This window comes from Mauremys reevesii, linkage group 1 (assembly GCF_016161935.1).
Source record: "Mauremys reevesii isolate NIE-2019 linkage group 1, ASM1616193v1, whole genome shotgun sequence".
Taxonomy (NCBI): domain Eukaryota; kingdom Metazoa; phylum Chordata; order Testudines; family Geoemydidae; genus Mauremys; species Mauremys reevesii.
The window spans coordinates 93,115,482-93,259,660 of NC_052623.1; the positions used below are offsets into that span (position 1 = coordinate 93,115,482).

A 144,179-nucleotide genomic window follows, 5' to 3' on the forward strand; every position below is an offset into this window, starting at 1 on the left:
TATGCATTTAGGCTGGCAAAAGGTGGTGTTTCACCTGAACTACTTAATCAAGGTGATAAGATGCACAGCAGAAATGCAAAAATAATGGCATTGGAAATATGAAGCAACTCAGCTGAAATGAAAATCTGGTGGTAGAAATAAGATGAAGAAGAAAGGAAGCCTAATGACAGAGACAAATTGAGGTTGTTTAGCACAGAGAGAGAAGGAATGTGGTGGATGAGTGAAGGAGAAGCTTAGCAGAGATGGGAGCCTCTGCTACAGAGGTTCTTTTGAAAAATGTCAAACTAAACAAAGGTGAGTTTCTGCAAGGCTGTATAAATTCAAATGATAATCCAATATCTTGCACCTAGTGTAATTGTTTACATCTGTGAAAAAGGGTGTGTAATATATCATTCTCATCGAGAAGTGTTTTGCATCCATATCACATATGTATACATGCAAATGATTAGACAAGGTGCAAAACTGTAGGAAATCTGGGTCAGTGGTTTAATTATAATATCAGGTTTATCTATCTATTTTTTTATATGCTTACTCTGTTCTGCACAAGAGAAAGCTTGAACGTGCAAAGAATACAATCTTCCTCTAGATGCTACATATTTTAAAACAGCAGTGAAAAAAGAAGTATTTAAAAAAGTTTAAATTTAAAGTGATTATTATTCTTTTTATCTTATCCACAGCACTGAAGAGATGAATTTCCTTGTGCTACTGTTTGGAGTCAATAGAACTGCTCTGGATTTATACCAGTATAATATAACTGATATCAAAATATGACCCCTGATTTATCATGTCCATTTTCAAATTCCTTCAATACTTGATTAGTTCCTCTGGTACAAGAATCTACACCAATTAGAAGAAGGAAAATAATGTCACCTGTAGCCTCAGAGTATTTGATATTTTCTTGTTCCAGGATGAAAACTACTATGTAGATATCAACACAATCAAGACCAGTACAGGCTTTTGTCATCATGTAACCCAAAGTACCTCAAAATGCTTGGCTGCTGTGATTCTCTTTCCTGGATGCTTCCAGCCATCATATAAGCATGCACTTAATGTCTATGTGTTATGCCTCGGTTCAGCACTCTGACCCCAGCAGCCTGACTACAACACAATAGCCCTACTGAGGGTCATTTTTCCAAGTGTAAGCAAACACTTATCAATCTCAGATTTTCCTAAAATTGTGTGCTCTGTTCCCATATGTCTGTCTAGTGATGGATGCCAAGACGACTTCCCCTCTCTCCTTATATCTTCCCACACTTACTGTTTGTCTCCAGACTCCAGACCACCTCATGCTGCTTATATCATTTCCTGTGGACTTCTCATCCCTCTGCTGACACTAGATAGGGAGGGCTCTGAGTTTTCTCTCGGGTATCTTCCTGGTGGTATCTTCCACATGCTCTGGGTCTCACTGATCACCATATTTGGGGTGGAGTAGGGAAGGAATTTGGGGTCAGATTGGCAGAGACCCTAGGTCAGATTGGCAGAGACCCTGTAACATGGGGCATTGGTCACTTGCAGATTTAAACCGTAATTTGAAGACTTCAGAAACTCAGCCAGAGTTTAGGGACCTATTACAGGAGTGGTGGATGAGGTTCTATGGCCTGCAATGTACTCAATAAGTTGATTTGGGGTTTCAGATCCCCTTTCTTTATAGCCCAGATAATGTTTCTCTCTCCTGTCATCTCCCCTGCTTGATGTACCTTATATGTAAATGGATCTTCCTTGTCTCTGCCTGACAACCAGATTGAACAAACAAATACACCAGGGGTCGGCAACCTCTGGCACATGACTAGCCAGGGTAAGCGCCCTGGAGGGCCGGATCAGTTTGTTTACCTGCCGCGTTGGCAGATTCGGCAGACCGCAGCTCCCACTGGCTGCAGTTCGCCATCCCAGGCCAATGTGGGAGGCAGGAAGCCGCGGCCAGCACATCCCTCGGCCCACGGCACTTCCCGCCGCCCCCATTTGCCTGAGACAGCGAGCCGCGGCCAGTAGGAGCTGTGGTCCGCCGAACCTGCTGACACGGCAGGTAAACAAACTGGCCTAGACCTCCAGGGTGCTTACCCTGGCTAGCCATGTGCCAGAGGTTGCCGACCCCTGAAATACACTTTCCTTTGTCAAGAGCAGACTGTGCTTATGGATTTCTTTTCAAACACATTTTAAGAATCTTATTCTAGCATATATTAATAATTCTTTGTACACAGTGCACACATAATCCAAGATTATTAATGATCAGTGAATTATGTGTTTTGCAATGATATCTTGTATGTCACCTTTTAGATACAGATTATGACAACCATGTATTAGGTATAGCTAGTATGTCAGTCCTGGCAACAATTGCTGATACAGATTAATGAACCACATATGGTTCTCTGTGCCACACATTATAATTAAAAGCCTGGTTTTCAAATGTGTTGAGCACATGATGCTGTCATTACCTTCAATAAGAGCTATACATGAATCATGATTTGAAAAACATGCTCCCTGCTGAAGTGTAGACATACCCATAGTCATTATCTATGATGAACAAAGTAGTTGAGCCACATTCAGTTCCTGACTATGACTTTACCTACATATCATCTCAACAATGCGAAATAACTAGGTAATATTTCTGTCTTAGCCACTGCATTGTATACTATGCAAATATTTTCTCTTTTAGAGAAGTGGTTCCATGATATGCTTATATTTACTCCATATTGATAAATGTGTGTGTGTGTGTGTGTGTTTCCTATACTATGCTGTCCATCCTTGAAAACTAATTTTGTCCATAATTGAAGAAGGTACCTACATTTGAATGTAACTTTAAACTGAAGTCAATGGGCACCTTTCATGCTTAAAGTTAGGCACGTGCATAAGTACCTTTGTGAATATTGGGGCTCAGAACATATTACATAAAATATTCCATTTTTAAAAAGAGTTTCCAAGTCCAAACTATCTTGGTAATTTGTACCTGGCTCATCATTTTTAAGGCTGGCTTTGAACAGCATGCCACTGCATGACAAATTGAACCTCCCCAGACAATGTTATTCTCTGAAACTTTGCAGATACATAATACTATATTTTATATTGCAAAAACTATGAACTGGGATTAAAGTGATATATAAAATCATCTCTGTGTTATTAGAAACACTACCCTGAAGCAAGTAGATAGGTCTAAAGTGCTAATGCAGAAAGGGAACTTGGCAGTTTTACTTAAAACTCTAGCAAGTGTCAATCTAATAAAATAGTACTTTTTATTTCTGGTGGTAATGTTCAATTTCCTGTAACCACCAAACCACTAAATTCATCATGCACTTTGAGCTGTAATGCCTTTGGTGATGTCCATTAAGAATTGGGACAGATTCTTTCTTTTACTTAAGCCTGTAAAGTACATAGTTCATCCTTTTAACTTTGATTCTGGCAGATGAAATATACTTTTGCACAATACAGCTATTACTACCTCCGCCTGTCAATGTAACATTTATCTATTAAAGTTATTCATTATTGCATGTTCAAGACACCACCACTATATTTAGGATTGATGTAGGAGCTTTTTAAAAAAAAACAACCAAAAAAACCGCACCATCTGATTTTCTGAGTTTAATAAACAATACTGATAAGTTCTTATTGGATATGGAAGTTGCCAATCCACATATACTTTTATGCACAGAACTGTGAGTGGAACTAGCCTGTCAGTAGTGTCATTAATTAAGGTTCCTATTTGTCCCAAAATAATTCCAGACATCCTAGACAAAATGTAGGAACTTTGCTCTCAAATTTAAGTATGTGTTTATGAAGTGCTCTGTACAGCAATGCTCAAGAGAAGCCGTAAGGGTTTGCTAGATGAATGCAGCAATACTCTGACAGAGGTGACAGACCATGCTGCTATCAGTAGGGGTGAGCAATTAACAGGTTGAAATTTTGGCCCTACTGAATTCAGTAGAACTATTGCCACTGACTTTAGTGAAGCCAAGTTTCATCTAAAGTTTATAGTACAGGCCCTAGCTTAGGAAAGAATTCCTATTTGGAAAGGGCAGTTACGCATGCACTTAAGTGCTTTCCTGAGTCTGGGCCATAGCAAATACACCACACTGCTATCTCCATGTGTATTAACTTGGGAAATACAGACACCTATCAGGATGAAGGGGGTGAGGAGGAGTGAGAGTTAGGCTGGGTCCCAAAAAGGACAAAGACCAAGAGGCAATGACCATATATTTTAATCAACTTGAGAGCTATTAGGCAATGTCTCCAACATCATAGAATTTTCTTGCAGAAATCTGGATCACATCTCTATTATCTCGCCTGTTTTGCTCAATAGCCAGGTAGAACATATGCAGAATATTTTCTGCCCACATAATCTTTGTACACTACTAGGTACAGTCTACTTGCAACCTCTCACTTACTCTAGGGGAAGGAAGAAACACGCTCCTCTCATAGAAGCCCCATTCTGAGCAGTACTCAACAGAAGAAACAGGATACCCAATGCCAAATCCCCTTCTACTGGACCTTTAAGCCCTAAACTAAATTCCTCCTCCATCTCTGGGGTGAACTGGAGCCTTCCTTCCATCTTGTTAATCCTGTCATAAAAAATTAAACTGTTCTTTTTCCTGTCTACTGCAAAAACTAGGCAAGATAGATTCATCACAAGCTCCTACCTTAGATAACTCCCCATCCAATAAGTGAACCCAACCATGTGTCTTTATCTTGTGAGATCCAGTGGACTTTCAATATAAGAGTATAAATCCAAGTACAACCTCCTCTGACTGACTATAGACTTAGTAAAGTACTGTATCTGGGACAGTGAGACAGACTGACTCATGGCTTCTTCAATTCCCTCCTATCCTGACATTGATAGTTTTCTTATCTTTTGTGCCTAAGTTATGAAAATAGTACCTTTAATCCATAGTGACTTTGCCATTCTGCAGCTTCTTGGGTATTCGCTGTGCTAACCCAAATTGTAACTGTGATTCTTATTATCAGTAGTAGAATATTAGCACCTAGGAACTTTCATGAAGGTCAGGGCCCCATTGTGCTAGGCATTGTACAGGCAAGTAGAAAAAGACAGTTCTTGCCCAAAGGGGTTAGTTTAGGTGTTAGATAGGCTTCAGCAGCCAAATTGGGTGGGGATAGTGGAATACATACTTAAATGATAAGAGTTTAGTAAAAAAACCAGCTAGTCTTGGCAGCCCTTACCCAACTAGTACCAAACAGTAGTGGTTTGTAGGCAGCAGAGAAGCCATAGGTTTGAAAGAGGAATTTAAATGACAGTAAGGCAGGACATTTATGAATTTTGATGGGGTGTTTTTCTCTCAAATAGGATCATAATGGGATAAAGCACGGAAGTTATTGAGAAAAAGTAGATAAGACCTAGCCTCATTTGGGGATGAACTTCATTGCTCCCATGTTCAACAATTGGCCTAGCTCAGCGGTTCTCAAACTTTGGGTCAGGACCTCAAAGTGGGTCGCAACCCTGTTTTAATGGGGTTGCCAGGGCTGGCTTACACTAGTCGATACCCGGTGCCAAAGTCAAAGCCAAACCTGAGGGCTTTAGCCCTGGGCTACAGGGCTTAGGTTACAGGCCCCATGCCTATGTGTGAAGTCCATGGTCTTTGGCTTTGGCCCTTGACCTGGAGAGGTGGGGTTCTAGCTCCTCCCCCTGGGGTAGCAGGGCTTGGGTGGGCTCAGGCTTTGGTCCCCCCTCCCGAGGTCCTTTAGTAATTTTTGTTGTCAGATGGGGGTTGAGGTGCAATGAATGTTGAGAACCCTGGCCTCGCCGATGACTTCTTTCTTCTTTTCACTCTGAGCTAAAACATTGACTGTATACAAATACATTGTCAAAAGCAACTAATAACTTTGTTTAGTGTTTCCTCACCTCTTTTCTATTCTACTGTGTTTCCTGACTAAATTACTATTTACCATTGTTTTTTTAGACACCCAAGTTCACTATTATTTCTACAATTAATATAATATGATTAAAGATTATCTCATCATAATACCATACCAGAAGCAGAAATCCTTAAATTTGGAGGAGAGATTTACCCTCTGGTCCACACCCATTACACAGACTGAAAAGACCACCATGATTACCTTATTCACCTTTCCTACAGATGTCCAAAATCCCATTACCAAAGTGCAGTTAGGATAAGCACTTTGACCACATCTAAGCTCTCCGAGGACCACAGACTACTTAATTCTCCACAACCTTACCTACTTCCCATCCTCCAGATCTTAGAAAGGAGTTGACATATGCTTACAATACATTTATTTGACATTTCATATATTTTTCAGTTTTTTTGAAATTATTAATATTTACAGATATTTATATTAAGTGGATATTTCTGTTGTTGTTGTACATAAGGCAGAGATAAAGCTATTTGTAGAATCTTACCTTTGAGCATCTAAGGAGGACAACCAGCACAAAGTGACCAGCCATCTCTCCTTGGGCCACCATAAAATGTACTGTGGACTCCAGTTAAAGACCTGAGCCTTTTGTTATATGTATAAATTAGATTATAAACTCTTCAGGGCAAGGTCTTTGATTTCTTATTTATTTGCACACCTATTGTACCATATAAAAACAAATATGTCAGTGCCATACAGTGTCTTGAAATAATATTATGACATCATTATCCTTCACAGGTTTGAGCCTATCCATATGTCTATCTCAGTCATATCAGAATGATATGACAACACAAAACTACAAAAACAACACAACACAATTGATTCCTTAAATATTCAGGCAAAATAAAACATCAAGTATAACACTACTACTGAGGGAGCAAACATTTAGTGTCATATCATGAGTAATTATCAGATAAACTTATTAGTTAAGATTTAGTGGTTTTTTATGTTTGTTTATTTGTTTTTAAAGCAGAATAATATAAGGTCATCACTTTTCTGGCATGTAGAAGTGTTTATCATGTGAAAACTTTCTGACAGTAAAGATTTAAAATTTTCTAGCATTTTGCTAAATTACAAGTTAAATTACAAGATAACCAGGATATTTCCTCTCCTTCTAAAGTCTGTAAGTATTCCCAGCATATTGTGTTTTGTATGACACTAGAGTAGAATATAGACACTCTTTTGATGAAGTGACAAAGATTGATGATTATATCACAATAACAATTTAATAATTGACTCAGGAAATTAACTCTTGCTATTGGAAATTAAGCTAATGTTAGGATTATCAATATTGTTGAGTAAAATATCTAATGGCATGAAAATCGATCCTTGAACTTTTTCCAGGAGTTAAAAATGTATGGTCAGACATGCTTCAATGCAGGGCAAGTTGTTCTGTGAACAGGGAGGTGGCCAGATTCCTTGGGACCAGATTCCTTGGGTGGTAACTTTGAATTCTGGGATAGTGTATGGAGCTCCAGAGTTTTTTCAGGAGGATGACATTCACTTGTCAGACTTGGGGGATAACATGCTTTTGACTGAGAGAAAAGAAGGCATTGGGAGATGTCTGGGAACCCAACAGGGTTTGGGGAGAAGACAGCCAAGCTAATGGCTGGTGCCTCCTTGTGGCAGAGGTCCAGTGTGGCTACTCCATGTGGAAGGTATACAGTGACTGGATAAATGGCTTGGGAAAAGACTAAAAAAGGAGGTGACTGTTACAGGAACGAATGGGGTGTGGGGTAATTCTATGATTGGCAGGGTAGAGAGCCTTTCTTATAGCTCACCTTAACCCTCATACATGGGGTCTGTGTGGATGGTAAGGTCCCAGCAATGGTTCGGCTGGGTGACCTGGATGGAATAAGGGGGAGCAGAGACTGATGGAAGCCCTCTAGGAAGTTATTGAATGAACCTACACCACATACAGATGTCTGCCAGGTAGTGCCAGACATCTAATAATAAAGTTGAAGCCTGATTAAAATCATATGTAATGTCTCCTGTCCTTCTTTCGGTATAACCAGACAATCTGTATTTACATCAACAAAAGGACAACAACAGATTGATGATACGTTTCATTATATAGAATACAGAAGAGAGCACCTGCCACATAACTCCTAAACTCCCCTACAGCTTCAATATTGAAATGTGCAAGGTCATGCATTTAGGGACTAACAACAATTTTTTTCCCTATAAGCTGGGGAGTTATCAGTTGAAAGTGAAAAAGGAGGCAAAAGACCTTTGTGGATTTGTTGATCACAGTATGAGCCACCATTGTGATGTAACCGTGAAAAGGCTAATGAAATCCTAGGATACATCAGGCGAGGTATTTCCAGTAGAGATAAGGAAGTTGTAATAACATTATACAAGACACTAGTGAGACCTCATCTGGAAAACAGTGTGCAATTCTGACCTCCCATATTTAATAAAGATGAATTCAAACTGGAACAGGTGCAGAGAAGGGCTACTAGGATGGTTAGAGGAATGGAAAACCTACCTTATGAAAACAGACTCAAAGAGTTTGGCTTGTTTACCCTAATAAAATTAAGGTTGACGTGAGATATGATTGCTCTCTATAAATATATGAGAGGAATAAATACCAAGGAGGGAGAAGAGTTACTTAAGTTAAGCACCAATCTTGACATAAAAACAAATGGATATAAACTAGGTATCAATCTAGTTTAGGCTTGAAATTAGGCACAGGTCTCTAATCAGTAGAGGAGTGAAGCTCTGGAACAGCCTTCCAAGTGGAGCAGTGGGGGCAAAAAACCTAACTTGTTTTTAGACTGAGTTTGATAACTTTATGGAGGGAACAGTATGATGAGGCTGACTACAATGGTAGTCAATCTGAGAATTCTTTTCCATAGCACAAACCTCTGTGTCATGAGCTAACTGATAGCAGTAATAGGTTGAGTATGCAATACAGCAGGGGTCGGCAACCTCTGGCACGTGGCTCGCCAGGGTAAGCACCCTGACCGAACGGGCCAGTTTGTTTAACTGCCGCGTCGGTAGGTTTGCTCAATCGTGGCTCCCACTGGCCATGGTTCACCGTCCCAGGACAATGGGGGTGGCGGGAAGCCACGGCCAGCACATCCCTCGGCCCGCTGCGTTTCCCGCCACCCCCATTGGCCTGGGACAGTGAACCGCAGCCAGTGGGAGCCGCGATTGGCCGAACCTGCCGACGCGGCAGATAAACTGGCCCAGCTCACCAGGGTGCTCACCCTGGCGAGTCGCGTGCCAGAGGTTGCCGACCCCTGCTGTATTGCATACTCAACCTATTACTGCTATCAGTTAGCTCATGACACAGAGGTTTGTGCTATGGAAAAGAATTCTCAGATTGACTACCATTGTAGTCAGCCTCATCATACTGTTCCCTCCATAAAGTTATCAAACTCAGTCTAAAAACAAGTTAGGTTTTTTGCCCCCACTGCTCCACTTGGAAGGCTGTTCCAGAGCTTCACTCCTCTACTGATTAGAGTAGAGACCTGTGCCTAATTTCAAGCCTAAACTAGATTGATATCTAGTTTATATCCATTTGTTTTTATGTCAAGATTGGTGCTTAACTTAAGTAACTCTTCTCCCTCCTTGCTCACCCTGGCGAGTCGCATGCCAGAGGTTGCTAACCCCTGCAATACAGTATTGGAAAGGAAAAAGACTCACAATTTGCTAATCACAATAGCTGTCACAGATATTTGCTGACAGCAGATGACTATAGAGGCTCGAGATTCCTGGTTTCAATTCCAGGTTCTAGAATGGAGTTTGCTGTATTTGACTACAGACGCTTCTGCCCTTGTTACTCATCCCCCAAGTCTGTATCTGTTTACCACAACACTTACTTACTATTTGTATTATTATAACAGCTAAAAGCCTTAGTGATGGAGCAGACCCCATTGTACTAGGCACTGTATAAACACAAGTCAAAAAGAAGGACCCTTTCCCAAAGAGCTTACATTCTAAGAATAAGAAAAGGGACAAATGGATACAGACAGATAGATGGAGGAGTACAAGGAAACAATGAGACAATATTAGTCACCATGATAAGCAGTGGCTTGAGCACACTAGTGGCCTAACTGAAGTTTTTGTGTAGTTTTGAGGAAACTCCCCACTCCCTTCTACTTCCACCCCTATCTCTATCCATTCATAGCTCCTGATCCCTTCCCTTCTGCTCCAATCAACCCACACACACAGTCCCTTGCTCTCCCTTGGCTCCTATTCACCAAATCCAGCTCTTTCCCCTTTCTTCCTCTACTATCGTCCACGTATAAATAAAAGGAAGTTTTAATGGAGCTGTGAGAACTTCGTGATGAATGTGAACAAAATAGAGTTGACATGGTTGTATTTGTGGATATGATTCATAGAAACATTTAACATTTAATAACAATTTAACTTCTTCATGGGTAAAACAATGCATTTTTCCCTTAATATCATTCTCTTTAATGACTGAATCATTTTAACTAAAATGTCCCCAGAAAAATCAGCCTGCGGTAGACACCTCACCTGGAAAATTGCAGCCTGAATGGTTAAAGTTTGGAGAAGTGGCAAGCAACTGAAAGCAGTATCTTATAATGGAAAGCGTCAGACAACATTAGGCTTGGTTTACACTTACTTAAAAGTTAGGTCAACATAGCTATGTCATTCAGAGTTGTGGGGAAAAAAACCAAACAGATCCTTGACCAACATAGCTATGCCAGCCTAACCCCCAGATTTGTTGATGGACAATGTAGCTAACTTAGGGCTGGTCAACACTGAAAACATACATTGGAATAGTTTCATCTGTGAGAGGTCAGAAAAATCCACACCCCTGAGTGTTGTAGCTATGCCAATCTACCCCCCCCCCCAGTGTAGACAGTGAGGTGTTGAAGGAAGAATTCTTCCATCTACCTAGCTACTGCCTCTCAGGGAGGTAGATTAACTACCCTTCCTGTCAATGTAGCAAGTATCTACAATACTTGTGGGGGGATTCTGCACCAAAAAATTAGAAAAATGCTGCAACAAAAAAACATTCTGCATACAATATTGTAAAATTCTGAAAAATTCTGCATATTTTATTTGTTAGAATAACACAATATAATCACACCAGCTTCAATTATTTTTGGTCATTTATTTCAAAATACCCATCTTCAAGTATTTCTGTGACAATACAAACAACAAAAAAGATTCAGGAAATGTTTTTTTGACAAATAGATTCCTTACTAGGCATATTACTACAGACCTCTGAATAATAATTCATTTAAACTACAATACAGAACCGTATTTCCGGCATCCCTCAGAAACAGTGCAAAGGCTTAGGGGAGTCAGAGGTAATGGAGGAGCTGAGGGAGAGGGATTACATTTCTGGGAAGGAGCCTGGGTGTGAACTTGGAGGGTTGTTGTGTATGGATGGGAAAAATATGGAACAGGTTTGTTGGGGGGCGGAGAGGGATTGTTAGGGAGCTTCCCCCGTGTAGCCCCTGGCTGACCCCTTGTCTTTTCCATTCAGTCAGGTACATCTGCCCTATCCCTGTATGTCCCTGCACCTCCACTCAGACACCCACTGCCCCCATCCCCATGTTGCCCTGCACCCCCTCCCCATGTCCATATGTAGCTCTGTACTCACCTCCCCTGTCCCTATGTGTCTCTGTGCCCCAACTCAGCCACCCCCCTGTGGCTAATTAATTATGTGTGCATGCAGTAGCACAGAATTCCCCCAGGAGAACTACACTGCAGCACTACAGGTGTGCAGCTTCAGCTCTGTGGTTGTGCTGCAGTAGCAATTTAAGTGTAGATATAGCCTTAGTTTGAGGTGATGGTGGTTCTACTCCAATGGAAATACTCCTTCTGCCAGTGTAGGCTGTGTCTAGCTACAGGGTTATGCTAACATAGCTAAGCCAAAATAGCTATGTTGGCATAGTTTCCAAAGCTAAGGCATAGCCTTAAATATACCCAGTACTGCCATCTCCACCTATAATGCATACATAGACTCCAGACATTTTTGTGCTCTTCTCCCTTCATTTCAAGCACACTCACCCACAACTCCTCCCTACGTAGTATGACAGTAAAATGTGTAATTTACAACTTTTTTTTCAAATAGGTTTTCTTTGAAAATAATTAAAAAATGGTTTCGAGAAGCTATCAATTTGTCAATAAAATAGCAACATTTCTTTGCCAAACATGGCAATTTACACAAAAATGCTTACCTCTTGTCTATGGTGAAATTTTACCATGTTTGTAGCAAAAAGCTCTATTCACTGATAAAAATAATTAAATGTTGCTATGAATCCACTCCACAAATTCAGTCACATAATCTGTATTGCATTCATACTAATCGTAAAGCTTTATACAGATCCATTCACAAGTGTAACTTTACTTGCTTTCATTAGGTTTCTCACAGCCAACTTTAACATCATTAAAATTTTGGTTTGATAGGTAACATTCACTGAAATATAGGGTGTAGTACAAGCTGTGTGGACTTCATAAAGTTAGCAATGAATGTAGTTGATTTTTTTTGTTGTCATTATACCAAAGTAAAGAAATCTTAAGAGATAGATACTCTTTTCTCCAGGAGTGAGATCAATTTCACTTCCTGGCAGTTTCTAAATTGTGTTTGCCAATTGCTAGTGAAATTATGGAGACGGATGATCACTGGTCTTGACCTTTCATTATTCCAAGGCCGCGCTGTGAAGGAGCAGTATGCAGCTTTTAAGCTTTCTTGCTTTGTTTCAATTTACAGAATCTCAGGTTTCATTTCTCAAAGAACAGAATGAGATAAGTGTCTTGGAAATCTTATGGGAGACCTAGTGTTGCTATGTTATGGATCCTGCTTCTCATCTTCTATGGCCTCAACTTTTATTTTATTGTTATGTACAGGATAGTATTAACACTTTTTGTTAAGACATGGTCAGTGGGAAAGCCAGTCCTTTGTTATATCTAATATATCTACATCACCATGTAATTAAACACTTCATATAAATTGTGAGTTGTGTCTGGGTTTCAGGGTTCCCTTTAGTGCTTCTTTTAGCCTGAGTTCAAATTAAAACAAAAAGTTTACAGTGAGTTCATTGTTATGGCTTTAAAATAGCATTAACTTCAGAAAATATCTGTGTAGGTCACATTACCACTATATTCTAAAAATGACTAAGAAATTTATTATCTAACTTTTTTTAAAGACAAGTTTTTTAAAGACAGTACAGGCTAGGCCAGGGGTCGGCAACCTCTGGCACGAGGCTCGCCAGGGTAAGCATCCTGGGAGGCCGGGCCAGTTTATTTACCTGCCATGTTGACAGGTTCGGCCAATTGCAGCTCCTACTGTCTGCGGTTCGCTGTTCCAGGCCAATAGGGGTGGCGCAAAGCTGCGGCCAGCACATCCCTCATCCCGCAGCGCTTCCCGGAGGTTGCTGACCCCTGGGCTAGGTTATTTAAACAAACAGACAAAAAACCAAAAACATCTGACCATCACTAAGGGCCTTATCACACATCCATTGTGCATATAGACTTTGCCCATCCCCCAAATTACTGTACTTTACCAGTCACTGAGGCTATGTCTTCACTAAAAAATTGCAGCAGTACAGCTGTGTCCCTTTAGCACCGCCACTACAGAAAAGGGAGGAGCTATCTCATCAGTGTAGTTAATCCCAAAGAGGTGGTAGCTAGATTGGTGGAAAAATTCTTCTGTCAGCATAGCACTGTCTACATTGGTCAGCTTCTCTATGTTGGTCATGGTGTGGATTTTTCACACCCCTGAGGGACATATCTGGGTTGACCTAATTATTTAGCATAGACCTGACCTAAAATGGAGTTTAGTCGTGTCTCAATTATAATGTAAATACAAGTCAGTTGAGAGAATGCCATAATTATAAGAAAAATTGATATGATTTTCATCAGTGGAAATGTGAAAAGAGAACTCCCAGGGCCGCAAAGTTTCACCAATGCAACTTTGTCTTAATAATTTGCACTTATATAATGTCTTGTATCCAAGGTGCTCAATGAGCTTTGCAAACTTTAATAGGTGTGACTGAATGCACTCTGTCTTTATACCCTACAGATTGTTGCAATAATCTTTGTACATGGTTCCAATCTCACAGTGGGAATGAACTTTATCTAGGGGTAACCCTCAGTAAAATGATAGGTTTCAGTATTTCAGATGGTGACGGGTGTATAACAGTGAAGGGCAAAAACACCCAAATGTATCTCTCCCTAACTAGCTCTCCTTCTCTTTCACCTAAGAAACCAAAGGAAGAAGCCATTTGACTTTGGGAGAGATTCTGAGCTAAAATTTGGTTAGCCTATTTGGTTATCTGGGAGCATGTGGTAAGAATTTTACCTTGAACCAAGTCTAGTTTGTTAAAATTCAGCACTAGAAAGTGTTTTATCTTTATTTATTTTGCAGCCATTTCTGACTTTAGTGCCTTGTACTTGTACTCACTTAAAATCTCTCTCTTTGTAGTTAAATCTTTTTTTTTATTTGAATCAAAACTAATCTAGTGTTGTGTGTAAACTGAACTGTCTAGGAAACTCTATTTAAGGTTCCAAATTGCTGTACATTGAGCCCTTACAGGGGTAACTCCCAGGAGAGGGCTGGCCAGTGCAGAACACACTATTTTTGGAAAATTCAGAAGTGGGAGTGTGTTGGGGTCATTCTGCAGGTAGTAATCAAGTCTGCTGGGGCCACTTCTGGCAGGCTGCAGCTGTTTGTGAGGAGCCCAGATTGGAAGCTACTGCAGCAAAGCATTGTAAAACATCCCAGATTGCAGGGCAGGTAGTGACACAACCCTCCACTGGTCTGGATTGCAACCCAGAATTTGCGGATTAAGCTATATCATACATTTTGTGAAAAGGGAATTATCATTTTACAGTTGAGGAAATTGAGGCAGAGAAAGTTTTAAGTTTCTTGCCAAAGTCATATAGGGAGTCTGTGACCTAGAACCTAGATCTCATGATTCATAACCTTGATGTTAGGACAATAGTAGAAAGGTATCAGTACAAGACTATGGTAAGACACCTAACCTAATTGTAAAGCAGCGTCAAGATGTGTTTTGGTAAATCAACTAAATAGTCACAAAACATAGTGAAATAATGATTTCTCTGAAATATATACCCAGCGATAAACAAGACAGGCTGGCTTCACACCTTTAATAAACACTATTAATATAAATGGCTTGGCACAACATAGAGTTTTTAAACTTTAGGGAAATATTTCACTGCCATGAAAGAGTTTGAAGGCAAGTAAATATTGTGTAACCCTTGTCTGTATCACAATCTGTCCCATAAATCACACTTGTGTCTAGACTTTTAGCTTCATAAATCAGCAAATGAAGCAGCAATGTCAAACACCTTTCTAAAGGTCAAATTGTGCAGTCCTTACTCAGGCAAAAACATCACTGATCTCAAAGGTAGTTTTGCCTGAGTAAGAACTACGGCTTTCAGCTCTAATACGGTAATTAACCAGCAAGTGGGCGGGCTGATGTTCTCTTTTAAGTGGGTGGGGATGTAGTCCTTGTGTAAGATCTTGTTATATTAAGTTTGAGAAACTCTACATTAATGTTTTGGAAGCATTCTGAAATCTTCAAATGGAAGAAACTATAGAAATGAGCATCTCAATATCTAAAGCCTCTTTCTCCACTCTCAAGATCATTGCTATGTTACTGAGAAACAAGAATGTACAACTATAATGACTGTCTTAAGGTGTTTACAATCTCAAATGTAATTAGATTGATATAACTGATACATACCTTAAAAGGTGTATATCTGGCAGGTGCAATTGGTATATAATATTGAAGTAATTTTTCTACATAAAAGTTTCATTCTCTTCAATACAGATTTATTTAATAGCAGCAGCATAAAATCATAGTACTTATTCGATGAGTGAAGGTGTGTGGTGTGGCTGACTGGGGATTCCTCAGGCTGCTTGCCTCACTCTTCTGAACAAAACTATTTTTTTTCATAAATTGTCTCCACCTGCGTGCCCCAATAGCCTTTCATTTCACCGATGGGGGAGGAGGGCGGAGGTGGGAGAAGAAGGCAGCACTGTTTCTCTTCTCACAAGCCTGTCTGTTCATGCTCTGATCCTCCTCCACCAGAAAAAAAGTCAGCCATTTACATATCATGATAAGTTATCAGGATAATGCAAGTCATCTATCTACTAGTGAATAGCTCAGCTAGACGCATAGCTATTTACTGCTCAGGACTTCCTCTGCACTGGAATTTCAGTCCCAGCGACCCACATAAGCCTTCTGAGATCTAGATTATGAACCAATCCACATGGACTCCCTGCAAGCAACACTTGGCCTGTATACTTCACTGCACCATTTATAGGATTGACCTGTTTTCCTCAATGGTGGAATCAGGGAAAAATGCTTCCAGCCCAAGAGAATCCGCAAAAGGCTGACACCCATCACAAGCTATAACTCCACGACTCCTCCACCTTGCATTTTGCAATTTCCAGGAACATTAAAAGGCAGAGGATGGGGGAAAAATGCATTCTCTCTTCCCCAGTGTCTTCAGACTTTTTCCCTTTTTCCAGATATAGACCAAGCCCAGGAGGATGCTAGTCAAGTCCACTTCAGAAAATTTGAAAAGCAATACTTCAGCAAAACAAAAATGCCAGAAACAGTCCACAAAGCCCAGAGGGAGTGTGAGCCAAATGGATTTATTAATAGATAATTTTTCACTGTATTTCAAATTCAACTATAAAAACATCAAAGTACTCAGATACTGCAGAGGCAGAAAAAAACTTAAAAGCAGATAGAATTGTTATATGCAGTAAGCTTTCCTTTCACAAGGCTGATCCTGCATGGGGCTGGGTGCCTTCAGTTCTCTGTGATGTTGACTGGAGTTCAAGCTGCACAGCAATTTGCTGGAAGTGATAAGCACCCTTAATAAGTGATATGTTCAAGGTCCCACATACTCTCCAGCAAGCTGGGCCTAAATTCTGCAGCAAGAACCCTGGATATTGTGGCAATCTGATGTAGGCATTATATAGCATCCAAATTTAATTTTAAAATGAAATGTTTAATGAATTAAACATGTAAACCAGTACAATAGGCCCTTATGCTATTTAGATATTGACTTGCGGTACATTTATTTTAGGCTATCCCCATAATCTCATTATTGATACATTACAAATTCTTATTCTGGCAATGAATAATTGCATCACAGATGTTGTTAGGGGTGAAGTGGAGATTTTGACAGCTGTATAAAGTGTAGCTGAGGATTTGTCTCCTGAGGCCTTTTTGATGGCAGTTTGGGACTATGGCTAAGCACAGTAGTTGGGTGGGTCTGTCAAAATAATCAGCAGTGAAATAGCGCACAACTATTTCAACACTACATTGGGGTACATTTAGCTCAGCTTTTCAAGGTTTATTTTTTAGCCTGGAGGGCTAGAGCCACTGGGAAAGATCTCCTGCACTGTTCCTGCAGTACAAAGGGACTTGTCTTGCCACACACCCTCCCTGCACCTGATGTGCAGTTCCTAGCTGTCCTCAGACTGAGGAGTGGATAAGGCATAATAGCATCCCTGTAACCCCACCTTTGGTTCGATGCTGAGCACAGGACAGCTTCACTCAAGGATATGACTATTTTTCTTTACAAAAATTCAGGAGCAGGGTGTGAATTTTGAGTCAAATTCCATGGCCACAGGCTCGTGGAATACTTGTTGGTCTAACATATATTTCAGTACACTTAATTTTATGTATGTTTAGTCTAAAGTGAATGTTTTCATAATGGGTAAAATATTTACTTTTCTTATTGCCTGTATTATTTGTATTACAGTAGTGCCTAAGGGCCCACTCATGGACCAGAACCCCACTGTGGTGTGTGCTGTACAAATACAGAACAAAGAGACAGAACCTGCCAAAAGAACTTACAACATAAGTATAAAGCAAGAGAAAACAGATGGATACAGACACATGGAGGAATACAAGGAAACAATGAGACAGTATCGGTCAGCATGAAAGGCAGTGGTCTGAATACACCAGCAGCCCAATACTTATCAATTTTTTTGTAGGCAACATGGCAAAGGAGAGTTTTAAGGAATGTTCTGAAAGAGGATCGCGAGTCAGTTTTGTGGATATTTATGGGGACCTTCTCCTAGCATTAGGGACAACATGGGAGGAAGAATGAAGATTTTTTTGAAAATTTAACAAGTGATGATAGATGCTGGAATCATGGGGTAACCAGAGGTGCGAGTCAATCTTTATGTTTCTTTGACCCCTTTTACTTCTATTTCTTATGGTTGCCATATACAGAACTTAAGAGGATATAAGAATAAACAAAAGAGAAAAAAACTGATTATACAAAAGCAGGTTTTTTAACAAGTTTCTAGGAAAGCTACACAATTATCCACTTTTTCGGTAGCCATACACTCATTTGCATATATCTGGGGATACCAAAAATAATTATCTGTTCAACTTATAATTCTCTACCCAAGTATTCAAGCAGTGAGTATTTTTGCAACTAACCCCCAAAGGTATGAATCCTCTTGACTTCCATTAACCTGAACAGCAGCTGAAGGAGCTCAACTCATTCCAGAATTGGACCCTGTTCCACAACAGAAAAAAGTTCCTTGTCATTCCTTGCTTGTAAATAATAAAATCCGGACAACAATAAAATGCCAATTCATACAGAAATATGTATTCACTAGAAATGGCAATGTATCTGACCCGAACATACTCAAGTGTGTTGTCTTGAGCAACACCTGAACCCTATTGCAAATGTGTTGATTATTATGGGCTCCATTGGTCACTTATTTAGAGTCTCTGTCCTTCAGTGGTGCTGGAACAAGGAGTACTCCCCTCTCCCCGGGCTTGAAATATTAATACCAAATACCAAATTCATGGTTTCCATGGTTTCCATTAGCAGCACCCCACTTTACAAATTGTTCCAGCATCCCTTCTCTCCTTCATTTTTCCTATGATGTATCTCCTCCTATACTTTAGCTTGAAGAGGGTTGCTTTATTATATCAGGATTAAATTACTAATTTACTGATTGAATAATTTATCAAATTGTAAAACACCTCAAGAGTCTTGAAAGTAAAGATTATTTATAAATAGTTATGTTAGTTTGTATAGATAATTATATAACTGTTATATAATAACTGTACATTATAAAATGTCTTCTATCATTTACAAGTTGGAAATTATGATAAAATGGAAATATGATATGTGACTGCAAGGCTGGAGTCACAAAATTCTTGCTACCAACTTCATATTTTAATTTAAGGCCTGGAAGGCACGTATAAAAGGTCTATTTTTTTCCAATCCCCTTGTATCCTTTCCTCTTGTCTTTAATAGGCTTTTCATTACACCACTTAGTTCTGGTTGAAAGCTTAACAGATCTTCCTATTATCAGATCTGCTCCACTTTGGTCTAGTGCCAGACTGGTTTGCAGGCATCACTGGGGAACAAGGAAAAGTTTGACTATATCCCCTGGTGTTGACAGCAATCTCTAAAGAACTTCTGCTAACTGCCAAAGGCCAATTGGATGGCTTCACTGATAACAATACTTACACTCCATTTCTAACAATATTTCCAAAATAATTGTCAAGATACCTATTTGAAAGAAAACTTATATTTATGTCTTAAAAAAACCATTGGTCTAGTCCTGCAAGGTTCAGAACAGCCTGAATTCCCACATAAGTCAATAGGAATTGAGGACTGTCAGCATCATATGTATGTGTTCAGCACCAGGATGGGACCCAAAGTCTGACGTGAGAGATGGATCAAGTCTGCTTCTTTCCTGTGTTTAGTTCCTTTCTCTGTTGGCAATATCTTTATGTTCAAGCATTTATACACATGTTTTGATCTCAAGTTTTGGTTTAGGCCCTTTTTCTATATCAAGAGTGTATAAAGTTACACTAACTCCTTCTGGTATGTAATATCCCAGCTCTTTCATAATTTATTTCACACACACAAAGCTGAAGTAATTGGGATTTATATCGTTAAGTGCACTGGAGCTGGTGGAGGGAGGGTATCTATCATTCCTGCCCAGGGCTACAATGTGGGGCTGAAGCATAAGCTTTGCCTCTTCTGAAACCCCATGGATTCTAATACAGCTTCCAGATGGGAGCAATGACCACGGTCGCTTTGTACCAATAGCACAGAGTGTTACGGTCACTATGTTTGAAACTGAGGGCACTCAGCCTCCACTCACCTTATCTATCTCTAACTCTCAGCTTCCCATGTTCTCCTGTGCAGAGCTAGCAAGGATGTCAGTACCCTTCACTATCCACCTACCCCGAGGGACTATTCCTGCCTCATTTCACCCCATTGATCTTACATCCATGCACAGGCTGTCCCTACCTGGAAGAATTTCACCCTAAGCACACAAAGTGATGACATTTAAATGATCATATTCTGCCCCAGCACTGAACCATATTATTATGATATCTTAAGACCATAAACAAGAAAAAACAAAACAAACAAAAAGCAACAACAACAATATCCTTCAAACCCGTAAGTAAAGCCTTCCATATAAACTGAATTTGACTTTATCCTTCAAGCATGCCCTTTGAGATGTCACATATTTTAGCAGGATAATCTATTACTATGTATACCCATTATTTCCATATATTGAATATTATATATATCTTATATGCAGGTTACATTAAAAAGAAAAACCCTATGTAAGAAATATACTTTGCTGTAGTGCTTTTAAATGAGATGTTCAATGAATTGCAAGGGAATGTGATCTTCTGGATGCCCTAAAACATTATTCAACGGTGAACATCGATTTGACATGCTGTCATGGGACATTGTGAGATTTAAACTAGGTCTATGTGGCAACAAGTGTATGACCCAAGAAAGGGATCCCAAAGGCCAAACATCTTAATATCTGCTTAAAAAGTTCTGCCTGTACTTTCCTATTTTCCTTGCTATGGATGGACTTGAAATATGCGTTTATTTAATATTGTAATTTGGGGGAGGGGATTAATTTTTTGTTGCTGTTTGAAAGAAAATGTCTTTTTTTCATTGGTATTTTACTATGGTGAAAGGCTTTCAAGGTATACATGCAGTATACATATAAAAGCAGATATTTCACTACTAATTTCAGTTCATTTTTGTGAAAGACCATTCTATATAGTGTCAAATATTTGTGTATAAAAGGGGTAATTAACTAGGCACAGTACTGTAATAAAAATAAATTATGGAACAAAGAAAATTTATCTAAATGTATTCATACACATTCTTTTTTAAAATATCAGAAGTTAGTGCATTACTCTTTCATTCAGTGTATTCCAAAACAAATATTTAAACATCAATACATTTAGGTCTTCATTGCTATTTTAGATGTCCTTTTTAATGTTTTTTTATTGTCACAACTGTTACATGAACACTGATATTTAAAAGAGAGGGTTGTAGTCCAATGGGTAAGGTATTACACTCGGTTTAGGAAGACTTGGGTTCTATTTACTGGACCAGTGACCAGCTTTGTAATTTTGGAGGCATGTCACTTCATCTCTCTCTGCCTCTGTTTTTCTCTACTAAGAGTGTAAAAGCTCCTCAGAACAAGGACTATCTATTAACATAGTCTTGTCTATGTTAGAAAAGTGCTAAATTCAGCAAAATGAATTTAAAACAATCTGTGTAGTTAAGCTGATGGAAACACCTAGTGTGCACACATGTTATCAGGTTTAACCCTGTCTTATACTGGTCTAGCTTGCCTTGGCATGCAAAAAACAACCCCCTCCCACAAACAAAAAAACCAACAAACAAACAAAACCTCACAACTTACCTACTGTACTATATTACTATAATATCCTGTATGTTTTTTCCATTAGTCAGGGAACACTTGGGGCCTGACCTGATAACACCTATTCATATGGGTAACTTCCTGTATGCAAGTAATCTCAATGGCTTGTGACTGTTCCTAAACTATTCTATCCTGATATGTGGCATGTGAAGGTTCAGTTTGTTTATGGTAAAATTGGAAGAGGGAGAAGGAAATTAAAAAACAGGCCAGTAAGAGGTAGCTTCAACATTACAATGGAGGGGGCATAATGGAGACGTGACAGTCCCGCCCTTTTATAAATGCATGATTTTTTTTAAGTTAGTGATCAGTTACTAAATACAACATATAGTTGTATTAATCTCTAATGCTAAATATTAAGGCCTCAACACTACAAACACTTATTTGAATAACATTAAACGTATGAAGGTTCCAGTCACAATACGGCACAGGATCAGAACCTTCTTTCATAGTATTTTAGATTTGCCCTGATTTGTCCCCGCCATAAACAGGCTGTTTTCCTGAGCTTCAGAACTCCTGAATAGGCCTTTTCTTCCTCTTCACATAATTATTATCATTAATAATGTCCATGTCTCAGTTTTCCCATCTGTAAAATTGGGATAATGATAATGCTACTTACTTCCCTTTGTGATGTGCTTTCAGATCTACTGATGAAAAATACTATGTAAAAGTTAGGTATTATTATTATGGTTATTTATTTATTTATTTATTTGTGTTACCGTAATGCTGAGGAATACTAGTCAAGGATCTGGACCTCATTGCACTAGACATTGTGCTATCACAGAACACAAGATGATCCCTGCCCTGAAAAGCTTACATTCTAAGTATAGGAGAAGAGATCACAGATGGATACAGACATGGGACTACAAGGAACAAATGTAAGAATATTGGTCAGCATGACAGGCAGTGGTTTCAGCATGCCAACATCCTAATCATTTTCAATTTTTTTATAGGCATCACAGCAGGAGGGGTTTAGGGAGGATGGGTAAGGCAAAATAATGTATAGGAGTTTTGGCTTGTGCATAGAATATGGGGAATTTGTAGTAAGTTGCTATACTTGTTTTTGCATGAAAGCCATGGATGCATACAGCCCTATGGCACTTGTCTGTCATATCTAGAACCATGAGTTAAAATCTGATTTAGGTGACCAGTAAAAGTAAATTTAATGGTCTCAGGTTTCTTTCTAGTGAATTATTTTCCACATCATAAAGCCACTGCACAGTTTGGTACAAGGCAGAGCCCCTGGACTAGAATAGCGTGGGTATCATTGCTGATCAGGAATGAGAGGTATGGAAGAAAATGTCCAAAGGTGCTTACCCAATACCTGCCCACACTGTCCAGTACAGCTAGTCACTCACTATCAGTAGTAACAGCATTTATGATGGTGAAACAAACATTAACCAGATTGTGTTTCAGATAGTAACTACATTTGATTTGGGGGAGGGATAGCTCAGTGGTTTGAGCATTGGCCTACTAAACCCAGCATTGTGAGTTCAATCCTTGAGGAGGCCACTTAGGGATCTGGGGCAAAAATTGGTCCTGCTAGTGAAGGCAGGGGGCTGGACTTGATGACCTTTCAAGGTCCCTTCCAGTTCTAGGAGATTGGTATATCTCCAATTATAAAAATATATATATATATATTTCTAAATCTTATGAAAATATTCAAATCTGTGAAATTTCTTATTTTAAATGTCTATATATTAAAATTATGTAACTTGATTTTAAATCCATAATTTATTTCATGAATTAAAATTTAAAAAGTCATTTGTCATTTCCTACACAAGATATTTGCTTTCCTACAAAAGAGAGAGACATATCTGCAGAGCATTACTATCTGCACTGTGATTTGATTATTACTACTGCAGTATTTTCTGTATATTATGTGATAGACCCAGGCCAGCTGGGTACAGCAGAATAGCAGAAGGCAGATATACTGGCCACTGGATTAACAGTTTTCTGTTCCCTGACTGACCAGAGCAGGGGCTGCTCCAGGCTAATGAGAACACCTGACTCTAATTAACCTGTAAAGAGTCAGGTGAGGCCATTCAGTTAATGTGACCACCTGACTCTAATTAAGGCCCTGCTGATACTATAAAAAGGGCTCACTCCAGTCAGGCAGGGGAGTCAGGGAGCCAGAGGAGAGGAAGTGTGGCTGAAGGGCTGGTTACTGAAGACACCCTAAAACATTGTTAAAGGAGCCCTAAGGTAAGGGTGAAGAAGGGAGAAGCAGGAGAGCTGTGGGGAAGTGGCCCAGAGAAATGTAGCAACTCTGGCAGTGAAAGGTTGGCTGCCAACAACTGCTACCATTAGGGTCCCTGGGCTGGAACCCGGAGTAGAGGGTGGGCCCGGGTTCCCCGCAACCCACCACTACAGGAACATCTCCTGGAAGGGGAAGTCAGGTCCCTGTCAGGACAGGAGGCTGAACAGAGACTGTGGGAGTTCTCTCACCAACCTCCTTGCAGCCTATGATGAAAAGGGCTCAGTAGACTGTAACCCTGGCCCTAGAGAGACAAGGGCTATGTGGAGGGTCACAGTGAGCCACTGAGGCTAAGCATAAACCGCCTAGAAGCGCAGGACCCACAGGTGCAAGGTCAGAACTCTGCCACAATACATGTAGCCAAGTTAAAATTTAAAATAACTCAACACCTTGTTGTTTCACGTAGGGCTCAACAACTCCCAGCATCTTCAACTCCCATTTGACTTCACTGTGACTTAAGTGCATTCAGCACCTTGGGACCACTTATGCTGCACACCTTTCAGGATTGGCCCCACTGGGTAGCAAAAAAAACAAAACACAAAAAAGCCGACATAATCATCTAATGCATGTCACTTTTTCTACATTGTCTTGGAAAAAATATCATGGGTATGACACCATCTTCACATCTTTGAAACAGTGAGCCTTTGTGAACCAGTGTCATATTTACACATCTTAGGAGTCAGAGATCCGTTGGGATCAATATGCCACTGGGTTTACATTTAATTAAACAGTGATAAGTTTCTACTGTACCTCTCAGTTCTCTTGTGACCACATGATCAAACTATTAAAAAGACTAAGGCTAAGTTATTGCAGTGCTAACAAACACTAAAGATCTGGCATTTGATGATATCACTGGTGCCTGTTTAGTTCCAGCTCAAACAATTTGAAAGAGACTTGTAGAGAGTCCTAAGTGACTAGATATTAATCAATATCTGACACAAATACTGATTTGTACCTGACATGAAATAGGCCAAAACATATTGGCTAAATCCACAATACATTTGAGATCCATTATTTGACTTTCAATTGCGTCAGTAATATAACTTGCAGGGCACTGAATGAATCCATTTCGTGCTTATCCTGAGAGATGCATGACATTGGATGGCATTTAACTTATTAATCAAATCTAATGTCTCTCTGAAATTCCCTTTGTGGCTTGATCTGCCTCCCGGTGAACACAGAAAAGAAAGCTCAGCTTTCCCAAATAGTGATTTATACAAGTCTGATCATGTAGTGTCTCTTCCCCTCATAATTTTCTATACCTTATTGTGTCCTGACTAGTGCATAATTATACCCTTATTAGTGTAAGATTTATTGTGGCAACCCATGTGAACAGCATACCAACCATAGGATAGTGGGAGCTTTTGGACCAATTTCCTGCAATAGTTTATGCTAACTGTGAGCCATTGTTTCCTAAATAAAACAACAGGGATCTGAGACCTTGTGTTTAGGCATGATTAATTCAGATGAATTTTCTCATTACTATGGGCCAGATGCCTTCATCTCTGTGAGCAAAAGGAACCCGGATCTAGCAGTTATACACTTGGGAGGGGACCCTGGGGAAGGGAGCTACAGTACTGGACAACATTTAAGCCGTGGCTTCATCCTGTGCAACTCCATGAAATCTCCTCTTCAATTGTTGTAATAGAGCTTGGGACCATTGTTGGTGGGCAGGGAATAAGGGAAGGCTTTGTAGAATCATCTCCTCCAACTCTTTTCCTTCAGCGCCTATAAGGGATCCCCATATGAGTAAATGCTGATCCAGAATGAATTACTGCACTGAGTGAACCTCATTTATCTTAACAACCTGCCCAAGTCTCCACATCATTTGATAATGTTACAAATTATTCTTGCTAACAAAAGTATTTTCTCCTCAAAAAGAAACAAACATAAAGAAAAACAAACAAACAAAAGCCAAACACACACACATTACAAAAAAAATCACCCACAATCTCTTACCACTATAAAGAACAACATAAAAGGAGAACAGAGTTGAGCATTGGTTCAGTGTCAGCTGAGGCAGTTTATTTTGATAATCTCATGACCAGTCTTGTATACGACAATATAAGAGGAAGAACGACTACAATAGAACATTCCCAGACAAAATAATTAGTTAAGCATTCATCTGTTTGAGAGTACTTATATGGCCTCCATCAGCCTGGCATCGCTGACAATTTTGAATGTATTTATTTTCACAACAGCCCTGTGAGGTATAGCACTGCTATTATCCCCATTTTACAGATGGCGCCCTGGCAGCTTCTGTGACTAGCCCAACACCACACAGGAAGTCTGTAGCAGAGCAGGAACTTGAGCCCAGGTCTCCCAAATTACAGTGGAGTATCCTAACAACTGGACCATCTTTCCTTCTTAAAGTTATAAATAGAAATCCTGTAAGGCAATATACCCTAAGAGGTGACCTTACGGTCATTTGTAAAGAACCGGTTGGAATACTTTTTTGCTTCTTTTTGATGAATAAAGGAGACATGGGCTTTTTTTTATTAAAGGGGAATTTTTGCTAGCCCTAGTAGAGAGAGTACAATGGGCTTTAGCAGTGCACTTCAGCAGTGTTGTGATCTCACAATTTTAGCTAGAAACGTGATATTTGGGGTTTTCCTTAAAGAATCTGGAGTCATGTGATTACTTTTATTAGAATCATTAGAGGCACCTTAGTTATGCCTAAATACTGAGAGTCACCTTTTCACATTCCTCCCTTTTGGGCTGCTAGGATGGGTCCTGTTCCCAGTATGCTTTGAGCACCAGAGCTCATGGGAGGGGGAGGGGAGAGTGGTTCCATAGGGCTATCTATGGCTGTCCTACACAATGACTGTGTAACGCTGACAGACCCCAGTCTTTGGTGGGGAATTGAACCCAGGTCTTCTGAGTCCTATTCCAGCATTGTTGAGAACTATCTAAAGGACTTATAGCGCCCCTATTAAATTAACATTTGAGTGCCTCTCAAATATTTAATTTACTATGAGGTTCGGAAGTACTCTTATCTTCATTTTACAGAGAGGGAAAAGAGTCATAGAGAGATGAAACAACTTTCCCAAAGTCACACAGGATGTCTGAGGCACAGCAGGGACTAAAATCCAAGTCTCCTGAGCCCAAATCTAGCACCCTAACCATTTGATCTTCCTTCCTTCCTCGACTTTAAGAGATGCACATAGGAAGCCATTTGCACTGCACAGAACTATGCTACATGTTCCTGAACACTATCCACTGGCATTTTATTTATTCACTTACTATTTTTGAGAAATCAGGGAGGATGGGAGAGATCCCAGAGGACTAGAAAAGAGCAAATATAGAACCTATCTATAAAAAAGGGAATAAGGACAACCCAGAAATGATAGAATAATCATCTTAACTTCAGTACCCTGGAAAGATAATGGAGCAAATAACAGTCAACACGGATTTGTGAAGAACTAGTCATGTCAAATCAATGTAAAATCCTCTCTGACAGAACAACAAGACTTGTGTTTACAGGAAAGCAGCAGATGTGATATATCTTGATTTTAGTAAGGCTTTTTTGATACTGTCTCACCTGAGCTTCTCATAAGGAAACTGGGGAAATATAGCCTAGATTAACCTACTTTAAGGTAGGTGCACAACTGGTTGGACACCCATACTCTGAGAGTAGTTGTCAATCGTTCACTGTCAAGCTTGAAGGGCATATGAAGTGGGGTCCTGATCCATCCGGGGTTTGGTTCTATTCAATATCTGCATAAATTATGTGGCTAATGGCCTAGAGAGTACACATAAACTTTGCAGACAATACAAGATGTGAGGGGTTGCAAGCACTTTGAAGGAGAGGATTTGAATTTAAAATGATTTTGAAAAACAAGTGCCACAGGCTGCCGATCCCTGGTCTGGAATAAATGGGATGAAATTCTACAAGGCCAAATGCTAAGTACTACATTTAGGAATAAATAATCAACTGCACACATACAAAATTGGAAATGACTGCCTAGGAAGGAGTACTGCAAAGGATCTGGGGGTTATAGTGGATCACAAGCTAAATATGAGTCAACAATGTAATACTATTGCAAAAAAACCCAAACATCTTTCTGGGCTCTTATAGCAGGAGTTCTGCAAGAAAGACATGAGAAGAAATTCTTCCACTTTACTCAGCACTGATAAGACCTCAACTAGAGTTCTGTGTCCAGTTCTGTGCAGCAAAATTTGGGAAAGATGTGGATAAACTGGATAAATTCCAGAGGAGAGCAACAAAAATATTTAAAAGTCCAGAAAACATGACCTAAAGAAAAGTGAAAAAAACTGGGTTTGTTTAGTTTGGACAAGAGAAGAGTTGGGGATGGGGTGGGGGGAGGGAGGAGACTGAGAAAAGTTTTCAAGTAAAGAGAAGGTTGTTATAAAGGAATGATTGAAAAACTATGTTCTCCATATCCACTGAGAACAGGAAAAGATGTAATTGGCTTAAATTACAGCCAGGAAGATTTAGGTTAGACATTGAGAAAATCTTCTTAACTGTATAGGTAGTTGCACCCTGGAAAAAATCACCTAGTGATATTGTGCAATATCCATCATTGCAGGTTTTTAAGCACATATTAGATAAACAACTGTCAGGGATGGTCCAGATAATACTTAGTCCTGCCTCAGTGCAGGGACCTGGACTAGATGGTCCCTGTAAGTCCCACATTTCTACAATTCTTTGATAGATATACAGATCTCTCTCATAACAAAGTGTCTAAAGCAGAAGAACATTTTTTTCTTCAGGTGCCAGTCTCACGAATCAATTGAGCAAACTCCATTATCATACCCACTCTCTTGCACGCAAATCTTAAAGTGTGAAAAAGGTTAGATGCTTTCTTAAAACACAAAAATAAGAAATTTGGTGTCCATGACAGATGTGAATTTCCCAGCATAATTTAAAAATACTACAGGAGAAACTACATATGTGCATAAAGTGCACATATGACTCTGCTTGTATTTGTAATAAACAAAAGTATTCCCAGAGTGTCTGCCGCTTCCCATATGTTGAAGAAAAAGCAGATTGGAGTGAAAAAAAGGCTTTAGTCTTATGAAAACTGTTTGACCTAAATTAAAATGGGATTTACAAAGCTGCCAACAGAATGGACTACTGCTAGAAATATATTTAAGTTATAATGAAATGTGACTTTGGGAGGCTACTGACAGAATATACTGTTAAGGCATAGACAGTCCCTGTACTACATTAGTGACTTTTCTTGGACTCAGATTTTAAATTAGTAGATACGGGCCTTGGAATTCCCTCTATAGAGAATTGTATCTGGTGCAGGATATTTTAATTTTAAACACTATATTGCAGCTTAGTGCAGTTGAAAGTTGAGTTTTAGTAGACACACACACATACACAATATAATAGCTATATCAATAGAGGCAGTTAAATATATTACAAATGCAAGTAAAATCACACTTGGCATACTTGGGCACTCTACTCACCTAATTCCATATTTAGGTACCTAAGTGCTGATTTAATAAAAAATATGTAGCACTAGTGTACAGCAAAGGACACTTTAAATACAGACTTCAAGAAGAATTTGACACTGTTATCCAGGGTTTTTCAGAACTCAAAGTGTTAGTAATTTAACTGTTTCTCTCCAGGCAGTATTGGGAATAAATCAATGGAAACATGGCACTTCTGTCTGCTAAATGATTGATACAAGCAATCTTGCACTTATCTAAAACTACTATTTATTAGTTATTAAACACACACACACCCATGCACAATAGGTTTAGGACATCCCATATATAGCTATCCACAGTCTGAGATAGTTTCTAGTGATCACCAGCTGAACTTCCAGGGGCTCTCTTTCAGTTCAGCTGATGGAAAGTTTAAATGACAGTTCCTTGCCCAAACAAAAGCTCCCTGGGACTGCTCCAAGGTATTTACTTTCACCTAATTTTTTTATAGCTAACTCTAACAAAGCACATAGCCTCTAGTGACTCCTAGTGGGTCAGCATAACAACCTCTACTGGGTCACCAATTCTCCTAATTTCAGCAAACTACTCATTATCTCAAAACATCTCTAATATTACTAGCCATAACAATATGTCTGGGGCACCTAAAAACAAGGTCGCTATTTTCTTCCATAACTTTCTATCCCATCCTTTCATTGTGAATAGCAAACTGTAAGTCTACAGTTGTCTGACCTTGTCTCACAAAGGCCTAAGACAGGGTTGGCAACCTCTGGCATGGGGCTCACCAGGGTAAGCACCCTGGCGGGCGGGCCAGTTTATTTATCTGCCATGTCAGCAGGTTTGGCAGACCGCAGCTCCCACTGGCTGTGGTTTGCTGTCCCAGGCCAATGGGGGTGGCGGGAAGTGCTGCAGGCCAAGGGATGTGTTGACTGCGGCTTCCCACCTCCTGCATTGGCCTGGGATGGCAAACCACGGCCAGTGGGAGCTGCGGGCCGCCAAACTTGCCAACGCGGCAGATAAATAAACTGGCCCGGCCCACCAGGGTGCTTATCCTGGCGAGCCGCGTGCCAGAGGTTGCTGACCCCTGGCCTAAGATTATTCCTAAGTATGTGATGTTTGGTTTTTAGAAGGCAGTGGATGAATATACTAAATGACTGACTGCAGTACTGTCAAGTTCTGGGGTACATGCAGGAATGTCAAATTCTGGGGTAACACCTTCTCTTTTATCATCCATACATTGTATAGTGCATAAACAACACTACTTTTGCACCATTTCACTATGAACTGAAAGGTTATTTACACTATGTGCTAAACTCAGGACAGACAGCTGCAATGGTGGGGGAGGGGTAGAAAACAGTCCCAGAAGGTTAAAAGGCCCTCCTCCCTATCAACTGAGGAGGGGTGACTACAGGTCAATCAGGTTCAGCTGAGAAGGGATTACCAAAGATCAATTAGAATCAGCTGAGAGAGAGTTGCCTGAGGTCAATTAGGATCAGCTGATTCCAACTATGGGCTGCCTGAGACCTTTTTAAACCCTCCCCTGTTGGGAAAAGAGGGTGGAAGAGAGAAGGAGTTAAGCTGCCAGTAGGTTAGGAGCAGCAAGATAGTGATAGCATCACCAGGAGGGAAGGCTGCATTCCCTCCCATAAGGGAGAAAAACAAGCCCAAAAGACTGGCTGAGAGAAGGAATAGACTTCCCCTGTGCAGCCAAGAAGGACTGTTTTACCCAAGCCTGTCTCACCAAGGCTAAAAACAGCTGAGGCCGGTGAGACCGGGAAGGTACCTTGCCACAATTTGTTTTTTTATTTATTTTGCATTCTATTTTGTGTTTGTTTCATAAAAAAGGAAAATTGTTCCCTTTTACTATTTGCTATTTACTATTTGTAGTGTGTGATTGGTCACCTAAGAAATACTGAGTGGATAAAAAAATGTTTAGATAAAAATAACAAATGATTTGCAATTAATATCAAGTAATGAATAATGCTCTTTTGGACTGAATTAATAATCATCATGCAAACTGTTGTGAGACTTTCAGGAGTTGTAAACAGCTTCATGACCAGCCAGCAGCCATATCAGTATTCATGAACAAATATAAGAGAACTCAACTTGTTACTTACATTTCTGAAAGTATTTGTGAATAATTTTGCATTCAACTAACTCTGTATCTGAGCAACTGAACAAGGGAGGTTATAATGACAGTTATTATCTCTCAACCTTCAAACCTGCCAATGTGTGTGACACAAGATGTGGAAATATGTGCCAACTGACCAAAAAAGAAGGCTGTTTTCTTGTTCATCAGGCAGTAATTAATAGATTATAATAGGTTTTACTGGTTGTTAAAGACATTTTCTCATTGCATTAATAAAATAAAACAGTACTGGCATTGGTAACACACCATGCTCCATCCCTTGGGCTTCTCTCCCACCTTGACCATTAATCTGTTGCAGATTCCAAACTTGGTTTGATTCATACACAAAATAAAAAATCTTTAAACAGGTTTTATAAATAAAAAGATATAACTTATCCATTAGCACAACAAAACCCAGCTGTTTCATATTATTCGCATTGGGGGCCCAGACAGAGGGTAGGACATTTGGGGATGGAGGATCCATCCTGGTCTTCTCAAAGGGAGAGCGTGTCCGTGCTGATTTGCACAGGAGGGAGTTGGGGAGGAGGAAGAGAAAGCATCTCCAGGGCCAGACACTCCCTCCAGCTCCATCCCTCCCTTCGGAGTTCTGCCTTCTCATCCATTCCCTATCTGAAATCTATTATGAATTCCTGGGCAGTTCTCTCACAGGCCTTTCTCTACTACTGGTGGTGGAGAGGAGTGGCATAGAGGAGACCAGAGCTGCAGGCTGCAAGCTCCTGTCTTCAGAAACATTGACTGTGTGGTGCAGCAAGACAGGGAGACTAAACCATTTACAAAATGGCACTTACCACATATAAGAGCTTTGATGACAGTCCTAATACAACCTTAACAGGAATAAGAATCAGTTGTGCCCACTATAATGTTGGAAAATTGGTAAAATTATTTGCAGTATAAAGTTCTCTTAAATACCAATATTTACCAAAGAGAATTAGATTACATGATCCAGATTCTCCACAGGTATATGGCAGCACAGCTCTACTGACTTTGATGGAGCTATCTGGATTTACATCAGATAATTATCTAGTTTTATAAATCCTTCTTGATTTGATCTCTGGTCATTACTATTTAGCACCAGTCATGGAATTTACAATGACAAAAATATCTGATGCTAAATTAAAATGATTAATCATTGCACACTAATACTCTTACAGTTTAAGCATCTGTAATACCTAATTATCCTAATACAGGTATTATACAACCATATTTGTAATTAATTTGGAGAGGTAATCAAATGTTAATATTATGGTAATATGTATTATCTTTATAACATGAATTGTGTGATTCTGATTAGACATGGATATTATCAAATAAAGAATGCTAAAAATAGGAAAAGCTCAACTAAATGGTGTGACTTTTCTTTCTTAGCTGAAAGAATGGTGGCTGTACTTACTCGACCAGTTGTAGCTGTGCCTTTAAAGTACCAGTGACCCTATGATACACCCATAGCAGGTAAACAGGAGACAAGACTTCAGAAACTACCCTGATTAAATAAATATAACTGCCATCAGTTATATATAAGGAGTAAGCATTTCTTTCAAATTACTTGCTGTGTTAGATGACATGAGTGGCATGTTAATCTCTAGTTAAAACATTATGGGATGATTTACTGTATTTTTTTCCCCTGGAGGTTCCTGAATGTCCATGATTTCCCTTTAAGCAAGTGAATTCGTCCAGCTGTGAATTAGCTATATTGCCATGTCTTTACGAGTTTTGGATCTCATTAGAGATCATTATACTCATGAGATACACTCTTATCTCACAAACAATCTAAGCAATGCTTTTTCAACCTTGATCGTGTTTTTTTGTATTCCCAAATTAATGTCTGTGCACTCTGATAGACTAAGAATATAAAAGAAAAGAACAGTCTGGCATCCCAAATTGTTTCTGAATTATCTTGTGGATAACATAACGACAAGTATCACTTCTTTCATTCTTTCAGCTAACTTAAAATTAAAATCTGATTTGCATTAACCCCCACTGATAGATAAGAGAATAAGAAATGAGAATTCATTTTAAGGGATTATAATATTTTGTGATAAATGTTAATGGAGAGGGTTGACATGGTAATATATGCAAAGGTAGAATACTTAATGATTTTTAAAGTAGGTTTCTGTTTATAGTTTTGGATATCTCATTCATTTTCACATGGCAGACTATCATGAACATTAGTTCAGCATTTTTAATTGCAATATTTTCACATTTCAAGCAATAAAGTGGGATTTTATTTTTAACCTGAATGTTTACTGAAAAACTAGTCAATCATCCTTTCGGCATGGCAGAAGAATGGAGATTACATAAGTGAGATGAATTCTGAAATGGTCTGTTATAGCTGTGAGGAGCATTTCAACACATTGCAGGGTGGCAGAAAGCCTCTGAAGACAGGACCTTCAGCTTAATAGACAGTAGCATTTATCAACCCACCAAGCCAGATCACAATAGCTGTAAAAGATGCTTCTCCCCAAAGCAGTCTGAAGAGATGCTAATGGCACTAATTCATGTTGGGGAGCCTGTGTGGTGTCTGTGTTACTGTGCCTAACACGGCTGCTACTCTGAAACCTATCAAGCGAAATGTAGGTTGTGCAGCCTGAGAGCTGGCTTCCAGCATAAGATGTTAGAACTATGACCTCAGTATGGCAGGCAATCTCATTGACAAAAAAGAGGGTGAAATTAAAAGTGTGGGCAGGGACAATAAATCTTAGTTATTTTTAAACTTTTTTTTTCTAAATCTGCAAGTATGTTCTCTAATGAAAAAGACACAAACTAGGCAAGGTCTGAATTAATCAAAACAAGCTCTGTAAATTGGCTCCCATGTTAAGAAATGCATTAATACTCATGGGAGAGAGTGGTGAAAAAAGCAAGTAAAAATATGAAAGAAGGTTTCAGTGCCATACAACAAAGAGAAAGTAACAAGTAGAAAGATGGATTTTAAATTAATGTAAGAAATCCATGACCATATAGCAACTGATTGATTGTCATTATGCTGCATACTATGGCTACCTGGGACTCTGTGATAGCAGCATAGACAGAACTCAGATCTTAATGCCCTAAAAGTAAAGGCCCCTGCCACCGGAAATTAAACAAAGAGAAAAAATTAGTTCTAACTTGGGTTTACCTGGAAATGTACTTTCCCCTCATCCCCTAAAAACATCTTATGGGTCATTCCAAATGCTTCTCTCTGCCCACCAGCATTTTGTTTGTCTCATCTAGGTGTAAAATGAGCCTGCAATTTTTCATCTAAATCACTATTTCCTTCCTCTATTGGGACTACCGCCCTTTGTTATCTCTCTGAAATCAATGCAGTATTTCTCAGCTCTGCCAACCCTGCAAAGAACCACAGATGTATCATCAGAACTTTGTGATAGTGCCAAAGGTTGCCAGTAGGTCTAAGAACACTAGTATGGACATTTGGTGGCAGATCCTCTGGTGGTACAAATTGTCATAGCTCCACTGAAATCATACCCTTTGTCCATACCATTAAGGGAATAATCTGTCAATATGCAGAACATGTTATCCATGCCAAACTCAGTTCAGAAACTAGATAGAATGAGTCTAAAAGAAGTGAGTGTTGGCATCTTTCAAGCAATTATGTTGACTATGGTATTTGTATCTCAGTGTAATAACTGAAATTGACAGACATCTCTGTCAGTATATTAATATTTACTTTGTTTTGTAATTATGGAGGTGCCTTTTATGGATTACTTTTACTAAAATAGTCTATACTGTGCTGAATATGTATTATATTACAAAACTGCGGTGAGGCCCAGTTGATTGCAGTTCAATACACATTTTCTTCCATCTTTATTTAATTGAAGGTCCTTACTTTTAGAGGCTGTGGTTGGATTCTTTAACTAACACCTTTGAAGTGGTTTTATCAAAGGTAGAAATGTGTATAGGGTAGTGATACCCTAAATTACAAAATATTTTCTATATGGTGTAGCAGATAGGGTACTGGTAAGGGATTCAGGTGACCTGAACTCTATTCCTGGCTCTGCCACAGACCTATTCAAGTCAATACAACTTTGTGTGTCCTTGTTTTCCTTCCCAATTGCTGTTTTGTTTTGTTTTTTACTGTATGCTCTATGGGGCAGCAACAGTCAGTACATATTTGTACAATATTTAGCACAATGAGGCCCTAATCTTGATTGGGGACTTTATGTCCTGCAGTAATACTCATGGTAAATATTTAATATTTAATTTGTCTGTTTAATATAAAAATCTAATAATTACTAGAATTATAGTATGAGAAACTTATAGTCTTCCTATCAAGCCATAGATAATAGGAATTGGAAAGGTCTCCTGAGTCAACAAAGCCAACGTCTACAAGAAAAAGTATTTACTTCTACACAAAAGAGCTGATACCTTGCAAATCCATATTCATGAGAATTGCTGTGTTTCCTTGTCTCTTTCACCAACAGAAGTTGGTCCAATAAAAGATATTACCGCACTTACCTTGTCTGTCTTATATCAATATCCTTTCCTTATAAGGTGTTAGGAGATGAACATTTTTTTTCCATTTTATTTAATTTATTACGACATAGCATAATAATGTGTGCTATTCCTTTAAAATTAAAAAAGGAAATTCACCTGGAAAACACTCATTTTAGGAAAATCATTGTCAGGTGAAAGCAGCAAAGAATCCTGTTGCACCTTATAGACTAACAGACGTTTTGCAGCATGAGCTTTCGTGGGTGAATGCCCACTTCGTCGGATGCAAGAGTGGAAATTTCCAGGGGCAGGTAAATATAAGCAAGCAAGAGGCAAGCTAGAGATAATGAGGTTAGATTAATCAGGGAGGATGAGGCCCTGTTCTAGCAGTTGAGGTGTGAAAACCAAGGGAGGAGAAAATGGTTCTGTAGTTGGCAAGCCATTCACAGTCTTTGTTTAATCCTAAACTGATGGTGTCAAATTTGCAAATGAACTGAAGCTCAGCAGTTTCTCTTAGAAGTCTGGTCCTAAAGTTTTTTTGCTGGAGGATGGCCACCTTAAGATCTGCTATTGTGTGGCCAGGTAGGTTGAAGTGTTCTCCTACAGGTTTTTGTATATTGCCATTCCTAATATCTGATTTGTGTCCATTTATCCTTTTCCTTAGAGACTGTCCAGTTTGGCCGATGTACATAGCAGAAAGGCATTGCTGGCATATGATGGCGTATATTACATTGGTGGATGTGCAGGTGAATGAACCGGTGATGGTGTGGCTGATCTGGTTAGGTCCTGTGATGGTGTTGCTGGTGTAGATATGTGGGCAGAGTTGGCATCGAGGTTTGTTGCATGGATTGGTTCCTGAGCTAGAGTTACTATGGTGCAGTGTGCAGTTACTGGTGAGAATATGCTTCAGGTTGGCAGGTTGTCTGTGGGCGAGGACTGGCCTGCCACCCAAGGCCTGTGAAAGTGAGGGATCATTGTCCAGGATGGGTTGTAGATCCCTGATGATGCGTTGGAGGGACTTTAGCTGGGGACTATATGTGATGGCCAGTGGAGTCCTGTTGGTTTCTTTCTAGGGTTTGTCTCACAGTAGGAGGCTTCTGGGTTCACGTCTGGCTCTGTTGATCTGTTTCCTTATTTCCTCGTGCGGGTACTGTAGTTTTGAGAATGCTTGGTGGAGAATTTCTAGGTGTTGGTCTCTGTCTGCGGGGTTAGAGCATATACGGTTGTACCTCAGTGCTTGGCTGTAGACAATGGATCTTGTGGTGTGTCCGGGATGGAAGCTGGAGGCATGAAGGTAGGCATAGCAGTCGGTAGGTTTTCGGTATAGGGTGGTGTTAATGTGACCATCACTTATTTGCACCGTGGTGTCTAGGAAGTGGACCTCCCGTGTAGATTGGTCCAGGCTGAGGTTGATGGAGGGGTGGAAGCTGTTGAAATTGTGGTGGAATTTTTCCAGAGTCTCCTTCCCATGGGTCCAGATGATGAAGATGTCATCAATGTAGCGTAGGTAGAGAAGGGGTGTGAGTGGACAGGAGCTGAGGAAGCATTGTTCCAGGTCGGCCATAAAAATATTGGCATATTGTGGGGCCATGCGGGTGCCCATAGCGGTGCCACTGATCTGGAGATATATATTGTCATCAAATTTGAAATAGTTGTGTGTGAGGATAAAGGCACAGAGCTCAGCAACCAGTTGTGCTGTGGCATCATCAGGGATACTGTTCCTGACAGCTTGTATTCCATCAGTGTGTGGGATGTTTGTGTAGAGAGCCTCTACATCCATGGTGGTTAGGATGGTGTTTTCTGGAAGGTCACCAATGCATTGTAGTTTCCTCAGGAAATCAGTAGTGTCACGGAGATAGCTGGGAGTGCTGGTGGCATAGGGTCTGAGCAGAGAGTCCACATATCCAGACAGTCCTTCAGTGAGAGTTCCAATGCCCGAGATGATGGGGCGCCAGGATTTCCAGGTTTGTGGATCTTGGGTAGTAGATAGAGCCCCGACCAGGGTTATTCTAAGGGTATGTTGATTTGTTCTGATGTTAGTGTAGGGAGTATCCTGAGTAGATGGTGCAGTTTCTTAGTGTATTCCTCAGTGGGATCTGAGGGAAGTAGCCTGTAAAATTTGGTATTGGAGAGTTGTCTGGCGGCCTCCTTTTGGTAGTCAGACCTGTTCATGATGACAACAGCACCTCCTTTATCAGCGTCTTTGATTATAATGTCAGGATGGTTTCTGAGGCTGTGGATGGCATTGTGTTCTGCATGACTTAGGTTGTGAGGCAAGCGATGTTGTTTTTCCACAATTTCTGCCTGTGCACGTCGGCGGAAGCAATCAATGTATAGGTCCAGACTGTCATTTCGACCCTCAGGAGGAGTCCATGTGGATTTCTTCTTCTTGTGCTGTTGGTGGGAGGGTAACTGTGTATCAGTGCGCTGTTCAGTGTTGTCCTGAAAGTATTCTTTGAGTCGAAGATGGCGAAAGTAGACTTCCAGATCGCCGCAGAACTGTATCATGTTGGTGGGAGTGGCAGGGCAGAAGGAGAGTCCCCGAGATAGGACAGACTGTTCTTCTGGGTTGAGTGTGTGGTTGGATAGATTGACGATATTGCTGGGTGGGTTAGGGGTTCCACGGTTGTGGCCCCATGTGGCAGGTAGGAGTTTAGACAGCTTACAGTCCTTTTTCCTTTGTAGAGAGGTGAAGTGAGTAATGTAGATCTCCTGTCTTATTTTAGTGAAGTCCTTTTTTATGGAAGTTTGATTATAGATGAGAGTCTCCAGGTTGGAGAGCTCTTTTTTGATGTTTTCCTGTTTGCTGTATAGGATGCTGATCAGGTGGTTCCTCAGTTTCTTTGATAGAGTATGGCATAATCTCTCACTGTGGTCTGTGTAGTAAGTAGATAGCAGTGGATTTTTTACCTTTAGTCCATTAGGTATGATGTCCATCTGTTTGCATTTGGAAAGGAAGATGATATCCGTCTGTATTTGTGCAAGTTCTTCATGAGGTTGATGGATTTCCACTCCATACGGCTAAATGCAGTGCCTTGCATGGTGTCAAGTATCAGAGAGGTAGCCGTGTTAGTCTGGTTCTGTAAAACCAGACTAACATGGCTACCTCTCTGATAATTGTCAGATGAGAGTTCTCATTTAAAGATCACATTTCCAGGACCTATTTCAAAATTATTGAAATGCTCATATACTCTACTGTGCTCCATTGTGGCTACATAATGAAGATTTGAGGCTTGACTCTGAATGCCCATCCTTCTGGGAAGATTAAACTACAACCATAATGTTTCTGATGTAGCTTTAAATATAAATAGCATAATAAAAACTGAAAAGTATCACTTTATATCCCATCATTCAAATCCTTTATGTCATTAATGAAAAGCTAGAAAGTCAACCTCAGTCCCTATGGATTCTTTCAAATATTTCATTTTATGGATGTGCTTCACTACTTTCTTTTTGCCAGATTTCAGTAGTCCAGTGAGCCAACATTTGTTTGACACTTCAGCTGAGATATAAATTTCCATTTGTTAAGATGGTATTATGTAAATAACTTTAGAGATATTGACGAATGTTCAATAGAATAATAATAATATTATTATATTATATTATGAGATGTTCAATATTATTTTTAAATGAAATAGCTGTTCTGTATAGTGTCCAGATAAGGTATGTAAATACTTTTAAACACAGGGCAGTATTTTGTGGCACATACAGGAACAGTGAGCTCTAAACCACATGTTAGGTATAGAATCGGAAAGCATACCAGAAGCTCTAAGGCAGTGCTGGGCAACATGCGGCCCACAGGGACATGCTGGTCACCGCTTCCCGCAGCTCCCATTGGCCAGGAACAGCAAACAGCAGCCACTGGGAGCTGTGGGTGGCCGTGCAAATGAAAACAAACTGTCTCGCAGACCACCAGAGGATTACCCCGATGAGCTGTGTGTGGCCCATGGGCTGCAGGTTGCCCACCACTGCTCTAAGGACAGAATAATTGCTTCCCAAGAAAAGTCACAATGTATTAGGAGGGTCTTTAGGGTTAATTTTGTCTTTATTTACTGAAATATTGCTGGACTCCTGAGGACTATTTATCCTTAATTTAAACAGGATTTCTGGTTTTCAAATGAGCATTGTAAAGGGAGACTGAAATCATATTTATTACAGTAAATGATGGCACATTAGCTAAAGACACTAAACAGGAACATTCCAGGTAAACACATCAGGTCACTGAGTTACACTTCTATTTTAAGGACAGCAAAGCCATGAAAGCCAGATGGAAGGAGCATTTTGAGTAACACAAACCATTATACAAACCAGGAACGACAAGGCAGCAGGGCCAGATGGCATACCAGCTGATGTCTAAAAGTTTGGATTTGAAGTACGTTAAGGAAGCTTCACAAACTTTTTCTACATATCTAGTATAATGAGAAGATTCTGGAAGACTTGAGAAAAGTCAACATTGTTGCAATCTTTAAGAAAGGAGATAAGTTGAAGTGTGGAAATGTGTGCCTTGCTATCTACCACAGAGGGAACTCTCTCCCATATCCTCTTAAACCGATTACTTCCCCTTGCTGAGGAAATATTGCCGGAATTGAAGAGCAGTTTTAGACTTTCTGTGGAGCAACTGACATGATCCCTGTTGCCCGCCAAATCCAGGAAAAGTCTTGGGAGCAAAATCGGGACCTGTATATGGCCTTCATCAATTTGAAAAAGGTGTTTGACTCTGTCAATCATGAAGGTGGAAGGTGCTGGCCAGATTCATCTGTCCTCCAAAATGTATTAAGGTCGTAAGGCTTCTTCATGATCCTATGACTGCCACTGTTCTCTCTCATGGGCTGGAGATAGATCCTTTCATAATCAAAACTGGGGCTAAGCAAGGATGCATTATTGCCCCAACCCTGTTCTCCATCTATTTAGCAGTCATTTTGGTCCTCATTAAAGACCGACTCCCCAGCGGAGTTAACATTCAGTACAGAATGGATGGGCTGCTTTTTAATCTTCAGCGTCTGTTTGAAGTCTAAAGTCCTCAGGGCATCCATTAGTGATTTCAGAATACTGATGACTGTGCCATCCTCGTGCACACTGAGAATGACCTTCAGTCCACATTGGATTTTTTCGCACAAGCTTACCAAAGCCTAGGGCTCTCACTCAAAATTGAGTGCTCCATCAGGAGATAGCAAACAGAGCTGTAAACAGGGGAGTTTGAGGGGAAGACTAAGATCCAGGCAGAGGAACAAACAGGCTAGTGAAGGGAGTGTTTAGGTGCTTGTTGGAGGTTTGTGTTGTGGTGGGTGGTGGTGTTTTGGTTTGGTTTGTGCTTCCCAGGCTAACAGGACTTAGGTGAGAAGGCTATGACAGTTACAGAGGCAGCAGTGGTAATGACCCAAGCTGTGGAAGATACAGTGAAGATGACTGGATGTGGATGCTGCGGCATGTACCTGATCCTGGAGGGGGGTACCTGAAAAGAGTTTTGTCTGCATGAAGTACAGCTTGATAGAGCTGATGGAAGAATAGATCTGAGGATTGGAGATGCAGATGGAAACTCTGGTTGAGTTTAGAAGGGGATTCGAGCAGATGGAGTAAAAACATGAGGAGGCTGAAAGGAAAAGCTGAGACTTGTAGATGGAAGCAGAACCAAAGAAATCTAAGGGGAGACTGCTGGGCGCGGAAAGTGGACAGTGGAAGCATGTGACTAAGAGAACCAGACAGAGGAAAAGACTGGATAGTGAAGGAGAAATAGAGCTCAGGAACAGGTTTGCAGAGTTGGAAAATGAAGAAGAGGCACAGCAGGTGGTCACTGAAGTTGAGAGGGCAAGGAAGAAGAGAAGAGCAGCTAGTTCTATAGAAAGACGGGAACAGTCAATGAAGAGAACAACACCGAATATGAGCCCCAGGAGGATACGGGATGGGTTGTGGAGGATTGCAAGGGACAATAAGAATTGAGAGGACTTACAGCCAGAGGGAACAGGGGATAGACCAGAGAATTGCACCATCACCAGGAAAAGGCAGGTCTACATGACTGGGGACTCCTTACTGAGAAGAATAGACAGGCCTGTAACTAGAGCTGATCGAGATAACAGAAGGGTGTGCTGTCTGTTGGATGCTAAGATACGGGATGTGGACCTGAGGCTGAAGAATGGGACAAAATCCACTGATTGTCCTTCATGTGGGAACAAATTATACGGCTAGATTCTTGCTGGAATTTATCAAGGGAGATAATGCCAGACTGGGGAAGATGCTTAAGGAAATCAAGACTCAGGTGGGATTCTGTCTGTTCCTAGAAAAGGGCAACAAAGGTGTGACAAGATTATGATGATCACAGATGGCTCAGGCAGTGGTGCTATGAGGAAGGCTTTGGGATGTATGGCCACTGAGAAGCATTCATGGACAGAGGACTGTTCTCTCGGGATGGACTTCATGTGAGTAGGAAGGGAAATAGACTTCTAGGATGGAGGCTGGCACAACTGATTAAGAGCTTTAAATTAGGAATTTGGGGGAGATGTTTGGGAGATGTCCAGATAATCTCCATGCCGGATTTTAACATTGAGAGGGAAGAAAACAAAGTAAGAAAGGATTCAGCTGTGGGTAGGAGAATGGACATAAGGAGGAAGGGTAGTGTAGATGCCAGTCTAATAGATGATACTGGCAGTAGAATGTCTGTGCCTAATCAAGTAAAAAATATGAGAGAAGTCAAACAGCAAAAATTAAGATGATTGTACACTAATGTGAGGAGCCTAGGTAACAAAATTGAGGAGCTAGCGCTAGTGGTGCCAGAAGTGAAACCAGATGATATAGTGATAACAGAAACATGGTGGATTAGTAGTCATGACTGGAGTACAGGTATTGAAGGCTATGTGCTGTTCAGGAAAGACAGAAATAAAGGCAAAGGCACCGGAGTAGCATTGTATAGCAATGATGAGGTAGACTGTAAAGAAATAAGAAATGATGGAATGGATAAGACAGAGTCTGTCTGGGAAAAATCACATTGGGAAAGAAAGCTACTAATGCCTCCCCTGGGATAGTGTTTGGGGTATGATATAGACCGTCGAGATCTGATTTCGATATGGATAGAGACCTCTTTAATGTCTTTAATGAAGTAAACACTAATGGGGATTGTGTGATCATGGGAGACTTTAACTTCCCAGATATAGACTGGAGGACAAGTGCTAGTAATAATAATAGAGCTCAGATTTTCCTGGATGCGATAGCTGATGGATTCCTTTACCAAGCAGTTGCTGAACCAACAAGAGGGGATGCCATTTTAGATTTGGTTTTGGTGAGCGGTGAGAACCTCATAGAAGAAATGGTTGTAGGGGACAACCTTGGTTTGAGCAATCATGAGCTAATTCAGTACAAACTAAATGGAAGAATAAACAAAAATAGATCTGACTAGGGTTTTGATTTCAAAAGGGCTAATGTGGCAAATTGACGGCACTATTCTGATGGGTCTCACACTCTCTCTTCTTTAGGGGGTGGGTTCAGGGCGCCATTTCTTGCCCCTAAATTGGAATATTAATTGCCCCACTAGTGTCCTAGAGGAGGGGAGTGGAGAGGGAGGGACCTGGGCCCGCCCTCTACTCCAGGTCCCAGCCCAGGGGCCCTGAGGATAGTGGTGAACCACTTGAACTGACAGTTCCTTCCCTTGGGCTACTTCCCTCTCCTGCCCTTCAGCTTGTGGCAGGCCTCCTGCCCTTCCTCTGCACAAGCCAGGTGCCCCTTAACTAGAATCTAGGACTTCTTAGCCCACCTCAGCACTTCTCCAAACTGTCCTCTGCTTCCCTTCAAACTGTTCTCTGTTCCAACACCAATTCTTTCTGCTCCAACTCCCACACCATCTGATTGAAGCAGGGGTTTTTATCATGTGACTGACTGCAGGTGCTCTAATTGGCTTCAGGCGCTCTAATTGGCATCAGGTGCTCTAGTTAATCTATAGCAAACTTTCTTCCCCTTACAGGGAATAAGGCTCCCTTCTAACCCTCTCCTGCTGCCCTCTGGCCATGCTGTATCACACTAACTTAAAAAAATTAAGGAAATTAGTTAGGGAAGTGGATTGGACTGAAGAAAGGTGGAGGAGGCCTGGATTTACTTCAAGTCAAGGTTGCAGAAACTATCAAAAGCCTGCATCCCAAGAAAGGGGAAAACCACACATAAACAGCAGTTGTAGACCAAGCTGGATGAGCTGAACTTGAATTAATATGCAAACTAGATACCATTAACCTAGGCTTGAATAGATACTGGGAATGGCTGAGTCATTACACAGTTTGAATTTATTTCCCCATGTTAAGTATCCTCACACCTCTTGTCAACTGTCTGAACTGCAAAAGTTTATTTTTCTCCTGCTGATAATTGGTCATCTTAATTAATTAGCCTCTTAGAGTTGATATGACTACTTTAACCTTTTCATGCCCTGTATGTATATATATTTCCTTACTATATGTTTACTTCTATGCAACTATAGAAGTGAGCTGTAGCCCATGAAAGCTTATGCTCAAATTTGTTAGTCTCTAAGATGCCACAAGTACTCCTCCTCCATCTCTGAGAGGTGATTAAGAAAAAGCAGAAAGCCTAAAAGGAGTGGAAGATGGGAGGGATCAGCAAGGAAAGCTATCTTACTGAGGTCAGAACATGTAGGGATAAAGTGAGAGAGGCCAAAAGACATGTAGAGTTGGACCTTGCAAAGGGAATTAAAACCAATAGTAAAAGGTTCTATAGCCATATAAATAAGAAGAAAACAAAGAAAGAAGAAGTGGGACCGCTAAACACTGAGGATGGAGTGGAGGTTAAGGATAATTTAGGCATGGCCCAATATCTAAACAAATAGTTTGCCTCAGTCTTTAATGAGGAGCTTAGGGATAATAGTAGGATGACAAATGGGAATGAGGATATGGAGGTAGATATTACAACATCCGAGATAGAAGCCAAACTCGAACAGCTTAATGGGACTAAATTGGGGGGCCCAGATGATCTTCATCCAAGAATATTAAAGGAAGTGGCACATGAAATTGCAAGCCCATTAGCAAGAATTTTTTAATGAATCTGTAAACTCAGGGATTGTACCGTATGACTGGAGAATTGCTAACATAATTCCTATTTTTAAGAAAGGAAAAAAGTGATCCGGGTAACTACAGGCCTGTTAGTTTGACATCTGTAGTATGCAAGGTCTTGGGGAAAAAAAATTGAAGGAGAAAGTAGTTAAGGACATTGAGGTCAATAGTAATTGGGACAAAATACAACATGGTTTTACAAAAGGTAGATTGTGCCAAACCAACCTGATCTCCTTCTTTGAGAAGATAACAGATTTTTTTTTTAGAAAAAGGAAACACAATGGATCTAATTTACCTCGATTTCAGTAAGGCATTTGATATGGTTCCACATGGGGAATAATTAGCTAAATTGGAAAAGATGGGGATCAATATGAAAATTGAAAGGTGGACAAGGAACTGGTTAAAGGGAAGACTACAATGGGTCATACTGAAAGGTGAACTGTCAGGGTGGAAGGAGGTTACTAGTGGAGTTCCTCAGGGATTGGTTTTGGAACCAATCTTATTTAATCTTTCTATTACTGACGTTGGCATAAAAAGTGGGATTGTGCTAATAAAGTTTGTGGATGACACGAAGCTGGGAGGTATTGCCAATATGGAGAGGGACCAGGATATCTTACAAGAAGATCTGGATGACCTTGTAAACTGGAGTAATAGTAATAGGATGAAATTTAATAGTGAAAAGGTCATGCATTTAGGGATTAATAGCAAGATTTTTTGTTATAAACTGGGGACGCATCACTTGGAAGTAACAGAGGAGGAGAAGGACCTCGGAGTATTGGTTGATCACATTATGACTATGAGTCACCAATGTGATATGGCTGTGAAAAAAGCTAAGGTGGTCTTGGGATGCATCAAGCGAGGTATTTCCAGTAGAGATAAGGAGGTGTTAGTACTGTTATACAAGGTACTGGCGAGACTTCATCTGGAATACTGTGTGCAGTTCTGGTCTCCCATGTTTAAGAAGGATGAATTCAAACTGGAACAGGTATAGAGAAGAGCTACTAGGATGATCCAAGGAATGGAAAACCTGTCTTATGACAGGAGACTCAAAGAGCTTGGCTTGTTTAGTCTAACCAAAAGAAGGCTGAGGGGAGATGTGATTGCTCTCTATAAATTCATCTGAGGGATAAATACCAGGGAGGGAGAGGAATTATTTATTTAAGCTCAGTACTAATATGGACACAAGAACAAATGGATATAAATTGACCATCAGGAAGTTTAGACTTGAAATTAGACAAAGGTTTCTAACCATCAGAGGAGTGAAGTTAGGGGATCAGTGGAGGCAAAAGACATATGTGGCTTCAAGACTAAGCTTGATAAGTTTATGGAAGGGATGGTATGATGGGATAGACTAATTTTGGCCTGTGATGGGACACTAGATAAGGTGGGATCTGAGTTACTACAGAGAATTCTTTCCTGGGTGTCTGGCTGGTGAGTTTTGCCCACATGCTCAGAGTTTAGCTGATCACCATATTTGGGGTCGGGAAGGAATTTTCCTCCAGGGCAGATTGGCAGGGCCTGGGTTTTTTTTCCACCTTCCTCTGCAGTGTGGGGCCTGGGTCACTTGCTGGAGGATTTTCTGCACCTTGATGTCTTTAAACCACAAGTGGAAGACTTCAATAGCTCAGACATAGGTCAGGGTTTGCTAAAGGAGTGGTGGGTGAGATTCTGTGGCCTGCATTGTGCAGGAGGTCAGACTAGAAGATCATAATGATCCCTTCTGACCTTAAAGTCTATGAATCAGCCTGCCTCAGGCTTTGCACATAACCCATTGCAAATCACCATCGAGGGATGTGCTTTGGAGACAGTTGAGCACTTCTGCTAGCTCGGTAGCCATTTTTCTCAAAATGAAAAATCAACAGTGAAATCCAGCACAGCATGCAGTGAACAAGTGCTTCCTTTCGGAAATTTTTCCGATGCATTTTGACAGATTGTGACCTATGGCAGAAAACCAAGGTCCAGGTCTATGAGACAACTGTTATTCCTACACTCCTTAGTGGATGCAAAACTTGAGTGATCTATCAACAGCACATCAAGAGTCTGGAGAGGTAGCACCAACCATGCCCCCAGAAGATCCTTTGCATCAAGTGGGAAGATCGCTGCACTAACATTAGCATCCTCACTGAAGTCAGTGTCACCAGCCTTGAAGCAATGATCCTCATGCACCAATGCAGCTGGGCTAGACATTGTGTGTGGATAGCAGACTCTCTCCTCCCAAAACAAATCATCTTCTCTCAGCTCACCCATGGTCAGAGATCCCATTGTGGTCGGAATAAATGCTACAAAGACACACTTAATGAGGATCTCAAGAAAACTGATGTAGACATCAAAAACCGGGGATAAGCAAGCCACCAACCAACTCCAATGGCACCACATCCTCCATCAGACAGTGGCCTGCTTTGAGGAGAAGCCCCTTGCCCTCAAAGCTTAAAAGAGAGAAGGAAAAAAATTTCTCTGAACAGGCAGTGATACATCAGGAAACGTCTGTACTTACTGTGGGTGGATCTGTGGTTCCAGGTTCGGATTCCTGAGTCATCTCAGGACCCATTTGTAAATCTGTGGTACAGATCATACTCAAATTGAGGGATTCCTTATAATGATATATATACTTGGGGATAGGCACTTTATAAATGCCATATTTGATTGGTAGTCATTCTATGACTTCTTGAATAATTAAGAGTTTAATGCTTGCTCTGAACTAAACATATATAATATTTGGTCTCAGTCAAATTTACCATGACTGCGTAGGTTTAGATAGTTAACCTGTTCCATACAAAAAAACTATTATATTCAGTGATAATAAGGGAGGTTGGCAAGCCAGGCCTGTCAGGCACTTTTTCAATCATGTGGGTGTATTATTTAAAACTGACAGCATACCATATTCCAGTTAGAATGCAACCACATGGTCTCACAGTTTCATATGAAAAAAATAGCCACAAAATTTCCTTTAAAATTCAATCACACATCACCAAGTTTATAAGCTCATATTTTATTCAAAAGTATCACTGTTCAAAATGCAATTGGACTGGTTACATTATGGGTGTATTTGGCCTGTTTTGCTTCCAAGCAGTTGAAGTCAGAATATAAAATCTATCTTTGATTTTCCTTTCCAAAAATAACCAACTATTAGAAATCAAGCTTGTTGTTCATGTGGTTGCCACCCCCCATGCTCTAGATTAATGGCAGATTAATTTATCTGCTACAAGATCACTTAAGTTATAAATGGATGTAGATGTATAAAAGAAATGCAAATAGTTAAGTACACTGAAGGCTTTTTCTTGCCAACTTCATTTGATTAATAATGGCACTTAAAATAAAATAGATCTTCCCCCTCCCCAATGCTGAAAACAGAACTGAAAAACCAAAAAACAAAATAACTCAGATTTAGCTTGGTTTTTACCTTTAAAGCCATATTTTCCCCTCAGTCACACCAGAAGAACCCAACTCATTTCATTGAGAAGAAGCAAGTGGTCATTCATCTTAAGGCTGACTTTCTAGGATTTTTTATTAATTCTTTTTTTGTTAACATGAAGTATTGAGATCCAACCTTAATTTTCAACCATGTTTGAAAATCACAGCTATCCTAAGAACCATTTAAGTAATTGATTTCCTTAGCTTTATTGCCTGTTACACCTTAGAGAAAGCTAATAGCTAATGTTATAGAATTTGTAATTAGCAATAAAAAATCTTAACTGATAGAACCACAGTATAAATGTGTATATTTATATATGTATTTACCTTTTGGGAGCCTGAGAGTTGTTTCCTCACTGAAAATTCAGTTTTATATGCCTGGTATTAGTTATTTAACAGAGTTACATAGACATTTGTACAATTTTGTAATGCTTGCAGGTGCAGAGTTTAATTAAATTCAAAGGTATACATTCAGGTCAAGATGACACCTTTCTCAAGGTGCAAGGTGTATTTGCTTTTCAAATACAGACAGTTATTCTGCCAATCCAGCATTATTCCCCTTAAGCTTTTGTGGTGTAAATGTAGAAGGGAAGGTGTTTGGAGGTAAAATGGTATTTAGCAAAATCATATGTATGTTGCAAGGCATGGAATCTATATATGTTAAATAACTATGCTGTGTTGAAATAAAAACAGCTGACTACTGAGGAAAGGCTTTATATAATGCCTTTCAGTTGAGGATCTGTAGAAGGGCCAGTCACAACTGCAGTCCCTGCAATTTAGGAAATGAGGCAGTGCCGTGGTGCTGTTTCCTATATTCTTGCTCCCAAAGTTGGCCATCCACATGAGGGGTTGGGTAGTAAGATGCAACACATAAAGGGGTGCACTATGGCTACCCCGTCAGAGAAGCCATCTTATTTATATTTATCTATTTAAGACCTCGCAAGTAACATCAATAAACATCCATCAATAAAAAAAACAAATATGCAATCCAAATACTAATTTGCAAATTACAGAAACCAAGTAGTGTCAACCCAAAACATTCAAAATTTGTCTGGCCCCTCCCCCCTTCCCTCCAAATCATGAAATTGGCTTAAAAATCATGATATGAGATTACATTTAAGATTCTTTTTATTTACCTTCTGGATTTGAAACTTTAGGTGTGCTTGACTCATTTTAAAGCTTTTCTCTACAACCATGAGGACTAGAAACTTACTTTTTTATTTTATTTTTAATAAAAGCTGATATTCTCATGTATTCCCATGGATCCAGGGAGAGGGCCTTAAGAAATATACTGAATACCAGAAGAGCAGAAATTGAGAATATGAGAATAGTATTAAAACTGGAAAGGAGACCAGGAAAATGTCCAAATACATAGCCATTGAAAGCTAGAAATAACCAGATCCAGTATATAGTCCTTCATGTGAATCAAAATGGAGCCAAGTTAAGTCAAACAACTTAACAACTGTACACACTGCTGAGAATATCTGTGTAAGCTCATCTATGTGCATATTAAAAAGCTCCAGTAAGAAAATCTTAAAAATTGCAAGTGCTATTGTTGACAACTCCTAGAAATGGGACAGATATTGAAGTGGAAGCCAGGGAGGTAATAGATAATTGCAAAAGAACAAAAGTGCCATACAGACAAGAGCTAAGTACTCAATATCTGAAACTACTTGAATGTGTTATGATTACAACAGAAATATATTTAAAATAGAATACTGTCCATCTTAACTGAAATTGTTGTGAAAAAACAACACAAGTAATCTGGTGGAGAGGATAACGGACATTGACTCATCCTCATTCAACTTTGTTTACATCAGGACTCCTTGACATAATGTTGTCAAATATTCAGCAGCAGAGGTCTCCTGGTGAAAGAGATTTATGTCCCCAGGAACTAGTTGAAATGCTAGCATGATGGCCATCATCTTGGTCAATACTCCAGAAACTGAATCGGGGACCTCCAGAGTTAAAAAAGCCTAAGCCACTGCAACTTGAGCTAATGCTCAAAAGCTGCTGATTGTAGAAACTCATAACCTCTGTGGTTTGGCACAGAGGAGGCCCTGTAACACATTTGCCAGTGGGATACATGCTACCTCTACTCAATGGAAGGTCATCCTGAGCTGTTTGAGTCCCTGATGGATCCATACTTATGTGATGGTTGCCATCTTGACTGACATACCAGCTTTTACCTCCTACAGTTCAAGCATGCCTGTTTTTATTATCCATACAAATGCCAATTTTTATTTATATTTGCAAGGTGCTTAAATTTTGGCATATCACTGGTATATCATAGTTGTGAATTCCTCAACTGAAAAATTACCTTTGTAGATCCAGTTCTGTGTTTTGAGAAGCTAACAATAGCAGAGAATCTGGAATCACACTCCCTCCAGGTATGGCAACCTCTCCACCCAGGATCATAGGAGCTGCTGTTTCAGAGTATTGTGACTTTTATTTAGCCATTGACAGTGCCCAGGAGAAATAGTTCAGTAGAAAGTACTAGAAAGCCTACATTATTCAGAGTCTTGTGAAGTTTCTTTCTGACTCATTATCTAGTGGTTATTTTAAGCCCTGGGTACATCTGGTCAAAAAGTTTCATCAATATTTTAATGAAAAATGTTTTTGTTTTATGACAAGCTGTAGCCTAAACACATGATACAACCTTCCCTCCCTCTGACATACTGCCCCCAGCCAAATGACATTTGCTTCTCTGCAAGTTTCCACGCCAGCAATAAGAAACCATCTCCCCCATTCAGCCATAGAAGAAAGTGAGGAATTAATTAAATGAAATGTGTGTGTGGAGAGAGGAAATAAAGAGTAGAAAATCTTGTGGGAAAATATAGAATTGATGGATTTTGGAAGGAGGAAGATATTTTATATCACATGTATTGGCAACTGAGTTGAAAAGCTTTTGAGGCATCCCCTTGTTAGAAATTTGGCAGCACATCACTATCTTAAAATATTCCATCCCTTCAGTAACAAATATAAGGTCCTTCTGACATCTTAGGCTATTGTGAACTTAAGTGATCAAGGGCCTGATTCTGCAAAGTGCTGTGTATTCTTACTTCTGAAGTGCTCAGATTCTTACAAGTGTAGAGATCTAGTCAGAGTGGGTCTCTGGGAGTAGAGGAGAGAATGTTGGGGAAAGATTGACATTATTATTTCTTTGTTCCAGATTTTAAATTATCCTTTGCCACTTACTTGACCTACTCGTTTGATATGGGGAAAGCTGTCAGAAATAATGGTGAGCTCTTATCCAAAAAGAGCATTTTTAAGCTTATGAACGAGGGCATTTTTAGAAGTCAAGTAGCAAAGTGATTCACATGTACCATGGCTCATAATCTTTGTGTAAATTATATCCAATATCATTTGGTAATTCCTAAATTAAAGTGACAAGTAATCTCTTCCCACATGGCATGGCTATTGTTATACATGACTGCGTGGGCACATTTAGCCGTCTTAGCTTCAGTGAAAAAGCAATGTGAGAAAATGTATTTTACAGACTACAGTACAAGCACAGGTGCTTCCTCCACTTTTACACTTACCAGATCTTTATTTATTATTTTAATGTAGGAAATGTAAGTTAGTATCATTGACACATCAAGTATCACTGACATAGTATGCTGTTCAGAGCAGGGTCTATGTCTTCAGATGTGCTTCGACAATACTTAGCAAAATGAGGCCCCAAACCTAATACATAAATTATATTTAACAACACCCCCTCTCCCCGATGTAATACTTTTGTTTTCTAGATTGGAGAATCCTCTATTAGCACATTTCTGTTCCGCATGCAGGTACATAGAAAAGTACACGTAGGTACATAATGCTTCCTGCAGCTCCTGTTGGTGAATAACAGCGAACTGTGGCCACTGCAGATGGTCAATGTAAACAAACTGTCTCATGGTCCACCAGCGGATTACCCTGACGGGCCACATACGGCTTGTGGGCCGCAGGTTTCCTACCACTGACATACAGATTGATCATATCACCCCTTAACTTTCTTTTGGATAAGTTAAGTATCCAAGATGGAGCTCGCTGAATCTATCAGACATGTTTTCCAACTCTTTCATCATTCTTGTGACTCTTCTCCAGAGCCTCTCCATTAAAAAAACACCCAAAACACTCTTACTGAAGAGTGCATACTTTTTAATTACACAATCACATACTCTTTTTTTCACAGGATCCCTGCATTGTGCAGTACACAGACAGACTGTGTTCTGGGAATGAATCAGGATTCTATAATTAATTAGGATGTTATCTGTAGAAATCATAGAAATATAGAGTTGGATAGTTCATGGTCATCCAGTTCCATCTTCCTGCACTGAGGCAGGATGAAGTGCACCTGTATCATCCCTGGCAGATGTTCATGAAATCCCTGCCATTGAAGGTTTTTAAGAACACGTTAGACAACGTTCCTAGGTAACTTGTTACAGTACTTAACTTTCCTTATATTTAGATTCTCTCCCCCCACCCCAATATCCAACCTGAGCCTAGAGACAAGGCTAAAGAGATTACCAATGGCACAGGGACAGGCCCTGTTGGACCTCTGACCCCAGAAGGGGCTTGTGCATTCATGCATATTGACTGTGTGTGACTTGGTCGGAGGCTGATCCACTGAGGACCCTTCTGACAAGGGCAACAGCTGTCAGGGGGCACCGCAAAGAGAGAGAGTGCAGGGTCACACCCATCCAATGGGAGGCACTCACGAGAGGTGAGTACACACCATCACAAGTACCCAAAATTAGTGGACAGTTTTGGGCTTCGTTTCATGGTGCCTCAGTTCCTGCATGTGTACAATGAGATTATTAATACCAACTCACCTCACGAGGATGTTAAGATAGCGCATTCATTAATATTTTTTGTAAAAAGTAGTACGTGATTCTGTAATGAGAGACTGTACCATAATATATTTGCACAATGAGGCCAAATTAAGGTTGCCCCTTAATTCTGGCATTTTCTAATCTTTGAGTATCTGACTCTGCAAAATTAATGTTCCTTTTATGCAATTTCCTAAGTTTTTAAAAGACTTAAATTGGAAAATACAAAATTGCTATTGCGTGGAACATCTGCCTCCCCAGATGCCCACACATTTTTGCCAGTGGGTTTCACAGCTATTTGCTGGACAGCCAAAGGCATGTTAAGATTCAGAAATACTGTGTTCTATGCCAGGTCCTGTAGAGGTGTGTTCTCTGATTACAGACCCTTCTGATTCTCTCTGTCCTCTTGTATTGCCACCACCCCAACTCTTGCCCCCCTCACACAATGCTATTACTATATGCTTCTCCTCCTGTCTCTGGCTCCTGCCACTTACCCTTGTTTCTATTTTAACCCCTTTGCTAAGGGCTCCTGCCCATTGTCATCCCCTCCCATTCTGCTTCTATCTTGCACTCCCAGCTCCTACCCCTCTCCTGTCCCTTCTTTCTGCTCCTGTCACTCTTTTCCTTCAGCTTTTCCCTCATACTCCCAGTTCTTGATCCTAACTCCTCCCCCAACCTCCTGTCCCTTTCTTTCCTCCCAACATTGCTTTCAGCCCCCACCCCAATGCATGAGTCAGGATGCCGCCTCCTCCTTCTCCTTCACACTGTCTGGGCACCAGCATGTTGATAATTAATAGTACAGGATAGACAGTCTTCCCGATCCCAACTCTTCTGCTTATAACTTGGTCAAGTTAGGCAAATTTTCACAGGGACAGCAATGTGCCATAATCAGTGGAAAAGAAGTCAGAGGGTCTTCAGGGACAATTATTGATTGGATACCAGGGGAACTGGAAACTGAAGAAGTTAGGCTGAAAACCACGGAGCCACAAACAGAGCAGTCCACAGGGATTAATAAAGTTCCACTTGTTCAACTTAACCTACATTCAGGTTCACTCTTTGCAAATGAAACATGGTGGCAGTTTCTGAGCTGTGAATTCTCTGATGTGCAGCAGCTGGTAGCAGGAGACATGGAACTCTTGTCTGAAGCCTCCCAGAGCCCAGGATTTCGCAGACACAAACCTAGGCCAGCAGTGGACCTGGTGGAAGGAGGCTTTTGTGCTGTAAACAGATCTGGCCAATCAAAATTTCAGGAATAAACTACTGTTTTCCCTCCCAGAATTAAAAAAAAATTATCAAAAACTAGTGAGCTAAACACTTGCGCAACCCCAAAATTACATGAAATAATCCTAGTGTTAATTATCTGTAAAGGGAAACAGAGCTTTCATCAAATTCACAATGGATTAATTTTTCATCCAGCATATTTTTCAGAAAGAATTTTTTGTAAGAATATTCCTTTCTTGACACCTCTTTAAATCCACAAATTACCATTTTATGACTTTAAAGTTATCTAGTAAAATACCCAAGTATGCCTAAAATCTATCTCCACCCCACTTGAATAATTTTAATGAAGTTATCTTTTATATTTTAATACTACTTTTTAAACTTAATGGCAGTTGACGGTAGCTGAACATAAACTAAGATTTAAAGCATAGATTAAATGAACCACATTGTTGGGGGATCATTCTCCCAGTCTTTAATGAGGGAAAACTCTGTTTGCAATTTTTTATCAAAACTTTGAAATGCGCTTCATTGAACTTATGCTTTAAATCCTAGTATGTCCTGACCATGTTATACAAATCAATTAAGAAAGTGTAGGTCCCAAAATAAAAAAATAAAATAAAAAAGCAACACTGACAGACAGTGCAGACACACTTTTTTCCATAGGAAATCAACAATAGAAAAGTCAATCTTAACCATAAGAACATAAGAACAGCCATACAGGGTCAAACCAAAGGTCCATCTAGCCCGGTATCCTGTCTACTGACAGTGGCCAATGCCAGGTGCTCCAGAGGGAGTGAACCTAACAGGCAATGATCAAGTGATCTCTTTCCTGCCATCCATCTCCATCCTCTGACAAACAGAGGCTAGGGAAACCATTCCTTACCTGTCCTGGCTAATAGCCATTTATGGACTTAACCACCATGAATTTATCCAGTTCTCTTTTAAATGCTGTTATAGACCTAGCCTTCACAACCTCCTCAGGTAAGGAGTTCCACAAGTTGACTGTGTGCTGCGTGAAGAAGAACTTCCTTTTATTTGTTTTAAACCTGCTGCCTATTCATTTCATTTGGTGACTCTTAGTTCTTGTATTATGGGAATAAGTAAATAACTTTTCCTTATCCACTTTCTCCACATCACTCATGATTTTATATACCTCTATCATACCCCCACTTAGTCTCCTCTATTCCAAGCTGAAGAATCCTAGCCTCTTTAATCTTTCCTCATATGGGACCCTCTCCAAACCCCTAAAAAATTTAATTGCCCTTTTCTGAACCTTTTCTAGTGCCACTATATATTTTTTTGAGATGAGGAGACCACATCTGTATTCAGTATTCGAGATGTGGGTGTACCATGGATTTATTTAAGGGCAATAATATATTCTCAGTCTTATTCTCTATCCTCTTTTTAATGATTCCTAACATCCTGTTTCCTTTTTTGACTGCCTCTGCACACTGCGTGGACATCTTCAGAGAACTATCCACAATGACTCCAAGATCTTTTTCTTGACTCATTGTAGCTAAATTAGCCCCCATCATATTGTATGTATAATTGGGGTTATTTTTTCCAATGTGCATTACTTTACATTTATCCACATTAAATTTCATTTGCCATTTTGTTGCCCAGTCACTTAATTTTGTGAGATCTTTTTGAAGTTCTTCACAGTCTGTTTTGGTCTTAACTATCTTGAGCAGTTTAGTATCATCTGTAAACTTTGCCACCTCACTGTTTACTCCTTTCTCCAGATCATTTATGAATAAGTTGAATAGGATTGGTCCTAGGACTGACCCTTGGGGAACACCACTAGTTACCCCTCTCCATTCTCAAAATTTACCATTTATTCCTACCCTTTGTTCCCTGTCTTTTAACCAGTTCTCAGTCCATGAAAGGACCTTCCCTTTTATCCCATGACAGCTTAATTTACGTAAGAGCCTTTGGTGAGAGACCTTTTCAAAGGCTTTCTGGAAATCTAAGTACACTATGTCCACTGGATCCCCCTTGTCCACTTGTTTGTTGACCCCTTCAAAGAACTCTTATAAATTAGTAAGACACGATTTCCCTTTACAGAAACCATGTTGACTATTGCTCAATAGTTTGTTTTTCAATGTGTCTGACAATTTTATTCTTAACTATATTGTTTCAACTAATTTGCCCAGTACCAACGTTAGACTTACCGGTCTGTAATTGCCGGGATCACCTCTAGAGCCCTTTTTAAACATTGGTGTTACATTAGCTAACTTCCATCTGTCAAAAGTGGGTGAAATTGCAAGAAAAAATACTAGTATCTGGAAATCAGAAAGAAGAAAAGAAGAATACAACAGGTCAAAAAAGCTTCACTAAAATTTGTGCAATTTTTATTTTGTCAACATTTCAAAAACTTTCATCCACTCTAAAGTGGCATGATAGGCTTGTTGAGTAATCCCTACTATCTTGCTAACAAACAAGAGAGCCCATCAAATTATAGTTAAACAAAGACATCTAGCAAATGTAATTTTTTTCCCTTTGAGCTTTCTTATCTTCAGCTCTGAAGGATGAAAAGTTTCTGCTGAGGTTGAGCCTGGAGGCAGATGGGCTGTCCGCTAATTTTGAGCAGCCAGATACCAGGGCAATAAGAAGAGCCCTGCAAGGGGTTCTGCATCTTCATGAGGCTTTAAAAACCTGTTTCAGTAATGAGCCACAGTAATGTGTGATGCTTATCTGTGCTGTGCCTTCCCATACCATCCATCCATTGGATCAATTTCCCTGTAACCCCCACCCCCAAACCCCTGTGAATGGAAAAAATAATGAACATTTCTTTCTCGAAGCATTTACTTTTATTATGCACACATGAAGAAACTGAAAAGAACAGAAAAATAAGTTAACCTTGGGCAAACATGAGGGGAGAAACAAAGTCAGCTTGTTTTCTAAAGCACAGTACTTTTGACTATAGAAGGTCTTGGAATGCGTGCCTTCTGTTTTTTGAACCTTCCCTGGAATTGAATGGAAGTGATATTGCACTCCCCTGCCCAGCCTCATGGAATATTTGGGGAAGGAGGATTGTGAAGAGGGTGATGCTTGCAGGCAGTTCTGCAGGACCTGCTGAGGGATCCTAGCAGCATCTCATCCTGTGTGTCACATTCTTATTCCTGGGATGCTCTCCTTCTCTCCATGTTGATGTCCAGATTCTCAGAGAGTGAAATCTTCCAGGCTCTGAGTTCTGTCTCAGCTTTCCTGAGGCATTCATTATCTTGCTGAACATGTCATCCCGCGTCCTCTTTTTCTGACTTCTTTATCTATGAAAGCTTCTTTCCCATTGTGGAAGATTCCCTGAAGGCCAAGCTTTCTGCTGTAAGGCGTGCAAAGAACAATGCAACCATCGACAGTGCAGACATTGTTTCTGCTGCAAGGTTGCTATTAAAAAAAATCCCCTTACTACACTCCACTGCTACCCAGAATATAATCAGAATCCCTAGCTATTCTATTAACTGGTTTTCTGTTTCAGCCATGGTGATTATGGCCCCGAGGCAAGGACAACAGGCTTTGTGATGTAACTTGTGCCAAACTAGCATCAGCAGTATAGTTGGGCATTTGAACAATGTTCCCTCCCCTTAGCAACATGGATGTTGCTTGTGAACAGGGAACAGCATTTATACTCCCAAATTGCTGTCTTCTTCCAAGGCGGCTTTGGGGGGGGAGAGACAGGAAATCTTCCCAGCCCATCCCTTAACTCTGCTCATAATAGATCGATACCAACCAAAGCAATGGCATGTTAGAGAAAGCATGGTTGAGAGACCCAGAATTCAACCTGTGTGTGGGGGTGGGGAGTGTGAATCATATGCTCTATTGTTTGCAGTGCAAGCACTTGTAATTAGAACTTTCCCCATTTCCCCTAGGTGACCTTATGTGATATCAGTCTCCTGAGGGTAACAGAGGCAACAAGGGAAACGATGCTGCAAGCATCTGGGTATAGACCTGGTCCTCATGATGCTGTGATGTTTACCCAGGGCCGGATTAGGGTTTTGTTGGGCCCTGGGCCAAAGCACGTGGAGGCCTCTCCCCAACCCTTCCATCTGCAGTCTCCTCCCACCTCATGCTCCAGATGGGGAAATGGGGCTCCGCCCACCCATCCAGCGCTCCTGCTAAGGGGTGGAGGCTGGGCATGGGGGCTTGTCCCATTCCACCCAGCTGGTGCTCTTGCTGCTCCCTGGCTCGAGCACTGGGCACGAGGAGCAAACCCCTGAGCCCCAACCCTGTTCCCCAGCAGGAGTGCTGAGCAGGTGGGCAGAGCAGGTCAGGGCGTAGGGGTGTCCATTTTTCCAGGGGTCCCCAATTGGCTGGAGCCCCTGAGCATGGGTCCTTTTGGCCCACTGGCCAATCTGCCACTGTGTGTACCACAACGATGACAGCAGAGTTAATACATGAGTGGCATGGCAAAATGTCCTACCATGGTGGAAATATGGCAGCCCTCCCCAGAAGCCTTCTGCAAAGGGTTGCAGAGTACCTCCATGAAAGTTTCCTAGAGATCTCTATGGAGGATTCCTGATCATCCATGTGTCTTTTCTGGGGAGCACCCTCTACATAGCTGGAGTGGCCATGGGGAAGCAGATACCACCACGTCTCATTTTTTGTTCTGATTATACATAAAATATAATAGCATGTAACCACTACAGTTTGATGGTAAATGCAAACTCATTAGAGGTGCCTTCCCTGGCATCACACTCTGCCACCATGCTGTCCCACAACTGGCTGGGCTCCATGGTTAAAAAAAAGCTTCTGGCTCTTGAGGAGAATTGATCCACTGCTTGCCTGTCTCCCATTCTCCTCCTTCTCTTCCTCATCCAAAATGTCTTCTTTATTGTTGCCTGACATGGCCCAGGACTCAGACTCCTGAGAGGAATCGATGCTGCATTTAGGGCTGGGGGTGGGGTCGCCACCAAGAATCACATGCAGCTCATTGGAAAAGTGGCATGTCTGTATGGCAGAACCAGAATGACTGTTCACCTCCCTTGTCTTCTGGTATGCTTGCTGAAGCTCCTTTATTTTCACATGGCACTGCTGCATGTGCCTGGTGTAGCCCTTCTCCCCCATGCCCTGCCCGATCTTTGCATAGTTATCAGTGTTTCTGCACAAACTCTTCTCCCCACACAGCAATTAGATCCACTGCCTCCTGTGTATTCCAGGCTGGAGTGTGTTTGGGGTATTGAGTCTCCATAATCATCTGTGCTCTCCATGATGATCAAACAGAAAATGGGATTTCAAAAGTTCCTGGGGTTTTACCAGGGGAAGAGCTGTTTCCTGTGTACCTGAATGTTGTGCAGTGGAATTGGAAAGACACTCCAGAGTGGTCACAGTGGAGCATTGTGGGACACCTACGGGAGGCCAGTTAAGTCAAATTACATCTACATTACCTCTATGTTGAACCGTGAACAGTGAAGTAAGTGCTATGCCTCTTGCAGCGATGGAGTACAGAAGTCAACATTACATTCGACTTAGGTCAGCTGAAGAGACCTGGTTGTGTAGATGCATACATTATTAGGTTGACTTAAGGCAGCTTCTGTAGACCTAAATTGGTAGGCCAGGTTGCTACTCCGGCACAAGTCTGCCCTTCTTAGCAATGAAGTGCTGCACTTAATTAAACCAATTATAATTGTAAGAAAAGGGAAAAAAATATGTATACTATCTCATTCAAAGTAATTAAATAAATAAATTGAGTACTTTTGCTATGTGAATTTTTTACTTTTGTTAATAGTATTGGGATACTAAGTATTGTGTGACTAATAATCAATTATTGCATTTAAGAGACTTTTTCCTTAGTGTAACATTTTTCCATCACTTATGTTTTAGCATCTATAATCACCTTGTCTTCTAAAAGGTCAGAGAAAGTAATTTTTCATGCAGCAAAGATTTTTCATAAAATGTGACAAACTGATTTGGTGCTCTTAAGGTCCTCAGATTGTAATCATGTGGAGTTTCTTGCAAACTATAATTATGTAGCATGCTTATAATTTCATCCAGCACAAACTTTGCTGTTAGCGTCTTATGTCAGGATTACTTTATACTTGGGATGCAAAAATGTATTCAGGTCATTTTTAACCCACAATTTAGTGATGAAAACCTTTAAACCTTCTTTTCTATTTATAATTCTGTTTTCGCTTTCATTCCTTATTTCTCCAGCGTTAGGTGTTTTAAGGGCATCCCTGCTGGCCTTCACTGAAGTTTCTATGCTAAAGAAAGAGCTGTTGAGAACACAACAGAATGTAAGTAATTTAGTTGGTAAATGGGCCAGCATAGGAGAAGGTTTTTTGGTGCTGCTGTTCAGGGTAAAACCCAAGGTCCTCTCTTTTTAAGAAATTCCAACTCAATAAGAGTTTGAGTACTCTTTTCATGATTATTGGTAAGTGTAAAAACAATTTTACAATTACATACTAGACTCATATTTGTAAGCACAAAAGAGACTCGGTAAAATTCTGACCCCACTTTGAAGTCAATGGGAGTTTTGCCATTGACTTTAATAGACCCAGGATTTCACCCCATGTTTAGAAGCTGGCACAAAAGAGAGAATATAGTTAGAATAACATAAATGCAGAAGACCTGTGAAGGAAAATAAAAAAGAATAGCCATGACAGAAAATGGATTTATATGGATTTGCCTCTACAGATGTGAGTGAGCTGAAAATGTGTTCATGATGTCCTGTTTAGTTATAAGGCATCTTTGTGTAGCTGTTCCTGGGAAAAACTTGCACGGCTGTTCATTAGTATTGTCAGGTCTTTGATCTGTAGACAATCACAGAGCTCACTAAAACCGATGGTTGTGCTAGTAGTCAAGCTTCTTTAGAGACTAAATGGAAGGAGCATTTAAATGTCCATCTATGTAGTGATAGTTGGAAACAATAGTAAGCCACCACCCAAGACAACAGGACATATAGTGAAGTTGAGCCATGTGGGCTGAATGGGTTCCCTGTGACTGATTTTAAAACACGGGGACTGGGGGAATGATTGGTTGCAGCTCTGTGTGTGAGAAGCAGAACAAATACACTGAGAGAAGCAGTCATGAAAGTGGCCCTAAGATGAAGTTTAGAGAGAGAACTATTTTTGTCACAGAAGACACTGAGAAGTCAGACTTGGATGTCTGAGCAAGGAAACTGCCTGCTGTTGTTTGTTCTTACTGTGTTCAGGAAAACAGGACCTTGTGTACATTTTTTGTAAATAAACAGGATTTCACCAAAGAAATAGCTGGCTCATGTAATCAGTTTCTCCTTCTAATGGAAACAACACAGCAAATCAAAAAATATTGGCTAATCATTTTGGACAAAAAGGGGAACAGTATTTCCACATGTATTCTGAAATAATTATAATTAAGAATTCCACAGATTTTTTTCAAATTTTACATGAAATCCATGTGAAAAGCTTAGCAGAAGTTGCCCAGAATTTCATTCAGATTTCCAGTTGCATGATAGAAAACACTTTTACATTCTGAAAAAAAACCTTTCCTTTCATATCCTCCTATGCATGAGATCTGTCATCCTGCCCAATTCAGATCTCTACCTCTAGCTAGGCTTAAATAACAAACTAACATAGGGACTTAGTTTCTTGGCCAATAAATACTCAATACAGTTCCCTCTATTTAATTGGGAATACATTCACTGTAGTAAAATTAGTGACACTCGCTAGCACTGGTATTACTTAGGGACTCAGGTCTTTCAATAAACTGATTATCAGAGGGTAAATACGGAAGAATATCTTTACAAATGTCAAAATATTTAAGTGAACTTGGCATAATTGTGCAAATGTTTAAACTACATTTTTGCTATAGATCAAAATAGGTTTTGATTTTTTCTTATTTTAACCACTAATTTAACATGGCTTTGTTATAAAATTGAAACTTAACATTTTCAAAAATCTTTAGTGAGATAGGATTTTGGGGGAAAGTACAGTTGTAGTTTAAAATCATTCAATAAGTGCCCACTTTACCAGGTAAATGTTGATCACCTTGCAGAAACTGTAACCATGTTTGGTTAAAAGACCACTTGTTCATACCAGGTCTATGAACATATTTATTAAGATGAAAACAATATATACTGTTAACAGATTACCAAGGGATGTGGTACATTATCTGTGTCTTGTTCTCTGTACATCAAGGTTTGATGTCTGTCTTCAAGATATGGTCAAGCTCAAGCTCTAGAAATTGAGCTAGATACAGAAATCACTGTGTAAAATTTCCCATGGCTTCTGTTACATAGGTAGTCAGTCTAGAAGACCACAATGGCTTTAAAACCTAGAAATGTATGAAGTTACCAATCTCTAGGGTCAAAAACAACTCATCAGAAATGTAGAGAGAGGGCAGAACCATGGCTCTCATCGCCTCTGCACAAGGAGCACTCTTTTTTTATAGGTGCAGCAGCAATAGTGACCATATTGCACCTGAAGCAGGGGGGATATTGTCCAGACTTGCCAGAGGAAGGTAGCAGTGTTTTATGGGTGTGGGAGAAGGATGTCAGAAACTGCTGCAAAAAGGTAGTTGGAGGGTCAACTTGGTGACACTTATGCACCCCCAGGGAATTTAACAGTGGCAGGTTTTAAAAGGTGCAATCCCTGGCATAAGAAGCCCTTTCTCCAGGCAGCAAGCAATGTAGCAGCAGGGAGCAGAGGATACACTAGGCAGCATGACACCACATGGATGCAGGAAATTGAGAGTGGAGATAGGAGAGGGGATTTCCTACTTCTCTGGGAAGGGACAGGCAGAGCCAGGGTAAAAGGAGGAGACAGGGTTGGTGAGTCAGCAAGTAAGATTGCAGGTGCAGGATATGATCACCAGGGAGGAGGAAGGGAGCTTTCCTTCCTCACTTCACAACCCTGCTGTGAATAGAGGCATTGGGGGTCTAGTTTCACTTTTTCTCCTTCTGTGTCAGATTAGGGCTGGGAAGAAAGTTTCTTCACTGTGAAGGGGGAAAACAAACACTGCACAGGGCAGTGAAAGTGGGATTGAAGAGGAACATTGTGACCCAGGGATAGGATCATTGCAACAGGGGTAAGGGCTTGTTACCAGGATGGGGCTGGTGGATCCTAGGGTGGTGTGTTGTGTCCTTCAAGGAAGCATCATAGAAGGAGGATGGGGATGTTCCTAGGGAAGCAACCACACATGCAGATGAGCTGGCTTTGTTTGCTAGTGGGACAGTCAGCAGTGATTTGCTGCAAGTGGTCAGTGATGTTGTTTCTGAGGTTGTTTCAACATTATGGGACTTCCGAAGTGTACTTGGTCACCCAGAAATGGGACATCTTTCTCCACTGAACACAGGAGATGGGGGTGACTTTGATTTCAGGAGTGAATGTGATCTGCAACAGACATCATGTGATTAAAATCTGACCATGCAAATCATTGTTGATACCACTGTTATATAATTGCAACAAATCTTATACAAAGTGTGTCAAGTAAGGTGTCGATAGAAATGGTATGATTTGCTGGTTATGATTATGCTATTTGTATTCATGTACCATTTTGGTATTTGAAGTTAGGACTGCTGGCTCTATACCTATATTTCAAAATGTTTGCTCCTGGGTAGCTCGCACAAGGTAGTTAGCCAGCACATCTTAGAGTGACTATTCAAATTGAGTGGCCCATCAAAAGAACATTTACCTCACAATGGAAGATGCCCACCTACTCTGAATGGACTTTCCTGTGAACCTGCTGTTTGAGGTATAGGTAATGATTTCCTGCTATGACTAAGTGGAATCAGGCATGGACATGTGATATGCCCATGTGACTCCAAACTCCTTTTTATATCTGTGATGTTCCACTAGCTGTGCTGAAGGCTTTTTTTTTTGAAACAATGGATTTCCCTCCACATGGCAGAAGCTATAAAAGGCATAGGAAACATCTCCATTTTGCCTCTTTCCTGCTCAAGCCTCTGGACTATGGACTTATACTAATGGGAGCATTCTAACCAAGGAATTGAGGACCTTCCAATGATTTGGAGTCAACCAGAGACTTTACTTAAGCCAGCGGTTTATTCCATCACTGCTACAAGGCTGAACCAAAAACTTTGCATTTATTCTATGTATTTGATTCCTTTCACCAATTTGAGCTCTCACCTTTCTTTATTTATAAAAAAGAAACCTTTAAATTTTAGATACCAAAGAATTGGCAACAGCATGATTTTTTGGGTAAGATCTGAGTTGTACATTGACCTGGGTGTGTGCCTGTCCTTTAGGATCAGAAGAACCTTTTATTTGATTAAATTGGTTTTAAAGAACCACTCATCCTAAAGTCTAATGGTTTTGGTGGTGATGCAAGGACTGGAATGCCTAGGGAAACTGCTCTTCTGAGTTTTTCGCCAGTGTGGTGAAACATAAGTTTACTTTTATTGCTGGTTTGGTATATCTCATGGGAGAATAACTTCCAGTTTTCAGGTGTAACTGCCGTATTTCTTAGCAGTTTGTCAGGAATTTGGTATTCTCAACTGTGACCTATGGAGGCACGGTTACAGGGGCATAGGTGGCACAGGTGATACCCTGACACACAGTGTGGCAACTAGTGGTGGTTCCAGGGGCCTCAGTAAGGTGTAGGTTTGAGCTCAAATTGCCCCCCTAGGACTTTAATTGGAGAGGACAAGAGTGGGCCTGGATGGGTAATAAATAGGCAGGGACTAGGAGCTGGAAACCCTGAAGCCATATCAGACACATCAGGGGACACTAATGGCATTACACAGGTGCTGTAAAATAATATGCAGCTTTTGCAACAACTTTGGGCATTCAGGGGTGAGGGGACCTGGACGGGGTAACAGGAGGACATGAATTTGGGAGGCAGGAGAAGGGCAGATGGGGTAGACCCCTGCACTGGTATGAGATCCTGCAGCAGGGATGAAACCCCTGGGCACATTTTGACTCACTAGTCCTGGGATAGGGTTGAGGATTGGAGGGGGAGAAGCTGTGGGACAACAGGGCCCTTTGGATGCCCCATCAGTCAGTCCTGAGTAACTTACGCTTGGGTGGCTGACGCGATGGGAGATCACCTTCTTAATATGACTAAGGATGGATAAAATCCTGAGAGGTGAATATGTGGACATATTATCTGTGTTGCACAGGGAGATGTTGACTGATAGTAACCCTGGGTAGAGCAAACAGAATAGGGAGCTGCACAAATGGCCAAGGATACCTAGAATTTGAGGAAATTGGGAGGCTGTCTTCCTTATCTGTGCAGGTGTTTAAGAATATGGATATAATCAGGTGGACTTATAATACAATCGGGGGCATGTCTTGGTTTAATTACGATAAGCAGTTTTGATTGAGGGCAGCAACACAAAGTGGGATCCAGTGGGACACACCTCATCACATGCTGTAATTGGAGTGGATGACTCCACAGGAATTCACATGGATAGTGAAGGGCCTGAATCGTGTAATAATAACAGTATTTTTTATAACAGCAGCAGTAAATTCAGGCCCGTTTGTGAGATGTTTTGGGACCCATTCAGCCCGTTCTTGCCAGAGAAATAGGGGACAGTCACAACGGGGAAACAGGATTGGAAGTGTGTCAAGTGCCAACTGCAGGTTTAGCTTCACTGGATCAGGTCATAGGGTATGGAATGCAAGCAGCAAGGGGGACAAGCTGAGGGCAGTGCAATGGACACATGCACAATCACCAGTTAGGCCAGAGGTGTTAAGGGTTCTGCTATGGGTTTACCCTCACAACGCTGATGGGACATATTTGTGGGAGGGGTTTACAGTGGGATTTTGGATACTCTTTTCGGGGAGTAGGGTATGACACGAAAAAAAAAATTGCAGTCAGTAGTTGGGATGGGCCATATTCAAGAAAAGATTACACAGGAATTAAAATAGGGTAGGGTGGCAGGGCCATTTAATCAATTATCTATAGATAACTCACGGGTTTCCCCACTGGTTCTCATCCCCAAGAAGACTCCAGGAGAATATTGATTGATTCATCATCTTGCATACCCATGATGTGGCTCTGTTAATGATGGAATGGACTAGTGCTGTGTTCTGTGCACTATTACTCTATTCACTAAGCCATTTGAATGGGTAGGTCTTGTGGTCCAGGGCATTAATGGCTAAGTGTGATATCAAGTCTGCTTTTTGACTGCTGTCAGTGTATCTGTTGGATTTCAACCTTTTGGGTTTCTCTTTTGAGGGATAATTTTATTTTTACAAGGCTACGCCCATGGGCTGAAATCCTGTTCAGCATTTGAAAAATAGAGTACAATGTTGCACTGGACAGTGGTGCGGGCAGCTGGACTATGCCACACAGTGCATTATTTAGATGACATTTTGTTTGTGGGACGAGCAGGGTTGGATGAGTGTTCAGCTGTTGGGCACATTTTAAGCCCTGGCTAAGCATTTAGGGGTATCCCTAGTGAAAAAGAAAAGAGAGAGCCCTTCCACTAGATTGATTTATCCGTGGATCAAGCTAGATACAAGGGCGGGCATATCACAGCTCCTTCAGGATAAGCTTCAGGAGCAATTGGGATGGCTTTGGAGAGCTGTAGGAGCCAAGAAACTCACACTACGAGACCTTCCAGCTATTATGGGACACCTGAACTATGCCTGCAGGGTTGCTGCCCTGCAGCAGGTATTCTGTACCTGCTTTATGGCAGCAACAGTGGGAATAGCCAGGCCACACCATTACATACAAGTTACTAGAAAGATGAAGGAAAACTTGAAGGTGTGGGAATGGCTTTTGAGTCAATTTAATGTGGTGTCGTTATAGAGGAAGGAATGGTTATTAGAGGTGGGTTTGAAAATCCATTCAGATGCTTCAGGGGTATTGGTTTTGGGGTGTTTTACCAAGGCAGGTGGTGTGCCCAGAAATGGCCCACCATCTGGATGTAAAACAGGGTAATGTGTGACATGACTTCCCTGGAACTTTTTCCCATTTTAGTTGCAGTGGTTATTGGAGGACCTGAGTTGGCTAATAAAAGGGTGTATTTCTTGTGTGACAACATGGTGATGGTTCATGTTCTCAATTGCCAAACTTCCAGATTACACAGGATTATGAATTTAGTGAGGGCATTTGTGCTAGAATGTTTAAACCTTAACATCTGTTTATTCCAAGCATGTTCTCATGGTGGGTAATGGAATAGCAGATGCCTCGTCTTGTTTTCAGTTTGACAGATTTGAGGAGTTTACATCAGGAGCTAGCAAACAAGCTGAGTGGATGCCACTGGTGCTATGGAGATGTACGTTGTATGATGTTGTTAGTGGCATGGAGATCTTTGGCTCTGGTCCTGTGGCTGAGCTGTGAAGGAAGTTTTACTGAGTTCTTCCAATTTCAGGATCCTGAATGCTGGTCATCGATATGGCCCATCACAGCGGGGCAGGTTCTGTGGTACATGGTCATTGGCAACCTGGCTTCTGGTGTCCTCGATGATCCTGGCATAGTGCAAGGGACAACTGAGTTCTTTCGGGAGGATGGGGGTTCACCTGTCAGACTTGGGGGCTGACGTTTTTGGCTGCTATAAAAGTGGCCATTAGGATATGTCTGGCAACACAACTGGGTTTGGGCGGTGGAAGACAACCAAGCAGATGTCGAGTGGAGGTACTCCATAGATAAGGCATCCAGTGACCAGATAAATGGCCTGATAAAGGACTTAAAAAGGAGGTGCTGGTTAAAGGAACAGAACAGGGGTGCGGTTCATATGATTGTTAGGGCAGGGAGCCAATCTCCCCTTCTTATAGTCCCCTAGATTGATGGTAAGGTCCAAGCCATGGGTTGACTGAGGAACATGGGTGGAAAATGAAGGGGGGCTGGTGGAAGCCCGGGATAGTTATTTGCAGGAACATGGAGTTGCCTGCACTGTACAATTTTATCTACCCAGTAGTTCCTGACATCTAATAATTGAGTTGTGGCCTGATTAAATCCATATCAAGTGTCTCTTGGCCTTCTTTCAGTACAGCCAGACAGTATTCCCTATGCTCACTTGGGAGCTCGGGAAATCCTTGCATCTCTCTAATATCTTGTGAAATACATGCGGGGCAATATGCCTGCATGTCAACCCCAACACAAGACTGTGCCTTAATGACAAAAAACTGGTCCAAAAAAGAATTCAGCACATTAGTAAACAGAAGAGCTGGCCAACAATTTTCTAAAAGAGCAGCATTCTAGAATACAGCTTCAATGAAATCAAAACATTTCCTTGGAACATAAAGATTTTCTTAAAGTTTTCAACAACAACAAAATCAATGTTTCCTTTTAGCAAGGCCCAATGATTTTGAAAATAATATTTCAATTTTTGAAAAATTTTGACTCCTTAATCAGAATCAGGAAAAAAGGACATTTTGAAATATCAGAATTTCTTATAGGACAGTGTCGCAACCTGATACGCAGTTATGGCTCTGTATGGCCAATTGTCGGTCCACGGCCATCTTGTCCTGTTAAAAGGACAAGGCAGCCTCCATCTTGGACCAGGTTCTTGTTGCATAGGAAAGGGCAGAGACCTAATCCTGCCCAGCAACACTAAAGTGCTGTGTGTACTTTCCTGCTTTTTTTTTCTGTTGGGCCGTCTAAAGGTCAAGCTAGTGCAGTGTGCAAAGACCTGATTCTGCCCAGCAACTCCGTAGTATGCATTTTCCTGCTCTTTTTGGGCCCGGTTGTCTGGAGGTCAGGCTAGTTCTGCCCAGCAACTCCAGAGTACTGTATACAGAGACCTAATTCTGCCCAGATACCCCAGTGTGCCATGTGCAAATCCTGCCGGCGTGGGGGGCAACAGCTCGGAGCCTGGGAGGGAGGAGGAACCAGGGACCAATCAGATGTTGACACGAGTGAGTGAGACCCTTTCTATAAAACTAGGTTTCCCCCCAAAATCTGTGTGGAGTATCCGCGTGTCAGCTGAAGGACCTGATCAACCTTTCAGCCAGGGTCTCCTCCCGGTATAGCTAGCTCGTGTCGTGTCGTCTTCATTGTTGCCTTGGACCTGTTCCTGGCACCTCATCATGCTTCTGGAATCTGCTCTGCTGGTCAGCTGCGCCTGGAGTGCGGTATTTGTTTTCTAATTTCTGGCAGTTTGCTTATCTAGCTTCCTATTTTTCCCCTCCCTAACCCAGTACCAAGTGTGTACACAGTGTTAAGGATTAAAGTATTGAGCTCATAATTGCACAATTGCCTAGGTGTATAGTTGTTCTAAGGTTTTAATACATTGTTTATTGTAAACTGTTTTAAGTGTGTGAGTCACTGTTCTGTCTTTGTCCAGAGCGTTTGTGTCTGGGAGCTGTCTCTACCTGGGGATTAGCTGACCAAGGGGTTCCTGTCCCCGCGGTCTGTGTAAGTGGAATCTGCCCAATCGCAGCCGCACCACACTCTGGGTAAATCCTTTAGTGTGAAAGCAAGGGCGGTTGAGGCAGTGGCCTGTGGGTTTCTTTCCTGTGTTGCACCGGGCACCGCCCTGACGAACCCGATTCCCATCTTGTGTGACTGGTGTGTCTGCCTATCCAGTGTGGTGCAGTGAGCAGTATAGAATTGTACTGTTAATGATTTTTGGGTTGTTTATATTGCCTAACAACATCCCAGCTAAAAATTGCCTCTCTCCCTTCACCCAAGTTGTGACTTTCCCCCAAATAAACGCAGCCACTTGGCTTTGCACCTTATTATGGTCCTGCCTGATTTTCCTCTCCCAATATAAAGCTGATCTAACCGCAATCTATTTCGGACAGACAGAAATTCCAAGCTTTCACCAGCGCTAGTAAGCAGTTCTGTTGTGCAATTAGTCATGCTTCATTTCTCAAATACATCTATTTTTATATAGACATCAATTTGGGACTATACTGTCAGCTGTTTTCCACTTCTTCCAATTGTTAAGATATTTTGACACAAGCATTGCATTTAAAATAAAAAAGCAAAGCACATCTTCAAATCAAAAGGTCTGTCCCACCACACCCTAAGAAAGTTCTGTAAAATTTTATAAATTAATACTAAAAAGACTTTTAGAGAAATATATCCAACGTTTTATGAAGTTTTAAGATATTTTCTATTTACATTTTATGTTATTTCTCAATTCTTTCCAAATGCAGTGCTTGTAAAAATCACAGTTCTATAATGATAGTCTCAAGCTTTAGTGAAAAGGATATCACTGTTTTCACTCAAGAGTACAAATTTAACATAGTAAATCAATTATATGCATTGCTATGATACACGATTAGTACTACAAGGTAACTACATACTGTTATCTTGATTAGGCAAAAAATGAATTACTGGCTTTAATAGTATGGTAATCTGACAATGAAAACTGGGCAATTTGTGTTCTATAACAGCATGCAATTGTTATTAAAAATGATGTGACAAGATTTACCAAGATCTGTAGCTGGATAAACATTATGGCATTATATACAGGAGTATTGGATTCAGTGGGAGCTTTTTCTAAATAAAGAGTGCAGCATGTAAAACTTGTGTCAAAATATTTGATTAAAAACAATTGGGTGGAAGCAAATTGTGGAATCTGGATGCCAAAGCTTATTGAGCACTTTGCTCAGTACGGAAGTGGCATACAGATCCCACAATTATAGTTTTAGGCAGATTCCATTCTTCATGTTTAATTCTGAAAGGAGAGTCTGAAATTGGATTCAAGTGCAAGATCAGGATATCAGTCCACCACTCTAATATACACAAAGGGATCCATTATACTCATTTATGTTTAATTTATTTCTGTGTGTGTTTCTGAGTGCCCTATTGCCTTCTTGCAAACCACTTCATGCCCACCCTTGCACTGAACAATTTTTCTCCATTCACTCTGTACAGAATTATTTGGTGCTCAAGAGAAAGACATTTAATCAGCAGAACTGCATTTTAGGGTGCAGTTACATTGGAGTTGAAGTTAATGATTTCTCCAAACAGGAAAAAAAACCCTAAAAGAAATCAGTTTCACAGCAGAGTTTAAGGGAAGATCCATTTCTCAGTATAAGAATTATAACGGAAACTTAATAAAACCTTAGCTATAACATATAGGCTAAGCTGTGGTGTGTGTTAGTTTGTTTTTAAATAATCCAGAATTGTGTTCAGAGGTTTCCAGTTAGAATGGGTTAGCTATTTCAAACCTAAAATAAAACATTCATTATTTTAAAAATATATATATAAATTTTAACTGGCCCTACATGAGCATGTAACCCCTGGTTGAGTGTGTGTTGCTGCTCTCTAATGAGCCTAGGACACAAGTCTGTTCCAGCTCATGCTTTTTAGTCATGGAGTTCCCTGGTTCAGTTCCCAGTGTATCAGCTACAATGATAGTTGTATGGGGGCAGAGTATGCAAACTTGGATGCATTCACTGTGGCATAGAAAGCCAAGAGGTATCTAATATCAGTGATGATCCCACTCCCTTTCTCACCAACCAGTGGAATAGGGATAGTGCAGGCAGAATACACAAATAATCTTCTCAAATGACACAAGAACATAAGAACGGCCGTACTGGGTCAGACCAAAGGTCCATCTAGCCCAGTATCCTGTCTACCGACAGTGGCCAATGCCAGTTGTCCCAGAAAGAGTGAACCTAACAGGTAATGATCAAGTGATCTCTCTCCTGCCATCCATCTCCATCCTCTGACAAACAGAGGCTAGGGACACCATTCCTTACCCATCCTGGCTAATAGCCATTAATGGACTTAACCTCCATGAATTTATCTAGTTCTCTTTTAAAGCCTGTTATAGTCCTAGCCTTCACAACCTCCTCAGGCAAGGAGTTCCATAGGTTGACTGTGTGCTGTGTGAAGAAGAACTTTCTTTTATTTGTTTTAAACCTGCTGCCCATCAATTTCATTTGGTGGCCCCTAGTTCTTATATTATGGGAACAAGTAAATAACTTTTCCTTATTCACTTTCTCCACACCACTCATGATTTTATATACCTCTATCATATCCCCCCTTACTCTTGTTTTTTCAAATCTAAAAAGTCCTAGCCTCTTTAATCTCTCCCCATATGGGACCTGTTCCAAACCCTTATTCATTTTACTTGCCCTTCTTTGGCAACCTTTTCTGATGCCAGTATATATATATTTTGAGATGAGGAGAACACAACTGCACACAGTATTCAAGATGTGGGTGTGCCATGGATTTATATAAGGGCAATAAGATATTCTCCATCTTATTCTCTATCCCCCTTTTTAATGATTCCTAACTGTAGTGGGGCGGCTGCCTCACTCTATGAGAAAATGGGCTGGAACAGGCCAGAGAAGCTGCCCAGACCAGCAGCCAATCAGAGAAGGCCTGTGGAGAGCCAATCAGGGCAAAGAAAGAGGCAGCCAATCAGGGCCAGGCTGGGCCATATATAAAAGCTGCTTAGGAAAGGAGAGGGCAGTCTCTCCCTGATTAGCAAGGGAGGAGGACTGGGTCCTGAGGTAAGGAGGTAGCAATGCTGGGCAAGTTTGGGGAAGCAGAGGAGAGCTCTGGCCCAGTTACCTGCCAGGCTGTGGCCCCTGTTAAAAAGGGTCAAGTAGGTGCATGGGGACAAAGTGAGAAGTGGCCCAAGGAAGATAGGTGGACAAGAAGGGATAGAAGGATGGCAGAGAGATGCTGCTGCTAGACGGTCCCTGAGTGGGGACCCAGAGTAGTGGGTGGGCATGGATCCCCCTTTTCCCACCCTTGCACTGCACCTGGACACAGAGGAGTGTGGCTGAGACAGACTGCAACTTGTCCTGAGATGAGGGGCTAGACACTGGGGTTGTGGTTGGCCACTGAGGCAGGTGCAAGCCAAAGGACTGCTGTTAAACCCCTCTTCCCCCAACCCCGTACCCCTGGAAGGGGGTGAGAATGGAGTAGTGGGCATTGCCAGAGGTCAATATCCTGAAGCAGACACCGCCGAGTGGGGAGCAAGGCGGTTCCCAAATCAGCAGAGCAGACAACAGATGAGACACCACGCGCAGAGGGTGCTCCACAGCTGACGAGCTAATTCCTAGAGTAACCAGCAGGAGGCGCCAGCAGTGGTGAGTCCTGACCCCATTACACTAATATCCTGTTTGCTTTTTTGACCGCCACTCCACACTGCGTGGACATCTTCAGAGAACTATCCATGATGATTCCAAGATCTCTTTCTGATTAGTTGTAGCTAAATTAGCCCTCATCGTATTGTATGTATAATTGGTTATTTTTTTCCAATGTGTATTACTTTACATTTATCCACATTAAATTTCATTTGCCATTTTGTTTCCCAATTACTTAGTTTTGTGAGATCTTTTTGAAGTTCTTCACAGTCTGCTTTGGTCTTAACTATCTTGAGCAGTTTAGTATGGTCTGCAAACTTTGTCACCTCACTGTTTACCCCTTTCTCCAGATCATTTATGAATAAGTTGAATAGGATTGGTCTGAGGACTGACCCTTGGGGAACACCACCAGTTACCCCTCTTCTTTCTCAAAATTTACCATTTATTCCTACCCTTTGTTCCCTGTCGTTTAACCAGTTCTCAATCCATGAAAGGATCTTCCCTCTTATCCTATGACAACTTAATTTACATAAGAACTTTTGGTGAGGGACCTTGTCAAAGGTTTTCTGGAAATCTAAGTACACTTAGATCCCCCTTGTCCACATGCTTGTTTGACCCCTTCAAAGAACATGATTTCTCTTTATAGAAACCATGTTGACTTTTGCCCAACAATTTATGTTCTTCTATGTGTCTGACAATTTTATTCTTTACTATTGTTTCATCTAATTTGCTCGGTACTGACATTAGACTTACTGGTCTGTAATTGCCGGGATCACCTCTAGAGCCCTTTTTAAATATTGGTGTTACATTAGCTATTTTTTCCAGTCATTCGGTACAGAAGCTGATTTAAAGGACAGGTTACAAACCACAGTTAATAGTTCCACAGTTTCACATTTAAGTTCTTTCAGAACTCTTGTGTGAATGCCATCTCATCCCGGTGACTTGTTACTGTTAACTTTATCAATTAATTACAAAACCTCCTCTAGTGACACTTCAATTTGTGACAATTCCTCAGATTTGTCACCTACAAAGGACGGCTCAGGTTTGGGAATCTCCCTAACATCCTCAGCCATGAAGACTGAAGCAAAGAATTCATTTAGTTTCTCTGCCATGACTTTATTGTCTTTAAGTGCTCCTTTTGTATCTCAACCGTCCAGGGACCCCACTGATTGTTTATCAGGCTTCCTGCTTCTGATGTACTTAAAAAACATTTTATTACCTTTTGAGTTTTTGGCTAGCTGTTCTTCTAAATAAATGACCAAATCCTATGGGGCATAAAGGTCTCTTACTCCATGACAGGTGAGCTCAGCAACAGTATGACTGATCCTTAGGATTATCTGACTCCTTTGGTAAAAGGCAGCTATGATCTGCAGAGACTCAGAAAGAAGCTAGGAGCATCCTTGTTCACCCTGGATCCCTACCTGTCTGTGTCTTGTCTTCCACAGGCACTCTGGAGACTAATATTGCCAAGGCTAGTAGTTCTATGGGGTAAGGGTATACTGGAGGAGTTAGTATTTAGGGGTCAGAAAGACTAAGAAGGTCTTGAACAGTAAAGCAGAGGTGGGGGAGGGATAGCTCAGTGGTTTGCGCATTGGCCTGCTAAACCCAGCGTTGTGAGCTCAATCCTTGAGGGGGCCACTTAGGGATCTGGAGCAAAAATTGGTCCTGCTAGTGAAGGCAGGGGGCTGGACTTGATGACCTTTCAAGGTCCCTTCCAGTTCTAGGAGATTGGCATATCTCCAATTATTATTAAGATGGGGGAGTTGAGAAAGGTGCAGTAAGTCAGAAGTACAAAAGAAAGCAAGGGATGGGGACAGAGAAAGCAAGACTGCTGCCTGAAAGAGAAGATGGGGGATCACCCTGAATAGGCAGCAAGGCATAAACAATCTGGTATAGAGGGTCATAGGGCAGAGGCATTATTGGGGAAGTGGGGAGAAAGCAGTCAGGAGCATGCAAAAGAAAGATGTAAGGGGAAATCTACAGAACAGAAGTCCAGGGCTAGCATGTACTCCCAGTATGGTGGAAGAGGAAGTGGAGAGGGTAGGAAAAGCAAGGCAAAAACAGGTGCAGCAGGCAGAGAAAGGCAGGGGAAATGAGTGTGTAACCCTTCTGCCAGGTGGAGCTGGCAGCAACAAGGGTCAGGTTCAATATCTAGGGGTTTCTTTTCAACAATACAAAGCAGAGCTGGCTTGAGCCCCCACCCAGTAACCAGGGAAAATTACACACCACCCCGGGCACCTCTGAGAAGCAAAACTTCCCCACTCACAAGCAGAGAGTCTGAGTGAGTGCAGAAAAGAAACTTTTAATGAAAGGAGAGAAGTCACCCAACATTTGTTAGGGAAAATGCCACAAGCAGGATTCATAAACATAAAACTGTGAGCAGAACACCCACCCCAGAGTGCGTGGGGCAGTTCCTTCTGCACCATGTTCTTGAGTTCTACAACCTAAAAGTTCCTTTTCTGTTCCTCTCTCTGCTCCCTCACCATACCCCATTCACAGTGGTTGTCCTTGGTCAGTGAGGACCCAGGGTCATGAGAACCATGCAAAGCTCTTTGCAGGACTGATGCTAAAATTTTTAATAGATGACATTATATAGGATAGCACAGTGGCCCTCAAGCTTTCCAGACAACTGTACCCCTTTCAGGAGTCTGATTTATCTTGTGTACCCTCGAGTTACACTTCACTTAAAACCCACTTGCTTACAAAATTAGACCTAAAAATACAGACGTGTCACAGCATGCTATTACTGAAAAATTGCTTACTTTCTCATTTTTATCATATAATTATAAAATACATCAATTGGACTATAAATATAGTACTTACATTTCAGTGTATAGTTTATAGAGCAGTATAAACAAGTCATTGTCTGTATGAGATTTTACTTTATACTGACTTTGTTAGTACCTTTTTATGTAACCTGTTATAAAAGTAGGCAAATATCTAGATGACTTGATGTACCCCCTGGAAGACCTCTGCATAACTCCAGGAGTACACACATCCTTGGTTGAGAACCACTGTATTGTGAAATAGAGTTTGACTCAGTAAATACCACCTTTGATTTGGGAATCTTATTGCAGATTGTATGGGGTCTACTATACTTTACACCTTTTTGTTTGTTTGTTTTTGTTTTCTGTACAGTTTATTTCACATCCTATTAGCTGCAAGAACAGATTGTTGTAATACTCTCTTTTATGGCCTACTGGAAAGCTATCTCCAGATTACTGCATGTCAAACACCTTGACTCACTTTCACCAGTAAAAGACAGCATATTAGTTTTATCCTGGGAGATTTATATTAGCTTTTTGTTTCAACTAGAATTATCTACAAGGTATTAATTCTATTTTTAAGTCATTAAATGAACTTGAATCCCCATATCTCTGAACTTCCAGCAAAACATATACCATACCAGCAATTTCACCCCTCTGATCAATGTCTTGTGAATTTTGTTCCTTTCAAATGGAAAAAAGAATTATGACTCAAGGGTTTTGAATTTTTGTAAGGTTTTTTTAATGTTCTGCCTCTTTTTTGACACTTTTATATTTTCTAACTGTAACTCAGATTTACAAGATAAATTTGAGCTATAATGCCTAGTATTTTTCAATCATTTAGTATATTTCTATTATGCTTTTATAAAGTGCAATAACTGGGTACAAGAAGTGCCAAATTGACAGCTGTTTTATCTGAAGCCACCAGTTTTTGTACAGTAAAGATACATGGCCAGATCCTCAGCTGTTGTAAATCAGGTTAACTCCACTGAAGTGAAGAATGGATTAATCCTCATTCCCACTTAATTCTAGACTTGTCTTTTGAAACTACCAAAACGGGTGCCAATCTGATAGTGATTTTTGTGATGTGGACCTTTGGCCACTGGAAAAAAAAGCATCATTCCATTTCACATAAGCCACCAAACAGCTTCCACATTGTAATGCCTTTTGCTCACTCCAGTGGGCTAGATTGCAGCCAACAAACTCTAGAAGTCATATGTTCAACATCCTTTTAGAATCCAGTAACTCCAGGCAGCATTATACTACTGATGTTTAGAGAACCCCCTGTAGAAATTAATGGAGAGTTGTGCTTCACAATCATGTTATATACATGATATTTGAATTTTCTAAGACTACTTGGTTTTAATGATTACTTTGAAGTGCACGAAGATACTTTTGTTCAATGGATGTTGTCTTCACCTAATTAATTACTGGTTCTATAGCTGGCACCATCCAAGTATTCATGAACTTATCCTCACAACCACCTTAAAAATAAGGAGTATTACTATACACCTTACAGATGGGCAGCTGAGGCTGAGAGAAAATAGATGACTTGCTCAATATCATATAGGAATTTGCTGGCAAAATTAAACCCAGATTTTTATGCCTTAGCGATAAAACCAGTCCTTCCCCCTTCCTGCCTTTGTTCTGACTTTTGGCAAAGGATTGTTTCTTAAAAATCTGGTCAACCATAGAATCACCTTTGGGATAAAAGGGATAGCATTGGTATTTGCAGAACTTCAGGTCATAATTTATTTGCAGTTGATTTTAATACAAAATTCACCCTTGCATTGTTAGCCAGCAAATGACATTTAGATTACAGTAAAAATCTGATGTTAATTTCTGTTCACTGGGGCATCTTCTTGAGAGGTTGTTTTTTTTTAATAGTGCTACTTCATTTTGCCATCATGCATTTTCTTTTTATGTTTTGGGCTGTACCTAACCGCAAAGTCTTGTGTTGATTATGAGTTTGGGACTGGTGTGACTGTAACCTTGGTTCTTTACCCTGCTCTTCTGCTTTCCCATTTGTAGGATCCAGATGGCTAAATCGGGGTCTGCAGCATTGGATCTCTCCAGGCAACAAACATCTCTGGTGTTTTTTTTTTTTTCACTCTCTCCATTACTATGTGTGTTATAGTAAGAGCCAACATATACTTCACCCCATGGAATGTAGTAACTCTGGGAATGTAGTGTTGGATATTGAATTTGTGGTAAATCATATTACAGTCCTAGCTGGGGCAAGATATGTTTGTGGTTTTGTATGGTATGCATTTGTTTTGTATGGTGAGTGCAACCACTATTCTTGTTTTCTTTCAATGGAACTGTATTACCAGGGACTCCACAACCAGTGCAACTCCTGGAAATTCGCTACACCATATTTAATGAGGTTCTACAGCATAGAGGGGGCTCTGTCAGGAAGTTAATGGAAAGGAGGTAGATGAATCACTCATGGAAAATCAATCACATAATATCCCTTCCTCACAGCGTTCTGCAGGTTAGTCTGGCCCTCCGTTGTAATTCAGGCAAACTATTGAATTCCCAGTGAGTTTGTCTGAGGGGAGTGAGTAAGGACCTCAGAATTTGGCTCTATGTCTCAGGAGGAAAGCGAGTCAAGGGAGAAGTGAGAAGTCAAGAAGTTCATGCAATGTGAGCGAACAACAACAACAAAAGGAGACTAGCTCTGAAGGAAGAAGTCTGCCATGCTGCACCTGACTGACAGCAGAAGTTGACAATGTGGCAGATTTTATGAGTGGAAACTAGCTTCTTAGACAATCAAGACAACTTTATGGTAATTTTTTTTGTGAAAAATTGGTTTACCCTCATTCTTCTCAACAAACCGAGTCTGAATTTTAAAATTAGTGATAACACTCCTAAACCAGATTTTCAGTGGAACATGAATTTAGACAAATGGATGCTTGGACCAATTAATTGCTTTTGTATATCACTTATACACATAGGTAAGGCTGCATGTCTGTTATGCAGGTCACAGGAGTTACAGATTCTGTGACTTTCTGTGACCTCCATGACCTAGGCAGCGGACAGTGCAGCTGGCTCTGGAGCTGTCCAATTAGATCAGGCAGCCCCTGGGCCAGCTACAGTTGCTGGGGCAATTTGTGTGGGGGAAGGGGCTCATGGCTGTGGCAGGGTGTTGGGGTGCAGGGTGGCGCTTACCTTTTATGTGCTCCCTGGAAGCAGCCGGCATGTCTCTGCAGCTTCTAGGTGGAGAGGCCGGGTGGTTCCCGGACAATGGGAGCTGTGAAGCCAGAGCTCCTGGCAGGGACAGCGTGTGGAGCCCCCCCTGGACTTCCTTCCCCCTAGGAACTGCAGGGACACATGAAGCCAGATAGGAAACCTGCCAGCTCTGCCAACCTTCCTCCTCCCTCGCCCCGCAGCACCAGTGGGGGTCCTAGGACACAGACACTGCCCTCCACCACCCAGCAGCAGCAGCAGGGGTCCTGGGCTGCATGCCGACACCTGCCCCACCCAACACCAGCAGGGGTCCCAGTCTGCGTGCCTGCCCCACCCAGCACCAGCAGGGGCAGGGCTGGCTCCAGCATTTTTGCCGCCCCTAGTGGCGGGGGGAGCTGTGATCGGCAGCACTTCAGCAATTTGGCGGTAGTTCTTTCCCTCCGAGAGGGACCCGCTGCTGAAGAGCCGGAAGTGCCGCTCATTTCCATGGGCCATCCCAAGCACCTGCTTGCTGCACTGGTGCCTGGAGCCAGCCCTGAGCTGGGGTCCCGGTCCGTATGTCGCTGCCTGCTCCACCCAGCACTAGTGGGGGTTCTGTGCCACACAAACAGACAGCACCCACGGCCTTCCCACCCAAGTTTTTGTTAGCGGTATATAGTACAAGTCATGGACAGGTCACAGACTGTGAACTTTTGTTTACTGCCCATGACCTGTCCATGACTTATACTAAAAATACCCATGACTAAAATGTAGTCTTACACATTTCAGGCATGAATACCCATGTGTATGTGCAGGAAAATGGATGTGGAAAGCTGTGTTCATCTGGGAGGAGATTTAATAAAAATCAGGCACTAAAACAATTATAAGTATTCCAAAGAATGTTTAAATCTCTATCACTGTAATCACCTGTAATTTCCAGGCACATTTGGTGTCATTTTAATCCTCTGATTCTTTTTTTAACATTTCAGATGATTATAAGGGTAGTGGAATATAAATGATCATCAATTTTTAGAAGTGCTGTTATAATTTTTTGAATTGTAGACAAAGCTAGGTGGTTTTCCAACCTGCCTGAGCAGTTATCTAGAGCCAGACAGGAATCTGTTTTGTGTCGAGGCACAAGCATGCTAACACTCCACAAATGGGTAAAAATGTTGTGCTGAGTGTAGTAAGAGTGTTATGCTTATATTACATTCTTAATGTTAGCACGTTTGGTAGGGCCATTTCAATCAGATGAACGTTTACACTAAGCACAGCACACAAAATTAAAGGAGAAGGAACAAAGGGATTAAAAAATGATATTAGAATGGTTCAGCATAGGAAAAAAAAAAACAGATGATGGACCTGTTTTTCCACTACATTACACCAATTTCAGGCTAGTGTGACTCCATCAATGAAGCTACATCAATTACACCAGCTGAGGATCTGGCCCAGTGAATTACATTGGCTTTAAACTGATGTAATGAAGGAAGAATCAGGCTCAATACAATAAAAGGATCTGATTTTTCACTCCCTTGCAGTTTTTATAGGCCCCTGTGCAAAGTGGGTATAAAATGCTACCCTTTCAATTTGGTAGTGTCTTAAACCCACTTTATACACATAGAAGTGAATGAACAAGGTGCAAGGAAGTGACAGCCAAGCCTCGAGAGCAGAACAGCTAAATATCACAGTGCCGGAGGGACAAAGCTGGGTGAGGTCCTAGAGTGGTGAAATGGAAGCTTGGAGTGATCTACAAAGGCACTTCTCAAGGAACCTGATTTTATTTTTTTGCTGATGTACCTTCAGATATTAAACAATGTTTTTTGATCACTTAAGTTGGTATTTTCAAACAGGCCTAAGGAAGTTGGGTGCCCAACTCCTATTCACGTTAAAAGTCAGCTTTAAACATGTTTTTTTGCTAAAATGGTAATAATAGATTCAAATATAATTTTAAACAATGATCACCTGTATAACTTTATTTCTATTCAATACTGTTTTTTATTGAATGTATACAGTTTAAGAGTAATATGAAAATGGATAGTATAGCATAATATGGGTGGATCCACAAAGGGGGTTAAACATTAATCAATGCTGCAATATCTAACATTTAGGCACACTTGGGGGGGGGGGAAAGCCCCACTGGAATCCACAAACCCTGGGTTAGGTGCCTAATAATAGGATCCACAAAAACCTGCAAGCTAGTCAGAAAGGGTATCTCACACTGGCTAGTATAGGCTGTTAAGTTCCACCCCTCTCAGCGTTAGTTGGCTATCTCTGCTTGGGATCCACAGCCAGGAACCCACTACCGGAGTCAGGTGCCTAAGCCATCCTTCAAAGAGTGGCTTAGGTACCTGCCTAAATCATTGCAAAGTGGCTGGCAGGTAGGGTGACCAGACAAAAAATGTGAAAAATTGGGATGGGGTGGGGTATAAGATGTCTATATGAGACTGTCTGTTACAGCTCCATTTTGTTTCTTAAAGCTGTCCCCTTACTCCATTTTGTTCTTGTTTTCCTCCTGTGGCCACCCCTCCCTGGCTGTTAAGTTGTTTACCAGGGGCTCTGCCCTTCTCAAAGGGAGGGCCCCTTAAGTTGTCTAACCAGAGCCATTGCCCTTCTCAAAGGGATGGCCACTTATGCTAAGTGGGACCACTGCGCTGTTCAAAGGGTTAGTCCTATTATCACCTTGTTAAAACCTGGGCTTGGTGTAGGGTGGCCACTGTCCAGAGCTGCAAGACCTATTGTGTTTTTAGGATCCTGGGCATGAGTCATACCTCTGGGCTCAGGGCTAGTCCAAACATGCCTCTGTGGCTGCCTGCAGTTTTTTCTCTGCCTCCCTCCTCCCTGTAAGAGGGGGAGCCAATCAGAGTTACTGGCGGGAAGCTGCCAGGGTTTGCCTTTAAAAACAGACATTTTTTGAACAGACTTCAGAAAGGTTCTTGCATTGCTGCCTGGTCTGATCAACCAGAGGTTCTGGGGGTCCTTTCTCCGCTCTCGTTTTATTTTTGAGCGTACCCCCGTTTTTGAAAAACCCCCCACGAAGAACGAATTGCTGCCTGAGAGATCTCCTGATTATCAAGACTGTACCGAGCCTTCTGATGTGCTTGCTGTTTCTGCCTCTGCTGCTGCCTTGGGGGATGGTAAGAATCCCTCTGTGAAACTTTCTATACTTTTATTTTATTATTTTAGCTGCTGGCTCTGTCTCCCCAGCACACAGACTCAAGCTAAACCTTGGTCTGTGTCCTAAAACCTCTCTTACAACCCCCGCCCCCTATCCTGGCAGCTGGCTCTGTCTCCCCAGCACACAGACTCAAGCTAAACCTTGGTCTGTGTCCTAAAACCTCTCTTAAACCCCGTGGCACTCTGCCACTGAAAATAAGTTTGTGCTGCTGCTAAGTTCTGCTCCTGTGGGCTTTGCCTTGGACTGTTTTCAGCTGTATCCACTGCTGCAGCCACCTCCCTTAGCTTCCTTGGGGGCTGCCTTGGGAGCTGTATTCTGGGCACATACCACTCTGCCCTCTGTAACTTCCCCATAGCATAAGGTGCACCATAGATTTTGTTTTTTCTTTCTTAGTTTGATAAGTCATAGTTTGTTAAGATTGTAAAGCTTGTAAGTCTCACCTGCCTTGCTATAGTACGTTGTTTTGTTGCTCCATATAAGCTGCTTGTCATTTTATATAAGTTTGATTAAGTTAGAAGATAGATAAGGTTTTTGCTGCCTTTTCCCCCACATCTGCATCACCCTCTGAACTTCCCAGAAGTCCTTGCTGCTTAAACTTACAGACTGCTTGTTCTCTGTGTCTTCCTAGCGTGCTTGTTCTCTGTGTGTCTGTGTCTCTGTGCTCCTACTGCCAAACCTCAATTGTATTGCTGAAGTCTAGCACAAAACCCCATTGGTTACTTTTTCCTCTCTGATACACCTCACATGCTACATTTACACCACTGTGACACATTTTACCTAAAATTGTTTGTTATTTAACATATTTTTCCATAACTGTTAGTTGGTTATATGCTGCTGTGACACACCTGTGATTACACAGAAATCGCTAGCTACCTGTTACAATTATACCTCAGTGTTAACTGACTACCCACTGTATTGTATCCTACTGTGTTGTACCCAACTATTGAAACCCCCTTACTGTTCACCAAAAAGAAACCCCTCCCCAATTGTCTACCTTAACAACCCCATACCCCTCAGTATTGAATTTTCCCTGTTTTTGTATTTTCTTAATAAAGTTTATTTTGCACCCCACCTGTGTGGTAATTGCTCCCCAAGATCCCATATACCTGCTGGCAGGGACATGGCGTCACGAACAGGATCTTGAGGTAACAATTACTGCCATCCCTGTCCCTGGAAAGAGGCCAAGACCTCTGGGACAGAGTAAGATCAGACCAACCACCTACAATACCACTTGCTGCAAAGTAAACAGCAGCCTGAGGCCCTAGAATGGGTCTGTACTATTGGCAATGGCCAGAGCTCCAGGGTGTATACCACCCACCTGGGGCTCACTGATGTGGGGTGCCTCCTAACCTGCCACCCCACATTCAGGGCCAGCCCTGCTGATTCCAGCCTCAGGCCAGTCTGCACTAAGGCAGGAGAGCCAGCCACAGATTCAGATCCCACCCGCCTCTGGAGAGAGGTGGGAAGGGTCATGAAAGCCTGTGGGGGGGCCCCATCTAAGCTCACCCCTGAACCTTGAATTTTGCAGGGGTCCCCCACCCACCAGATATTAACAGAACTGGTGCAGAAGCTGGATGAAATTCGAAAGCCCAAGAAACTGTGGCATCACATATATATATATAAGCCCCAAAAGGTAGCCACAGTTACCTATGAGATCCTGGCTCAGGCCCTTTATAAACTGTTTTCCATGGGGCCCTAATGACCTCGGCCAAGGAGGCCACTAGCCAGCCTAGCCAGGAGGGACCACCACTGACCCCTAGCCTGCCCAGTCCCAATAAATCCCCTGAAAAACCTCCCCCATATACCCACCCAGAGGCCTCATCTCGCCTCAAGAAAACCCCACTATACCCAGCCCTACCTTCAGCCCCTCTAGAGGCCCAAGCCCATGAACCTGCACCCACTGTCGCCTCTGGTGAAGCCCTGCCGGTATCCATCAGTCGTATAAAGATTGATGCCCAGGGCAACACCACACAGGTGACAGAACTCCGACCCCGCTCCAAAGCAGAGATGAAGGAGTTCATCACAGACACCGCTAGGGGTGCCAACGAGCCACCACTACTGTGGCTAGGCTGCCTGGGTCTGGAAAATGGACAGGAATTAGTGGATAGGGAAGAGGGCATAGTATTAGCCAGGACCAGTAGCTGGTCCAGGGGTCTCTCAGGGAGCCTGGTGATATCTAACACTGCATGGCCCCTGACTGCCCCAGCCCTGGCCTTCCTCCATTTACAGCACTCCCTTCAAGGGATCCAAGTCCCCAGAGAAAGCGTCAAGGACATCCCTTCCCTGAGATGTGCCATCGCAGGGGGGTCCATCATGCTGTGGTCCCCTACCCAACACCCTCTTGGACTTACTCAGGCCCAGATTAACCAGGTCAATGCCTTCAGTCATGTTATTGACCCCACCGAGATACCTATAGATGAAGCTGCCATTGACTTAGCCATGGATAGCAGTACCACCCCTGACACCGGGGCAGTTCTGTGGCTAAGGGGGTATGCTAGGCGCCCCATTGGGCGACTCTATGAAGCCCTCGAGAAAGTAAGATGGCCCTCAGCCCAAGCTCTACCCATCAGTCCACCCCCACCGCACGCCAGTCCACCCCCACCGCACATCAGTCCACCCCCACCACATGTCAGTTCACAACCCAGGTCCCAGTACTCACAGCATTCATTTACAGAATGCAAAATCTTTGAGTTCTTATTGTACAAGGGCCTCACTAAGAAGGTTGTACGTAAACTCAATAGTGAGCAGCAAAGAGCCTTGGCCATAGCTCTGGGATGGGAAGAGCACCCAGAACCTTCCCAGCCAAAAAACGGATAGCGGCCGGGTGCTTGGTGGCGGCCAGCACCCGGCCAGGGGACCCCTGTCCCTATTATCCGCTAGTTTTTGACAAGGTTCTTGTAATCCCCTTTTTTCTGGACATGGGGGCACAGGTGTCCATTGTACCCCCTCACGTCCCTCACACCCCCACAGGACACACCATTTATGTGCAAGGCCTCAATAGCACAGAGCCCCGCTCAGAAGTAAAGGTAATATTGGGGCTGTCCCTATAAAATCAGGTCACCCTACTGGCAGGAGAACTCTCCCCCTATAATCTTAGGCCCAGCAATTAGGGTATTCATCCAGGCTGTGGGAGATCCTGGTTCAATTCTGTTCTCAGCCTGATGAGAAGGGATTTGAACAGGGATCTGCCATCTCTCAAGTGAGTGCCCTACCACTAGCCCAGGGGTCGGCAACCTCTGGCACGCGGCTCACCAGGGTAAGCACCCTGGCAGGCCGGGCTAGTTCGTTTACCTGCCGCGTCGGCAGATTCAGCTGATTGCGGCTCCCACTGTCCACGGTTCACCGCTCCAGGTCAATGGGGGCTGCGGGAAGCCACGGCCAGCACATCCCTCGGCCCGCGCTGCTTCCTGCAGCCCCCATTGGCCTGGGACGGCGAACTGCAGCCAGCAATTGGATGAACCGGTTGAGGAGGCAGGTAAACAAACTGTCCCAGCCCACCAGGCTACTTACCCTAGCGAGCCGCGTGCCAGAGGTTGCCAACCTCTGCACTAGCCTATAAAGCCATTCTTACTCTCTGGCATAATTAATATTTAATTAAATATTAATTGGTCCAGAGACCAAGAGTCTATCAATCCTGCCCCACTTGTATCCATTCAGAATATGGCTGTAACAATCATTCTCCTAACCCATCACTTTGACCATGTTATCCTTTTCTTTGCATCCTTCGGTTTGCTCTTCTTTTTCCATTGTATTAAACATACTCTACTGGTCTTCACTTAACAACCTATCCCCACTGTTTTCATCATTTCTCATTCACTATCAATGTATCAACTCATGCCTCCAATTAGCCAATGATGCCAGATGCCACTTCCCACTTGTTAGCTTTTCTAACAAGCACCTTCATGCTTTCTCCTATGCTGCCCCTCACTCTTGGGAGAAACTCTCTATTAACATCTGCAGAGCTACTGCATTATCTCTCTTTTTGCCATGATGCCTGCAACAGAACACTTGACAATGGTTAGGTCACTGGCATGCTAAAACCACAGCCTCATTGTTACAACCAAAACCTGTAGTCTCATTGTTTCTTTGTACTCACCTGTCTGCATCTAGCTGTTGTCTCTTGTTTTATACTTACACTGTAATCTCTTTGGGGCAGGGACCATCTTTGTGTTCTATGTTTGCACCGTGCCTAGCACAGTCGAGTCCTAGTCCATGACAAGGATGCTGCTATAATAAATGACAGCTATGTAGAAGGTAGATACCACTCTAAACAAAGGATCAAGGACCTTTGGTTAACACATCAGCTAATAGATTAGATGTTGTATGTAATATATTTGTGAGTACTTTTCCATGGATCAGAGATACTGCTTTAGCAAAAGCAGCATAGAAAAGACACCAATAAACATTTTGATAAGCAGTACCAGATAGATGTGATAAAGTAGAAATAAATTGCTTAAGAAGAAATTCTATCATAAATGTTAGACTACTTAATTTTCCTTATGCACTTGTAGCTAAACAAGTGACCAACTGCTAACAAAAATCAATACAGAAAATATCCTGATTGAGTGAGAAATTGCAATGATATGCAACTCATGGAATGGAACTTGATGCAAATGAATAGACAAGCTCACATGGAAGGGCCAAATTGTTTCTTGAAGTATGCAAAAGTCTAAACCCAGAACACCGATAATACTGAGATACAAATGCATGTGTGCTGCGGTACTACAACAAACTGAGTAAAGTAGCTTGCAAAAGTCAAGCTGTTGTAAAATACTTAAATCAAAAATGTTCAGAAAGCTATAAAATTCAGAATTGCTTCATTTGTGTGTAGTTATGTAAGTCTCTTTCAGCTCAGAATTGTTCTTGTTAGTGCTAGGTCCTGCTCTCTGGAAAGAAAATTGATTTCTAACGTTTTCTTTCACCAAGCTTCTACCTACAATATTTCTCCTATTCAGAAACAATCACAAAAAAATCAAGTACCCATTCAATGTATATTTTCAGCAAATGGGTTTTAGATTTAGTTGGTGTTGGTCCTGCTTTGAGCAGCGGATTGGACTAGATGACCTCCTGAGGTCTCTTCCAACCTTAATATTCTATGTCTGGGACCAGAACATCTTAAAGAATAAGACAGGATTTAGACACTCCCTCACCCCCACCCTCTTTTTTAACACAATAATATTGAGGCATATTGTGCCATTCACTTTCAAGCAGAACTTTTGAAATCAGATGGAGAATTCAGCTTGAATAAGTATTGGATAATATATACTATTTTTGGATGATTGTTGCTGATTTCTTGGGAGGATTAATCTATAGAAAGATGAAAATTTAGGGGAACTCTTGAAATATTTCTCTACCCGTGGGGACTAAGGAACAGAAGAAAAGAATATATGTTAAAGAAGGAAAAAATCACTGGAGGAAGCATTGAGATAGACCCTGAACTAATGGACCTTAAATTAACTGTTTCTCATGCTTATAGAGAAGAATGCCTTATAATACTTTGGTTTATTTCTTCAAAGTTCATTTATGAAAGGAGTCTGAAAAGATGTCTCATCTGTGGATGGGGAAGAGCTTTAATATATAGATCTGAATCACAGTTCCACTAAAATTAGGGGAACTTGAATCCTGGGTTTCGGTTCAGCCCGCTTTTAAAAAAAAAAAAAAGTGGCCAACTGCAAAATCTGAATCCGGGGTTAGCTAGAGCACACACAAGGGTTATAGAATGTTGATGTTTAGTTTAGACACTTTCTTACAAAAATACAGTGTAAAAAAACCAAACAAAAAGACAAGAAATGTAGAGAGAAAGTATGTGAGGATTTTAAATGTGACCTGCAAAATAAATAAAAAATAGGTGAAAGAAAAGCATGTGCCCTTTTTTGCTTCATTTACATATAAACAGTCCAGAAAATATTGCTTGTTTTTATTTTCTTTTAGCATTAGAATATTCAATGGACAACTGAAGAATGTGAGGCTTTTATTCAAACTGTTACAGTTCTTTTTTGTGGTAGTTTTGTCAACCTCTATTTTAACTTAAACAATGTATCAAAAGATGTCTTTGTTAACGTTGCTGCAGTCGTGCTTTCAATTAAGGGCTGAGACAGCTTCCAGTTCACATTTGTGACTCATCCAAAAATTCTCTTTAGAAAAACAGAAGACCAGACATACACAAAACAGATGAAAACCTTGAAACAAACACAGAGAGGGAGAGGGAGAGAGACTGACTGACTGACTCTCTTCATAGGCTTTATAGCATAAATAGACTTACTATTATCTCTGTTGTAGCAGCATTCAAAAGTCCCAGTACGGGCAGTCTGCAATCTATTATAACATGCACCATGAGCCCATTCTAATTTCCACTGATTTTAGTGGGAATTAGATTGGTCCAAATATGAACCATAGTGAGGATAATAATCAATTAAGTCTCTAAGGTGGGCTTCTCACACTCATCTCCCCCACCGTGGTAGACAGTGGAAGAGTATACTCACTTCTAGACCATCCCCTCATTATTAAGTGTGGCATAGCAAGATCTCTTCCTCTAGCATCCCCTGCCGAGGTCCACTCTGATTCCACAGTGGTCTATCTCTTCCATGGATCAGCCCTCTGGCCAGGTTATGTTCAGTTCCACCCCTATCAGGGTAACTGTACAAATCTAAGACTCTTACAAAAGTTCTTTAGCTCCCAACTCTGATCCCTGTGACTTTGTTCTTATTCCCTTTTTTAAGGGCCTCTCATCACCATCCTCGGGGGCTGGTAGAGGGAACCCAGGCACTCCCACTATCCTGATTTTCAGTCTATAACCAGCAGCTAAGGTCTGTTCCTTCAGTCTTCTTGCTGCTGCCTCCTTGGACTTCTTAATACTGTAGCCTGTCAACAGGCTTCTCCCAGAGCCTCTCTAAAGGTACGTATTCACTACCCGCCGTATCGGCAGGTAGCAATTGAGTTCTCGGGGATCGATATATCGCGTCTCATCTAGACGCGATATATCGATCCCCAAACGCACTCATGTCGACTCCGTAACTCCACCAACGCGAACGGCGGTAGCGGAGTCGACATGGGGAGCCGCAGACGTCGATCCCGCGCTGTGAGGACGGTAAGTAATTCGATATCAGATACTTTGACTTCAGCTACGTTATTCACGTAGCTGAAGTTGCGTATCTTATATTGATTTTCCCCCATAGTGTAGACCTGCCCTAAGTTCACCCTTCTTGGAGGGCCAGGGCTCTCCCCTGGAATCCACTAACAAATTCCAAAACAAAAATATAAACTTGAACCCTCTTCTTCCCTCTGCAGGCTTAACTTTTCATCTCTCTCAGTTCCTTAGCTGAATATCTCCCGGGAAGGCCAAAAACTACCCTATTATCAGGGCTCACCACTGGAGCTTCCTTCTCCCTGCTGGCTGCTCCAGGTCTCTTTTGGCCTCTTGACAGACTCTGCTACCAAGGAGAGGACCTCAGGGCCAATTCTCCCCCAAGATTTCTCCCTGATTCTGCCAGCCACTCTCCTCTCTAGTCTTAGAGAATGACTTCATTTTTTTTCCCTGCACCCCCTTCCCAATCTGTAGTTCTCTTATTTATAGTCATGACTCAGCACCTTCCCCACTGTACTTCATCTTTAATTAAACCATGCCCATCCTCCAAGTGCAGCCAGGTAATATAATTAGCCTCAGGCCCATATTGACCTTTTCAGTGCCTGTGTGGTGTACACACCTGATCACAGAGCCTCATACACTGGTACAATGCCGGAATAGATCTTTTATTTATTATCTGATTAATGTGTGCTAATCAACACACCGACATAGGTGCAAACATTTAGACAGAGATTAAACAAATACATTTAAAAATTGACTCAGGGTCAACAAATGCAATAAAGTTTCTTGTATTTGTTATTTTACAGCTTTCTTTATACCTGTATAATTTTTGTTCTATTAGTAGCTGATAAAGGAAGAGAAAAATAATGTCTCCACATGTATTCTTTATTTTTAATGATGGCTGTGAGATGGTGAACACAAGTGGTGATATTCAATGACTCCTTTGAGCATCAAAATGTTAGCCGGAAAAGCACAGTTAATTGCATCAAACATAAAAGATGGCAGTTTAATTTGCCATGATCCCTGAGCTAATACATCTTTGTGGGAGATATCAGCAAGTATCTTACCACAGTCATTTAAAGAAGATTTTAAAAAGCGATTAAGACAACATTGCAGAGAAAACTGCTGCCTCTGGGTTTAATAGTACTGACATAAACAGGCTCAACTATCAGTCAAAAACATATAAGGCCCAATCCTGTTCTTAATTAAGTCAATGAAAGCAGGATCTGAAAGACAGAAACTAGACACATTATAATGCCCCTTCTTTAGACAACTTTAGTGTTACACGTTGTAGCAAGGTTATGTCATATTCTCACTTATAACTCCATCAAAGTCTATTACATGCTTCCTTTTTGGCAGGGAGCTCACTTTAACGTGGAAGTATTTGGTTCTCCTTAACAGCTATAAATGAAGAAAGTATTATATACATTCAAGAAGTTAGAAACTAGCTATAGCTGGATATAACTACCATCGATTAAGAGGGGGGGGGAATGTACATCTATTTTTGTTTTTGTTGGCAAGCTACATTTTCAGGGTTTGGTTCTGTCTACAGCACAAAACTGATATTTGAATATTCAGACTACACTATAAATATTCTGGGTATAAATTTAATAATATTAAATGCAGTTTAATTTTGTTTTTATACTTAATACATAATAAATTGGCAGCTAATAGCTAATTTGATTCATTATATTTATGTGGAGACATTGGCAGTGTGCATGAGTATCAAGTGTTGCCCTAGAGTCAAATGATTATACATATTCATAAAAAAAAATATTAAACCAATCAAAGAGGAAAAGGAAGGAAAATGAAACAGGGGAAAGTGCAGTTATCAGAGAGTCATTTTGTGGTAACAAATGCCTTAAAGCTTTTTTTCTTTTCTTTTTTTTTTTTTTTGCACACAGCAGACAACTACTTTTAGTCATTCTATTTGGGATGTTGAGGCTAAAGGCATAAAAGCATCTCTTCTCCACCTTTTCAATAATGAACATATTTTCTGCTCCATTACCCTCCATTAACTAGCTACCATTAGTAGCATTATACAATACCTCTGTCATTCACTGAGGCTGATATGAATATAAATTGGAGTGTTTTGTGTGAAATAGTCTCTGGCTTAAAGGGAAAAAATAGGTCACTTCACCTTCAAAATGGCAGGGGTATTCACCTGCCAGGGAAGCAGGAGTCCTGAGGTGTGTCCCCATTCTACATGTCTCCCATGTATAGTAGAAAGCTGGCAACCTTTAGTGTGGAAACAAGATTTCTTTTTGCATACTATAATACATTTACCTCTTAAAACATTTTTCTTTCAATTTATTTGAAATGGAAGGTCATCAAACATTCAGACAGAGAACACTGTATACATTTTTAAAGAGATTATGAAAGTTTCAATTTATTTCAGTTCATTAAACATTGTTTGTGTGCTTGGAAAGAGTATGTATAGTGTAAAATTGCAAATCAGGGGCATCAGTAGAAAATGGGATGTCAGGCTCAGAATGGATTCAGTTCATGCCTTGCCATCCTACTAGTCTGCAAAAGCACCTAGAAAAATATTGGCACCACTTAATGAATAATAAATAATTAGCAATAAATATGTTCTGGAAAATCTTTGGAAGGTTTCTTATTTGTAACTAAAACTATCCATCCATCCCTAATGATGGTGCCTTGTAATAGACCTGTCTCTGGAAACAAGTCTGAGGTTGTCAATATCCAGGCTAGTGTAAAGAAGGGGCTGAGGAGGAGTATGAGAATTCAGAATGTGTATTAAACCATTTTTCCAATACCATCCCATTGACCACAGTATGCAGCCTAATGTAAGATTGTTGTTCAAGGAAGAGTTCTATTCCCACTCTCATCTTATGGGACCTGGTAAATCACTGTAGTGGGAGCTAGTAATAATGATCTCAGGAGAGGGGAGAATAAAGCTCAAGAGCCTTTACAGAATGGAAAGAAAGGCAGATTGATGACATACATCAGTCTGGAGTTATCTAATGCATATGGGGGGTAGAGTGTGAACCCCATTCTTTAGCTAGTCAGATCTAATAGTGGATGTGAAAAGAAGGGCTGGGCTATAGCCCTGATCCCTTACTCCCATTGGGCTAGCTGATAACACTAGAAGCATAAAATCATACTTCAGTGTTAGGACTGACTGTGCTCAGTTCCTTCATAGCATCTTAAAAAGGAGAGTTTCCTTTGAACTTCCCTATTCAAGGGCTGGACAAAGGATTTAGACTGTGTAAATGGTAGAATGATGATACATACAGCAAGAGCAAACAATAGATTGTATCCAGAAATGTTGTATCCAGAAATACAACACTTTTCCTTGGTCACAAATTCAAAATGACAGAAACATGAGATAGAATCTCAAAGAAGATTCTAATAAATACTGAAACAATTTCTTCAGCTAAATATGTTTAAAATATCATCTTGAAAGAAAATAGCTAAAATACACAATACAGTTTAAATTGGAAAAAAAAATATTCTCAGGGTTTTTTTTTGTTTGTTTTTTTCCCTTCTGTCTGTACTAACCAAGAATCCAACTGTTATGGAAGAAAAATAATTTGTGACTACTCAAAACTAAAATTGAATTGCTGAATAATAGTAAGTTATTATTTGAGAAATATTATAAAACACTTGAGTGAATTCATAGAGACTGTATCAGATATTTGGGAGAGACTTTACAGAAATAGTTACCATGATGCATTTGTAGATGGATACATGCATAACAGTCAGTAGGAAAGCTATATATGTCTTTGGTTCCAAATGACTGAACCCAGAATCCATGTCCTAAATGCTCCAACTATGAGACAGGGGTCCAATCCTGTGCAAATACCTAAAGGAAGAGGTAGTAATAACCACATTATTCTGTTGGGAACTAGACTTTATCACTCATGGAATGTGCAGGAAAAGAATATGTAGCCATCTACACACATAGATCTCAGGGTATCAACTTAAGGGCAGGGCTATTAGTCAAGAGGATCTGAGGTACATCTGGATTAGGGGTTGCAAGACATACCTTTTAGGCATTCTCCAGTCATGGAATTCCTGAGTCTAGGTCAGGCTTTCCATACAGTGGATGGGGAGAGTTAGTCACTTGACAATGGGTTTCTCAGAAACCAGCAAACTAAGTGGGGAGCCACCTAATCCAGATAGTAGGAAATGCTAAGGAGAGCGGTGAGGCCTAAGCCCCTCCCCTCAAAGGATGTTAAGTGCCTAACTCAGACCCAGAGGGAAGCATCTCTCTCCACTTGGGATTCTCAGGTATGAACCATCTCCTTGAGCTAGGCACCTAAGCCATGTCAGTCCTTTCCTGGGAGAGGAGAAAGGAGAATGAGAGCCCGCCCCAGAACAGCCAACAGCCCAGCAGTTAGAACAGTCACTTAGGAGGTGAGACATGCAGATTTGAATCCCTGTGATATGAAGCAGGGACTCAAACCCAAGTCTCCTGCCTCCCAGGAGAGTGTACTAACTAACAGGCTAGTGGCCATAATGGAGAGGGTTTCTCTTAGTCTTTCCTGCTGAAACTGTTCTACTTTGTACAAATAAATACTCATGGGCTACAGAGAGACTGATTCTGTAGGCCAGTGGCCTGCTGGACGTAGGTGCTTAATTACCGCTCTAAGTGCCTAAGACCCCTTGAATCTAGCTCTTTGTGCCTCTGCACCATACTTTTATCCTTCATGCTGCTCCCTGCTTCCTTGTAATCACTCTGCCAGAGACTTCCTTTTCTTTCCCCTGCCCTGAACACATTTCCCTAAAGGAAAGTCCCATACTGTTCAAGTGTCCTATGAAAAACTTAATACACTTCCACATTGATTTTCCTCTTGGTTGCTATAGAGGAAGTTAAGTGTAGTGTGTTCCTGCCTTCCCCTCTTTCCTTTCCACCGTGTCACCATGTGCAGATCCCTATAAATGTAGAGGATTTTCTTTGGGATCCATGCAAGCAACCCACCTGTTTTCTTTTTCAGACAGGAAGGCTTGGACTCCAGCTTCTTCTCTACTCATTTCCAAGGATTTTCTCACCTGACACTATGTTTTACAACTTCTATAAAGCAGCATATATTAGCCATTTAACATCTTTGCTAGAAATAGAACGATCTCACAGAGTTAGTGTTTTCTGAAACCACACAAATCAAAGTGTATTTTGCATTTTAGAGTTCAGAAAACTAGTTAGATGTTGTTTATGTTTATGTTTAATGTCTTTGGACTCTCTCTGTTTCCTTCTCTCAGTTTTTATGTAGCTGATGTCATTTAAATGCATTTTGGTTGGTTGGTTGGTTGAATTGTTTTCCTTTCTAAGGGTGAGCCAATTACAACAAAAGGTGTTACAGATCTGGCTGAGGCCCCTTAGTACATGGTCACTAGTCTGTTGCAATTGGACCTAACCTAACCCATGTGCTTCTAAGCCAGCTTAATCTAAGATAGGGGTTCCCAAACTTGGGTTGTGGCTTGGCAGGCCGTGAGACGCCTTGTTTACCTGCGCATCCGCAGGTACGTTCGCTCGCAGATCCCAGTGGCCACAGTTCACCGTTCCCAGACAATGAGAGCTCCGGGAAGCACCTCAGAATAAAAGTGTTTTAAGAGTGAAATTTTCAGGGACTCACCCTTTCAGGGTGGATGGGTATATAGTGGGAAGAGGTAGGGGTTTGCCTGTAGATCTGGGGATGTCTGGGGAAAAGAGGCAGAACTGAAGCTGCCATGATGTTAGTAGGAAGGGATGCCAGAGGTAGGGTGACCAGATCACCCAGGTCAAATATCGGGACATGGGTGGGGGGGGGACAGGGACAGAGGGGGAAAAAATGGAGGCAGAGCAAAAAAAAAAAAAATCCCCCACCCCCAATTCCTCCTCCCTCCGCAAGCGCTGGAGGGAGGCCCGGGAGACTCAGGGGAGCGCGGGGCTGGGGTGAGTGTGAGTCTGGCCTGGCCCCAAGCAGGCAGGACTCGGGCGCAGTACCTGGAGGGAGAGTAGGGGGCGGCCTGCAGGGCCAGGCGGCGGTTGTTCTCCCCACCTGGGCAGCGGGACTTGGGAGCAGCCGCTGCTGCAGCTCCCACTGCTGCGGGGGGAGGAAGCGGCCGCTGGCCAAGCTTGGCGGCTGCGGCTCTAGCACCCGTTAACCCCCTGAGCCCGGGCCTGCTGCGGGGACCCAGCGCGCACCCAGCCCCTGGCCAGTCGCGTCTGGGCTGGCTGCCCAGCTGGTGCAATCCCACAGGTGGCCCCGGAGTGGGGGCAGCAGGCCCCAGCCCCCCCCCATCCCGCTTGGGTCCCGCAGGAGAACGAATGGGGCTGGGCTGCCGGTGACTCCGCTGCGGGATTGCACCAGCCGGGCAGCCAGCCCAGACACGACTGGCCAGGGGCTGGGCGCAGCGTGCGCGCTGCTGGGTCCCTGCAGCAGGCCCGGGCTTGGGGGGTTCTGGCCCGGGTGCCAAAGCCGCAGCCGCTGAGTGCCACGTGCTTGGCCGCTTCCTCCCCCCGCGGCAGTGGGAGCTGCAGCAGCGGCTGCTCCTGAGTCCCACTGCCCAGGTGGGGAGAACAGCCGCCGCCTGGCCCCGCGGGCCGCCCCCCTACTCTCCCTTCAGGTACCGAGTCCTGCCTGCTCGGGGCCAGGCCAGACTCACACTCACCCCGGCCCCGCACTCCCCTGCGTCTCCTGGCCATGGCATGCTTGGCAAGAGGCGGGGATTTGGGGAGGGAGCCAATGGGGGGAAGGAGGGGGCAGAGTCAGGGCGGGGGAGGGCGCGAGCCCTTCTGGGCTCCGGAGCCTTTGCTTGTTTGTCCAGTGTCCCGACCTAACATTGGTCGGGACGCGGGACAAACAAGCAAATATCGGGACAGTCCCGATAAAATCGGGACGTCTGGTCACCCTAGCCAGAGGGAACTCTGAAGCTTTAAAACAAAAATCCATTGCAAGGAATAATACTATTATAGAAAGAGGCTTTTCCCCTGTTTCAACCCCTCAAGTGCCCCAAATTCCATGGAGTCAATTTCTTGGAGGTCCATCTAAGGGGGTTTTACATGATCCCAGGGGTATGTTAGGGCAGAATGAGAAAAATATAGATTTAAGATCTGAGATACAAAGAAATGTGCACAAGCATTTGGGTGAGGTAATGGGAGCAGAAAGAGACACCCACAAACTTTTAGTGCTGAGAAGATAGGCAGGGTGAGATGTAGGTAGGAGTAAAAAGGGGAGTATAGATTATAGGGTGGGGGCAAGATCCAGCAGAAGAAAAGTGGAGACAGTAAAAACAAAAACAACTCCCCCCACAAAGAAATCTAATACAAAAGCATAGAACATTGAGAGTTGAGCCAAGGGTCAACGCTGAACTCCAGAATCAAGAATCGGGAACAAGACAGAAAGAGAGGAACCAGGAGCAAGGCAGGCAAACTGATTTTAGGAGTCAGGAGAGAAAACAGGGTCCAGTATACCAGCAAGGAAAAGCCCAGTTGTGCAGACAACTTCCTTTCTTTTTCTTTTTCTCTTTTTTATGGCGAAGCAGACTTAACTGAATAATCTATACCTGCCAGCAACTATAATTATTCAATACTTAGTGGTTTATATCCTTTCTCTATGCCCTTGCAGATAATGTAACAGTGCCTTTTTAATAATATACTCCTTTTCCCTGAAGTTTTTACTAAATAACATATTTTTTTACCTTCAGATGAATGAACTTTTCTAAAAGCTTTTCCCTTTCTTTATCAAAGCCACCCATAAAAGGTGATCAATTGTTTCTTCCACCTTATGTAATACACACAATCCATCTTTGTGTTTATTTATTTGAAAAAGATTTTTGTTTAAGCTACAATGGCCAGTTAGCACTCTAAACTAAAGCACTTCATTAGCAGGGGCGGCTCTAGGCACCAGCAAAACAAGCTGGTGCCTAGGGCGGCAAAATCTAGGTGGCGTCCCCTGCGGCCGGGGGGGGGCGGCAGGCTGGGCCGGTGGTCCTGCCGCAGTCATGCCTGGGAGGTCCACGGAGCCGGGACGACTGGACCTCCCGCTGGCATGACTGCGGAGGGGGCGCTCGTCCCGCGGCTCGGCTGGACCCCCCGCCGCCATGACTGCGGCAGCTCAAGCGGAGCCGCCGGACCCGCGAACCGGCCGCAGCCGCGGGAGGTCCAGCCGAGCCACGCGGGACCAGCGGTCCCTCTGCAGTCATGCCCGCGGGAGGTCCGCTGCTCCCGCGGCTCCGGGGCGCCTCCCGCGCATGACTGCTTGGGGCGGCCAAAAACGTAGAGCCGCCCCTGTTCATTAGTCCTATTCAGGTCCTGAAGCATGTCATAATTAAGGCCACAATTATGTCATGGAGGTCACAGAAGTCACAGAATCCATGACTTTCATTGACCTTCATGACATTTTCTGCTCCCAGCCAGCACTGCCCCGCGGCTCCCAGCCCCCATCCCTGTTGGGGTTACCCTCCAGCTGCCCAGCTGTGGCGAGGGGGCTGGTAATCCCTGCAGCTGCCCAGCCCCTGTAGCTGTCCAGCCAGGGTAGGCAGCGGGGACTCCCTGCAGTTGCCCAGCCCCAGCCAGCTGCTGGGGAACCCTGCAGCTCCGAGCTGCCCTGGGGGCAAGGGGACCCCAGAGCTCCCAGGCACCACCCCAGCAGCAGTGGGTGCTGAACCCACCTACTCCTTTTTTCAAGGATATTTTTAGTGAAAGTCATGGACAGGTCACAGGCTTCAGTGATTTTTTTTGTTTACTCCCCTGACCTGTCCATGACTTTTACTATAAATATCCATGAGAAAAAACTTAGCCTTAGTGATAATCCTCAACTCTAAGTCACAATACAAAAAAACCCTTTTTCCTGTTTTTCATTAATTCAAGTTTTTTGCGGTTCCCCTTTAAATTGTTCTGTATTAGGATTTACTCATGGGCATTTCTATTCACTCCTTCCATTTCTGACAGCATTTTTAGCTGCTTTGCACACCATTTTGTTCCATTACTCCAATATGCACTGGGATCCAAGCTACATGTATCCCCATCTATACTAACTCTGTTATTAAAAATATAATTTCATTGATTAAATCATTTCTACATACTATGACACAACTTTTTATCACCATGAGGCCTGAGATTGAATTTAATAAAATTACTGCTGCTGCTGAGTGTACATCCCAGATCCAATTTAATGCTAGCATGTTTTGCTACTAGGTCAGCTGTCATGACAGCTACTTAATCAGATATTCTTTTAGATGTACTAATTCCCAATTTTGGTATGCAGTCTGCCATCCCTACTCCCTGGTTTTTGTTGTTTTTTTCCCCTTTTTTGAACCCATATATATATAGTTGACAAAACTGACTCCACTTTCCATCTATATACTGAAACATTTTATTTTTAACACTGTCCCTTTTTCACCCTTAACTTTATAAAATAAATCTAAATCTACATTTGGATATGCAACTTTCCATTCACAACTAACTTTTCCATAACTAAAAGTTTTGACTTCATTCAACTTTTCCTTATCTTTCAAATCCTTCTTCCACACTTTAACTGGAACAGCATTTGGCATTCTAACATTGTGTGCTATAGTTCACCTATTGAATTCCTAACATTCCTCATATATTTATTTGATAGTTCATCATTGTTGTTCCCATTAACTTTGGCTCAGAAAGTTACATCCAGTGGTTTAATTTCTAGTGTAACTGGCATTTCACTAGAAGCTATCTGTAGCACTCACATAGCTATTGTAATAAATGCACCACTCACGACTCACAGTAACTGACACACACCCCAAAATCCTGTGGCTCTCTTAGGATTTAAATAGGAAGCCTTGACCAATCAGAGGTCATGGTCTCCCTCTAGTCAGGTCCAGGGAAGCGCTCCCTGATGTAACTTCAGGTTTCATGGTCTCTCCTGCTCAGTTAGTTCACAGTATACTGCTGGATACATGCAAAGAGGCAACAATCATCCAGAAATGCTGTGGACCTAGATTCAAGACCTGTGGGGTTGTGACAAGAACAAGGAGAAAAAGGGTGGCAGAATACATAAAAAAGAACATGGGAATGAGGACCACACTTGTCTAAATAGTTAAAAGCACTGGATCTGTGGAGAAAACAGTAGGAAGGAGTTGAGACAGGCAGAAAACACCTAAGGGAAAAGTGTAGAGATTGTTTTCTCCCTCTCCAGCATTTGCTTTGAGACATCCTAATATTTCTTTTGGTTCTATTGTGCTCCTTGCTGTAGGTGGATCTTTGTCACTCTTCAGGGGCTTTTTTGATCCTCTCTTGTTTCCTTTTTCAAAGCTTTTCTGGTGTCAGTTTCAGATGTTCCTCTTGAGCCTACTTTATGGCTAGGTCTACACTGGGTGGGGGGTCAACCTAAGATACGCAACTTCAGCTACGCGAATAGCGTAGCTGAAGTCAGTGTATCTTAGGTTGAATTGCTTGGCCATGAGCACAGCAGCGAGTCGACTGCTGCCGTTCCCCCACTGACTCCGCTTCCGCCTCTTGGGCCTGGTCTACACTGGTGGGAGGGGGGGGGTCGATCTAAGATACGCAACTTCAGCTACAAGACTAGCGTAGCTGAAGTCGACGTATCTTAGATCGAATTAAAATTACTTACTTTGCGTCCTCGCAGTGCGCCGTGGCTCCCCCATTGACTTTGCTTCTGCCTCTCACCAAGCTGGAGTTCAGCAGTTGACGGGAGAGCTATCGGGGATCGATTTATTGCTTCTACACTACATGTGATAAATCAATCCCTGATAGATCAATCTCTACTTGCTGATACGGCGGGTAGTGTAGACGTACCCTCGCCACTGTGGAGTTCCGGAGTCGATGGCAGAGCAATCGGGGATCGATTTTATTGCGTCTACACTAGACACGATAAATCGATTCCCAATAGATTGATCACTACCCGCCGATGCAGTGGGTAGTGTAGACATCAGAGTCAATCCTCACTTCCAACATGCCTTTTCTAGCTCCTTCATTAGGATTTGCCTTACTGTTTAGACAGAAAAAAGAGTTTGAAGCATACTGAAAAATGAAAAAGCATAGGGTCACAGTTCAGCCATGTGAAAACAGACTAAGTTGAGAGACTGGGTAGATATGGAACATAATCAACAACTGGCGTTATGCTCTTAATCCTTTCCATTTGCTTTAAACTGTAGTATATGATTTTTTTTAAGTTGAAAGAAAGAGAGATTAATTTTTATTTGAATTCATGAATTGGTAGAAACTATATCTGCACATGTGCAGGGCTCAACTAGAAGAGCCCCAAAACATCTGTGACAGTTACTGGACATGCCCAGTAGCTGTTTCTGAAGATGTGTAAGCTTTCATTTATGTCAAACAATCCTGTACATCCTGAGAGCAGAACCTATCAGAGCTTAGAGGGGCAGAGGTTAACAAATATAAGAGTTATAGAAGCAATTCATTCTGTGGATCCTTGGCTTTCCCAGTGGTGTAGTGGTAAAAAAAAAAAAGTTGGTAAACTCACCTAAACTCCATATTCCCCAAATGATAAATGGATAATCACTGTTTACCTGTGTTTACCCTGGACTACACTACTGATTTGTCCCCTGGTTGGAAGGGACAGAAGTGAGGAGTGTGTAGAGCCGGAGGTGCCTTAGCTAAATGGCTTTCTGGACTAAAACCTCCTCCAAACAGGGATTCGGACAGAACCGACAAGGTCTCCCACAATACTCTGTGAACCAATTCCTAAAGCAGCTATAGCTGGCCAGGTGCTAAGAACCATGAGATACATCCCCCAAAATACTAGCACAAAACTTGTGTAACTGCAGCACCAGTATGGCTGTGGGTATACAGGATGTGGCCATGTGTAGCTCTGCAATGTGAAATCTTGGAGGCAGGCTTTGCTAACATGTTCCCACATGTCCACAAGCCAGTATGTGGGTACACACTGCAGCATAGAAATACCCAAATACAGCCCTGTGGACTCACCTGCTGATCCACACAGGACCAAGAGACGGGTCTGCTCTGAAGACTGGGTCCCAATCCCTGTACCACATTGGATACAGTTCAGTGCTAGTCCAGTTTTATTTACTGAGATAGCCCTTAATTAGGGTAACATTTGGTTCACCACACTGTCTTGTATGGACCTAGAGAACTGGGGGAAGGAGGATTCACAGCCTGTTGAATTTATACATTTAGCTTTTACATGTACCAATTATGTAGAGAACAGGGGAAAAGTTCAGTGAGGTGAAGATTTGAAAATTCTTACCTGACTTAGCTGGACTAAGATATATAAACTGAGAAGATAGTGAGAGCGTTTTAGAAATCTAGAGAATGGAAGTTTTATGGTGCTAACACTTGTGCTGTTTTTGATACAGGCTACAGATTTCCTATCTTACCAGCAACTGAGGACACCAGTCAACTATTAACCCAAGGGCTGGCATGGTGCCAATTGTAAGGATCCCCAGACTTTTGTTTTACTGACAAGGCTTTGAAGTGTGGAAATGAACTGAGATGCTGCCATTCTTCTCAAGGTCTGAAGGGTCCTGGTTACACAAGCTACACATCATGGCCACGTTATAGAGACTAGAAATCATCTCTGAAAGTAAATTAGAGGAGAATGTGTTTATATGTATGTTCTAAAGGAGAGAAGTGTAAATTATGTGGACAGTTTACATTTAAATATATGTAACAGCAACAAAGTGAGAGAGTCTGATTAAGGAACACCAATAGATTTACTATCTAATAGCTTCTGTTTAAGATGTTATAAGTATTCCAAATAGTATTTACAATCTTTTCTGTGAGTATTAAACATTTGTTTACTAATAAATTGTATGGGACTGTCTCTTCGAAGCTGACTGGGAACTATTATTAACAGCTACCTGCAAGGTATATATACAGGAGCCCTGAGGTTTAATCTGAGTAAGGATTTCTGAAAGGTCCTGAAAAGATAGGACTCTGGCCTATGATTTAGGGAAGAGTTAAGAGATGTATGAAAGAGGGTGGAAGTGGTAATATATTCACCAACACAATGTCTACATTCAGCTTTCACTTTCTCCCTCATCTCTCTTCAGTTTTTGAGTCTCTGCCTTTCCCACCTTTTGCTGTTTTTTGTTTGTTTGGTTTTTTACAGCTCAGCTGAGGTCCCTGAGTCTCTGTGTCACTTATTTTACAAAATAGAAACTCATAGTAATACTTCATAAATTCATTTTCATAAGTAGGTTTATTTTATTTAATTTATTTATTTTAAATTCCCTGCCCGTTACATTTGCAGGCCCATATACTTGCCTGCTATATGACTGGAATTGTCACCATAACCCTTACCCCTCTCATCACCAATGTTAATGCCAAACTATAACAAAAGTTATGGATGACTGTTAAATAGGAAGGGTAGTCAGATGGGTCACACACAAGACTGGGAGCCAAGAGATCTCTGTTCCATTACCAACTCTGCCACAAACTTTGTGTTTGACCTTGTGTGGCCTATCTTTGTCTCAAGATACATCAATCCTGCAGTGGGAGGTGTAATTTCCAGCATGGATAGCCATACACATGCTGAGCTTTGATTGAGTTGGTGTGCTAAAAGTATCAATCTAGCGACAGAGATGTGGGTGGTAACATGGTCTAAGCACCCACGTACTTACCTAGAGACATGGACATGACTTTATTTGGCTGCAGCTACACTGTTATTTTTTAGTATACTAGCTTGAGTAAAGCTAGCATGTGTGTGCCTACCCAAGCTGGAAATTACACCTCCCACTGCAGGATAGACATACCCTCAGCTTCCCCATTTTGCACATGAGAATCATAATACTTACTATTGCACCAGGGGAGTGTGAGGCTTAACCCATTAATATCAATATCAATCAATCTTCAGAACTCTATGAGCAGGATTCTGACACCCTTTCTCACATTGAGTATTATCTTACTTTGTGATTTCCCTTTTTAAATTCAGGTTCTACCAAAATACTTTATCTTTTTTCAGAAGAACAAAGATATTCATTGTCACCAGAAAAATGAAAACCGTTCTGCACCAAACTATTGTAGAACTATGACCTGTCTTTCCAATTCTGTTTACCAGTAGTTGAATCCATCTTCATACTTGAAGTGGTTTGCAATCAGTGCATATAGATGGTCAAGGACAGGTGCAAGCTTCCTGCCTATAGGAGATGAAAAACCCTTCCAATTATTGAGATGATCTGTTGTATTGTCTTGTGGAGCTGTGGAGCATAGTGTTCTTCAGAGATGTTGAAAAAATTGTTAACATCTGAGTGAACTGAACCATTTGCTGGAGAATAGACAAGCTTCTTTTGACACTTCTACTCTCAGATTTTCTTTGATGTCTTCATAATTTATACAGATTTGGAGAAATCACCAATATTTTGACAGGTTTTGTTACTATTAAAATATTCACAAAGTACATCTGTCGCTACTGGCCAAAGCATTGGATCAGATGGATATATTCCTGCAACACTGCTAGCTGCTACTTATTCTTTTTATCAAACCCCATCCCATGGTAATTGTAATGACAACAATTTCTATTCCATGGACAAAGGTGGCTGTGATGCAATGACTGTGGTACTTGTGCACTGACAACTATTGTCCTTCTTGGCTTTAAACAGCAAGACAACTGTGTTGTGAGTAAATCATCATCTTCGTGATATCTGCCTTTGTGCTGTATTGACCATCTGTAGTAATTGGTAATGCATGTGGCTTCAAAAATCCCTCAGGAGCACATTTCCACTCCTTTTCTTCCTTCTTGATCTCCTGACTCCTAATTCATTGTAATCTAAATCTAGGTGAACTATTCACAATAAACAGTTTATTTAATAAACAACTTCTTCTGTTCATGAAATAGCCACAAAGTTATTTTTGCCATATTTTAAATTATTTGAAAAAGAAACCAAACTATTAGCAACAATTTTTCTTCAGGTGTTGGCTATTTGCAGTGTGTGAGTGGTCATTAAATAATATTGTATTAGCTCTTCTGCCTGACTTGATGACATTCAAATCCACAAAGAGTTGTTAGGATGTCCAGTGTACATTTCCAGCTGTATTGTACTCCAAAGCAAATAAAAAATATGGTTTATTATTAGCTAGCCTAGCAGAATAATACAATGTTATTGTATTGGTTTGTTCACACTAAATGCAGCAATTGAACTATAATGAACTGAAGTGCATCCATATAACATTGTTATTCCAGATTGAAGTACTTTCCTTGTTAATCATTTCGGTCACATAGCTCTGAAATTGATCAAATTAACCGCTCAGCAACCTGGGCATATTTTCCATGATGCAATGTTCTGCTGTTCAGCTGTAAGCTCTAAGGTTTGTCTTGCAGTACACTGAGAGATGTCTACCAGAAACTACAGGAATTCTGAGGCCAAGGGTCAAACTGACAAACTCCCATGATTGCTCTTCTGGTATCCAGTGACTTTGCCAGGCAATTTTCAACTGCTGTCAAGAAGCATGGAGGGCACCCTAGTGTTGTGATCATTACAATCACTAATAAGAACATTAATATAAAGCAGGGATTGGCAACCTTTGGCACGTGGCCCGCAAGGGTAAGCCCCCTGGCAGGCCGTGCCTGTTTGTTTACTTGCCCTAGAGGGTCCCTGGGTCAGGACCCAGAGTAGCGTATGGTCCTGGGTCCCCCCCTTCCTCCTTGCACTGCACCTGGCCATGGAGGAGTGTGGCTGAGACAGACTGCAACTTGCCCCTGAGGTGAGGGGCTAGACTTTGGGGTTGTGGTTGGCCACTGAGGCAGGTGCAAGCCAAAGGACTGCTGTAAACCCCCCCTCCCCTGCTCCCAGAAGGGGGTGAGAATGGAGTAGTGGGCATTGCTGGAGGTCAATGTCCTGAAGTGGACACTGCTAAGTGGGGAGCAAGGCAGTTCTCAATTCAGCAGAGCAGACAACAGGCGAGACACCATGCACAGAGGATGCTCCACAGCTGATAAGAGCTAATTCCCAGAGCAACCAGCAGGAGGCGCCAGCAGTGGTGAGTCCTAATCCCATTACAGGGAGAATTCTGGGGGATGGCGGGTGGATAGGTGTATAGAGAGGGAGCAGAAACCAGGTTGAGAAGGCGGGGCGGTGTATGGAGGAGGAAAGCATAACCAATGGGTGTAGAATTTCATACTCTAGGGCAGGGGTCAGCAACAGCATGGGCGAGGGATGTGCTGGCCGCAGCTTTCTGCCACCCCCATTGGCCTGGGACGGTGAACCGCGGCCAGTGGAAACCACGGTCCACCGAACCTGCAGATGCGGCAGGTAAACAAACTGGCCTGGCCCGCCAGAGTGCTTACCCTGGTGAGCCGCGTACCAGAGATTGCTGACCCCTGCTCTTGGGAAACAAAACTGTATAGATGTAAATATCTGGAGTGGATTGACATGTTGAAAATGTTTGGGAGGAGGAGGTTAAATGCTGAGCAGGTGGAGAGAGGTTCCTAACTCTGCCCAGTATGGTGATGAACAGCTGCTATGCAAAAAAAGGCTGGTTAAGTCACCCTATGTAGTTATATTGTAATACAGTTCATAATACTTATTGGTAGAGCTCCCTTTCACTACATTTTCAGGCTGGCTTCTGGTAAAGCTCTCCTCCAAAATGAGGTTTTCCATAGGTTGTGTAATCTCCAAATCTTCTCTGTTTATATAGCTCCTGGCTGCCCAGATAAATCACATTCTGGTCAGACCTCCATGGCACTTGGTGAGCAAAATCAAGTTAATCTGATTTTACATCTGTATAGACAAGCTTTAAATATGTATTGAACTTGCTCATTTCCTTGCTGTTTCCTATAGTCTTGTAATCTTCCTTAACCCTTTCCTAATCTTGTTAATATCTATATTCTTCACAATTTTAGAACTAGCATCTAAATAATTTCTTCCAAAGCTAACTGAGGGTGTCCTCATTGTTCTCAGATACAGAAAACAAAACAAAAATTGTGCTGCACCTAGAGGCTTTCAAAAGCAAACAGAGATGGGGGCCTCTATTTCAGAGGCATTTATTGGCTTGCTTGCAAAAATGACAGATTCCAAAAGATAGTGCCCACAGGGTGCCCTGAGATAATGAACATAGCATAATAGAGCCATAATAGTACCACTTGAAGAAGCGTCATACGTACATTGAAGTGCTGCTTCACTAATGCTTCATTAAAATAACTCTCCACGGCACACTCAGTCATGGTCAGTCAGAAGTTGGTCACCATTGCAAAAATACTTCTTTCACTGTCTCTGAGCTGCACAGCATATAAAAAGAATTAGGTCTAGTTAACCAGCTGATTCTGGATGTCACAAGCAGGTGAAATTCCATTTAGCACATGCTTAATTACCTGCTTAGAAATAAACAGGTTGTTATGCTGAGGATATTTGCACATTAACTGGAGTCTAGTAGACAATATGCTCAGTAACTACCACCCTTCCTCCCACCACCCCTCCCCAAAGGCCTCGATATGGTGATGCTCAGCATTATTATGCCTACCTTTTAGGAGCCTAGAACATCACTGGGATTTACAAAGCCTGTGTTAGGCATCTGGGCTCCCTATACAATGAATAGGCATCTTAGAATAGGACACACAAAAGCCAGCCTGCTAGGCTGCTCCTCACCTAAACTAGCCAGTGGAAGATGCCAAGCTGAAGGGGGGTGTCTTAATCCCTGTCCCTCTCCTGGAGATAGATGCCTAAACCTGGGCTTCAGGGAAGCAGCTGGGAATGCTCAGCTGCAAACCATCTCTTGGTGTTTGGTGCCTATGCCACATTTGCAAGAAGCTGGGGGTGAGGATGGCCTCCCTTATAACTTTTAGCCCCTTGGTTAGCATATTCGCCTGGTCGAAGGGATTTAAACAGGGCTCCATCACCTCTCAGATGAGGTGTCCTAATGACTGAGCTATGGGACATTCTGATGTGGGGTTCTCTCAAGCTATCCTGTTGAATCTGTTCCACTGTGGAGAAATAATTTTTAAAAATGGAGCAGGAAGACTGGAACCTGGGTCTCTCACATCTCGGTTAGTACTCTAACCACTGAGATAAAAGTGATCCTTTCCCCTAACCCAGGCCATTTGATCTAAACTCATCTATAAAGTTTCAATCCAGTAGGCAAGCTCAGAGCATTCATACTGGCTCAGTCCCCACAGGCAAGTTATGTGGAGGAACACTTGTCTTTTCCCGTATGTGCATTGCTCTGGGGCCTGGTGTGGGAATGGTGTGCGCATGAGCAGAGGCAGAAACATAAGTGCCTAAGGAACTTTACTACAAAAATATAGGCATCAAGAGATTTTAGAGTTCAGAGGCAGCTGAAGTGGGGGGTTTGTGAATCCCAGTGGGACCTGATTCTGGGATTTAAGCACTTAAAATGGCAGATAGGGCTAGATTCAAATAAGGATTTAGGAAGTTAAGTGCCTTGTCCTGATGTCTGCACATGTGACGAGACAGAGGATCCAACAAAAGTCGGCCTCTACTCCACTACTTCTCTCCCCTCTTAACTTAAAAAAAAAAAAAGAAAAGAAAATCAATTGCAGCAGTAGAAGCACCTCGGTTACACATGCATACTCACATAGGTGAAAAATATCGTTTCTTTCCATAGTTAAACATAATTTTCCTTTTTTTGCATCATTCTTCATAAACAGTTACAATTTCAGAGTTAGTACTCTGGGAAAATGATATGTAATTACTTTTCATGCAGTTTCAACCAATACATATTTAAAAAAATGACAAAGCAATATAGAGATACATTTTTGTAGCTAATGATTGAAAGGGTAGAATGCTGCTATTTCCACATAAATCCCCAGTTGCTAACACATCATTTCCTTTAACTGTGATAGGAAAAGCTTTCCTTTAATTGTTAGGAATTGATTAAGCAACACTGATTTTCCAGTGCATAAAGAGATATGATCAAGTTCATTTAATTGTTATGTGGAAATTGAAACTCACATAGTGAAATTGAAGAGAACAACGCTTAATGAGAAAAAATAGATGCAGTAGCCTGCTAAAGAATTGGGGATCAGATCTAGGATTAAGCTATATTGGGTACCGTATGAAAACCCAGCTACCCATGCAGTATTAAGTTAAACCATGTTGTAAAATAGTTTACCTTTGTGTATGTGTAGAGAGGGCTGTGGAAGGCAGAATAATTCTTTCTTCAGAAACAAGTTCAGTACTTGGGATTTAGCATAATACTAAGTTGAAAGTCTGTGAGCACCATTGAAAACCTCCTGACACTTTCCCATTGGTGATAAATCCTGCTTTATAAGCTCAAGTAGGAAAGGTCTGATGACTGAGTAATCTTTAAACAGCTTGTTCTCATCCACTGTTTCCTGCAGGGAAAGATCTTCTATAAGAGCCAAAAGATCATTGGCAACCAATGGTTCATTTAAAGAGAAATGAGACAGTTGTTTTTTAGATAGCTGCCTTCAGGGAAGTCAGACTTGCATACAGTTTGAAGTGCTTCATTTCTGTTTGGGGGAAAACGAAAAAAATATGTCTCCAGCTGTCACAGTGAGTGGATGAAATCCTGAAGTTTGCAAAAGGCCTGATCCTGAAAGATTATTCACAGAAGACACTAGGATTGCTCATGTGACTAAAGTGATGTCTACACTACAAGCTAGCACAATTGTACATAGCATTGTAGCTGCGGTAACATGGGTAGCAGCAGCAAAGGCACAGCTGAGCAGTGCTAAGTGCATAAACACCGGTTTCAGGCAGGTTTGTACTAGGCATGTCTTAGCCTATCCATGCTACCCTGGCTACAAGTTATATGTCATTTAATTTTGGATCAATGAAATAATCTGCAGGAGCATGATATAATTAGTATGTTGAGTAAGCGAAACATCTACAGTGCACACACATGCATTAGAGGTTGGGTGAAACCTCACTGAAGCTGAAGGGGAGTATAAGATGTGCCCTTCATTAAGGATAAATGTAAAAAGAAATGTTGCTCCTTTAGGAAACAGATAACTGAAACAATAAGAGCCACCATCCAAAACACATGCCATGTATAAGGATGGTTATGAATCTTAGGAATGTTAGCAGTTGAACAGAAGGCTTTGACTGGAGACTGAATGCAAGTACACAGCGCTGGGTATTGTTTGAGGGACCTATGTGTGTAAGACATAAGCAACAGAAATGCTACAGAAGCATCCAGAGAAGGCAACCAGGAAGTCCCAGAGACAGCACTTCTCATTTGACTGAGAAAAAGTTGAGAGAGCATGCTTTGGGCAGAGTGCTTGCTGGCTGTCTGGAGCACTTTTGGAACTGTGCACAAAGAAAATGTCTCCTGCTATTTGATTATACTGTGTTGAGAAAAATAGAACATTGTACAGTCTTTGTATATAAACAAGATTGTATCAAAGAAATACCAGACTCCACCATTCATTTCTCCTCCTAATGGAAACAACATGCAAGTCCCCGAATATTTGCTTGAGTCAAAAAGGGTAACATTATCACTATATTTATTTCTATTGATCTTTAAAACCAAAATACATCACCAAAATTACCCAAAAAAGAGAGCTGATTTCTGTTGCAATTTCTTCAGGTGATTTCCCCTTGTTTCCTGAGAGCTTGCTGACTTTAGCTTTACTATAACATGGAGAACAACTAAATCTGGAGGGAGAGAAGGAGACTGGGAATCAAGGACACTTAGGTTCATTCTTGACTGTATGCCTAGATCATTTCTGGCACTGGGCAAACTTCTAAGACCTACATTTTCAAACTTGGGTTAGGCAGATAAATCCATATTTCAGCACTGAACTAATTTTCCTGATGTTCAGATGTTGAGCAGCAAAACAAAGTCAATAGGATCTCCAGATGCTTGGCAAATTTCTAAATTAGGTCATTTTTATTTAGGTGCCTACAGATTTAGTTACTTATCTTTCGGCACCAAAGTTGGAAAATTTTGACATTAATGTGGTTGTATTGCCATAGGAAAAAAATGTCTTCTTACATAGCTTTAAATAAAGTACAACTAACATGAGGAGAAATCCTAGTGAAGACAAGTCTGGTTCCAGTTTTAACACATGTTAACAGTTTCAAGGTAAAGGCTATGATGGAACCTAGTGTTTCGCTTGGACTGTTAGCTAGAGTTAAAAGTACAGCTGCCTTCTCATCACAAGTATTTTGACCTTATGCTAGTTATCATGTGTTAGCTAACTAGAGGTAAAAACATACCCTTTCTTCTGATGAGGACAAGGCCATAGGGCTAGATTTTCAAAGATATTTAGGCATCTCAAGATGCAAATATATACTTAGTGTGGATTTTCAAAACGTGAAGGTGCCTAAATTCCAATCAATGGGAGTTATGCACGTAGGCACTTTTGAAAATCCCAGTAGGTGCCTATCTGCATATTGAGGCATCTAAATATCTTTGACAAATCTGTACTTTCATGTCTCAGTTAACCTATCTGTAAAACAGACATAACCGTACCCAGCTATGTAAAGGTTTTTGAAGCCTCTAGTTGAAATGTGCTGTATAAATGCAAAGTTTTCTTCTTATTCTCAATATATTTTTTTCAAAAGATATCAATTTTCTTTGTATGACATAATGCAGCTTACATGTACACCTTAACTGAACAGGATCTTAGATTATTTGTAACTGATTGCTTTCTTTGTGCATATGCACACTCCTTCCCTTTTTCTTCTGATTGCATCCTTTTGTCTTCTGTTTCAGTTAGTAAGCAGGAAATGCCTTTAGTTTTGCGTTTTACATAATGCTGTTTTACATTCATATTCTGCCTGCTTTTGTTGTAAACCCAACATAGTCAACTGATGTCATGAGTAGGCTGTTGTAGAATATGTAATAGTCTTGCCATATGTTTCAAAAGCTGTGGCCAAAATTAGCCCCACACATTGGTTTTTATGCAAAAAATCACAATCTATTTTGTCCAACTCAATAGCCAGTTTTTTGTTCTTTGCCAAAATAAATGCTTATCAGAAATTAATCAAGCTGTTTCACCGACATCTGCCTGTGCTCTTCTTATCTTTGAAAAATATTTGATTTAGGCCCTGGACTTTTCTGATAAGTGTTTACTTTGGACAACAATAACTGTGCATGGTTGAGGTTCCATTCTGTTTGTGTTTTTGGCTAGCATAGTCTTTCCTTCTCTGATCATTCATAACACCGACAGACCCCAGTCATCAGAGGGTAGGATAGAAACTGGGGCCTCTGGAGCTTAGCGCATGAGTCTCTACTGCAGGGATTTGGCATGCGGCTTGCCAGGGTAGGCACCCTGGTGGGCCGGGCCAGTTTGTTTACCTGCCACTTACGCAGGTTCGGCCAATCGCGGCTCCCACTGGCCACAGTTCACCACTCCAGGCCAATGGGGGCTGTGGGAAGCAGTGGCCAGCACATCCCTTGGCCTGTGCTGCTTCCCGCAGGCCCCATTGGCCTGGAGCAGCGAACTGCAGCCAGTGAGAGCTGTGATCGGCTGAACATGTGGACACGGCAGGTAAACAAACCAACCCGGCCCACCAGGGTGCTTAATGTGGCGAGCCGCGTGCCAAAGGCTGATGATCCCTGCTCTACTGTATGAGCTAAAAGCCAACTGGCTGCTAGCTAAGGCTGTAGAGCAGGCTCATTAATCTCTTTCTCTCTAAGTAGTCTAAGTGCCACTAGATGGGACAGAACAGCACACCCAGGAGGCATCTCTCTCTCACACACACACGCACACGCGCGCGCGCGTACTCACAGTGAAAGGCAATAAATAAATGTTGAGTTAAGGTTGCTAGGTGGTATGTCAGCCCCTTGCAGAATGCGGAGCTGAGCAAAACTGACAGTTCTGAAAACCAGGAAATGCAAAGTTAAGGTTGCCCATTGATGAAAGAGGGCAGAGTTAAGGTTGCCCCTGCAATCTTAACTTTGCTCTCTTTCAGCAATATCCCAATAAACCCCATTAAAACAAATACTTTTTCTGTGCCACCCACACAGTTGCTGAAGTGTACAATCTCTTCACCTCAATTTACAACTCATTCACTTTTACTCACAGGAGTCTATTTAACACTTTGTCCATTTAAAGGACAAAAAAGAAAAGGGGTTGACATACTACCAAGGAACCAAACTATATGTTAATATAGCTTTTTGCCACTGAATTTATTTTCCCCACTGAAGAATCCACTGATGCTTCCTGTTTCACTAAAAATTCCTAATTGTATCATTATTTTTCCAGTACCGATACCAATGTGTGGATGAGACTTTTGATATCAAAGATGTTATGGAATAATGCATTCTGTAGAGAATGCAGAAAAGCAAAGATATGTCACGAAAGGGGGAAAATATTTTTAATAAGTATTTTAAATTTTTATTTATGCAATAGATGTTCCCTACACTCTGGTTAGTACAATATTCAACATATACATCTGGGATTAACTTTTTCTCACTATAATACATGTTGTGCTGCTAACACTGCCAATTATTAAAGTTGCCCAGCACTTTGCCTTCTAAAACCTTTTTTTTCCATCTGCTTATATCTTTGCCAAACTTTAACCATTTGGGTTGAAAAACCCAAAGAAAAACCCAAAGAACTCACCGTAGTAACTGTTGTTCTTCGAGATGTGTTGCTCCTATCCATTCCAGTTAGGTGTGCGCGCCGTGCGTGCACGGCTCTTCGGAACATTTTTACCCTAGCAACTCCGGCGGGCCGGCTGGGCACCCCCTGGAGTGGCACCACCATGGTGCTGGATATATACCCCATCCGGCCCGTCCGCTCCTCAGTTCCTTCTTGCTGGCTACTCCGACAGTGGGGAAGGAGGGCGGGTCTGGAATGGATAGGAGCAAGACATCTCGAAGAACAACAGTTACTATGGTGAGTAACCGTCTTTTCTTCTTCGAGTGATTGCTCCTATGCATTCCAGTTAGGTGATTCCCAAGCCTTACCTAGGCGGTGGGGTCGGAGTGAGACGTGGCAGAGTGTAGGACTGCTGAGCCGAAGGCTGCATCGTCTCTAGATTGCTGCACCAACGCGTAGTGGGAAGCGAAGGTGTGTACAGAAGACCAGGTGGCCGCTCTACAGATGTCCTGGATAGGAATATGGGCCAGGAAGGCGGCAGACGAGGCCTGCGCTCTCGTCGAGTGAGCAGTGAGGTGGCATGCAGGCACGCGAGCAAGCTCGTAGCATGTCCGGATACATGCCGTCACTCAGGAGGAAATTCTTTGAGAGGAGACCAGCACGCCTTTCATGCGATCGGCAACCGCTACGAACAGCTGGGTCGAACGCCGGAAGGGCTTCGTCCGCTCGATATAAAAAGCGAGAGCCCTGCAGACGTCCAGGGTCTGAAGCTCTTGCTCCCGAGGGGAGGCATGCGGCTTCGGGAAGAAGACCGGAAGGAAGATCTCCTGGTTGAGGTGGAAGGCCGACACCACCTTAGGGAAGAAGGCCGGGTGTGGTCGAAGCTGCACCTTGTCTGCGTGGAAGACCGTATACGGTGGACCAACCGTGAGGGCACGGAGCTCGGACACCCGTCTTGCCGACGTTATAGCGACGAGGAAAGCCGTCTTCCACGAGAGGTAGAGCAGGGAGCACGTGGCCAAGGGCTCAAAGGGGGCTCCCATAAGCCTGGCCAGAACCAGGTTCAAATCCCAGGCCGGGGTAGGACGTCGTATCGGCGGGTACAACCGGTCCAGGCCCTTAAGGAAGCGGGAAACCATCTGGTTCGAGAAGATGGATCGACCTTCTATGGATGGACGAAAGGCGGACACGGCTGCCAGGTGCACCTTCAAGGAGGAGACCGCGAGTCCTTGCTCCTTAAGGTACCAGAGGTAGTCCAAGATTGTAGAGATAGGGACTAGGAAGGGATTAAGGCCGCGCTGGTCGCACCAGAGCGCAAAGCGCTTCCATTTCGCAAGATAGGTGGAGCGAGTGGAAGGCTTTCTGCTTTCAAGCAGGACTTGCTGTACTGCCGCCGAACAGTCCCTTTCTGCGTGGGTCAGCCACGCAGGTACCAAGCTGTAAGATAGAGGGACTGTAGGTCCGGGTGGCGGAGTCTGCCAAAGTCCTGCGTGATGAGGTCCGGCCATAATGGAAGGGGAATGGGATCCCGAACGGAGAGCTCGAGCAGCAGGGTATACCAATGCTGCCTCGGCCAGGCTGGAGCGACGAGTATTAGGTGGGCCCTGTCCCTCCGAAGCTTGAGTAGCACACGGTGTATGAGTGGGAACGGAGGGAAGGCATAGAGGAGGTGATCCATCCATGAGTAAAGGAATGCGTCTGACAGGGAGCCCGGAGAGCGACTCTGGTAGGAGTAGAACTGGTGGCACTTCCTGTTCTCTTTGGAGGCGAACAGGTCTATCTGGGGAAATCCCCCCCTTTGGAAAATCGTGTGTACCACATCTGGTCGAAGGGACCACTCGTGGGCGAGGAACGACCTGCTGAGATGGTCGGCCAGCGCGTTCTGCACTCCTGGAAGAAATGACGCTTCCAGATGAATCGAGTGGGTCATGCAGAAGTCCCACAGGAGCATCGCTTCCGTGCAGAGGGAGGAGCGGGCTCTGCCCTGCTTGTTCACGTAGAACATTGCCGTCATGTTGTCCGTGAAGACTGCCACGCAGTGGCCTTGCAGACGGGCGCGGAAGGTGTGACACGCCAAACGGATCGCTCGCAGCTTCTGGACGTTGATGTGGAGAGCGAGCTCTTGGGGCGACCAGCGACCCTGGGTGTGAAGGTCGCCCAGTTGAGCCCCCCATCCCAACGCCGAGGCATCCGTGGTCAGGGTGACGGATGGGCGAGGAGGGCAGAACGGGACTCCTGCACACACGACCTCTGGGTTCAGCCACCAGGTGAGCGAAGCGAGTGTCGGTTTTGTGATGGTGACTACCATGTCTATCGAGTTGCGGTGCGGGCGGTATACCGACGCCAGCCAAGATTGAAAAGGGTGAAGGCGGAGCCTCGCGTACGCGGTGACGAACGTACAGGACGCGATGTGGCCCAGGAGGCGCAGGCAGGACCGAACTGTTGTCATGGGAAAGGTGAGAAGGTCCTGGATGATGAAGACCATCGTCTGGTGCTGAGATCGAGGGAGGCAGGCCCTGGCCAAACTGGAGTCGAGGACCGCTCCGATGAACTCCATCCGCTGCGATGGAGCTAGGGTGGACTTCTCGGCATCGATGAGAAGGCCGAGGAACCGAAATAGGGATAGTATCTCTGACATCTGGTCCTTTACCAGCTGTCGGGATGTCCCGCGAACCAGCCAGTCGTCGAGATACGGGTATACGTGTATGCGACGACGGCGGAGGGCTGCGGCAACCACTGTCATGCACTTGGTAAAGACCCTCGGCACGGTGGACAGGCCGAATGGCAGCACTGCAAACTGGTAGTGCACGTTGTTGACTACGAACCGCAGGTAGCGTCGATGGGGAGGGTAAATTGTGATATGGAAGTACGCGTCCTTCATATCGAGGGCAGCAAACCAGTCTCCTGGATCCAGGGAGGGAATGATGGTCCCCAGGGTGACCATGCGAAACTTGAACTTGAGCAGGTACCTGTTGAGCTCCCGGAGGTCCAGTATAGGACGTAGACCTCCCTTCGCCTTGGGGATGAGAAAATATCGGGAATAGAATCCCCTGCCCCACATGTCGTGAGGCACCTCCTCTATGGCACCCAAGCTCAACAGAGTCTCGACCTCCTGTAGGAGGAATTGCTCGTGAGAGGGGTCCCTGAAGAGGGACGGGGAAGGCGGGTGGGAAGGAGGGGGCGAAACAAATTGAAGGCGGTAACCAGACTGGATTGTACGAAGCACCCAGTTGTCCATTGTTATTTGGGACCACGCCGGAAGGAAGTGGGAAAGGCGGTTGTAAAATAATCGGGAAGGATCCGGTACAGAGTCTGATGGGCCGTCCTTGGGCGTCCCATCAAAAGGCCTGTTTGGGCCCTTGAGGGGCCTTGGAAGGCGCCTGGGTCTGGTTGCGCCTGTTGCCCGACGGTCTACGGCGATTCGGGCCGGGTCGACGGCTATTATAGGGTCGCGACCTGGGCTGATTAAAGGGCCGGTAGGGTTTCTGCTGGAATGACCTTCGCTGGGTAGCCGGTGTGTGCATACCCAGAGTGCGAATGGCAATTCGACCGTCCTTGAGGGTCTGAATTCTGGAATCCATCTTTTCCGAAAACAGACCCTGAGTGTCGAAGGGGAGATCTTGTAAAGTGTACTGCACCTCCGGTGGCAGGGTGGAGGACTGCAGCCAGGAGATGCATCTCATGGTCACTCCTGAGGCCAGGGTTCTGGCACCCGAGTCTGCCGAGTCCAGAGCGGCCTGGATGGAGGACCTGGAGGATTTCTTGCCCTCTTCCAGGAGGGCCGAGAATTCCTGGCGTGAGGCTGTCGGGATTAGCTCCGAGAATTTCGCCAGGGACACCATGATGTCGAAGGTGTATCGGGCGAGGAGGGCCATCTGGTTGGCGATTCTGAGCTGGAGACCCCCCGCTGAGTAGACCTTTCGGCCCAACAGATCCATGCGCCTAGCTTCCTTGGATTTCGGCGCTGGAGCTGGCTGGCCATGTCTCTCCCTGTCGTTGACCGACTGGACCACGAGTGAGTCTGGTGCAGGATGGGTATACAAATACTCGTACCCCGTGGGGGGAACGGAGTACTTCCTTTCTACACCACGAGCGGTGGGAGAGACGGACGCCGGTGACTGCCAGATGGTAGTGGCGTTCTTTTGAATGGTGCGGATGAATGGTAAGGCCACCCGCACTGGGGCCTCAGCCCCAATTACATTAGTCACCGGGTCATCATCCTCAGCGACCTCCGCCACGGGGAGGTCGATAGCCTTCGCCACCCAGCGAAGAAGGTCTTGGTGGGCCCGCAAGTCAATAGGTGGAGGGTCCGCCGTAGACGCCCCCGCCACCGCCTCATCTGGCGAGGATGACGAGGACTGACCTTGGACCACGGCCTCCGAAGGTGGTTCCTCTATGGGGTGGGCAGCTGTCTCGGAGCGCGGATGCTCCGCAGGACCAGGAGGTGACTGGGCTCCACCTGGTGGTGAGGGGGGCGGCCTGCTCACTGTGGCCTCCGGCACCCTGCGTTCGAAGGCTGGGGTCCGCGGGGGGCAAGGGAGCCCTTGAGCTTCGTACTGGGCCCAGGGGACCCAAAAGCCCCACTGCTGCGCACCGTGGACTTGTCCTTGCGGGGCAGCCTGAAGATGGCCATAGCTGTCTGCCCGCGAAGCGACCGAGGAGTGACGAGACGGCCACGGAGGGGCGGAGGCACTCACGGACTGCGCCGTTGATGCTGGCAATCTGTCCCCGTACGGTGCCGAGCATCGGTGCCGGTCGTTGCGGTGCCGAGATGGTGAGCGGGAACATCGACTGCCACGGTGCCAGGAGCTCGACCGGTACTGGGATCTCAACCGGGATCTCGACCGGCGGTGCTGGGAGCGGCTTCGGGAGTCACGGTGCCGGGAACGGTGCCGGGAATCGGACCTTTTGCGGTGCCGACGGGCTGGCGACCGGGACCGGGAGCGTCTCCGGGAGTGCGACCGGTACTGCGATGTTGAGCGGTACTGGGACTGCGACCGGCGCCGAGAAGGTGAACGGTACCGCGATGGTGAGCGGTGCCGGGACCTGGAGCGGCGTGACGGTGACTGTCTTCGGGACCGGGATCGAGACCTGGAGCGCCGTCTATCCCGTCCATCAGGGGAAGGAGGCCGCATCATAGTCGGCTTACCCGCTGACTTAACAGCCCGCACCGGCGGTGCCGGGGGCCGGAGGCTCGGTGCCTCTGTGAGCTCGATGAGCTCTCTCGCCGTCGAGAATGTCTCGGGCGTGGACGGGAGCTGTAGCTCGACCGCGGTTGGCACTGGGGAGCAGGGTGGTACCGGACTCAACGGGCCTTGCGGCGCCGGAGTCAACGGTACCGTGCACAGTCTGTGCACCGCCACAGCCGGTACCGGAGGCATCGGTGGTGGCTGGGCTATTGATCCCGGAGGATGTGGCTTCGAAGCCGTCTTCACCGGCTTACGTTTCCTCGTTGGGGAGAGGGAATGGTGCCGGTCACCGGTGCCGGTTGCAGAGGTCGAGGAGCCTCGGTACCGGAGCAGCTCGGGGCCGCCGGTGCGCTGCGCGCCGATGACGACTTTGGCGCCTCCGAGGTCGGTGCGGGAGGCTGGAGCGTTGCCTCCATAAGGAGCTGCTTTAAACAACTGTCCCGCTCCTTTCTTGTTCTAGGCTTAAAGGCCGTGCAGATAGGACACTTATCTGGACGGTGGGTCTCCCCGAGGCAGCGCAGGCAGGAGTCGTGCGGGTCCCCGACCGGCATGTGCCGCTGGCAAGTCGCACAGGGCTTAAACCCCGGTGCCTTGGGCATGAGCCCGCACCAGTTGCGGAAGAAGAGGGGTAAACACCCCTTATTCCCTTATTCTATACTATAGCTAACTAAACTTATTCAACTAAACTAACAACTAAGTAAACTAAACAACTATGTACACTCAAGAGTAGAGAAACGCTAGGGCTGTGGAGGAAAGGGAGCACTCCACTGTTTCAACTGGCCGTCACGGGCGGTAAGAAGGAACTGAGGAGCAGATGGGCCGGCTGGGGTATATATCCAGCGCCATGGTGGCGCCACTCCAGGGGGTGCCCAGCCGGCCCGCCGGAGTTGCTAGGGTAAAAATGTTCCGAAGAGCTGTGCACGCGCGGCGCGCACACCTAACTGGAATGGATAGGAGCAACACATCTCAAAGAACAACAGTTACTACGGTGAGTAACCGCCTTTTTCTTTGGGTTTTTCAACCCAAATGGTTAAAGTTTGGCAAAGATATAAGCAGATGGAAAAAAAAGGTTTTAGAAGGCAAAGTGCTGGGCAACTTTAATAATTGGCAGTGTTAGCAGCACAACATGTATTATAGTGAGAAAAAGTTAATCCCAGATGTATATATTGAATATTGTACTAACCAGAGTGTAGGGAACATCTATTGCATAAATAAAAATTTAAAATACTTATTAAAAATATTTTCCCCCTTTCGTGACATATCTTTGCTTTTCTGCATTCTCTACAGAATGCATTATTCCATAACATCTTTGATATCAAAAGTCTCATCCACACATTGGTATCGGTACTGGAAAAATAATGATACAATTAGGAATTTTTAGTGAAACAGGAAGCATCAGTGGATTCTTCAGTGGGGAAAATCATTTTGAGGAGTCAATTATGTGTCTTTGTGTGATGAAGGCCATTGTAGTTTGTTTGCAATATTGAACAAAATCTCAGGTTAGTTCAACATTCCTTTGCAATTTGCAAAGTTTGCCTTTAAGCATTGCTGAGAGCCACACGTGTATATACTTCCCCAAGTAGGTCTCAGCCTCCTTTCCCCTCCCAGCAGTGCAACTATAGGGTGAGGCAAGCACCATACGGCTTCCTCCCCCCATAACCTCTGTTGCACTATCTGAGAAAGAAACAAGGAATAAACAGTGACCTTACAGAGTATAGTCCCTTGGAACATGAAAGAAGAGCCTATCATTTTAAATAACTATTACAATTCTTTTGGATTTTGTTTTACTTTTGTTATCAAAATGTTTCTATAATAAAACCCAGGGTAGTTTAAAAATGTATAGGTTATACAAGCAATAGTGTGAGAATAGTACCATATCAGTATGATAGCATTCATGCATAAGTCAGGATAAGCACCTCAGGGCTGAGTGATATATAGTGGAGGTAACTTATGGGTAATAAGAGAATTGTACAGTCATAGAGCATGACTTTTAGAATAAGTAGTTATGTCAGGTTGAATAAAACATTTTTATTGCTGCATTGTCTTTTAGGTTTTAATGTGAAATTGTACTAAACCCAGTGGAGTCAGATTCAAACACTAAGCTTCAGAATGAAATCATAGGTATTTACTTTATTTTCTGTGGGCCAGATTTTCCTTGTGTTCTAGTCACTTGGCACTTGTGAGTCCATTCTCGAGGATGCAACTTGAACTGTTGTGTCCTCTTACCTCTCCAGCCTGGAATGCCTTTTACACTATTTTGCTAGTGAGCCCTCTCATAGCCACCACCATGCAAAGCACTCCCAGCTGAGTACATGAATACTACACCCAGCCATCCATGAATAATATGCAAGATGACACCCACATATCCCTCAGTCCCAGCCTTGTCCCCACCAAGAAATGTCTGTCTTATACTGGTCACTAGCCCACTTGACCATACAAGCTCATAAATAGTCTGTCATTCCAACAATGGGTAAAGTATATGCACCAGCCTTTGTTAGCTCAAGTAGAGGTTTCCCAAACACTTCAATCAAAGACATTGGTTAGAATAACAATAAACAAGTTTATTAACTTGAGTAAGATAGATTTTAAGTCATTATCAGTGGTAAGGAATAAAAGTCAGAATTGGTTACAAAAGAAATAAAAAGATAAACCCTCAAGCTAATTCCTAAACTTTAAAGCTAAATCAGATTTGAAGCAAACATCATTCTCACCACACCAGATAATGCCGGCAATTCTCAGTTCAGTTCACAGGCTGGATTTTCTTTCAGCCTGAGACTACTCCCCTTAGTTCAGTATTCTTCAGATATTCATAACATCTTTTCTGGTGCGCTAGTGTGTCTTTTTTTCTGAAGAATTGGCTTATGAGTGTTACCCAGAATTACAATATTCTTTCAGTAATAGTCATATAGTAAAATCTCAGCGCTTTACACACCGTGTTGTTACACACATTTTAACAGGACAATGATGTTCAGCAGATCATGAATTTTCAAATGATACCTCACAAGGCACATTTTGTACTAAATGTATCATAGCCATGGAAAAGAGGTTGAACATGGGGTACAGGATGTCACATGGGTACAGCATGTCATAGCACCACTCTACTGAAGCCCTAAAGCTGGAGCTGACAGTGTAGTGGATCCTCTGGTGGCACATAGTTGGTGTAACATCTCCAATGCCAATCCCCAATCCTGTGGCTGGCAGAGGTGGAAAAGGGACCATGACTGGTGCTTCCCTACATACTGGCCATAAAACTACCTAGCTTAATCTAGACCAGACCAGTGCACAGCTAATTCACTTCAAGGTTGCAAAGAGTGCAACGGTGGCTTATATTTCATATTGAAATTTGAATAATATGCAAAACTCTGAGAAGCAGCCCCCTTTTGGAAGCAGTTGACTCTGCACTTGCTGATCTGTTATATTGTGTCTTTGAGGAAGGGTTACAGTTGGTAATTACATTGAAAAAACACTGAAGCACTAAAAACCTACCTGGAGTATCCTCTGAACTGAGCTGGTAGAATATTGCAAAAACAGGATTTGTCAACACTTCTTGGAATTCTGACTGGCTGTCCCATGTGACCACATTAATTTCCCAAAGTAAACAAATAGGTGTTTTTTTCACACAAATGTTTGAAAATGGTTATTCTTTGTGAGACTATCATTTTTTGAATGCAAGTAAGGATGTTGGTGCACAAATAAGAGTTTTAGTAATTTGTTGTTCACTATTTGTCATACATTAATCTACTGTTTAAAAAGGTTCAGTCATCTAGTCAGGGAACAGAAAACAATCCTATCTGACCAATCACATACTAGAATAAATAAATATATAGAAATAAATATATCTGCAGAAAACAGGGTAGTCTTGCGGACTGAAATAATAGCTAAATTAATCAGTTAATTGTTTCGTAATGAATAATTTGACCTGTCCTACCTACTTATTACCTCCACCCTACTTGGAGATCATGTGGGCCCATCAGGTTTGTGGAATCTTCTCTTTAGCCAAATATAAGCAATGGTAGTCATGGATTATATGGAAATCATATAAGAAACTATTTAACTTTAATATATTAGCCTAGGCCTAACCCTAAATAAAGTTAGGATTTTACTTGTATATGAAAAGGAAACACTGAATGTTTATGTTTATACAACTGTTCAACATACATATTGTATTGCAGGTTTCTTTTATTCATTTGGGACATAATTTACAAGCCTAAGTGCCTAAAAGTTAGGCTTCTGAACCTAGTTAGACTCAAAGTTTCTGATCATGTACAGCTCCCATTTATTTCTATGCAATTTAAAAAAAAACAGGCTGTTTTTATTTAGAGCCATAGATATAGAATCCTAACTTTGGGCATATATATAGGGTCATCGATTAATAGCTGTTAACACACATGATTAACTTAAAAAATGAATCATGATTAAAAAATGTATTGTGATTAATCACAGTTTTAGGCACACTGTTAAAGAATAGAATATCAATTAAAATATAATAAATATTTTGGATGTTTTTCTACATTTTAAAATATATTAATTTCAATTACAATACAGATTATAAAGTGTGCATTGCTCACTTTATATTACTTTTGATTACAAATATTTGCACTGTAAACATGACAAACAAAAGAAATAGTATTTTTCAATTCGCTTCATAGTAGTACTGTAGTGCAATCTCTTGATCATGAAAGTGCAATTTAAATATGTAGATTTTTTTTGTTACATTACTGAACTCCATAACAAAACAATGCAAAACTTTAGAGCCAAAAATCCACTCAGTCCTACTTCTTGTTCAGTCCATTGCTAGGAGAAACAAGTTTGGTTACATTTATGGGAGATAATGCTGACCACTTCTTATTTTCAATGGCACCTGAAAGTGAGAACAGGCATTTACATGGCATTTTTATAGCTGGCATTGCAAGGTATTTACGTGACAGATATGCTAAACATTCATATGCCTCTTCATGCTTCGACCACCATTCTAGAGGACATGCTTCCATGCTACAACCATGCCATGCAAACACCTGTTCTCACTCTCAGGTGCCATTGTAAACAAGAAGTGGAAGCATTACCTCCTGCAAATGTAAAAAAAATAAAATAAAAAACTTGTTTGTCTCAGCGATTGGCTGAATAAGAAGTAGGACTGAGTGGACTTTGTTTTATTTTTGAATACAGTTTTTTGTACATAATTCTACATTTGTAAATTAAACTTTTATGATAAAGAGATTTCAGTACAGTACTTGTATTAAGTGAATTGAAAAGTACTATTTCTTTGTTTTTTACAGTGAAAATATTTAATAAAAAATAAATACAAAGTGATCACTGTACACTTTGTATTCTGTGTTGTAACTGAAATCAATACATTTGAAAATGTAGAAAACATCCAAAATATTTAAATAAATGGCATTCTGTTACTGTTTAACAACATAATTAACCATGCAATTAATTTTTTTAATTGCTTGACCACCTAGTACAGTGGTTCCCAAACTTGTTCTGCCTCTTGTGCAGGGAAAGCCTCTGGCAGTGGCCAGTATGTCCCTCGGCCCGTGCCGCTTCCAGCAGCTCCCATTGGCCTGGAGCAGCGAGCCGCGGCCAGTAGGAGGCACGATTGGCCAAACCTGCGGATGCGGCAGGTAAACAAATCGGCCCGGCCCGCCAGGGGCTTTCCCTGCACAAGCGGTGGAACAAGTTTGGGAACCACTGGCCTAGTATATATGTATATGTGTTGGTAAACCAGGACATGCTGTACCATCCCAGTAAATGAAGGGAGGATTGGATGTTGAGTTTCTAAAAGAAGGGAACATATGTTCTGGGTAATTATCACCTCCATTGGCCTAATCTTGCAACCCCTCAGTCAAGAAAACTCCATGGCAATTTCACTTGAACTAATTGATTCTGATAGAATTCTGCCTAAGTGAAAATAGCAGGAATAAGCTCTTAATTGTCAGTAATAGATTTGCTTCCTGCTTGTGGTTAGAAATATTATAATGAGTAGTTCCTTATCAAACAACCCTACTATACTGAGGATGACTTGGAGAAGAAGAATATCCTACATAATACAACTCAATGGTGGTGTAACCTTAGAGGAAAAAACTGTTTATGTGGACAAAAAAATTGAAATTATTGAAAAAAAAACAAAAAACCAGCAGTTGGATTTCAGAAGTGACTCACTGTATTTAAAAGCACCAGTCTCAGAGAAAAGGGATTAAATAAACTTTTTGGAAAAAATAGCCAAACATAGCCAAACTTCCAGAAAATAAAATGCATAATGAAAAGTCTAAGGATATTTCAAAGAGCTACAAGCTCGTCCTCAGATGCAGAAAAGTATCACTTTGTCCAAGGGGAATGCGGACTGTCAAAATGCAATCTGTCACACACATCAGCAGTGATGCTACTTTCAGGAAGCGTGCAAGCTCCAAATGCATTGAATAAAGTCCAGGATAAAGAGATTGCTTTTTAAGACCCCTTGACACAAACAGAAACCCTTAAAATTGCATGTTTTACTGGACTGAGAGGAAACTGAATTCCATTTTGCAGCTGCACAAGCCAATGCCAAAAGAGAATCAGCAAACAATAAATTGTATATTATGAAAATAAGTCTTCCAGTCTAATAAATAATAATGAGATAGCTCAAATACCATCTGAACAAGTGACCACAGTTATCACCAGCTTACTCTTCAAGCTACTGTAGCTCATATGTGAAACAAAGGCCTTAAAATAGTAAAATGGCAATGCGATAAAGTTAATTTCTATACTATCCCTGATATTTGTATAACCCTTTGTGCCAGGTATTTCATGTTTATTAAGGGCCATTAATAAGTATAAATAAGGGCCAGATTCTGATACATAAGAATATTTCTGTGGGCTAAATATGGGGTTAACCTGAGACACATTTATCACAGTTTTCCAAGAAAATAAGCTTTAAAAAAGAGCTTGGGTTACCAATTTATTACTACACATGCTGGATACTGAATCACTTGCAGTCTAAAATAAAATCAGAGGGCAAGAACTGTGTGAAACAGAGGAGAGGATTAACTGTGATTCAGAGACACAATTCCTACTCTGCCCCCCTTTGAGCAGGAGGAGGAGAAAGTTACATCTCCCTTTTTGGAGAGAAGCTGATTCATAGATTGCAAGGCCATAAAGAAATCACTGTGATCATCCAGTCTGATCTCCTGTGTAACACATCCCATAAAACTTTCCCCCAAAATACCTAGAGAATATATTAAAAAAAAATACAGTTTTGATTTTAAAATTGTCTGTCATGGGAAAATCCACCACAGCTTGTGGTATATTGTTTCAATGGTTAATTATCCTCAGTGTTAACAATGTAATCCTTATTTCCAATCTGAATTTGTCACAACCAGCCATTGAATCGTGTTATACCTTTCTTTACTAGACTGAAGAGACCATTATCAAACAGTTGTAACCCTTTAATCAATCCCTTAATCTTCTCTTTGTAAGCTAAGTACTTTGAGCTTCTTGAGTCTATCACTATAAATCAAGTTCTCTAATCCTTTAATCACTCTTTTGGCTCTTCTCTGAACCTCTCTGGTTTATTAACATCCTTCCTGAATTGTGGGCACCAGAATTGGGCATATTATTCCACCAGTGGTTGCATAGGTGCCTAATAAAGAGGTAAAACAACCTCTCTGTGTCCATTCAAGAATATCCACACACCTCCCCCGCCAAAAAAATTTTTTTCAGTCACTGCTTCCCAGGAAAGAGTCCCCTATCATGTAAGTATTCTTTGTTCCTAGATGTATACATTTACATTAAGATGTATTACACATGGTTACTCCTGGGAGAATTCTGCACCAAAAAAATTAAAATTCTGCATCAAAAATTAAATATTCTGTGTACAGTACTTTAAAGTTTCACCTTTTTTATTTGGCAAAATCACATAATATAATCATGCCAGTTTCAGTCATTTTGATAATTTAATTCAAAAGATGAGATAGCAAATATGTCTGCAACAATAGAGATGAAAAAAAGATTCTCCCAGGAGTAGAAAGTTAAAGAAACCCCTACAACAATGCAGTTCGTTTTTCTCTGTTATGCTTTTGTTGGGCCCCTCAGTCTGGGCATGTCACACATAGTAGCTAGAGCAGGGGTCGGCAACCTCTGGCATGCGGCTCGCCAAGGTAAGCACCCGGGTGGATTGGGCCAGTTTGTTTACCTGCTGCTTTCGCAGGTTCGGCAAGCCGTGGCTCCCACTGGCCGTGGTTCGCTGTCCCAGGTCAATGAGTGCGGCGGGAAGCGGCACAGGCGAGGGATGTGCTGACCGTGGCTTCCTGCCACCTCCATTGGCCTGGGATGGCAAACCACAGCCAGTGGGAGGTGCGATCGGCCGAACCTGCAGATGCGGCAGGTAAACAAACTGTCCTGGCCCACCAGGTTGCTGATCCGTCATCTAGATAGAGAGAAACAGCCTGATGCTGGCTTACGGACCAGTATGGAATTTACTGCACACTGCCTCCTTCCTTCAGGACATGCTGGGAACTTCAGTTGCCAGGAACTCTCCAGTTCCCCCTCCCCCTGGCAGTGTCCTGTATTTGTGAGATGGAGAGTGGGGCTCTGCTGTGTCCAGTGGCCCATAGTGGCAACCAGCAGCTCTGCAGCACCAATTGTGTAGGGAAAAATGAAATTCTGCACAGAATATTAATTCTCTGCACATTCTGCATTGTGCAGTTTTGCAGATTTCCCCCGGGAGTAAGAAGTAAATTTGTGTGGAAGGAAGCAAACAAGTGCTTGACATATTGGTATTAACACCCAACAATATAGATGTGATTAAGTCCGCTTTTCCGGGCAGACTTCTCTCTTGCCCAGTTGTTTGTGATGTCAAAGTACTGCTCAGAAAGGTCCCCTATTTAAGTTTGTGGACTAACCAACCCATTCTCTGGTGGGTTCAACACTACAGAACACCTATGTTGTATAAGCTATAATGCAAAACCTGTCAAGATTCAATATCATTTTGCAATATTCTACTCACTTATTTGCCAAAACAAGATCCCTCTCCCCCTTCAACAGATGAGGAATAGTGTTAATTTGGGGGGTGGGGGGGAAACAAAGAGAAAACAAAAAAGGTTGTTGTCAGTTGTCATGGTAAAGGGAAGACTAATATAGATCTCAGGCTGGTAAATTATTATAAATTCACTCTGGGAATTGCACAGATGTACGTGAGAGTGGAATATCACACATAATCTATATAGCTTTGTGATTATTTAAAGGAGCAGAGTTAAGTTTCATTTTTTTTTAAATTATATATATGTATCCAGTTTCTGACACAGCAGACTTAAAATATATCCTTAAATGTTTTCACCCAACCCTCTCACAAATTCCAAAAAGTGTTTCAGCGTTGTTTTTTTCGTTTTTTCATATTTATATCTGAAGTGCAGTGTCAAGCAATAAAAGAAACACAAAACTAAATGAACTTTTTAAAACTTCCAAAAAGTTGTGTTCAGATTTTGCATGAAGGGTTGACTTGATTCTTATTTGATATTAGTTAGTTCACCAATTTCAATAATTAGAAAACTTTTTAGTGGACTCATGCTTTCATAGAAGCATCATCTGTGTGATGTGTGTAGTTAACTCTGTCACTTGTGATACCTCAAATAATGAATATGGAAGCACTGCAATAGCAAAGTTTCCAGCTTGTCACATATAATTCCATTTGATTATGAATCTACATATCTCCCATTCTTAATGAGATCAGATAGTAATGTCATAAACTAAGATATGTGAAACTGTAACTTTTTGCTTATTATTTGCTTTCCTGAAAATACAAAAACTTTTCATGTCTTGACACTGGTACAGTGTCACGTGACATTAAAATATAATGGCACACATATATTATGAATAAAGAGACATGTTCCCATCTCTTCCAAACTCAGTAATGAGGAAAAACTTGCACTGGTTTCAGTGGTTCAGGAATAGATCCTTATACAACAATGACACATTTTTAAATGTACTTTTTCACCTTTTGATTGTTTTGAGGGAATTCTGGCCTCCATTTTATTTTTAGCAGTAAAACTAAGGTGTGAAAAGATTTATTGTCATCTCTGAGAACAGTACAGGAATTAGAATAAATCCCAGCACACTGAACATATCTCTTATGAATAGAGAAATGTATTATCCCTAAAAATGAAACAGACATGAGTTATATTAACAAATACATTTGCAGGTTCATGTCTGGGATTTTATTTCTTCCACTTATTCGACAAGGAGATGTGAACAAGATTATGGAAAAGATCTTTAAATCTTGATGTCAGGTGGATTATGTACAAATATTGGAGATGACTCAGAGTATGGCCACCAAATAAATGCAGAAAGATGGAAGATTTAGGATGAAGAGTCAATTTACAGGGAAAAGTCATTCATAATATAATTTTGTAGAGTATGATCAAATTTGGTATAGTCCTTTTAATGTTAATTACTTAAGAGCCATTGAACAGTTATCGGTGCAGTTCATTCTACTCCCTGAATCTTTGACACACAGACACCTATATGCACACACAAATTTTGCAAATTGAGATTTTTTTACACCGCTTTACTCAGTCAAAACATACAGTCAAGGCAATTGTGCCTTTATGATCTACACATGTAGGTTCTCCTCCCTTTCATTTAGGGACATCTTATGACCCTGAGTGAAAACCTCAAGATTTGTCCAACAGTTTTTAGTCCAACTGACTTCAATGTTTCATCATGGCATGGAATGTCTAGCCATTTGAAAAAAAATAATGTTATTTTTATTTAAATTATTGCCATGTTTGACCAGGGTGGTATAGTTAGTACCTAATAACAGCTAAATTCTGAACACAATACCATTCATTCATCTTAATGAGCTGTTAACTTGAAAGCATAGCTGGGACCATTTAAACGTTCATGTCATTAAGTAAGGCAGTAAGTACAACTCTATCTTTATTTTTCCCCTCACATATTATTTGTACAGGAATTGCTCTCCCTTCACTCACCTGACTTCCAAGAGTGGCCTCAGCTATCAGCTAGATATAATTAAGTTCTCTGCCATTCTGTCTTCACTATTTTTCTTTGTTATCATTCAGTTTTCTCTTTCCTGGCTTATCAGTTTCTTACTGAGTTGGGTTTCAGCAGATACCTAGGGCTGTTAGGAAGCTGACATTGGCTCTTTGATTCTCTGCCCAATGCTAACCCACTGGTGGCTTCTTTAGTCTGTGATAATTTACGATACCACAGCTGGGTGTTGCTGGGACCATATACCAGATGGAAGTTTCCCAGAGTATCTGATTAAGTGAGATTAGTCTTTTGTTGCATATTTTCTGTAGTTTAGTCAGCCACAGAAAACAGTGACTTGCCATGAACTTGGAGCCTTGAAAAATGCTATACAACTGCAAAATAGAACTATAATAACTATTGTTATAATATGGAAGGACTAAGGGCTTCCCCTTAATCAAGACCCACTCCAGAACGATATGAACTAATCATAATGTCATTGGTTTTAACAAAAAGGAATTAGACAAACTAGAAACTGAAAATTATTATTATTATGGCAAACACAATACCACCTGCATCTTCCTTTCAATACAATACCTTTTTCAATGGAAGCTGGCAATAAGTTCCTGTTGACTTAAAATATCTGGCTTCTGTGAGAACTGTTGTGTGTTACAAACCAAACAAAATCACCTTGCTTCCCTGAGAAATTTGGCTTTATGTTGCTATTTGTCCACACCATTGTTTCTTTTTCTCTGAATTGACTTTACTGTTGTATTGAAGACTCCTAACAGGTATAATAAATGAACGTGTTTATTTTTTTAACTGCATGAGAGATTTATTTTTGAATGCTGCATTGGCATTTTAGATAATTGAAAAGAAGTGGTGTTGTTAGAAGTCATAGGAAAGCATACATGGCAAATTTTAGTCGTCAGCAGTAACTGCTGTAATTGCTTCATGGTGATCTGCTGCCGCTTCTATTACCTACCATTTCTGACCCTAAGTCAGCAGCAAGTTAGCCTTGATAGTCTAAGGGTACACCAACTGGGAAATGTTCTTTCCCATTGCATAAAATTTTTTTGCTTCAGATATCTGAAAAGTGTAAAGCATTAGTGAAGGTCCATAAGTTCAGGTGACAATGCACTGAAATTGGCAGCAGAACATTTAATTTGAAATACAAATCATTTGGCGATGGAATCTAGAGAGAAAACTGTTGGATTGGAGGAGATACAATTTAGCCATCCCTGACTAATGTACAGTTTACTCAATCCCATGCTGGATTTCAGTCCGCACTGTAGGAGAGAAAGAGAAATGGAGCACTGGGCCCGGTGTAAGACCTGAGGCCTAACCCATAAGCAGGGGCGGCTCCAGGTCCCAGCACGCCAAGCGCGTGCTTGGGGCAGCATGCCATGAGGGGCACTCTGCCAGTCGCCGGGAGGGCGGCAGGCAGGGTGCCTTCAGCAGCATGCCCACGGAGGGTCCGCTGGTCCTGCAGGCTTCGGTGCCCCTCCCATAGGCGTGCCTGCAGAGGGTCCGCTGATCCTGCAGGCTTCGGTGGACCTCCCACAGGCATGCCTGCGGAGGGTCTGCTGGTCCCACGGGTCCACCGAAGTCGCGGGACCAGTGGACCCTCTGCAGGCACGCCTATGGGAGGTGCACCGGAGCCGCGGGACCAGCGGACCCTCCGCAGGCACGCCTGTGGGAAGTGCACCAGAGCCGCGGGACCGGCAAGCGGCAGAGCGCCCCCTGTGGCATGACGCCATGCTTGGGGCAGCGAAATGTCTAGAGCTCGCCCCTGACCATAAGCAACAAAGTCAGGCCATGCCACGAATCAAAGCCAGGCCATGTGTTAAAATAGATGCTTACAAGTTCACTGTCTGATACATTAACTTGGCACTGCTAGTATTGCTAAAACATAGGCACTCATAAGAAGCTACAGATACTGGGTATGTCTGTGAACACATTTCAAAATATTAGTCCAGGTACATCCTAACATAACACAAGATAAGAGGATTTGACAGAAGTGATGAACAGGGATCTTTGTCCAAGACATCTGGAGTAAGGTACAAGGAGCGGTAACAAACAGATGTCATGAAACACGCAAGGTGGTACATAAGTTGTTTGTCTCAGTCTATAAATGTTGGGATACTTCACCTTTGTGTGGCCTAGGTGACAGCAGAGACTCCCACTGCTGACTGAGCCACTCCTTGCCACTGGACACTCATATGTTAGTGCACCTGTAACCATGGAGCCAAGGTGCTAGTACTGTGCGTTGAGGGCAATGAACCTGGCTGATTGCCTTTGACACCGAACCCTGCCTATGGTCTTTCCTTATTAGTAACATCAAGGTCTGCTGAATAAGCAGGCTACATTCTCTGCAAGTGCTAATAACCCATGGAGCTCTAGAAACAGAAGCACTGAGCTGTCCTAATGACCTGGCAGTAGCAACATGCACAAATAAGGTCCGTGTAAGGTTACTGCCTTCCAGAACACAATTCCTGACATTTGCATTTATTACCATGATCATCCTTGATGCACATGCTGGATCATTGTTGGTCTAGCTGTCTTCAGATGGATCATTTCAACATGAGTCAAGACAGAGGCAGGTACATGGCTGTAGCTGTCACTTTGTTTGTTTGTTTGTTTTTGTTTGTTTGTTTTTAATCTAACCTCCACTGCAAAGGTCATCCACTCCAAAACTGGATACATTTGAGTGAGTCCACCTAGTATGAATCTCAGTGGATGAAATCCTGGCTCCACCATTGAAGTCAATGGGAATTTTGCCATTGGTTCAATGGATCTAGAATTTCACCCTCTCAGTAGAATGAAAATGGGAAATATAGTGATGTACACATTATTCCACTTTGTCTGACTGTTTCTGTCCAAGCAGGCATGATTTTGGAGTCACCAGTACTTAATGTTGTGGGTGATGTCAAGATTTATGAAGATTACAATTGTTAGGATACAGACTAACACGGCTGCTACTCTGAAACCTACAATTGTTAGGTTACTTCAGTATATCCAGGCTAACAAGACAAACATAGAACTGTCCCAGCTATATTGTGGAACATTTACTCATAATTGAGCAAAATCCAGATCTCATTTGCAGTCTATAAGTGGAGACTGAGGGTATGGCTACACTGGCGAGTTGCAGCGCTGGAAAGCCTCCACCAGCGCTGCAATTAGTAAGTGGCCACACCTGCACAGCACTTCCAGCGCTGCAACTCCCTGGCTGCAGCGCTGGCTGTACACCTCACTCAGCATGGGGAATAAGGATTCCAGCACTGGTGCTGCAGCGCTGGTCATCAAGTGTGGCCACACACCAGCGCTGTGATTGGCCTCCAGGGTATAAGGATGTATCCCAGAATGCTTTTATAAATTACTCTCTTTGTTTTGTTATGCAGCCTCTCTTTGTTTTGTTATGAACGAGCTCCACGCGGAGCTCCATTGCCGCGGCTGCTTATCTAAAAAACAAACAGAGCTCCTGTTTGCTGTGATCATCTGTACCTGGCTGTAAACAATCAAATGAGAGGCAGGCAGGGAGCAAATGAAACAACAGGGAGTCGTGTTGGCTGCAGGCTGTTTGCAATTAAGAGTTAAGACTAAGGGGTCGGAAACATGTTCTGATTTTTCAAGGAAGGAAGCTAAACGCAGTGTTGGCTCCAAAAATCCCCTCTTTCTCTCCCCCCGCTCCCTGTCACACTAGACCCCACTCCACTCCCCTATTTTGAAAAGCACGTTGCGGCCACTTGAACACTGGGATAGCTGCCCATAATGCATCACTCCCAACAGCGCTGCAAATGCTGCAAATGTGGCCACACACCAGCGCTGGTAGCTGTGAGTGTGGCCACACACCAGCGCTGGCCCTGCACAGCTGGATGACCAGCGCTGCAAACTACCAGCGCTGCAAACCGTAAGTGTAGCCATACCCTGAGCGTGTGGTCACCACATATTTGTCATGCATGGTCTGACCCATTGCCTTTATAATAATTCAGGGCTGATTTTTGTACCCTTCAGTTTATAGAATCTATTGTATTGGTCTGTTCTTGAACACTGATGGGTCTTGATGGTTTTCAGAGTGCACTGAAGAGCTGGTGGACCATCTTAACAAGAGACTTGTTTTGTTATGTAGTATCAGATATACACATTAGGAAATTGGAGGAGTTATGCATTTGCTTCAGCTGTGGACCCATTAATGCAATGAAGACCCGCATCTTCATTTTACATTTTCACGTTAACCGAAGATGAAAAGTGTGGAAGTTATTTGCATTAATTTTATTAATGTTCATATCTATATATCTAACAAAGCAGGGGCCAAACCAAGTTGAGCCTGCTGGAGGTAAATATGGTAGGTCAACAGGTGGTGTGGGCTCCTGGTAACCCACTCTGATGATGATGTTCGTCCATCGTTGTCGATGAAGACCTCAACAACTCATTCTTTCGATGACCGGACTCTGTGCATCCGAAGATGACTGATCAGTCCGATTCGGGCATGGAACGTCCTGTCACACGTTGGGCAGACATGTGATGGCACTGTCGATGATGTGCGGGCAGCTCTGGACTTGCGCAGCTCACGCTTTCTTTCAGCCTCAGCAGTACGCCTCGCCTCAGACGTATTACTGCCTGTGTGAATGAGGCTGCGCCATGCTGGACGGTTCAGTGCGAGGGTTTCCCATGTGGCGGTGTTAATCTCAAAGGACTTCAGAGAGGTCTTCAGCGTGTCCTTGAACCGCTTCTTTTGTCCTCCATGGGAGCGCTTTCCCTGGGCGAGTTCTCCGTAGAAGAGCTGTTTAGGAATGCGCTCGTCTGACATTCTCACGACATGTCCAGCCCATCTGGTCTGGGCTCTCATCAGCAGTGTGTGAACTGACGGCAGACTGGCTCTGATAAGGACTTCAGTATCGGGCACTTTGTCCTGCCATCTGATTTTTAGAAGCTTTCGCAGACAGGAAGTGTGGAAATGATTGAGCCTTCGTGCATGACTCGCAGGCGTACAGCAGAGTTGGAAGCACCACTGCTCGGTAGACCTTCAGCCTCGTTGGTAGGCTGATCCCTCAACGTTCCCAGACGTTGGAGCGCAATCGGCCAAATGCAGAGCTGGCTTTAGCAATTCTGCACTTTACTTCTTCATCGATTGACACTGCTCGAGAAAGGGTACTGCCCAGGTACGTGAAGTAGTCCACTGCCTGAAGTCTCTGTCCATTTACAGTGATGGACGGTTCTGAGTACAGAGTGTGGGGAGCTGGCTGGTGCATGACCTCAGTCTTCTTGATGTTAATGGTGAGGCCGAAGCTGTTGCATGCAGATGAAAACTTGTCCATACTGGCTTGCATTTCTGGCTCTGTACTAGCATTCAGAGCACAATCATCGGCAAAGAGAAAGTCTCGAAGTACAGTTTCCTTCACCTTGGTGATGGCACGCAGTCGCCTCAGATTGAATAGTTTCCCATCGGTTCTGTACTTCAGGCCTACTCCTTCAGTGCAGTGTTGAAAGGCATCAGTCAGAGTGGCAGAGAATATCATGCTAAACAAAGTGGGTGCTAAAACACACCCTTGCTTGACGCCATTGGTGACTGGGAAGGCCTCAGATGTTTCACCGTTATCAGGACACGAGCCATCATACCGTGATGAAATTGACGTACCATTTGTATGAAACATTCTGGACAGCCGAATTTCGACATGATCCTCCACAGGCCCTGGCAACTGACAGAGTCGAACGCTTTCGTGAGGTCCACAAAAGTTGTGTAGAGTTCACGGTTCTGCTCTTGACATTTCTCCTGTAGCTGACGCGCAGCGAAGATCATGTCAATAGTCCCACGCCCCTTGCGGAAGCCGCACTGTGATTCTGGCAGTAAGCCCTGCTCCAGGTCAGTGATCAGTTGGTTCAACAAAACCCGTGCAAGAACTTTCCCCGCTGTAGAGAGCAGTGAGATTCCACAGTGATTGTCGCATACCTGGCGATTGCCCTTCCTCTTATAGAGGTGCACGATGGACGCGTCTCTAAATTCCTGCGAATGGATCCCTGCTTCCAGAAGGACTGAAACAGCTCAGTGAGTTTCCGTAGCAGCACTGGTCCACCGACTTTGTACACCTCTTCTGGTATGGCATCTGACCCTGGGGATTTGCCACTTGACAGCTGGTTGATGGCTTTCTTCACTTCGTCCTCTTCTGGTGAAGCATCCATGGAGTCATTGACTGCAACCTGGGGCATCTTGTCGATGGCCTCATCATTGATGACTGAGGGGCAGTTGAGAACTGCTTCAAAATGTTCAGCCCATCTGTGGAGAATCTGCGTCTTCTCTGTAAGGAGCACAGTGCCATCAGAGTTCAGGAGGGGAAAGCTCGCAGAAGCCTGTGGACCATAGAGCGTGTTGAGGGTTTCATAGAACTGCTTATTGTCGTTCCTGTCCACGTACGCCTGTATTTCATCTGCTTTGGCGCTCAGCCACAAGTCCCGCATTTTGCGCAGTCGGTTTTGTACTGTTCTGCGAGCGTTGATAAAGGTAGTCTTCTTTGCCGCTGAGGATGGATTGTTCTGATATGTGCGATGCAGGCGGTGCTTCTCAGCAAGTAAGGCCTGGATTTCTGCATCATTTTCATCAAACCAGTCTTGCCGCCTGCATGTGGAGGGCCCCAATACCTTCAATGCAGCTGTATGGACAGTGTTGCGGAATCGCTCCCAGTCTCTCTCAGCGTCATTCTCAATACAAAGATCAGCAAGCTCGTTCTCTAGGTCTTCTGCTAGATTTTCAGTGATGTGGCTGTTCTTCAGCTTCGACACGTCAATCCTTTTGAGAGCCTTACAGCCTTGTGGTCGTCTCTTCGGCATGATACGGAGCTTCATTTTAGATACTATGAGCCTGTGATCCGTCCAGCAGTCAGCGCCGCACATAGCTTTTGTAACCCTGACATCTTGTCTGTCCCTTGTCCTGATGATGACATAGTCAATCAGATGCCAGTGCTTGGAACGGGGATGCATCCACGAAGTCCTGTTACGGGTAGGGAGGCGGAAGACCATATTGGTGATCAGAAGGTCATGTGCTGCACAAGTTTCCAGCAGTAACAGACCATTGCTGTTACACTTTCCCACTCCATTTTTCCCGATGACTCCTTCCCAGGCTGCAGCATCGCATCCGACTCTTGCATTAAAATCGCCAAGCAGGATCAGCTTGTCTGTGCGGTGAACTGATGATAGCAGAGCATCTAGTCCTTCGTAGAATTTATCCTTCACATCCTCTGGGTTGGTCATTGTGGGAGCGTATGCACTGATCAAAGTAGCTTGTTTTCCATTTTGAAGCGGAAGCTGCATTGTCATGAGACGATCATTCACACCCTTGGGGGGACTGGCAAGTTTCCGAACAAGATGATTCTTGATGGTGAAGCCAACTCCAGATTCACGACGCTCATCACCGCTGCGGCCACTCCAGAAGAATGTATAGCCTCCGCCTGACTCAGACAGCTGTCCTTCATTAGCAAGGCGAGTTTCGCTAAGGGCTGCAATGTCAATGTTGTAGCGTGCGAGCTCTCTGGCGACAAGTGCTGTTCTTCTCTCTGGTCTGTCTGCCGTGATGTTATCCAGTAGCGTGCGCACATTCCATGTGCCAATGGTGATCGGTGTCACTCTAAGTTTTGTTTTTGTTCGACCGCTTTTAAGGGATCCCCACCAGCCGCGGTATGCTGGCCAGGGTAAGGTGAAGCAGGCAATGTTTAGGGCACCTTTTCTAGCCCCCTCCTCGTTCTACGGAGGTGAGCAGTGCAATCCTGAATAGGGCTGCTCAGTCGCTCAAGAAGATGCCGAGCTCCACCGCTGCTTCGGTCAGTGAGGAACGACCATTATACCTGAGCCGCCTGTGTGCAGGTCCGCGGCTACAGCTCCCAGTGTATCCACACCTGCTGCTTCGTCACTCGCCCATTGCCACAGGACTTGATATGATGTGATATGATATGACATGATGTCGAGACTTGCGCGTGAATTGGATTAAAGTGAGGGAGAGTTGTGCAACGTCAGCCTCACTCTCTCTTCCCAGTTCCTATCTGTATCCAGTGGCAGGACAAGAGTCGAGACTGCTGGAGATAGGGCAGGGCGCAGTGGATGACCAGGACACCTATGTGTCTTGTCGTGCTCTTGAGCGTTCCACAACGCTTGCTGTCACCGCCTTCCTGACCATTGAACCAGCTTTCCTCAGTCAGACGGATCCAGCCTTCGCATGCAATGGGTAGACAGGCCCTAACTCACCGAGGGTCTTAGACTCATCGGCTACCCTCACCTGGTTTAGCCTGCCAGTCGAGACGGTTTCCGGGGTGTGGCCGCTGTCGCATGCTGACAGCTACTTGGAGCCACAGGTGAGAGCTGGGTGTCAAGTGGGGACCAAAGTGGATGAGCTACTCCTAGGAGTACGACTGCTCCCCTATCAGAGGTACTACCCCTCCCTGACAACCCCATACACCCCTAACCCACTCTAAAAGCAGGGTGAACTGCAATATTCTATTCTGAGAAAAATGCAGGTGTAGGCTTATCACTTGAAAGAAGAACCCAAGAAGTAACAGAAAAATATCACAGATGAAGCTCACACTGAACCATAAGAGGCACCTTGAGTTTTACGACTCTCCACTTTTCCCTTTTATCTATCTCATGTTTAAAGAAAAATCTGTTTCTTTGTTTTATGTTTTCTACACAAAGGGAAGATCAGTGGATTTCTTGTGCCTGATCCTGCACTACTGAAAATAGCTTGAATCTCTCCTTCCTGGAGGATTCTGGTATTTTCTCTAACACTCACTTCCCCTGGGAAATTCTGTGCAAGACTTCAAGCCACATAGTGTTTCATAAAGGAAAAGGAGGAGGCCTCGTGAGGCCATATGACACAAAGTCTTGACTACCTGGAGTAGGTAGTGTGGGGAGGGTACATGGGGAAGCTCAGGTAGACCCGACCCCAGTTGCTGTTAGTGGTGACTGTTGGCACTGTTATGAGAGAGGATGAGAAGATAACAGTTACAGGACATTCATCCAACCATGTTTTGAAAATGTTCTAGTCTAGAAAATGTAATAGGAAATTGTTCTGAAAGGCAGACATTTAGGACTACTTCATCTCTCTGATCACACAAGGTACATTAGAAGATATTCTTATAAAAGCAATGAATTTTGGTAACATTTTAAAACCAATGAGCAAATTCATACATTGTTTAACTCTATCCACATCAGTAGAGTTACACCAGGGATAAATTCAACTCTGGTCATGCCTACATTTAAAATACTGCTATCCCACCATTGTAGTGCTGCACTTGTGCTACTGTAGCCCTTCCGGTTAGACACTCGCTACAGTGATGGGAGGGGTTCTCCCACAACTGTAGTTAATTCACCTTCCTGAGAGGTGGTAGCTAGGTCAATAGAAGAACACTTCCATCGACCTAGCACTGTGTAAACTGGAGGTTAGGTCAGCATAGCTACATCCCTCAGGTGTACAGATTTTTCACACCCTTGAGATAGCTATGTCAATGTAAGTTTTTCAGTGTAGACCACTCGTCCATAGATCCTGTCCTGCTCCCATTAAGATGATGACAAATATCTCATTGATTTTGATGATTGGAGAGCTGGGACCCAATTCCCTGCTCTATTCTCTTTTTTTTTCTTCTTTATTGAACTTCCAAAGAATTAAGCACACATGGGTAAGTTTAAAAAGCTGTCTACATTACTTGCTCCCTTCAGGAGAGCTACTTAAAATTCTGCTGATCATAGAATTCTAATTTTAGAATCCTATAATTGGATTCCAACTCATAAAGTCTGGGCTTTGCAAAATTAGCTTATTAATTAATATGTATCATTGATCAGAATCAGTGAATTCTGAACATTCTAGCCATAAAGAATGATTAATTATGAACATTATCAAAATAACTGAAAAATATTATTCCTTCTTATCTCCATAGGTATATAGCTGTAATTTATTTTGGGAAAGGTGCATCCTTAATTACTCTGAACAAGGATAAATTCAGAAATTAGAAATCAAAATGTCTGGTATTCTTTTCTAAATCAGAGCATTTTAAAAAAAAAATCAGTTTATCAATGGGCAAACATGCATCTCTTAGAGAAAAATAATTCAAATATAAAAAAGCAAAATTAGTGTAAGTTCATTGCTGATTGTTGCCCAGTCCCAGCCATCTGTGTATGTGTAATTAGGTAGAAGCATGAACCTGCAAACTTCTAAAGAGTCAACAGATGGTTCATTCCATCATCTGTTACAAGCTATGTGCCCTAGGTGAATCATTTCCATACATCTATTTGTATGCTATATTACGTGTCAGAAGTGGAATGATTTATGGATGAACAGAACTGTCTGCTGCTTAGGCAAACCCTAATGGGATGACCTTATTTTAGTTTGGCCCATCCACCCTATTTTCTGCTCCACACTTGCACAATACCTTATGTATGTGCCATGATTTCTGATACTTTTATTGCAGTGCAATGTTTTATAGTTGAATAATACAAGTCTATTCAAAACATGTTTGCTAGTACCCTAAACCAATCTCATTTCAATTTTTTTGTTTCTATGCACATGTAGATCTCATGTTAGAATTTGGCACAAGATGAAGGTCACAAATCAGTGTTGGACAATTTCTTTTTACATATCAAAATAAGAGGTGTGCAATGAAGTTGTTAATGTTAACATTACTATTGAAACATCTACATTTCTATTTCCTGGTTTGGGGGATTTTAGCTGTGGAATTTTAACTGCAAAATAAAAAAATATACATTTACTTTCCTTTTTTTTTTTGGCAGATGAGGTGAGGGGTATTGTTTGTTTGATTCCTTAATTTACATTTCACAACTGGAGATGAATGGGAGTATTTTTGAATCTCATATTGTAATACATTCTCTAAATGGTTGCTTATGAGAAGCTGTTGCCAAGCAATTTCATTATTAATTATTTAATACTCAAACAGTCCCAAATAACTCTTTTTAAATTCTGCCCAATAATCTGTTATGTTGCCTGCAGAGTTTTGAAAAGGACTTAACACATCAGTATTCACAAACTGAGATATATCTCAGATGTATCTATGTATTTTCCCTTAAATACACCTAAAACTTGTATTCACTGTTACCTATTCTTATTCTCCACTACCTTTCAGATTTAATGAAATTGCTATAAATTAAACTGGCATGACCTCAGGAAATGAACCAGCGCACGTTCTCACAGGAGAAATATTTAAAACTCATTATTCTTTTGCAACATAAAAGATCAACAAATCTGGCAAAACATTCTTCAGATTGTGGTAAATAAGCCCACCATTTTTTTTCTGGATTAAAAACTGGCAGAGTGAATATTTGCAGTGTTTTATGCTTTATACATAATGACCATATAAATAAGATTTGTGTTTTTTCACACTTCATGATTCATTTTCTGCAAGACTCAACAAACCATAACAAATGTGAATCCTAAACAATGAAAGTGTAGTTCTGAGATGCATGTTCTTCATTTTCCCTTCATTGGATGGCTTGGTGATTTTTCTCTCTTTCAACAAAAATGTAAGCTCTCAAAACAAACTAAATTTCTTGGTCAAATACTCATTTTAGACTTCAATTTAGATTTTTCTACCCTTAGTCCCCTTTAAGGTAAGATGATCTCTAATCAGACAGCTAGCATATCCCAGTTTCATCAAAGCCTAGAATTCTGCAAAACCATTTTACTAATCCTTCGTAATTCTATTGTAACAAGTACCAGAGGGAGCAACACTGGAAAAGAGACCTACATATTATTCTTGGCTCTACCACTGATGGGACCTTGGACAAGTCCCTTCATCACTGGCATGGGCATGGAAGTGAAAGATACACAAACTCAAATTACATGTGAAGGGTTAAAATCCATGTGCATTTTATATAACAACCTGGTATATGGATTGTGCCAGTTCTTCCTTAGATTCAAAGTCCAGAGTTTGGTCAAGAGACCAGAGGCCTAGTGAATAGTGATTAGCTAAGAGAAAGCTGGGGTAAACAGATAATCTTGTTTTACTAAAATAGGCCTGGTCAGCAAATTGCCAGGTATTGGAGCTAAGAACTAAATAATTGTGTCTTATTCAGAGTTGCAAATTGAACAAAGGATCCCTGTTCCTATTGTGTCAGTCTCTTCTGTAGGAAACGTTCTTCCCACAGATCCAACCTTGAGTTTATGAAAAGTTGGCACATGTCAGTATAAGATATGGCATCCTTCTACCTCCCTTCCCAGGGACCAATGCCTGCCTTTAGACATAAAGGGGACAATTTTTATTGCCATATACTTTCACTGTTTCTTTGCTTTAACCTCTAGGAATGTACCTGTTGGACAATCAAAGGAGTTGCTCCATTTCTATGGACCCCAAATCAGAATTCAACATATATATTTTATAATAATAACATTTTATCAAAGTATTAATTAAATGTTAACTTGCTAACTTGAGACCATGGGCAGAGACATTATGTAACCTTTTAACCATTGGCTAATGTGCTATCTTGTCTTGCTGCAAAACCTATCCCGGGGTGTGGAACTGCCTACCCCGTCACTTTCCCCCGCCATGGAAAATCTATATATTCTATTGTAATCAATTGATTGACAGTGTCTCTGAGCCTAATAAGCCAGGTGACACTCCGCCAGCGCTGTGTGTAATAAACTCCTATGCTTGGCCTCTACACGGTGTGGATTTATGTCCTTCACATGGTTGAATGGTAGTTGCAACTTTTGCTAATAAACATAACCTATAAGAAATGAACATCCTGACAGCAACCAGCCCAGAGGGGTATCTTAGTCTTGCCAATAAAACATTAATATTTAAGTCATGGATGACCCTTACAGGATCCATCACAGGATTTAACAAATACTGAAATCTTCCTTCACTGTCTCCTAATCTCAATGAATCCAGGGTTCAGTGAAGGCTCTCCAGCATAAAGACACTACCTCAGATGGCCCTAGTAACTGTAGGAGTAGCATCCTTCAAAAGCTCTCAGGAAGAATGTACAAGGGTGACTCACCATGAGTGATGAATAAAGTAGGTAGTCTGTGCCACATTTTCCTTTTGTGAAATATGGATAGTGATACTTCCCCTCCTTTGTAAAGCTCTTTCAATCTACAGAGGAAAGGTAGGGCTATAGAGATATCACATCATCCACCACCGAAGTACCTCTGGCATGGAACACATAGCTTTTTAAAAGTTCATAGATATATTACATGAGAGTTCTGACCACGTAATGAAGAAGAATATTATACCAAACTGGGATATAAGGAGAATTTTGGTAAGTGGAATGTAATTACCTGAGTTGGAATTTGTCCAGAAAAATGAGGTGCCTTAGTCTTGCAAACACCAACAGAGACTCTTAAATAATTATTTCCCAGATCCTGTAAGTTGCTGAGCAACCTCAAGCAAGTCAGTTAATGGGAGTTCTGGGTACTAAGCACATAACAGGATCCAGCCACAAAAATTTTGGTTCTCTCATTTGAATGCTGGCCCTATGCTAAAGTTTAATGTTGACTCATGAAGAAGCATGCTATATACTGAATTGCCAGTTTCATTAGCAGCATTATGAAAGACACCATGGGAACATTAATGACCACAAGTAATCAGGACCTAGGGTTATGTCTCATATGGAGGCTTATAGAAAGAACACCCCTTGCTGAATCACCATCATTATTTCTTGCAGCAGGTGTTTCTTGGAGGTGTCCAGTCCAAATGCTAGCCTGGCTCATCCTTGCTTGTGGCAGCTTGAGATCTAATGGTATTACAGCACACGGTGATAGGTCTGCAGGTCACATGAATATGAAGCACGGCTGTATGAAAATGTTTGTATTAAACTGTTCACTTATGTGTCATAAAGGGAAAGCTGCTGCTTCCTGTGCTGAGGTAATTTAATTGGATTAATGCAGGGAGCACTTCAAAGTCCCTCTATCTGGGTCAGTTTTAACCAGTAGTGAGTGTATTGTCTTATGTATAAGGTCAATCCAAGCACACACACAGGTATAATTTTAATATTGTTTTACTACCTGAATTGCAATATCTAATAGCTTGTGCACTCCCACAGCTCTTGCACTAAATTTCATTATCAGCAGTGCTGAGATTCATACATTATAACAATATGGTAGTCTTAAAGAGACACACCATTACATCACTTTCCCAATTCTTCACAAACCAGTAAGGGCCTCTAGATTTGTACCAGTAATCATCAGAATCACCACTGCTGTGCTCCAAAGTTGTTTTTTCCCTTACTATATTCCTGGAATTATGGTGGTTTTGTACAATCTTTTCTTCCCTAAACATCTCTTTTTGTGCCCATTATACTAAATAGAAGACAGGAGGTATCAAGTCTTACTGCTTTTTTCTTTTCTCTTCTGTACTGCCAACTAACATCCAGAATTCCATTAAAAGCATTTTACATTTCCTTTTTTTCTGCATCCACCTTTGGAGGATCATTGTTTGCATTCTGAGCTCTTGATTGTTTTAATACCTTTTTACTTCTCTTTCCTTTCCATTGGAGAATATTTTCTTGCAACATTGATGACAGTCTGTAAACGGCACTCACCTCTTGCGCACCTTCAAGCAGTTAGATGTGGCACCGCAGTCTTTTTCTCACCTTTGCTGCCCCCAGCACACTGCTGGCTGGCCTTGGTGCATCTTTAGTGGCTTGGATCTCCAAGTAAACCCCTTCTGGGGTTTTAAAGAGTCCAGTAAATAGTCTATTTGCCCTTGGTAGGGTCTTTATCCCTGGCTATGTTCCATTTCAATAGAGCTCTTTATCTGGGCTCCCAAGTAAATGCATCCCCCTTCTTGGAGTTTTACACTCCTTTACCAATGGCCAAGGTTGTGGGGGGATGGGCCTGCCCATCACTCCAGGTTCCAACCCAGCGACCCTATAAGCAGGAGCCATCTATTGCTTTCTCCAATCCATCACTGCTATTTACTTGGGCCTCTTCCTACCAGGCCCTTTTATCTCCAGCCCGATCTCAGAGCCAACATCCTCCTGTCCTTCTCCCTCTGCAAGCTCAGCTGTGTAAGTTCAGCCAGCCACATACTCTAGCTACTTAGTTGGGTCCTTTGCCCAGAGAGGAGCACCCTTCTTTACTCCTCTGGAGCTAGCCAGGAACTGACCTGTTCCTTTTATCTGGGCCTGCAGGGCCCTGATTGACTGTGACTGTTACTCTTTCCTCTAGCCTTTGGAGGACCATGATTATGTGGTTTTCAAAATGACTGCTCTGGAGAGTCCTCTCTAGGCAACCCTGGAGGACCC

General features: G+C 42.3%; 1 long non-coding RNA gene across 1 annotated transcript; it reads left to right on the plus strand.

Annotated features, from left to right (window-relative positions):
- Window positions 1-30,834: 30,834 nt before the first annotated feature.
- On the plus strand, window positions 30,835-102,015 carry LOC120390343. Its single transcript, XR_005591066.1, has 6 exons — window positions 30,835-31,040; window positions 32,776-32,859; window positions 60,470-60,552; window positions 78,000-78,462; window positions 78,566-78,756; window positions 101,678-102,015. It is a non-coding gene; the product is annotated as an uncharacterized LOC120390343 (long non-coding RNA).
- The last annotated feature ends 42,164 nt before the right edge of the window (window positions 102,016-144,179 follow it).